A 144179-nucleotide genomic window follows, 5' to 3' on the forward strand; every position below is an offset into this window, starting at 1 on the left:
TCAACATCTACATGCTCCCACTAGGATAAATCATGCAAAATAATAACATTGACCACCATTGCTTTGCCAATGACACCCAAATCTATGTAGTGCTATCACCAAACGACTATTGCCCCATAGATCTTCTGTGCCAGTGCATTGAGCAAGTCAAAGACTTGATATGCCAAAACTTCCTACAACTAAATGGGGACAAAACTGAATTGTTTTTGGTGCTAAAAAAGAAAGGTTTAAAGTAATTCAACACTCTGTCCCTGCAAACCTCAAATAAAGCCAGAAATCTTGGGGTTATTATGAATTCTGATTTACATTCACGTCACATCAAATCAGTAACAAAATCGGCCTACTATCACCTCAAAAATGTAGCAAAACTTAAGAGGGCTCATGTCAGCTCAAGACTTAGAAAAACTTGTACATGCCTTTATTACTAGTAGGCTAGACTACTGTAATGGTCTCCTTGCAGGTCTTCCGGAAAAAAAAAACCTGTCAGGCAGCTACAGCTTGTTCAGAGCGCTGCTGCTAGAGTTCTTACCAAACTCAAACCAAAAAATGTGAGCACATTACACCAATTCTTAAATCCTTACATTGGCTCCCTGTATGTCAGAGAATTGATTTCAAAATCCTCCTGCTCGCATATAAATCACTACATGGTCTAGGGCCGAAGTATATCACTGATATGCTCCCACTACATAAGCCTTCTAGCCCACTAAGATCTTCTGAGACCAATCTGTTAGTGATTCCCAGAGTAAACTCAAATCACGGGAGAGCATCATTGAGTCACTATGCAGGAAATAGCTGGAATAAACTTCTTGAAGATGTTAGACTTGCCCCAACTCCAACCACTTTTAAAACTAGACTGAAAACTTTTATATTCACCACAGCTTTCTGCTAAATCTTTTAATGTCTGATGCATTTCATGACATGTTATGATGTGAAGCACTTTGAGTCTGCCTTGTGTATGAAATGTGCTATACAAATAAAGTTGCCTGACCTTGCCTTATGCCTGGGCCTTCAGACACATTCCACAGACCTCATCAGCAGTTTGCTCTTGTTTTGTCAAAGAAAGATGTCACATTTGGCAACTTTATTAATATTATTTTGTAATCAAATATAAAAAATACAATAAAAAGAAAGAGTTACTTGACAATGACAGTAATTGTTAGTTGCAGCCTTGGCACACTTCAGTAACATACCAGGCAAGAAAGAAGCCATTTATTAAGTGAAACCATTTCACCATGTCTTCCTGGTGCAGAGTCAGAGGTGTTGGACCAGCCGTGCTGCCGCTCCCTCTACGACTTCCAGCCGGAGAACGAGGGCGAGCTGGGCTTCAAGGAGGGTGACATCATCATCCTCACCAACCAAATAGACGAGAACTGGTACGAGGGCATGATCAATGGCGACTCTGGCTTCTTCCCCATCAACTACGTGGAGGTTATGGTCCCCCTGCCTCAGTGAAGACTGGCACTTTGAGCCCACTACAATCTGCCTCATCACACGGGGCCTGAAAATGCACAGTTCAGCCCGCAGCTGAAGAAAACGTTCGGATTTTCCAAACCAAGCCAGAGAGGTAATAGATGTGTCTCACGCTGACTTAAGAACAAATTTTGCTGATTACATTGATATTTCTGAACCTCAAGCCGACTGGGACCCTTTGTGTCTTTTGGGTCTGACTGGGGTGAAATGTCTACAAGTCGATCTTGTTGAGCTGTTTTTGGCCCCAAACGGCATCTAATTTAGCTGGAAGCTCACCACTGAACATCGTGACAGAATTCTTAGTCAGTGCAAACAATAAGCCTATGCTTTCATTTGCATTATAGTCAGGTTAAGATCATTCTATACATTTAAGAATAATTTCCATCCCATTACATTGTATAGTAGAAGACCATTAAAGCTAGGGTAGCTCATGTATTTTAGAAACATGTTTTTGTTGAAGTTCTCTTTACATTCCAACATTACATAAGTCAAATGACTGACAAACAGAAAAAAATGGTATTATTAATATCCATGTTTCTATTTATTATCATCATTTTGGCGAACCAGGTGTCGGTGTTCCCGCTTTTGCAACATTCCCGCTAGATTAAGCTACTGTTAGGGCTTTCATTAGGAAAAAGTTAGCAACGCTGGGTGCTTTTTTTGGTCAGATAAATGTTTTCATCCAGGTTACTATTGCTGGTTTATCCAACGTTAGCTCCCCAAGCTTTCAAGGAAATTCAAACATTTAAGAGGAAGCTAAGAAAATACAATTTGGGTCTTCTGATCTCTTAAAAAAGAGATGAGTTGATGTTCTGCCTATATGGTTTTCAAAACTATTTCCTCTTTCTCTACGAGAAATGCTGTATTCTACTGATTTTTGTGTTTTGTATTTAAATTTTATGTCCTGTGTTTTTGTCCAAACACAAGCCTCGTTATTCTAAGTGCTTGCCATTCCCCGGGAGCCTTCCCCTGAAGTCTGTTCAAGGATAACTCAAGGTTATTAGAGCTTTGTCCTAGTTTTGGCCATCATTTCTTTCAGTAATAATAACATAGTACTCTTAAATCAATTGCTCAGGAACATTTTGACATTGTTTAAATAAGTCAGATGGGTGAAAGAAGGATAAAAAGACTAAGGCTGCATCCCAATTCCACCCATTACCCCTAACCCTACCCCTTCCCCTTGCCCCTTCAATACAGAGTTGAGGGTGCTAGGGGTAAGAAATGGGACATGACTTGATTACCATTCATCATCATCGCTTGCCCCTAGTGGACTCCTAACAACAGAAGCAACAAGTTTAGACATAAACTTCCATCGTCTCAGGTTGTGATGTCGATTGCCTGGGCCCTTGTTATTGTTTTACGCCCATCTGTCACACTGATTTCACTTAAAACCATAACATGATGTGTTATGTCATGTCAAGGGTTATCCAATAGCTCAGCTTGAAAAATAGCGATAGCAGCTAGCTACAGCCACCTATACGAAAGGAACACCGGAACATTAGCATCGGCTACGGCTAACTAGTGATTCAAAACATATGTTACAATCAAAAAATTCTCGAACATCATATCATAACACATGACTGTGCTGACATGTAGAGACAGACAGGTAACCAGTCTATGATAGGGCTGACATGTAGAGACAGACAGGTAACCAGTCTATCACATGGGTAACATGTAGAGACCGACAGGTCATGGATTTTGGGAGGAAGCTGGAGAACCCGGAGAGAACCCACGGTAACACGGGGAGAACATGCAAACTCCACACAGAAGGAACCCAAGCCCAAACTGTGCCGTACTTATATTATCAATTAAAATGCTGAAAATACTTGTTGAACCATTGCTGCCTAAAAAAAATGCCGGCTCTTCGATGACAGGTCACGCGTGGATGCCGGGAAATTCCTCAAAGCCCTCCCTTTCAAGTGTGGTCCTTCAGAATCTTCGTTTCAAGGGCTACGTAGCCCTATGTCTTGGCTCTAGCCCTTAACCCAAATGAGAATTGAGACACCCCTACCCCTCACATAAACGTGCAAAAACAAGGGGGACGGGAAAGGGGAAGGGGAAAGGGGTGGAAATGGGATGCAGCCTAAATGTGACGAAAAACATGAAGCAGAAATCAAAATAAATTCTACTATATTTTTCAGTTTCTGCTTGATGTGTAAATATGACACTGTTTGCGAACAGTTTTGAAGGTCATATGTTGTAATATGAGTAATATGTTCACCTTTTAGTCAGTGCTTAGGGTTTAGCTCAGGAGGTAGAGTGGGTCGGCTGGTAACCGCAAGAATGCCGGTTCCATCCCCGGCTCCTCCTAGCTAAGTGCCTGGTGTCCCTGAGCAAGACACCTCTCCCTAATTGCTCCTGACGAGCTGGCTGTTGCCCTGCGTGGTTGACTCCGCCGTCGGTGTGTGAATGTGTGCGTGAATGGGTGAATGTCAGTCATTACTGTAAAGCGCTTTGGATAAAAGCGCAATATAAATGAGGACCATTTACCATTTACCTTTTTTGTGAGGTTCTGCCCCCAAATGACCAAAGAAAAACATTTAATGCTGATTTAAACAAGCCAACATGTTAGCCAAATGGACTTGGAAGAGTAAATGACAGAAAAGGGTGATATTATAAGCCATACTGTCCATTGTAAAAATCTGTTATGATCCGTGAGTGAGGTCCCAAATGCAAGACACTGTCAAGAGGTAGGTGAAGTGATAAGGAGGTTTATTTGTGGATGAGGGTGAGGTTGACGGGGGAAGAAGGTAGACTGGCAGGCAGACAGGCGGGTGATCCTGAATCACAGGGGAAAAGAAGAGTTAATGTCCGGCTTCAACGCGAGGAGAACTTTAAAACTACTAAGGCCTGAAGTGTAAAACTTCCAAAGATAGCTGAGACAGACTGGGAGGAAAGCCGGGCCGAGAGACTGTAGAATTGATGAGTAGATTGCTGACCGGGCAGCAACCTCCACTACTGAAAAGTGAAGCCAAATGTGAAGTGCCTTAAACTTGCATTCTCTCTTCTGGCCATCAGTGGGCGACTCCTCTCTGATTGTATAGAAGTCTATGAGAAAATTAGCTTACTTCTCTCTTGATGTATTATCTCAGTAAATATTGTAAACATGAGTTTATGGTCTCAATCTCTAGCTTCAAGTCTTCTTCAATCCAGCATGATGTTCATTAGTAAATGAAGAAGGAAATGAGAGGGCCAAGTCTACAGAGGATTTTCTGATCATGAGATTTGATTCTTTTTATTTTATATTGTGATGAAGGATATGCTTCCTGATATACTTCAGGCTGAGAGAGTGTATTCTGCTGCATCTCCTGCTGCAGATCTGCTCGTAGACGCCATGTTGATTGTCACTGGAGTGCAATGAATCCTATGATGAGTTGTTCCGTGAAGGATCCACTAGTTGGATCCTCTGAAGGACTGCAAACTCAAGAACAAGAACTCAAACAGTTGCAAAACGTCGGCTTTAACTTTTCACACATTCCATTGCTATTTATTTTAAGACATGCTTTTATGATTTTGTGAACATTTTAAGCCTCAGCTCTGGGACAGTGATGACACCTACCTGTCCGAGTTCAGGTCGGCACCTTCCTCTGGGGTCGTGGCGGGACAGTACGCCGTGGAGACATCCGCTCTGTCAGACTCTATGTGTCTTCTAACTCATCTTTACCTGTTTTGCCTGTGCTCTTAAGTGTTGCCCTGAACATGTGTGTTTCTGACTGAAGTGGACACCATCTCAGTGAATGTCCCCTGGCGTCACCTGTATTGCACTGAAGCTTTAGAACTTACCTACCACATACGTATATAGCCATGCTCCTTTTTGTTTGTTCATTTTTTCTTTCTCCTTTTCTTCAGCATTGCACTAGAAACACTACCATATAAGATATATACGTGACGTCAACGTGGTGGATACTTGTGGTAGATGTACTATAATGAACCACTATTGAAAGGTAGACTGGAGATCTACATCTTCAATCTCTGAGATAAGATATGATATATCAGAACAGATATGATCTTGTAGCAGATGATCTTGTCACCTTGTGAGACTCATTCAATCTCTCTTTGTTAGCTTGTGATCAGCTGTAGGATGAGTATGTTATAAACATGTTTATTTAGGATGTCCCGGTATGAGTTGGTAAAACTTAGTATAGACTTAGATATTCAGCCTTCAGACAAGAGGCTGGATTTCTGTCAATCCTCAGAGAGGGCTATGGCCTTTTTTACCTCTGACTGCAGATTTATTTATTTGGAATTAACACATTTCTTTTAGTTTTTTTTTGTTTCAGAGATTCATTGGATAAATTTAGGATAATCTGCATTTCCACAGCACTAATTCAGAGTCAGGTCACACCACTGGGCCAGTTACCAAAAAATAAGTGCATTATACGTTCCTACAAACCAGATTCATTGAATGTCAACGTTTCTGAAGCCAAAATATAGTTCCATAAATACATTTCATATCAGCCTTGTATCATGCTTGCAAAGCCCTGAGTGAAATGTGAAAAGATTGGTTCACAAAAGGCAACAAAACCACCCTCAGTGGCCTTTTTTACGTAATGTTACGTAACAAGTGTAACAACATGACCAGCATAAATAAAGTACAACCACCCTTGGTGGAGTTTCTTGCACAACAAGTGTCACAACATAACCAAGCTAAATGAATAAAAGATTCCTTTAAAGGACTTTTTTATGCAACCTTACGGAACAACTGTAACAACGTACTAGCATAAATAAAGTACAGCCGCCCATAGTGCACACAAACAACGGTACCCCAGGTGAAACTCCCGTGTTTTTTTACGACTCGTCTGGCTGTATTGAACTTAGTTTCTCAGGATACTGTTTTCCTTCACTAATTAATTCCAATCACAGCGTTGACAAATGGTATTACGTGCTACAATAACGGCGGGCGAATGCTAAAAATCATTCTTTTGGGATAAAATATTTACAATTTGCAGCTTAAATCAACATGTTTTGAGATTCTGGGTCAATTCAGCAAATGTAGTGTATTTTGTTCACAACTGCAACCGTTTAGAATGAAAGCGGTGATTTGCGCCTCTGACTACCATCTCAGAATGAATCTGGTGGGTCATGGTAACATAAAACCATATTGTCCAGGTGAGTCCAGTGTCTTTGTTAAGTAACCTTGAGGATATTATATGAAGAACCACAGGGCCATGCTTGTTAAATATAGTATCTCCTGCTACTGATAAGCTTTTAGCCGTCGGACCAGAAAAAGTCAAAGCAGAGTGAGGATGACATCACTGATGTTCTGATGGAATAAATGCTGTTGAAATGTACATTTATCCAAATTGATCAAGTGTGCTATCAGAGTACAGATCATTTAAAAAACAACTCAATGTTGAGCTGCCTTTATTGAGTCCCATCTCTTATTGTGTGTGGACCAGCTCAACGTTACAATAGAGAGGAATATAAAGGAAAGATTTTGCATGATGATTTATGTCACATATTTTGGATACTGCAGACACGATGTATCACAGGTTTGATCCTGCATTCTCCATGCTGCAACTTCAGAAAGTGTTTCCTTCATGCAGTCATCTTAAACCAGTGGAACTGTCCGCACCATCATTTTCCAAACTGTTTTACTGTGATCTAAGACAGAATACAAGGTTAGCCCCAACAGTCAGGGACTGCCATGCTGAAACATAACTAACACCCAAATGTGACCAATGGCCTCAGTCCTGGCTCCCCACTGCCAACAGTATGAATTACTGACTTTTGATACACTAAAACTCTCCCACAACACTGTACCTCTGTTTGCTTTTGCACTTCAAAGTCTGTCCTTGAAACTGGCTGCACAGCTCTGTGTTATTTTTTTTTATAATTTTCTTTTTTTTTCAGTAGCAAAATTTATGCAAAAGGTGTTTTATAGTTGTTGTAAATGAATTATATTCATAAATATATTGCTCAAATAAATGACAAGCAAATATTGAGCCACTGTTCACATGTGTGTTTTTGAACGTGTGCATCTTCATCCTCAAATGACACAATATGACTGTTGTGTACTTTCAGGCCAAACATAAACATGAATATTGCATAGCTTTGCTTGAACCTATGTACATATGAATTAACATTCAATTCAAAAACTTGTGATAGCATTTATTGAATTGTTTGTATTTAGCAGCTTTAATCTCAAGGTGCCATGAAGCTAAGCTAACAAGAAGAGCATGAACATGCAGGTACCTGTCCATTCAGTTCCATTTCCCCCAATCACAGTCTCTGGGAACTTCAAGTTACTTTAACATCCATCTGTCCATCCATCCATCAACCACTTATCCTGATCGCCAGATTCGAACCCGGGACCCTCTTGCTGTGAGGTGAACCACTACTTTAAAATGACATCTATTTTGATAAGTAATTATGTTCAAGATAGATTACACATTTTCTAAGGGCTATTTTCATCCAGTTTAACATTACTGTGTACACACTAAAAAATGATACATATCAAAAGTAAAGATTCATTTAACTTCTTACTCAACAAATATGAATTAAATATAAATTAAAGTTTTGACAGCACAGACTCATTTAGCCATCATTTCGGCTTTATGCCATCATCAGGGACCAAACAGGAATACTGGGTTGAAATCCATTTTTGATACATATTCTGTATAACCTGTTTACTGGTGTTTGTGTTAAACATTGAAGCAGCATCTCGTGCTAAAATAAAGACACATCAACATGCAGCCTCCGTTGGACCTTATTTCTGAAAACATGCATGTATATCTTAGAATTTTTTCAATCAGGGAAGGAAATGACTATGTTTGGACTGTGGAGGAGCGACGGTGGATCTGATGAACACAAACAGCAGACCGGCACCCCAAGCATCACCCTTACTGGATCTGGATCCATCTGGATTCTGGTGTGAAGCTGCTAACAAAGTTAGCTTCATAATTCAAAGTCAACTTTACAGCTAAGTGTTAAAGTCATCTTAGAAGCTAACTGCATCAGCAGCGTGGTAGCGAGCTGTCAATCAGCAGGTAGCCCCGCCCTAAAGCATCCACTGCTTTCTGGTCTGTTGGACTGTAAATGGACCATAATGTACTAAATGAACATCATGCTGGATTGAAGAATATTTGAAACTAGAGATCGAGACCATAAACGCATGTTTACAATGTTAACTTAGATACATCAAGAGAGAAGTAGGCTCATTTTCTCATAGACTTCTATACAATCAGAGAGGAGTCGCCCCCTGATGGCCAGAACAGAGATTGACAGTTTAAGACACCTAAGCATTGGCTTCACGTTTCAGAATCTGAGGTTGCTGCCTGATTGTGGCATGAATTACTCATATGATGTTTCTCACTTTAAAAGACAATTTAGCACATTTTGTCGTATAACTGTTGAAGTATATAAAGACGGCACACCCAACAGGGAGGTAATGGTGTCTTGCTCTCTCTGTGTGTGTTTGCTTACTCACACTAACAACAGGTCTCTCTGTGTGTTCAGTACCAGGATTTAACGTTACTCACACTAACAACAGGTCTTCTTTCTCTTCCTGCTGATAAAAAGAGTCGGTGGATAAAATGCATCAGCTAAGATAACATTACATTAGTGATGGAACGTAGCTAAGTTAGCTATTCAACGTATTGATCATAGATGCTATAGTTTGTGGTTCTTTTGAATTGTGTTATATATAATATACTGAGAGCTGGGGGGGGGGGGGTTTGGGGGGGGGGGGGGCATTCTTACCTTTATTTGATAGTGTCAGTAGATATATCAGACAGAGAAATGACAATTCAACAGACATCTCCTGTCAGAATCAAACCAGGGACGTTGCAGGTTTATTGTTTAAAAAAAATAAATACAACTTTAACATATCAGGTCAGACAGTATTGGACCTCAAAAATATTTGGCAATGAAGTGTATTTTCTCCGTTACCTCTTCTTGTGTTTACCCATGCAGATACTTTAGGTTTGAGATATTTGACTGATATCTGCCAGTAAATTGGACAAGAAATTTGTTTGTGGTGCACATTAAAACAGTCATTTTTAACAATAAGAATCATTTTAGATAATAAAGACTGTGTGGAATTGGAATAACTATGTGATAAAATAGCTGCAATGAAACAACTGAAATCCTGAAATATCCTGATGAATTGTGCCTGTTGTTTGAATGATATGTTACGGTTGAATAGTTTTAATATCATTTGTCTATGCTATGAACATCCAACATTTTATTGTGTGTTTCGATGGACCTAGAAATCTTCCAACAGAAATTATCTGCATGGTTACATTAAACTAAAGTTAACTAAGTTGCAATGACCGTATCCTCTAGACTTTACATTTTTCTGGGGATCCTTTAAATTCCAAAGTGAGATCCCCAAGTCAAACAAATGAAGGCAGTGAAATGTTTTCCCATGGTGGAAAACTAGATCCAGACCTCAGCGCTCCTCTGTTTGGACTCTCTAATCACCCTCTTACATTTCAGAGGTTGTCTCTCCCCTTTATGAGAGTCTTGTGTCTTCGGTTGCTCCGGTCTATTTTCGCTGACCTCCTCTGTCTCCCTCGGCCTGCCACAGTTCACAGCACAAGTCCAGTCAGGGTGGTGACCCACCACCAGATCCAAAGTTGGCAGGGAGGTGGTGCTAGTCACGTCCCTGAAGCCTAAAGAGGATGTGAGAGAGGGGCTGTCTGGAGGGAAAGTTTCATACCCCCTCTTCATGCCTGGACAACGTCCCCAGGACACACTCTCCCTCTGCCTCACCACTTGCCGGATCTTCTTCCAGCCTAGGTGGTTGAGTTCCAACAAGTTGAGGATGATACAGAAAACCCCCACGCAAAACATGAAGAGCAAGAATATTGTCTTCTCTGTGGGCCTGGAGACGTAGCAGTCCACTGGCTGACTGCAGGGCGCTGAGGTACAAAGGTAATGGACAGGGACCTGGAAGCCAAATAGCTTCCACTGGGCCAGGACAAAGCCCACCTCCAGAACAGCCCTTAAACATACATGGAAGACATAACATTTAGACAGAACCCCTCCAGAGACTGCTTGAACCTCCGCCCTTCCCTCCCTGACAGTGCATCCCCGGGCATGGCTCAAGGTTACAATGTTTTTGGGATCTCCCCTCTGGAGGCTCTGAGTGGCGATGCCCTCCAGCACATCTGCCAGGCTGTGACCAAGATGCTTATGGGAGCGGATGGAGCAACTGTCTGAGTCGCAGCTCCGATCGTACACCTCCTGTCTGCTGCTTTGCCCTACATCTGGGCCTCCCTGCCCCGGAATAACCAGTCCTTGCCCTTGCCTCTGGGTGGTGTTGTGGGGCAGCTTGGATAGGTTGTGCCATGTGTAGATGATGAAGCAGAGGGATGGCGTGGAGACACTGATGATGTGGAAGACCCAGAATCGAGGTTGCGAGATGGGCGCGAAAGCGTCGTAGCAGACGGTGGAGCATCCTGGCTGCAACGTGTTGCACACAAACATCTCCTGCTCATCGGTGTACACATCCTCAGTCGCCACAGCAACAATGAGCAGCCGGAAGATGACCATGACGGTGAGCCACAGGCGACCGATCATGGTGGAGTGCTGGTGGACAGCATCCAGGAGACGTTTCAGCAGGGTCCACTCCGTCATGATGGCCTGTGGCTGCCGGCAGCCACGACGAGGGAGGGGCTGCCTGGGGTAGAGCAGTCTGCTCTGGACTGATCCACCACTCCTACCCTGTTGGACTTGCTGATATCTCAAACCACGTTACAGTAGACCTGATCCGGGCTGCACTATCCTACCTATGCTACCTTTCCCTCTTTTCTGATTTTTTTCTCAAATTTAAGAAACTGTAATTCTTAGTTGGAAGGTTCTTTCAGAGCACTTACCCTCCCTGGCTGGAGCCCCCTGTAGCCTGCTCTCTGCCTGGCTGCCTTGAGAGCAGTGGAGCCATTGAAAAGGAGAGAGCCAACCCATCTTTCTCAGATAAGGATGTCTACTTGACATGAGTCACTTCTCTCTTGTCTTCAGGCTCCATTTTAAAACTGAGAGACATCACACTTCCTGTACTGGAGGACCTGCTGATAATGGCGAGCATTCTTTACAGATTAGTGCTCTGAAAGCAAATCAGCTCTTCCTTTAATGGAAAGCCATATTTGAAATGATGACCAGTACAGAAGAGCACGCTTACTGCCAAATTCTGGATGATACACACTGGAAGAAGCTTTTGTCAGGATACATACCCCCAAAAAATGTTATTTGTTTTTTCAGAGTTAAATTCTGGTGTCTGGTTTTTTGTTCCAGGCCTTGTTTTGACTGCTTCTCTCCAGCCACTTGCCAATCCTCTTATCTGTGTTTTAAAAAAAGCCCCTTGAAAGGTCTGCTAGCATCAAATCGTTGTGTGCCCAGATAAACACTCATTGACCCCTTTCCTTACTTCAAACAGTCCCTGTCTGAGTCTCTGTCTCGGAGCTCTGCCCACCAGTTATTCATGAACAGAAACCTTTGGTGCAGCATTAGAGAAAAATGTCATGAAAGGCGCATAATGCACTATTAAATCTCAAGGACTCAGTGTGCTTGTTGGATTGTCTTACAGCTGGATCAGAATCAGACGGGTTGCATCAGATGGTTTTTGGAACTAATGTTGTCATTTAAACTCCAAAACATAACTTAATCACTTGGTTATGTTTAGGCAACAAAACAAACTGGTTAGCGTCAGTTGTTTTAACCAGTCTGCTGTCTGCCATTTTAAGAATGGCCTCTGGTGTGTTCCCTCATGTACAGAATCTAGAAAAACAAATGCCTTTAATAATACATTTTAATACTATTTAATTGGACATTTTATTAATTAAAATCATGCTTTTAGACATTTACAAAGGAACATACCACAACAAGCAAACAAGTGATCTCAGCTGCTCTCACTCTCAGGTGAATAATTGGAAATTGAAGGGCCCAGGTGAGATTTGCGCCCCCTTTTATAGAGTCTGGTGCTCTGCCTGGGTCCTAGAGACCCTGGGCCCTAGTTTCGTGGCGCAGTGCAGGGCGGCGCAGGGTGGCGGAGCCGGCGCAATGCAAGTTTCGACCCGCGCAGCCTTGCGCACCGTCAGTTTGGCAGTTTGGTGGATCGCCTGCGCCAAGATGGGTGTGGCGGCGCAGCAGGGGGAGGCGTCACAGATTCAGCTTGGCGTAGCGGAAGTTTCGTGGCAAAAAGCCTCGCCGAGACTGCGCTGAAAGCTCGCCAGCTCCAACCTGGTCTACTCTCGGCGCAAGGCGTAAATAAAGTCCATTCATTCAAGGCGAATCACAGCTGGCGGAGTGGAAGTTTGGCTGACGGCGCGCAGTGCGCACACGTCACCAAGACCTCACAGGCAGGTTTCCACAGTTCCAGGCACATTTAAATGCAATAAATACTCACAACACACACTATTTAATGCAACTAATTGAATCAACACGTGAATTTATATCTATATAGATTGTCCCGTCAAAACAGATCAAAGGCGGATGGCACGCGTAACGGAAACTCAGCCTCTCGGACCAAAACATCTCCCTCTCTCTCTCCTGTTTTTTATAATATGGGCATTGTTATTATTATGATACGCACGCACAGCGCGTGATGAGTGTGGTGGGAGCGGCGGCGCTGCTTCTGTCATCCGGTTGTCAAGTGACGGAACTTGCACTGAACCTCCCCTAACGCATTAAAGGAGAGGAGAGGAGCTCATTTGATTGGTGAAGATCTGAATCGGCTGTATTAATCCCAGTCAACGCCTCGTCTCCTCCTCGTCTCCCACTCACGCCTTCTTCTCCTCCCTCTTTCCCACTTGCGCCGGTGGGCGAGACGGGAGGTGTGCCTGCGAGCCTGCGCGGTGCACGAAACTTGCAAAGTCCAGGCGGACACACCCCGTCGGCGCAGCGCAGGTGCGCTGAAAGCTGACTGCGCCTGGTCTACGAAACTAGGGCCCCCTGTCTCTATGTTTCAACTGATTGCAGAACTATCTAAGCAACGGACCAACTTTAAGGAAGATGTGGCCACATTAATCCAAGAGACAATCCAGCCTCTGCAACCTTCAGTGGATGGGCTGCGCGGCGAAGTTAGCTCTTTTCAGGGCCAACTCGTCGCAGCAGAAAACCTGACTGGTGATTTATTCATTTATTTATTTATTTGTTTATTTCGGGCATGTACATTAAAGTGTAAGTTTGGCGGAAATTTAAAATAAAGCTATTTTCTGAATGAAAATACATCAACTAAGTCGTGGAGGAAGTAATTTTCGCTCATCACGCAGTTCAGAGCTAGCACGGGCGGGAGCTAGAGTCCAAAATCGCAAACAGTGGGTTAGCATGGGGCCAACAGCCACACGCTTTCAAAATCACATTTTTAAACCACTAACATTGCTCAAAACAGCGCCAAACCTCGTCAGCAGCTTGCTCTGGGTGTCTACACATAAAACGAAGCACCAACAACTCAGTTCATGAACCCGAAGTTTATAACAGAAGACAGTTAAGAACACTCACCAATTCTACCCCTGCCAGCTCCTCGCGAAGGATAGTCCGTAAGTGTCGATTACCGAACGAGTTCCCATGTGAGATCTCGCGTGACATGTATGTGCTTCAGATAAGGCTGCTGTCTTGAACTGATTGGAAGTGTATACAAACTATCCCGACGTTTTTACCCACCGTTATTAACTTATATTTGGCCAAACTGCCACTAATTTAAAAGTATACTCGTTTTATTCTGGGCGAAATCTTCCGTGGTCTCCCTCGTTTTGCATTGCGTTCGGTAATCGACACTTACGGACTATCCTTCGCGAGGAGCTGGCAGGGGTAGAATTGGTGAGTGTTCTTAACTGTCTTCTGTTATAAACTTCGGGTTCATGAACTGAGTTGTTGGTGCTTCGTTTTATGTGTAGACACCCAGAGCAAGCTGCTGACGAGGTTTGGCGCTGTTTTGAGCAATGTTAGTGGTTTAAAAATGCGATTTTGAAAGCGTGTGGCTGTTGGCCCCATGCTAACCCACTGTTTGCGATTTTGGACTCTAGCTCCCGCCCATGCTAGCTCTGAACTGCGTGATGAGCGAAAATTACTTCCTCCACGGCTTAGTTGATGTATTTTCATTCAGAAAATAGCTTTATTTTCAATTTCCGCCAAACTTACACTTTAAGTCATCATCACACATCTTGCTCACACAGTAAACATGAATACACATGGCCGAAAGGGAAAGCGGGAGAAGCCGAGGCTTATCTAGTCCCGCCCCCATTACCCAGGGGGGGAAAAGAAAGAAAAAATAATAATAATAAAATAAAAAAAAATTAAATTAAAAATATAAAGTAAAAAAGAACAAAGAATAATAATAAAAAAATAAACAAACTTTCAACGTATCTGTGAAGCTGAAGCTACTGTCAAATCCCTTCAGGCCCAGAATGCCAGCCTGCTGGATCACCTTGAAAACTTGGAAAATAGTTCCGACCTTGGACCGATCTAGCTCCAAGTCTGTGTCTCCATCTAAGATGGCTCATGCCCTGTCGACATTTAAGAATGAGGCGGGCTGTATAGACCCTTGGCGTTTTCTTTTTCCATGTAATAAACAGTTCTCATTCTTTTCACATGTACATCAATCATATTCAAGAATTTATTATTTATTTCATAGATAAAGCCCTGCTACCCTTCATTAAGAAAAGTGTATATTCAGCTATTGTCAGACCAAGCGCCAGTATTGCTGGATTTAGGCTTTCCCCTTAATCAAGTTCAGCACCCCAATTGGAGATTGGACTCAACTTTGCTGGCAGATGGACATTTTTATGAAACAATATCGACTGCTATTGATAATTTCTTACAGGTAAATAAATCAGACTCAATATCACCATCTATCTTGTGGGAGACTCTGGAAGTGGTAATTGGGGGCAAAATAATATCTTACACAGCAGCAAGCAACAAAGCCAGGAAATCAAAGCAGGAACAACTCATAAATTCAATGCTTGATTTAGATCTTAGACATGCCACATCACCCTCTCCTGAACTGTATAAAAAAAGACTAGACTTGCAAATGCAATATAACTTAATATCAACACAGGAAACAACAATATTTGCTCAGGTCTCGAGGTTTTATACGAGCATGGTGAAAAGGCAGGCCGTCTATTAGCCCACCAACTTAAATGTAGATCAGCAGCTCAGCCACAGATCTAGAAGTCTCCTGATGAGCTAACAGCTGACCCTGTTGAAATAAATGATATTTTTAAGACATTTTATTCACACCTATACACATCTGAATTCCCAGGGGATGACTCAGACATGCTCAAATTTTAGATAACTTAGATGCCCCCTCTATAAACCCTGATAAGAGGTCAGATTTGGATAAGCCTATAACACTTAATGAAGTCATCAGCTCTATTTCAGCAATGCAAAGTGCATTAACGTGTGTGTGTGGGCCAACAAATTGTGACTTTAAAGTTGTTTAAATTGTTGTCTGTGCATTTATAGAAGGTACAGTATTTACAGTGTTTTCCTTAAAAGAGAGGGAGAATTAATATACAGTGTCTTTCTAAAGAAAAGGGATATTTTATTTTGAAGGTTTAAGAAAAGAACATCCTCCTAGTGGGCTGCCACTAGGAGGATGATGACAGGTGCTCTCCTTCATACAATCATGCGCACACTTCATGGCTGCACCTGATCTCGAAACTCGCCGCGACGCAAAAGCATTGCACGGCTTCTTACATACCTTAAATTCTCTAATATAGACAATGGGAAGCGTGGAAATAGCGCTGTCTGTGGACACGTACCTTCAGCCAAAATATCCGCGACGCGAAGGCATTGCACGGCTGACAATGAATTGGAAGCGTGGAAATAACACTGCCTGTGGACACTTGCCCCGGCCTCCATTAGAGATCAGTAGTGATGTCCAAATGAAGCTTCGTGAAGCATTTTCTTTATTTTCTGAGCCCAATAGATGGCGCTCTCTGTTCAACAAAGGGTTGAAAGCAATGGAAATATATCGGCCTTCAACCCATTGTTGAACAGAGAGCGCCATCTAAGGGCTAAGAAAATGTCAGAGAGCGCCATCTAAGGGCCGTTATTTACCTCCGCCGACAGCGAGACCGACCAGTGTTAGAGACTGGCCAGTATTAGAATACAGACCAGTATTAGAGGATTCACGGTATCTGTAGTTTGCGACCACGTTCGCATTTATTTATATTTGTTCATAAATAAATATCTGTGGAAATCAAAATCAGAATTAGTAATCCCTTAGGAAATTGTACAGCTGCAGTTGCTGCATAAGAGTCAGGGAAGAAAGTGTCAAATAAGTATAAAAATATAAAGTATAAAATAATGCCACTAAATATATGTAATAATGTTCAAATCGGGATCAAGTCGGACACAAAAATAACCAGCATGCATTGTGAGGCAATCGGCGGCGATCGATTCTGCACAGGCCTGGCTCATCTCCAACGGGCCTACTGTCACAACATTCAACCAATGATAACACACGGTACAAACCACATACTGCCATCTGATATCCAGTAGGCCTGCTCATGTTTACTCTCAATGAGCCATCACACAGACAATAGAAGCCTTTTTGGCAAGCTGCTGGACCTGCTGCTGTTAGCTGGAGCAGCTTGTACCCCAGAAGCCACTTAGCCTGAGAGCCAGATTAGATGGTGTTTCCTCGCTGCTCTGCAGAGCACATGCAGTGAAGGGGAGTGTATTAACGGCCTCGTCGTCTTCCTGCTGCATGTGTGGGTCTGAAAAGTAAAGCCATGTTGAAGAGCTTTTAACTGTTATTCTCTCTTCTGGCCATCCCACCCTACTTCTCTCTAGATGTATTATCTCAGTAAACATTGTAAACATGAGTGTGTGGTCTCAATCTCTAGCTGTAAGTCTTCTTCAATACAGCGTTATCAGATCAACAGATCCACCTGTCGCTCATCCACAGTCCAAATATGGTCACTTCCTTCACTGTTTGCAAAAATTCCAAGATGGCGATGACTAAAATGCCAAACTTGAAGCAACCCAATGGGCGAATTCACGATGACTACGCCCACTTTCCCCAGTCTCTGGTCTCTGCTTTGTGTGAGAGATCCAGTTTTTCCTTTGTCCTGTTATTGGGTTTTCTCCTGCTTTGTCCTCTGACTGGACCTTGAACCTGAGCACTGCTACCTTCTTTGGGGTCCTAACTTTTCTTTTTCCTGATAGTGATACAGTAATTATGGACTTGTGACAATAAGTTTATTAAAGTGATTATGGACTCCACTAATGAGAGACTGGATGCTATGAATCGTAACATCCAGGAGCTTAAGGACAGCATCCACTACACTCAGAAGGACGTTGATGAAATTAAAATGAAAGTGCCCAAGCTCTCAATAGATCACAACACTCTGGAGAATGGCTTTCGCAAGATTTTTGACTGTCTTGTCACACTTGAGTCTAAACCCGACTACCTTGAAAACCAATCCAGAAGGAACAATCTAATTTTTGATGGTTTGAAAGAATCTTTCCGTGAGAAATGGGAGGATACAGAGAAGCATGTCCAGAAACTTATCTCTGAGAAGTTGAACCTAGATGCCAGTGCTATGGCCATTGAGAGGGCCCATCGTGTGGGGAAGCTGGGCTACAAGGAGGAAAGGCAGCGCCCTAGACCAATTGTGGTCAAATTTTTAAATTTTAAAGACAGAGAACTGGTTTGGAGGAGTAGGAAAGAGCTGAAAACCACTGCCCCAGGAGTGTACATCAATGAAGATTTCTCAGAGGTGATGAGGCAAAAAAGAAAAGAACTTCTGCCCAAACTAAGAGAGGCATGGGACAGGGGGGACATTGCCTACCTTAAATATGACCGCCTTATCACCTATCCACCGAAGGGGCGTCGCGATCAAAGGGAGAGCAGTGTGCCCCTCACATCCACCCCAAAGACGGATGTGCTAAGGTAGATGTCACAAGGTTGATAATCCCCACTTGTTTTTGTACTTTTTTTCTTTTATGGCCATTAACCTACCAAAAAAAGGTTTAAAATTTGCTCATTTAAATATCTGCAGCTTAAAAGATAAAGTCCATGTTCTTTGCTCTGTTGTCCATGGGAATAATATACAAGTAACCCTGTTTTCTTGACACGGGTGTCCCTCAAGGCTCAGTATTAGTACCGCTTCTGTTCTCACTATACACCAGATCACTAGGTTCTGTTATTACATTGCATGGATTCTCCTACCATTGCTACGCAGATGACACCCAGCTGTTCCTCTGTTTTCCCCCAACCTCTGACACTCACATTGCAACTCGCATCTCGGACTGTCTGGCTGACATCTCTGTCTGGACAACTGCACATCACCTCAAGCTTAACCTGAATAAAACCGAACTCCTCTTCATCCCAGGGAAAGACTGCCCTCGCATGGACTTGTTGAGGGCATCACAGTATTGCTGTCGTCAACTGCGAGGAACCTGGGTGTAATCCTCGATGACCAACTATCCTGCACCCCCAACATCACTGCTGTTCCCCGATCCTGCAGATTTGCCCTCTACAATATCCGCAGGATTCGGACCTTCCTCACAAAGGATGCAACGCAACTCCTGGTCCAAGCACTGGTCATCTCCCGCCTTGACTACTGCAACTCTCTCCTGGCCGGACTCCCGGCCTCTGCGATTAAACCATTGCAGCGTATCCAGAACGCTGCAGCACGCCTTATCTTCAATCTACCAAAATTCTCCCATGTGACCCCCCTCCTCCGTGACCTCCACTGGCTCCCTGTTGCAGCACGCATCCAATTCAAGACGATGGCACTGGCCTTCAGGGCCATCAATGGAACGGCACCCATCTACCTTCAAACACTGGTCAAACCTCATGCCCCGAAGCGAGCACTTCGCTCCTCTACTTCAGCTGGCCAGCTGGTACCACCATCTCTGAAATCAAACAAATGTCACTCAGCAAAGTCCAGACTCTTCTCTGTTCTGGCGCCTCAGTGGTGGAACGAACTCCAGACCAATGTCAGGACAGCAGAGTAATTTGCCATCTTCCGAAAAAGGCTCAAGACTCACCTGTTCAGACGTCACCTCGACTCTACATAGCATAACCCACTAACACCCCCCAAAAAAAACAACAACAACAACAACCATCACCTATAGCACTCTGATCATAGCACTGTTGCTCTTAAGGTACTACCTTACTCAGATGAGGACCTAACACTTGTTCTACTTTTAGCTCTTACTTTATCGGCAATGATACGTTGTGGTTTCTTTGTTTCCTTCTTTTGACAAATGTACTTATTGTAAGTCGCTTACCATTTTTACTTCTGCCCATAACTTCATTAAGTGTTCTCCATAGTTTTTTACTGTCACCATTGCACTCCTCAAATTTGAATTTATAATATTGTTTTTTCTTTTGTCTATTTAATTTAGTTACCTTGTTTCTTAGCCAGCGATAAGCTTTCCAGTCTGCTAAACAACCAGAGGTAGTTGCCTGCTTTTTCAGTTGATCCCTTCTTTTCATGCAATTTCTTAATTCATCATCCAGCCATGATGTTTTTTCTGATCTTACAGAGAGCCTCTTAATTGGAGCATCTAAGTATTTTTATTTTTATTTCATGATCTGAGTTTTTTTTATGGAAATAATCTAATTGTTTGTTCTTTATTTTATTTTGTATTTTGCATTTTTTGTGATTTCTTTGAACTGTTATTTGTCTTGCTCTTTAGGGACCCCAGGAAGAATAGTCGTCACCATGGTGACAACTAATGGGGATCCAATAAACAATAAACATCAGTATTTCTAAGATTCTGGTATTGAACTTGGCTGGTATTATTGTGTATTAGGCTATTATACCATAATGTTATATGATCATGTCTTATCATTTTTATAAAATTCTGTTGTCTAAATCAGTAAACTGTTATTAAATGCTAAACAAATTGATTCATTATACATGTGTCTGATACAACAACATAAATATAATATATGTATACAACCTAATTTAAGCTAAGAAATCTGTGATGTGCTTGATGAAATTCAAAAGTGTTAAAGTAGCACCAGTGATGTCGAAAAAGCCGATCATTCGTGTTTTTGGTCCAATCATCTGCGTGCGCTTCTGCCCTCACATGAGCCCCGGACAAAGTCTTACACTTCAACAGCTTGTTTTGTCTTTTAAACTGACAAACGTCATTTGTGTAATTCATGTTACAATTTAAATGAGCCGCTTGTCTTTTCATGCACTTTTGTGATCATTCTGATGGTGATATATGGATATACTTAGTGTTAATGTTTGCCTGTTGAACCCCATTGTGTCATTGATACCCATTAAAGTGGCAGTCTGTAAGATTTAAGATAGGGTGAGGAGCTCCGTCACGCGGGAGGAGCTCGGAGTAGAGCCACTGCTCCTCCACATCGAGAGGAGCCAGTTGAGGTGCGTCTGTATCGGATGCCCCCTGGACGCCTCCCTCGGGAGGTGTTCCAGGCATGCCCCACTGGGAGGAGACCCCGAGGAAGACCCAGGACACGCTGGAGTGACTATGTCACCCGGCTGGCCTTGGAACGCCTTGGGGTCCTCCCGGAGGAGCTAGAGGAAGTGTCCGGGGAGAGAGAAGTCTGGGCGTCCCTGCTCAGGCAGCTGCCCCCGCGACCCGGTCCCGGATAAGCAGAAGAAAATGGATGGATGGATGGATCTGTAAGATTTCAGATGCGTTGCTTCCAGCGGCCTCTTTTGCGGTAGATGGAACTGCAGGCGAGCCTCTGGGACTCATCTCCCTCACCAACAGTGTTAACGGTCGCTCATCTGTGTGATGCCTTCAAATGCTCCACACTGAAAGGAGGTCCGTGGTTTTCCCTCGTTGGCGGTCACTTTACTTCTTGATGACTTGCCCTTCTTCACTTCCATTAGTTTGTTGTTTCTTTTTCTTGGGACTCAAAGTTGAATGGTCTTCTTTCTCTGCCTGTTGATCCTCCATTGTGAGTCAGCAGTAATGAAATGTACCGGTCAAACACTTTAGACTAGAGGGAGCCTGTTGGAGCAGGATTACAAGTAAACGCAGCATACTTCCATGAGTAGCTCCACCTGGGCAGACCAACCGCTGCTGACTATGTAAAAAGCCTCACTCATTTAGATTTTGCGCGGGAATGTCATCACAGACATGGAGATCCTATTTCTGGGCAAAGCAGCATGTACAAGCACTTTCATCAGTGGGTCACATGATCAATCACCATTGTTTTAACTCACTCTCTGAGAGATAGTAACTTAAAACACAATTATATGGATGAAAATGTTACGGACTGCCAGGACAAAATCAGTAATTTATTCATTTATTGGCCTGATTTATTCATTGGTGTTCAAAAATGTCACTGTAAACTAAACAGCAGTATGCAGGATAATCCACAGACCTGGAAGTAACATAGAGACGGTTTTCTACTGATTCTCAATAACTTGGACATGGCCTGGCGCATGGCTGAGTGATTCGGGTGAACTGACCCTTTTAATAAACTTCCATATCTGATCAGATATAAAAATAATAGAAATGTAATCCGAAGTTGTCCACCATGGATCACACGTCCTGAATCTTAATTAAGTACAACATCTGTTTGCTTCAAGTGCTGCTGTTTGTTTTCATTTCTTTGGATTCTTCATTTTAAGCAGCTCCGTCTGTCCATCCTCACTCACAACTCGTCAAACACTGATGCTTTGTCAAGCCCATCGCTGTCAAACCAACGTGTAAGGCATCCATACCATCTTTCAAGTAACTGCAGTGAAATCCCACTGCTGCATTATTATACTGTGTTCACATCAAATGTGGAGCCAAGTTTTCTTGTGGTGGGAACTTTAACAAAGTCAGTGCAAAGATGCAAATAGAAGCAATTTTGCACTGGATGGCGTGAATGAGACGAATATAGGAGATTTGCCTCATTCGTGTGACAACACTGTCCTGTCCGAGTTCATGACATCATCCTCCATCATCATTCACTGGATCTAGTAAGACCCACGTCTGCTGGTTTACTACAGCTGGATAAACTCAGAATAAACTATTCAGTTGTGCTTTAATATCAATAACCAGACGAAAAGGATGCTGAAATAACTCCATAATGATGGTTGTAGCGACTAATTGTCCCTTTAATTAGCCGCTTGGAGGCTCAGTGAGGTCTTGTCCGACACGCTCCTAAAGAATCATTCTTTCCCGACGTTAGTTTTAAGTGTTTATTGAACTAACAAATTATATATGACAACAAAACTATAAGTCATGTAAATTAATGAAAAGCAAAGAAACGAAACGTAACGAAGCGGTCAACAAAATTATACAACCCCACTCACCCCCCATGTCTAACCAAGTGCGCCGTGAAACTGAAAAGGTGAAATACTGTGAAACCACACCCAGGTGATAATCACCGTAAATGCTAGTAACAAAAGGGGCGTGTGTAAGATAAACAAATAATAATAAAGGCCATACCATTTTTGGCTCCTACAATACCGGCCCCTAATTATTAAATTTCAAATAATAATTACACAGTTATTTATAACAAACACAAAACATTCCAATATTTTGTGGATCTTCTTTCCTCGTGTCAGAAGTCCAGAGTTTATCATGGTCTTTTAGAGTCATATTTACCGCCACTCAGGATGGGTAAAGTCCACAGTCTGTGTAGTATAGAATGTGTGTGTGTGTGAGTGAGGGGGAGGGGCAATGTCAAAAACCAAAAATAAAATCAGTTCGGATCAAATAAATCCTCTGCCTCCAGAAGAAGGCAGATTTTGCTGATGGGTCTGTTCAGAAACCCAGTCTTGGTCTTGATCCGAAGCTGTCGAACAAGTCCCTTTTTGTCCGAAATGGTCTCAACAACTTTTCCAGTTAGCCAGGAGTTTCTAGGCGCTGAATCGTCCACAATGATCACTATGTCTCCTGCTGTGAAGTTGCGTCTGAGGTTGGACCATTTCTGTCGCTCCTGAAATTGAGGAAGATATTCTTTAATCCACCTCTTCCAGAATAAGTCTGACATATACTGAACTTGCCTCCATCTGCGATGAGCATATATGTCTTCCTTATTGAACTGTCCTGGTGGCAGGGATGGTGAAGTCTTCAGAAGCAGCAGGTGGTTTGGGGTGAGTGCTTCAAGGTCATTTGGATCCGTAGATGCCTTAGTGATTGGACGGCTGTTAAGAATCGCCTCAGCTTCACATAAGACTGTATGGAGTCCTTCATCATCTAGATTTTGTACATTGAAGGTGGAATTGAGTACCTTTCTCACTGATCTGATTAGTCTTTCCCATACACCTCCATGGTGTGAGCCAGCAGGGGGATGGAAGATCCACTTGATTCCTTTTTGGAGCAGTGTGTTATGGATCTGACTTTGATTCCAGTTTGCAATAGCTTCCTTCAACTCACGCTGAGCTCCCACAAAGTTGGTGCCATTGTCGGAGCGCATTTCTTTCACTTGACCACGTCTGGCTGTAAAACGCAGAAGGGCATTGATGAAAGAGTCTGTGTCGAGTGATGATGCCACTTCCAAGTGAACTGCTCTTATAGCCAAACATGTGAAAATAACACCATAGCGCTTCACAATACTCCTTCCACGCTTCACTCCGAAAGGTCCAAAGTAATCGACTCCCACATATGTAAAGGGAGGTTCATCAGGAGAGACTCTATCCAGGGGCAAGTCTGCCATCTGCTGTTGTCCAGGAGTAGCATTTATACGCCGACAAACAATGCATCTTGCCACAATTTTTCTGATTGCCACAGTGGCGCCAAGGATCCAATATTTTTGGCGTAGTCTGGACAACATATGGTTGTGACCATTATGACCCACCTCTTCATGAATATGTTGAAGAATCAGCCCAGAGATGTGAAAGTCTTTGGCCAGGATGATCGGATGTTTCATCTCTTCCGGCATCGCCGCTCTGCTTAGTCGCCCACCAACTCTCAGTACACCATTTTCCAGAACAGGGTTGAGTTTATGAATGTGACTTGTCCTTTTAACATTCATCCCTTTCCTCAGACTTGAAATTTCATCTGGGAACTTCTTCTTCTGGCAAAAGCGGAATATCTCCAACTCAGCATTAGCCAGATCTTTAACTGTGAGACCACCATGTTCCTGGATCTCCAGCTTTCCTGCTCCCTTTTGTGGCAGATCTCTCTGATGTATGTGGTCTGGAGGAAGCTGGGCTTTCTTCTTTCTGCTATGATACAGAAGTAGTCATTTCAGTTTGAGCATCCAAGCCACTGCCCTTTTCAAACGAACCCAGGATGAGAAGTGATGGATTAAGCGGGTTATTATATCTACTTCTTCAGACATCGCCTGAGTAGCGTTTACAGTTATGCTCCTGACTTCAGAGTCCTTTGATGAGATATCTTCTAATCCATCAGGGTTTTGAGGCCACTCCTCCTGAGGTTGAAGAAGGAACTGAGGCCCGGACACCCATATTTCTTTCTTTAGAAAAGATTTGACTGTCAAACCTCGGGAAGCCACGTCTGCTGGATTGTTAACTGTTTTTACATATCTCCACTGTTGTGCATGTGAAACTTTGGCAATTTCAGTCACTCTGTTGGCAACGAAAGTCTTGAACCTTGTAGTTTTGTTGTTGATGTATTTGAGCACAGAAGTGCTGTCTGTCCAAAATATGGAGTCCGCTAGTTCCATGTGCAGCTCTTTTTTCCACATTGTGTCCATTCTGCTTGCCATGGTAGCAGCAGTCAATTCCATGCAAGGGATAGTGGCTGGTTTTAATGGAGCCACTCTTGCTTTTCCCATCACGAATCCACAATGTGTCTGACCTTGGTTGTCATGCAGCAACAGGTAACTAACGGTTCCATAGCCATCTTCACATGCATCAGCAAAATGGTGTAGCTGAGCAGATGTCACAGTGTCAAAGATTGGGGGTTTGAAGCATCTGTCAACTTTGAAGTCTTCCAGTTTATGAAGATCCTGAATCCAATTTATCCATTCATGTACAATGGGGTCTGGTACTGTATCATCCCAACCCATCTTTTTTCTACACAACTCTTGCAGGATCTTCTTGGCAGTCAGGACTACAGGTGCCAATATTCCAAGGGGATCATATACAGAACTCACCGTTGAAAGAATCCCTCTTCTTGTGAGTGGTCTGTCTTTCAAGGTGATTTTGAATTTGAAGGCGTCTGATTGAACACACCATTGTACGCCCAGCACCCTCTCCATAGGAAGATTGTCATGGTCCAAATCGAGATTCTTCATTTCTTTTGCTCTCTCTGTGTCTGGAATGATAGCCAACACATGACGATTGTTACTTGTCCACTTGGTAAGTTGAAAGCCACCCTTGACACAGATTGCTCGTAGTTCATGATAAAGAGATATTGCCTCCTCTTCTGAAGCTGCAGAAGCGAGGCAGTCGTCAACATAAAAATTGTTCATGATGGCATTTACAGTTTGAGAGCTAAACTGTTTCATGTTGTCCTCAGCACATTTTTTAAGGGCAAAGTTTGCACAACTTGGAGATGAAGTTGCTCCGAATAGATGCACTGTCATTCTGTATTCCACCATGTTCTTATCGTAGTCGCCATTAGGCCACCAGAGGAATCTCAACAAGTCACGATCTACACTTGGTACTTTCACTTGATGGAACATTGCTTCGATGTCTGCAGTGATTACAACTCGGTCTTTACGGAATCTGGCCAAGACTCCCAGCAATGTACTGGTCAGGTCTGGTCCCTGTAAGAGCTGATAATTCAGTGAAACTCCCTGATATGTTGCTCCGCAGTCAAACACCACTCGAAGTTTTTTCTTTTGTGGATGCAAAACTCCATGGTGTGGTAAATACCATTTTCTGCCATCGCTACGTTCCAACAAATCATCTGGTACTTTCTCTGCGTAACCTTTGGATATCATGTCAGACATAAAGTTGGTGTAGTCTGAATGAAAGCAAGTATCTCTCTTGAATCTTCTCTTTAGGTTCAGAGTACGTTGTTCAGCAATATTCTTATTGTCAGGCATGCATATTTTCCTTTCCTTTAAAGGTAATCCAATACAATAATGACCATCAACAAGTTTGGCAGATTTTGAGACAAAATCCAAGAACTGCTGGTCTTCTCTTGAAGGTTCTTGGATGTCTTTGGCACACTCAGGAAAGTCAATTTTGAACTGCTGTTCCCACAGTTCATCAAGCTTCACAACCGAAATTCTGTTGATTCCTATCACCAACTGCGATTCCTGAGCATCCACATTTTCTCCTCCTAATGGTCCATTAACTGTCCAACCAAGCATAGTTTGGACAGCGTAAGGTCCATCTCCCACACTCCGGATAACATTAAGTGGTTCCAGAGCCTTTGGTACATCTGATCCAATCAGCAAATCTATCTCCGAGTCGATTTCAGGTAGATGAAGATTCCTCAGATGAGACCACTTAGCAACATCTTGTTGACAAGGGATGTTTCCTTTGTGTACAGGCATAGTCCTCTGAGTGTATATACCTGGGAGTTCACAGAAATTGCTGCTGTCCAGTCCAGCAACCTCTAGGCCTGAAACGATGCAGGTTTCGACGGCCTTCTTTTGACCCATGGTTCTCAACAGAATATTTGATTTTCTTCCTTGAAGATTAAGCTTGTTCATGAGCCTCAAAGTATGCACTGTTGCGTTCCCTTTCTTGGCCTTCACTTGTACAGGCACTATTGACAGTTTGCAGTTGTCTTCACCGGCCCCAGTAAGACCACTTGTCTGAACAGAGGTTACAGCGCTGTCTTTAGGTCCTTCCTTTCCTCCTTGTTCTTTGTCCATTTCCTTCTTTCTTTGATGGATGTGCAGAATCTTGGGATGCTTTAAACAACATATGTTGCAGATGAGTCGCTTCCTGCAGTCTTTGCTGATGTGTCCTTTACACAGACAGCCAAAACATATACCATTTTCTTTAACAAAAGCAACTTTCTCATTATGTGTCTTCTTTTCCAAAAGTGGACACATCTCCAAAGCATGTCCATCTCCACAGAACAAACAGTTATTTACAGCGTGCAAACTTTCCGTTTCCTTAGTTCCGTTATATTTTTTCTTATTGGCAACTGTTACAGTTGTAGCAAAGATACTCCCTTTTATTCTTGGTTGAGGCTGTGATTTGGGCCTCCTTACATCCTTGATTGTTGTTGGAGTGTCTTTGATATCTCTTAATATGGGATCCGTTTTTATCCTTACTTGTCTTTCAAGGAAATTCACCATATCTTTAAACACAGGTCTTTGTTTGTATTTTTCCTGGAAATCACAGGCCACAGTTCTCCATGTATCTCTCAGCCGGTAGGGTAACTTTTTCATGATGGCTATCATGTGAGTCGGCATATCAAGCTCGTGCATGTAGTCGACATCTTCCATGGCATTACAACATCCTCTTAGAAATAGGGTGTATGCCTGTAAAGCCTTTGTGTCATCTGGTTTTATTGACAACCATGAAAGAGCCTTCTGTAAGCTGTTGCGATCTTATACTCATTGCCGAAATGCTCCTGTAGCAAAGCCTTCCTGAATCCTCTGTCCGAGGACATATGCAAGCAACTCCTCACAATTTCTCTTGGCTGTCCTCTTGTGTATTGCTCCAGGTAATAGAGACAATCTCTGGGATAATTGTTCTTGGTTTCAATATTGTGCTCAAAGGATTTAATGAACGTTTGGTACTGAAGTGGATCACCATCAAAAACTTGAATCTCCTTCTTGGGCATAGAAGAGAGACACTGTTGCTGTATTAACAATGCAGTGATGTCATTTTGCTTCTTCATGACTGAGAATATATTGTTCTGTTCACTATTGCTTGAAACAGGTAATGTATCTGGAGATACTGCCTGTGCATGTTCACTTGTGTTTCTGATGCTTGACTGGAGTGTTAAAGGAGCTGTTATAAGAGATTGAACTTGAGTTACAGCTCTTTCTGCAGTTATTATTGGTGTTTGTGGATAGATAGTTTTGTGGTTCGGTGGGATTTGTCCAAGTGGATGCGTTGCTTGCAACCGTGGTACCAAAGGATCTGTTTTAACAGTAAATGTGTTCTTTTCCTGTTGTCCATGCTCAAAATATGATTTCATTCCATCAGATGCATTAGAAGAGCTACTTTGAATGCCTGATCCCCTTGATGCTCCGAGAACCTTCATTTTGGCCATAGTGGCAGCAATGTTTGCTTCCAGCTCCAGCCGTCCCTTTTTCCTCTTCAGCTGCTCTTCTTGTTCTTCCAAGGCATGTTTATCCTTAAGCAGCTTCTGTCGTACAATAAGAGCAGCCACTTCAGCTTCAGCCATCATACATGCAGATGTAGTACTTGAAACTCTGGAGTTTGAGCCACCAGATCGCTTGCTGCTCCTGCTTCCAACATTTGACACGCTGTCACTTGGTTGTAATGTGTCCAGTATGTCAGATGTTGTCTTCATGTTTGACTAAGAAGAGGGAATGTCATGTTGAGCATCAGTGTTGGGATTTTTTTCCTTTAATTCAACAAGTGTTTCCTCAGGTGAAATGAGAGGAATGTCTGAGTTTGCAGCAATTAGCAGATCTGACGTCACATGTTCAATTTGCTGAAAGGGCCTTCCAGTTTCAACAAGCCATTGTTTCACATCTTCGATAAAGTCTGAGTTGCTTTTGGTTATGCGTTTAAACCAGTCACTTTGAGTTTCCTTTTCCTCTTCAGGGAGCAATACAATAACTGATTCATGTGCAGATTTGGCATTTTCATACAGTTTAATCAGTTTCTCCAGTTGGTATTGCACATCCTTTACGTTTTCATCCCTTTTCATGAGCTCTTTAATTTCAGGTATGAGCCCTTTAATTTTTCTCACGTTTGATTGACGTTCTTTCTGGAAAGTTTCAATTTTGCAAGCCAACATTTTGATTGTAAGCTTGACTGTTCTCTTCTCCATTTCATCATTCACGTCATTTATTTCACTCATTTTGCCGTTTTTCAACAAGCAAAACCCATCAAAAAATACACAGCATCAACTGAACGCCACCCCGCACAGATAAATCACATCCTCAATAGCGCAACAGCTCAGCAATGCGATTTCAATTCAACAGGCATGGCAGCCGCAGTGTCACCAACAGTCAAAACTGTCCAAACCTCCGCCGATCATCGGCGCAACAAGCAGTCGCAACACAAGCCAAACTAACAGTCCCCAATGGACACACGGCAGCACTTCCAAACTGTATTCCAACTTGCTACAATATACACAGAAGGAATAACACAAACGTGCCTACCGCCTCTTATGGCTGTGATGCGCTGCTGCCAAAAGTTTGTTCATCCACGGCCGTCAGCTGTGGATCCAAGCCGCAGCAGGGGAAAGGTTCAATTGCTCCAACAAAGTCAATTCAGTCCGAAAACTCCGAGATCCAAGGCGTCCACACGATCGATCACCACAGAATCCCGGTCCATGCAGCTGTGTCTTGATGCTATCATTTTGTTGACTAACTTGTAGTGACTAATTGTCCCTTTAATTAGCCGCTTGGAGGCTCAGTGAGGTCTTGTCCGACGCGCTCGTAAAGAATCATTCTTTCCCGACGTTAGTTTTAAGTGTTTATTGAACTAACAAATTATATATGACAACAAAATGATAAGTCATGTAAATTAATGAAAAGCAAAGAAACGAAACGTAACGAAGCGGTCAACAAAATTATACAACCCCACTCACCCCCCATGTCTAACCAAGTGCGCCGTGAAACTGAACAGGTGAAATACTGTGAAACCACACCCAGGTGATAATCACCGTAAATGCTAGTAACAAAAGGGGCGTGTGTAAGATAAACAAATAATAATAAAGGCCATACCATTTTTGGCTCCTACAATGGTGATCAGTTAAAAGGTCTGTCTGCAAGACCACAAGCTAACTACTTTTGAAATGCTGGTTTTCTGAATGGAGTCTGGTTGATGGTCATCGAGACATAAACACAGCAGAGACCTTGTTGTTTGGACCACAGACAGTCTCTGGTTTCTCCACATAGTCTGGTCTCTAGACTAATGTGAGGTACTATCGTAGACCTCAGGGGCAAGATTCTTTTCCTCCATTTCTTAAATATTTCAACCCCCATGAATACAGGAATTTGGCATATTCACCTCATCATATCGAGCTTGCTGCCCGGCATAAATTTGCATTCATTAGCACCTGTTCGGAGAGTTCGCTTGGCTTTTGGTGTGAACACAGCATTAGACGCTCAGAGAAAAATGTTCTGAAGTCTGACGACGTAGCGTAAAGACAGAAAACCCCACACGATGATGGCTGATTGATGCCGAAATTAAGCAAGTGTGTTTGTTCAAATTAACCATGTGTTCACTGCGATCATAGTTAGTGAGCCCTGACAGAGCGTCACTACTTGAGTAGTTTGAGAATGTGTCTTCTATTCCCTCCGTCTCCTCATGATGACCACTGTGATGGGTCCTTCAGGTAAAGCCTTTATCATGTTCCAGGCCTCGAAGCGGGTCATGTCCTGCAGGTTGATTTCCTGGACCTGCAGCAGTTCATCTCCGTGCTGCAGACCGCTCTGCTCCGCTGCTCCACCTCCAACACACAAAACACACTGTTGGGCATCTTTCACACTGACATCATAACGGCTAACCAGGGTTTCAGTACGGCAAACAAATACATGACCACTAGACCTTTTTGTGTTTGTAAACAGGGATGGCGTGTTTTGTTGGCTGAGCCAAACAAAGACCGTTCTGTAGTACAAAACGTAGAGTAAATCTCTTGGTGTTGCAAATGTACTTTTCTTTCATGTCCAGAACCTTCAATTCTGATGTTTGTGTTCTGGAGCGTCATCATGACGACGTCCTGAGTCATAACGTTGGAACTCCAATGATATTATAAGTCCCATAGCTTAGATACGTTTGTGTTCATAGTGGTAAGTAAACGTCATATCACAGAGAGAATATTACCATATGAATGCTGTTAAAACGTTAGCTAGCTAAACTGTTTACATGCTACTTCTGCTAAAATGCTAATGTTGCTTATGTTCATCAGTGTTGTTTAACATTATAAAATAGGCTACTGAAAATGACGCTAATTTATGGTTATTGATTCATCATTGTGAGTGAAAAACAGGAGAAACTGATATGAAATGAGCTGCAGAGACCAGATGATGTAATCAGTCCAGTCAGTCTGTTTAATGGCTGCGTTTTTCTTCTTCAACAGTTTTCTTTATAAAGATCATTTTTTCAGCCAGAGCACTGTTCAAGCCTTTTATTATTTTTATAGAGACAGTGTGGAAACAGGGAGAGGACATGCGGGAAACTGATCGCCAGGCCGGGAGTCGAACCTGGGATCATCACGCACCGCATTGAGGACATTGCCTCTGTAGGGCTAACCACTTCACCACCAGCCCCAACAGTTTTTTTTATAAATGAAGATAATCTTTTTTTGTATTTGTCTTCTACCATTCAAATGCAGAACAAGACATTCAGATTTCCTAAGATATCATCCGTTTCAACTTGTTTCCACAATGCACACCTGGGGCCCGTTCCAGAAAGTAGGTTTTCCTGAAACTCTGAGTTTGTTAACCCTGAGAAGAGGGATACTCTGAGTTTTCCGTTCCAGAAAGAGAGGTAACTCAACCTTTAGGTCAGTTACCATAGTAACTGACTCTGTGAACCTAACCTGCTCTCTGGCAGGTTTGCTTCAACATACCCTGAGTTTCTCCCTACATGTCTCCGCCTTTTTCCGGAATCTGAACTAACTCTGAAAAAAATGTGCTGTCCTTTCCTCGTCAACCTAATCGATACGGAAATAAAAGTGATTCTAACAGCTTTACGTCGGGAGAGGATTTTCATTACTTAGAAGGAAATTATAGTTTTTCCTACCAATCACATATCTAAACAATATTCTCCGACATTTCCGACATTTCATATCGCGGACATAATGCAGATTCTTTGCAGAGCTCTTAAGATTTTTTTGCGAACGGGAGTTTTCTGAAAAAGGACATTTCTTTATTGAAATAGCCGCTTATATTTACTGTTTAATATGTGAAATATGATTAAAATCATATGCCTTAGTTTACGTATTTGTGCAATATTTTTATGCTTCATTTTCAGCTGAAGCCAGTTTCTTTTTGTGCCTGGGGGATTACACCTACATAAAAATTATTATTTGTTCATTGCGCTACTTTGAGATCTACAGGAATGGAACCCCTGTCCCCTGCACTGTAGGCAGTGTTGCTAACCGTTACACCACAGTGTCGCTCTGCGTGGCTGAAAATAAAGACTTATCACCTTTAGACCAATCGACTGTTTCATTCAGTTATACACATTAAGTCGGGCCGTAAATGTCCGCCACAACAACTGTCTCTACTTTGCTGCAGTTACGTTGCTCCGCTTTCTAAGGATGAGCTCGCTTTCTACATAAACACTCTAATCTAATCACAATCTAATAACGCTCTCCCGGTTGCCATGGTGAATCGTAGTATCGGAGCTCCATTGATGATGCTTTGTAGAGTCGGCAGGCATGCGCGTAACTCACGATTGTCATACTCAGAGTTGATTGAACTAACTCAGAACTGCTGTTCTGGAACCGAAAAGTCAGATTTGCCCATCTTAGAGTTGGTTGACTCAGAGTTCAGGGTTAGGTTCAGAGTTTGTTGAACCTGCTTTCTGGAATGGGCCCCTGCAGTGATGTAAACGTGACATCTGTGAAAACAGAAAACGCTTTGTCAAGTGATTTTTGAATGTTTTTAGTAAATTTGAGGTAGAGGTTGAGGTACACCACCACAACATAGGACTAAATGCAGCTACAGCTACAGATATTTATGTGACACAGATGTCATGTCCTACTTTTGGCTAGAAATGTATTCCAATCGATGATAATCTGCTTTTAGTCCTATTCAGGACATGAGGTAGTGATGCACTTCAGCCTCTTGTGGCTGAAATCACTATTACAACAACAAAAGTGATCTAAGTCCAAGTCTGAAAATGTGTTTAAAGATTTTTTTTTTTTTTAAATGGCGGATTCAGGCAGGCAGGACATTCCCACACCGAGGGCCCTGATGGATAAGACACAATCACCTCTGGTTTTCAGCCTAAAGGGCCCTGCCCAATATATTAAGGTTGTGAACAGGCTTGTATGGGGTCAGCATTTCTGTAATGTAGTACGGGTACTAGACGCTGACAAGCTTTAAATGTGATCAGTAAAATCTAAAAATCAACTATAAAACAAACCAGAACACATTTTTTAAGTAACCCTCCCAACCTTGCACTCCAGTAATACACCACATCCTCTCCTTCTTTAGGAAAACCAAGATATGTAAATGGTCTCTCCTTTATTTATTCACAGTTCTCTTAATCAACTTTCTGTCCATTCAAGAAATAAACAGAAGCACTTTTTAAAACTCCTCATTGTTGATCAAAGCTTATGAATGTATTGGGTTCCATTTCATTGTGAATATTATGATATCACAGACCCTTGTGTACCTGTAAAGATCCGGTTGATGACTAACGGTCTGTCTCCATGGATTGAGCCTTTTCCTCCCTCCAAAGTAAACCCAACTCCTGCAGCTCCTTTTTCCACCTCCACACTCAGCAGAGGTCCCTGCTCTTCCGCTGCAACACAATGATCAAAATGAATGTACAGCTGACTACACGGTTAAAGAGGAACCCACAAAAAAACCCAAACCACATGTTTCTGCAGAAACCCAGAACCAAAGTCTTCCGTCTCTGCAGACTGGACACACGAGTATTAGTGATGAGTAGCCATGAGCCTTTCAGTCAGCCTAGTTTTATGCTAATTGCTAATGCTAACGGCGAGCACACACATAGGCTATCCCAGCGTTGCATATTAACATACTCAAATTAACAAATGGTTATGAGTTTAAAATTTGTTTTGTCACCATAACAGACATTTACAGCACTTACACAACCATAATCATCACAATCGCCAGCAAGCAAGCAATAAGCATTAGCAATTAGAATTAGTGCTAGCAATTAACATATGCTAATTAAAGGGCCAGTCAGTTTAAAACAGTGAAGTCCAGCTACATGTTCAAGTTATGTAGATGAGCCCAGCAGCTCATGTGGTGCTTTTTATATTCTGTAACTGTAGCATGGAGTTAGCAAGCTAGCTAGCTAATTAGCCAGCCCCTTAATGAGTAAAACTGAACAACCTTGATGCTTCATCAACACACTTTGGTCACAGTGTAGGAGACAACATTCCCATCAGCAGATAATTAGTCATTAACGCTGATTCAACAGGTTGTGTAATGTTCTGATGATTTAATTTCAAATCCACAGACAACAGAGAAAACACCCGTGATATAATTGTAATGAAATTGGTTAACGGTCAATGACAGACCTGACTGGACATGTTGATACTTGTACGTCACTAGATGAAGAGCCCTGTAGAAGCTTATCACTGAGGCGATGACTCACCTGCAGGGTTGACCTCTTCACCCCTGCAGCCTCCTCTCTCATCTCTTCCTTCCTCCTCTGCTCTCTTGCAGACGATCACCACCGCCTCCTTCAGGCTGCGGGCCTGACGCAGAGCGGCAGTGGCGTCAGCGTGTGTGACGCCGCGCAGCGTCTGCCCGTTTATCGACAACACCTCATCTCCTTTTTGAATGGTGCCCTCCTTCGCTGCCAGGCCACTGGGAAACACTTTGTGGACCTGGACGGAGGACAATCAGTGTCTCGTTAGCAGACAGTGGCACAAATTGGGAGTCAAGTTTGCTTTGAATAGCAATGATATTACATAGTAAAAAAAAGACCACGGTCTGGTCGGGTGTCTGTACTAATATGAGCAACATGAGGGTTTGGAAGTCCTGCTTACTGTAAGAGCTTTGCTCTCTAGGTCAGACCCTCCAGCGATGCTGAAGCCCAGACCAGCTCCCTCCTCTTTATGTAGGATCACAACATAGATGTCCACCAGCTGCTGTGGAAACAGAGACACAATTCATTGTTCTTATTACCACCACATATTGTTCACATCCGCATGGATCCTGTTTGAATCCATCTTATGGTGATGGTGAAGAGTTTATCATATGGAATCCTGTAAGGGGTTGATGCATACATAGAACACTCTTCTCATTTCTCATTTTGTGCTTCCTCGTCTCCCCCACTTGAATCAATCTCAGTGCTCAATCTTAAAAAATGTTCTCTTCCCATAACATAGAAAATATTTGGAATTATCTGAACTATGGCAGGATTCTATGAATGTAGCAGTTCCCATTCATAAGTTGTACTCATTTGATGCAGTGGTACCAAACCTGGCAACCTCACTGGGATGATAAAAACTGTAAGGATCCAATGGTACAAAGCCTGGCAACATCATTGTAATAATCTTGTTTTTAAGGCTGGATGCATGAAAGGGATCAGTAATGTTTAAGAATTTGTCTTGAATGTGAGTTTTTTTTATTTTTATTTTTTACCTTCAGCGTCTCTTCGTCCAGCTCTTTGACTTCCTGGATCATTCTTTGTATTTCCTGTGGGGGGATGGCTGAGATGACAGAGTGAGCAACAGGGGAAGTGAGTGCTGCCTCACCGTGACACCCCCCCTCCCCTCGCTCAATGGTACAGTCCCACAATGAGGCCAATCTGTGATGAAAACACATCAGAGAACAGAATGTAATGTCACTTAGACTCCTCTGATGAACGTGTGACTGTATTTAACTTCTCTTCTTCTTCATTAAAAACTTTCCGCTGCAGCTCTGCTGAAACAGGAACTGTTTTTTTTAAAATCCTGAACCACTTCCTGTATTAAACAGGCCCGGTCTGCCTTCTGGATCTCAGCGGAAGTCTTACCTGACAGAGAATCCTGCGTCAGTGCGGTCCAGGAAATCTCGAGGGGCCGCTACAGAGGGGTCCTGTAGGTCTGGGGTACAGAGGCTGCCATGACAACGCATCACCGCTTGTGAAATCTTAACCCAAAACAACATATTACAAAACATAAGTTACAGTTAAATTCTGGTTAATCTTGTGTCAAACAGTATGAAGACAAACTACAGTTTGACAGTTAAACATATTAACATTTCTAATTTCAAGGTATATGAAGTCACAAAGTAATTATAACTTATTACTGTCTGCTGTAAACTTAAGCACAGTACATTTTTTCTGGCGACTGGCTTAACTTCAGGCATTTGTGAAAACACAGTGTGAAAGTTTTAACATTGTAAAATGAAACACAGACAACCGCCATGGAAGGGATCTGTCAATTACAAGGTAGCCCCGCCCTAAAGCATTCCCTGCTTTCTGGTCTGTTGGACTCTAAATGGACCATTATGTACTAAATGAACATCACGCTGGATTGAAGAAGACTTGAAACTAAAGATTGAGTCCATACATTTATATTACAATGTTTAGTGAGATAATACATCAAGAGAGCAGTAGTGTCATTTTATCATAAATCTACTAAAATGACTCAAATAGGTAGATAAATTGGCCTTTGAATAATGTTCACACGACAGTTTACCTGGTTACTAAAGGCGAGGATTTTCCCTAAACCTTCTCCCTCCACACCTCTCAGAGGGTTACCGTCTGTGGGCAAAGTAGTCCTCAGCTGTACACCATCATCCTCCATCCCCTCTGGAGGAAATTCCCTTTCGTCTGTACTGGATCTCAAAGGGGGCGGGTCTTTGGACTCGGTTGTTGACCCGGTAAGATCCAGTCTTTCTAGCTCAGACTCCTGTTTTGGTGGAAAGACGTTTCCATCAACACAGAACGGAGCTGATAGAGGATCCTGTATCCCTGATTCCTGATCAGTGCTGTTGGTGGACTGGATGGGAGGAGGTTCATCTGTAGTTCCAGTACAAGCTTCAGAAGTGGACGAGGTCATAGCAGATGCAGACTGGATTGCCTGGATCTCTTCTGGGGTTTCCCGTTTGCCCTTCCTGTAGTCTCCATGTGAGGCAGGTAGAGTCCTGGACTCCTTCTCCAGAAGAAAAGAGCTGGAAAGGCCCCTTCTGTGGCCCTCCTTTTCTGGACTCTCTGGACTGGAGAAAGTCTCAAACGAGTGGATCTTTTGTTTGATTGACAGATTAGATCTAACACCGAAGCTTCTGTTGAAGTGCTCCAGAGGTTTCACTTTCTTCTTCTGGTCCTGCTCATCCCGGATCTTCCTCAGACTCTTACGGAACCAGAGCGGTTTGGGTGCGACTGGGGGCCCCGTCTTTGCTTCTGGAGGAGTTTCAAATGTCGGAGGATCTGAAGTCACATCCGTGGTTGAACTGTTGAGCTTGGACATGATGTCGTCATCACTCATGGCGGCAGGCTTGCTGTGGACACTGATAGGCTGCGTGTTGTCTGCAGTGTGGTGACAGTGGTGGATCTCAGGCAGCTCTTCAGGGGAGCTGCCTGAAAGGCGGACCCAGGGATCCTGAAGCTGTTCCTGGGTGTGTTGGTTGATACGAGCCTGTTTCCTCAGAGCTGCTCTCTTTGGCTGAGAGCAGTGGACAACCGAGGAATCACCTGAGCCACATAACACAGAGAAGAATGTGTTCATGTGTCAAACCCATACATTATTATCACTATATATCATCCAGACATCTGCTATATTAATGGCATTATTATGTAAGTCCAATGAGGTTTCTTCAATACTCACAAATACATTTATATCAAACTAGCAAAATAAGAATGACCATATGGTTCCAGGAAGAATACCAAAAAATTACGCTAGCGGCTCTGTGAGGCTAGTTAAAGTGTGTTCACACCAAACACAAAGTGAACTAAATACAAAATGAATGCAATGGAGGCAAATGACACAATGCTAATGAGGGAAATTTGGGAAAAAAATTTAACTCAAGTGAGAAATTTGCATGATGCTGTTTTTTAAAGAACCTCATTGGACTTTCATAATAATGCGTCAGAAATGGAGGAACCAAATGTTGTCTCCTGTGTCTGTGGTCCCCCAGAGGTCTACGCTAATAGCTCATATAACATATAAGCCTCATAAATCTGTCTTTATACTATATCATCAGACTCCTGAAGCATTTTCTCTGAGCATCTAATACTGTGTTGACATGAAGCAGCCTTTTCAAATGACTTTTGCATGCAAATGCAATTTAAAGACATGAATGGATGCAGTGCTGGCAGTCAGATCAATGCGACCCGAAATTAAGAAGAAAAGAAGAAAAAAACCTTCATCATTCGCGCCAGTTGAAATATTTCAACCACAGACTGTCAACAAGGTCGCTGCCATATTGATGTTTAGATGACCTTATTTGGTGTGTTGATGGAGCAGCTATAATGCTAGCATAGCCTAGCACCCATCAATCCAGACTCCATTCAGAAAACAAGCATTTTAAAAGTAGTTAGCTAGTGGTCTTGCAGACAGACCTCACAAAGCATGACCTTTTCATCTGGTTAACCAGCTTGGTGAAATCCACAAGCATCTCTGGATGATACAGTATCATGAACTTCGATAGGGCGGTGTTTGGTTTCCTGTTGGATCTGGGACTTCAACATGTACAAAGCAGCAATAACATCACAACCTTGGACCGACTGCAGAAAGCTCAACATTCAACGTCTTTGTGGTTTGCAGAAAGGTGCGGTACCAACATGTCGTCCTGTTTGTTGCAGCCCCACTTTGACTGTGTCCTCTAATTTAATTCTATCTAGTGACACACAAACTCCCTGCCTCAAAGAGGAAGAGGAACCTCGGTTACTTTCCAGTGAAACACTGATTACCACAGCACTAGTTTTGAAGTTAGAGTCAGGTTCTGGACTATAGGATTATACTCGTCTCCTACCTGAGAGCCGTGCAGTAGTGTCTGGATGAGTGAAATCTTCTTTGGTCTCCTCTGACTCTTCTCTTATTCGTTCTCCTTCCTGCTACACAAACAGGAAGTGTTGTAACATGACAGCTTCTCTGGTATCAACCACAGAGTCGTGCAATAATGTGCCCTGTTTCCGCTCAGACATTCATCCACTTTCTGGTGCTGCTTTCAGAAAATATAACCTGACCAGCAATAAGCGTGATGCATCAAGGCAGCGGTGAAACTGGGCTTTGTGAGGGGGAGCTTGTCAGATTGGGGGGTTGGGACCACAGACCACATCTTTAACAGTGATAGTTTGAAGCGATTCTAAATAGAAAGTTGTTACTGCAGCCATTATATATTGTGGCTGTGGATTGTCTCACCAGCAGTTTCTGGGAAGAAGTATTTTAATGTTACAAACTCAATTCTATTCACCTCCATTGTATCACTGAAATCTTAGAGATGGATATCTCAAACAGTAATACTGACGTCTCCCGTAACTATCCACTTGACATGGCAGCAAATAAAAATATCACAAAGTGTGAGAGTTGTCAACCCTGCGACGCTGAAGGAAGCTGAGCTCTTATTGGCTGCCATGGAGGAGGCGTCGTCCTTGACAGGCACACACACACAGACAGATATGTGTAAAAACATGCATAATAATAGAAACCACGAGAGGATATAAGATGAAAATTGTTAGATTTTACATCTTATTATACTCTACCACAAACCATTTCTACACTCCAGCATCCCTTGGAAATAGATTGGTGTATTGGACATTGGATGGTTCGACAGTGGGTACTATAGTACAGTGACAGTACAGGAAGTAGCTTCTTAAGTGAGGAGACCAAAGATTTGATCACTAACCCAGTCAACACAAACATGTTGACATTGTACCTTTCAGTAGACCACAGTTTTCAACCAAATACACATTTTTAAAATATGTTTCATATCACACTTGCATAAACACACACATGATTGGTTCGGTTTAGAATAAAAAAAACACTTGATTACAGTTAGAAAAAAGATCCTGTTGGTGTTAAAGTAACAACGTAATTCAACAACTTGCTAACAAAATAAGAAGCACACATAAATAACAACCGCCCTTTGTTCTTTGTTAAAGTAACGTTTCATTAAAAAAGCATAAAGACAATGTTTACTTCACATTCAACTTATGGGATCACAGAAATGTACAATGCCAACATATTTTCCTGGTGATTGGACTGGTGTCACAGATCTGCCATTATTTTTTTAGAACATAACTGCAATCTTTTCCTCAACGAACAATGTTCTCGTCTAGTGATAGGGTTGCATTCATCTCTTGCTATAACAGCCTCTGCTTGGATAGCTTTCCACTAACTAGTCATAATATATAGTCCGAAGGGCTTATAACTGATTTATGAAGCATTATTCATTAATAAAGCCCCTAGTTATAATTAAAGCTATCATCTATGATTTGGAATAAAACAAAATCCATTCAGTCTATCAGCCGTAGGCCTGCATAGAAATTGTCCAATGGGAGCCATTGCTCCGGAAGGCTCCCATTGGCTCGTACCCTCCATCCAATCCCCTCGTCTCCCCTGCTCCTCGTCATCATTTGGTTGGGGGGGGGGGGGGTTATGCAATGGCTAGCCCAAGTCAATCGTTCTTAGCTAGACAGGCATTAAAAATAGTCTTGCCCACTCCACAGTGCACCCGGTTCTATAATAGTTTGTTTACCTGCTGTCATTGCTACAGACGCAGAGTAGCCTGCAGTACTAGTTTCTTCAATCTCACAGAAATGGACACTTTTGGAGAATATACTGAAACTTTTGAAGACTCTGATGAGGAGTTTTTTTCCACCCAAACCCAACCGTACCTGTACGAGCCTGAATATACAGAGGAAGAATTGCGTGAGAGGGATGCTCAAAGGGCAGAACGCGGCGTGCAGTTGGCGGAGTGGTTTAAGCGCATGCCATGTACGAACGTACATACGCAGCCGACCCCGGTTCGAATCCCGCCCGGAGGTCCTTTGCTGCATGTCACATCCCCTCTCTCTCCTCATGTTTCCGATCTATCCACTGCTAATAAAGGGCGTCTATGCCTCAAAAAAATCTTAAAAAAAAAAAAAAAAAGGGCAGAACGTGAACGAGCGTCTGTGGAGACCGAGATAGCCCCCGCTGGAGCTGAGAACCGGGACAGAACAAATGGAGACTGGTGGTGCCAGGAGGGAATCCCCCGCAACGCGGGTTTACGGGTCTACGGACGGAGCAGAGGTCCAGGTTCGCGGTGCGTAATCGTGGGTTCGCGTGGCCGTGGGCTGCCCGGTGTTTGCGTGAGGTCCAATCGCTTTTCACCCAGGTCTGAGGCCATGAGGCCCGACAATTCGTCCCAGTTCGATTGCCTATTTAAGGGAAGTATTTCGGGCGGCGCGTCTTAGAGTTTTGAGTCCGACGGAGAGTCTGCATGTGTGGATTTGCGGAGCCGCCCGCTACCCGGTGTTGGTCTGCGGTCCAAGGGCTTTTCACCCAGGTCTGGGGGCATAAGGGCCGAGAGTTCGGCGGTGTTTTTGTGTCTATTTACCGGAGGGGTTCCCCGCAACGCGTCAGAGGGTTTACGGGTCTATGGACGGAGCAGAGGTCCGGCTTTGCGGTGCGTAATTGTGGCTTCGCGCGGCCGTGAGCAGCCCGGTGTTTGAGTGAGCTCCGAGGGCTTTTCAGACAGCCTTGGGGGCACAAGTGCCGAGAGTTCGGCGGTGTTGAGCCGCGTGTTTACCGGCTGGATTGCGAGCCGTGCGTCTTAGAGTTTTAAGTCCGACAGAGAGTCTGCATGTGTGGATTCGCGTGGCCGTGGGCTGCCCAGTGTTTGAGTGAGGACCAAGGGCTTTTCACCCAGCCCTGAGGGCACGAGGCCCAAATATTCGGCGGTGTTCATGTGTCTATTTACCGGAGGGAATCCCCGCAACGCACCCGAGGGTTTACGGTTCTCCGGACGGACCAGGTTCGCGGTGCGTAATTGTGGCTTCGCGTGGCCGTGGGCTGCCCGGTGTTTGAGGGAGCTCCGAGGGCTTTTCAGACAGCCTTGGGGGTATAAGTGCTGACGGTTTGGCCCGGTTCGATTGCCTATTTATGGGCTGTATTTCGGCGGCGTGTCTTAGAGTTTTGAGTCCGATGGAGCAAAGTAAAATTCCGCTGCTGCTGAGAAACTAGTTCCTCAAAAAATGGATGATTCATGCGATGCGAGGTTAGTTTTGTTTCAAATATTATTCTATCAACACACATATGTACATCGACAGTCTAGTGTTTTAATGGATTTGCCTCGGGTGCACTGTGGAGTGGGCAAGACTGTTTTTAATGCCTGTCTAGCTAAGAACCGTTGACTTGCACTAGCCATAGCATAAGCGAACTTGGCAACTAGAAGAACTGAATGAAATTTCTTGAAAACGTCACCAGACGTCTCGAACACACCGGCTCACTTGGAAAATAGGTCTTATGTCCAAAATTCTGAACTATCCCTTTAATAAACCCCTTATTAGAGTAGCAGCAGGAACCACTGTGCCACTGTTCTCTAATGTCAAGCCCGACAGCTTCACGGTAATATTAATAAGTAAAAGTCAAAAGTATTCAGCATGCTTTCACCAGTGGAACACATCACTTCACATACATTCCTTAAGAGTAACCTCAGGATCTTTCTCAAGGCCTTGTACATACTGCTGAAGAACTGCAGGCAACAGGAGGAGAGAGAGAGAGAGAAAGAGAGAGAGAGAGAGAGAGAGAGAGAGAGAGAGTGTGTTACAGGTTACTCTGTTCAAGTTCAAGTTCACTTTTATTTATATAGCACAGTTAAAAAGACCTGTAACAGTCATCCAAAGTGCTTCCCAGAGCAGAGACAAAAGCAAAAAGAACACATGTACAAGAAGCAAGAAATTATGCATATAATCACACATATTCACACACAAATGCATGTAGCACATGCACATATACAAACATATGTGCATACATACACATGCACATACGTGCACTGCTAAAATAGTCAGAAACACTAGTGCAAAAACAAAACTAGGCTGGATTAGAAGTCCCTGTGGATCCAAAGGCCAAGGTGAAAAGATGTGTTTTTAAAGCACACTTAAACCTCTCTATGGAACCCGCATGTCTAACATGTAATGGCAAGCTGTTCCAGAGTTTAGGAGCAGCCACAGAGAAGGCACGATCTCCCTTGGTCTTCAATTTTGATCGAGGTACATCCAACAACAACTCACTGGATGACCGTAGATCTCTGGCTGGATTTCGTTCTTGTATAAGTTCCGCCAGATATAGAGGAGCCAGACCAGTTAAAATCTTAAAAACAATTAATAGCACTTTAAAATCAATCCTAAAGCGGATGGGAAGCCAGTGGAGGGAGGCCAGAACAGGGGTGATGTGGTCACGTTTTTGAATGCCAGTCAAAAGGCGAGCAGCCGCGTTCTGCACCAGCTGCAGGCGGCGGAGCGAGCTCTGGTCAAGACCAACATATAACGAATTACAGTAATTGAGCCTGCATGATATAAAAGCATGGATGACTCTTTCCAAGTCATTAAAAGATAAATAAGGCTTGACTTTTGATAAAATACAAATTTGGTGAAAAGACCCTTTAACTACTGTACTGATTTGTTTCTTAAAATCAAGGTTGCAATCAATAGTTACACTAGGCTCTTAATTAAAGGAGTGGTTTTAAGAGCAAGGACATCCTGACCATAAAGTGGGAGTAAGCAACCTTCTGGAAGGCCAAATACAGTGACCTCAGTTTTATTTTCATTTAGATTAAGTTGGCTCAGGTTGATCCAGTTCGGCAAGACAAGCTAATAAAGATTTTAGAGGATCCTTAGAGGATAACTGCACATCATCTGCATAGCAATGGAAAGATATGTTGTGCTTACGGAAGATAGATCCCAGTGGCAGCATGTACAATAAGAATAATAGGGGGCCTAAAATTGAACCCTGTGGCACCCCACATGTGAGGGGGGAAGTTAGAAAGAACAGTGGGGTCAAGGTTGGGTTTTTTAATGAGTGGCTGTACTATAGCATGCTTTAGAGATGCTGGGAAACACCCCGAGGTGAAACATGCGTGGACTAGCCTAAAAATAAAAGAGCCAGTAGAATTAAAAACTGTCTTAAAAAGGCGGGAGGGAATACAGTCGGAAGGGCAGTTTGTGGGGTGAAGCCCTTGAACAACATCTGACAGCTCCTCTAGTGCTATCGGCTCAAACTGGTTAAAAGCAGCAGAGCACAGGTGGGGCTCAGAGAGGTCAGGGGAAGCAACAGGTGAGACTGATCGCAAAGCAGTGATTTTGTCAATGAAGACAAAATTACAAAATGATTACAGAGAGCAGGTGTAGGTGTTATTGGGTCAATTTTACGAGGGTTAACAATGGAATCCAGAACATTAAAAAGAACTTTAGGCCTATTAATGTTGCTAGACACAAGGTTGGAGAAATACGTAGTTTTCGCAGCTTTCACTGTTTTTTGATACTCTTGTAGACAGTCTCGTAATATACCATATGACACCTGTAATTTGTCCTTCCTCATTTTCTCTCAGCACGTCTGCAAGACCGACTTAGAGAACGGATAGACTCATTAATCCAAGGTTCGGGAAGATTTTTTGAACTTCTCGTTCGAAAAGGAGCAATGGAATCAAGTATGGCAGTGCATTTGGAGTTAAACAGAGCTACAAGTTTCTCAGGACAGAGGAGTGTGTATTCATTCAAATATGAATTAACAAACTCCTCAAAGGTGGTGCAGAACTTCAGAGAAGTATCTGAGTTTAAAACCCTGAACTGATGAATTGGAGGACGAGTAGTAGGGGCAACAGAGAAGGGAATTTTGGCAGAGAACAATACAGGCAAATGATCTGAGATACAGGCACCATTACATATTTCATTTAAACTGACAGACACTCCATAGGTCAACACCAAATCAAGTGTGTGCCCTTTTTCATGTGTCGGACCAGAGACCCACTGTGTAAGTTCAAAGGAGTCAATAAGAGAGAGAAACTCCTTCACCATTGGTTTGTCGCTACAACAAACATGAATATTCAGATCTCCTAAAATCAGACACTTATCATATATCGAGAGAGTGTTAGACAGGAAATTTTCAAAGTCCTGAATAAAGTTCTTGTTGTATTTAGGAGGACGATAGATTAGAGCAAGTAACACTGGAGTAGACGAGGGTCTGCTAAATGTTAGGTCTCTTAATAATTAATAACAAATCATTTTTAGTCAATGATTTTATTACCACTTCTAAACTTGATTTTATGTTTTTAACTGAAACATGGCTAGAACAAAATAACAGTGCAAGCATTCTGATCGAGACAGCACCCCCCCAACTATAATTTTATTGATGTTTGTAGATCTGGGAAAAGAGGTGGAGGGGTTGCTGCTATATTTAAAAATACATTTCAGGGGAAACAGATGTCACTTGGTGTTTTTCCATCATTCGAATATCTTTGTGCTGTGTTGAAATGCTCTCCCACAGTTCTCCTGTTAATTATTTACAGGCCACCTAAATATTCGTCAAATTTTTTCTATGATTTTACTGAATTATTGTCTAGCATCTCCACTGATTTTGACTGCCTAGTTATAACTGGTGACTTTAATTTTCATATTGATGATTTGAATGACAAGGGTGCAAAATAACTTTTTAATATTCTAGACACATTTGACCTTTCTCAACATGTGAAAGAGGCTACTCATTGTAAGGGACACACCCTGGACCTGATTATCACAAAAGGTCTCCATGTTTCTGAGGTTTTTGTGACTGATCCTTCATTGTCTGATCACTTCTGTGTTTTCTTTAATATTTCTTTCATTCCTGACACACAAACAGAATCAAATAAGGTCAAAAAGCGGTACATCAATGAACATGCCAATGTACTCTTTAAAAATGCCATCTCCTCGTTACCACCTCTAAACCCATGTCATGCTGATGATCTTGTAAACATCTTTAATTCCAAAATTCTGAATGTCATAGATGTCATTGCACCTGCTACGGTTAAAACAATTTCTGGTAAGCAAAAGGCACCCTGGAGAAAAGCTGCTGTTGTGACAGCCCAGAGAAGAGAGTGCAGGAAGGCTGAACGAATCTGGCGGAGTACTAAACTTCATATTCACCATGACATCTATAAAGAGAGCCTCCGGGCCTACAATTTAGTCTTAAAAAGTGCGAGAGAAACATACTTCTCCAATATCATAAACAACAACACTAATAAGGCGAAAACCCTATTTGCAACTGTTGACAGACTGACCAACCCCCCAACACAAATACCAGCTAAACTCCACTCCACGCAGAAATGCAATGAGTTTGCGTTCTTTTATACTAATAAAATTGAAGGCATCAGACGCGCCATCAATATCTCAAACAAAAAAGTTGGATCACCACCCTGTTCAGGCAAAAGTAACACAGCAATGATGGCAAGCTTTAATGCCATAGACTCTAAAACTCTAGTGGAAACGGTGACAAATCTAAAATCATCCACCTGCTGCCTTGATGCTTTACCTACCAACTTTTTTAAGAATGTTTTTGACTGCCTATCAATAGACGTATTGCAAATAGTTAATAACTCCATTCAATCAGGCAATTTCCCAAAGGCCTTCAAAACTGCAGTCATTAAACCTCTTCTAAAAAAGCGGAGCCTAGATGCCTCTATTATCAACAACTACAGACCAATTTCAAATCTACCCTTCATAAGTAAAATAATTGAGAAAGTTGTCCTCCAACAACTAAATCACTTCCTGGCTTCAACTGGCTGCCACAACAACTTCCAGTCAGGATTTCGACCTTTTCATAGCACCGAGACGGCCCTTATTAAAGTTGTAAATGACATCCGTCTTAACACAGACTCTGGCAAAACTTCAATATTAATGCTATTAGACCTCAGTGCTGCATTTGACACTGTCGACCACTCAATACTCTTGGACAGGTTGGAAAACTGGGTGGGGCTCTCAGGCACAGTCTTAAACTGGTTCAAGTCATATCTACAAGATAGGAACTATTTTGTTTCCATTGGCGACTTTGTATCAGAACCTACCAATGTAACGTGTGGAGTCCCCCAAGGTTCAATCTTGGGGCCAACTTTATTCAACATCTACATGCTCCCACTAGGACAAATCATGCAAAATAATAACATTGACCATCATTGCTATGCCGATGACACCCAAATCTATGTAGCACTATCACCAAACGACTATCGCCCCATAGATCTTCTGTGCCAGTGCATTGAGCAAGTCAAAGACTGGATGTGCCAAAACTTCCTACAACTAAATGAGGACAAAACTGAGATCATTGTTTTTGGTGCTAAAAAAGAAAGGTTTAAAGTAATTCAACACCTTCACTCTCTGTCCCTGAAAACCTCAAACAAAGCCAGAAATCTTGGGGTTATTATGGATTCTGATTTACATTTCGACAGTCACGTTAAATCAGTAACAAAATCAGCCTACTATCACCTAAAAAATGTAGCAAGACTTAGAGGGCTCATGTCAGCTCAAGACTTAGAAAAACTTGTACATGCCTTTATTACTAGTAGGCTAGACTACTGTAATGGTCTCCTTGCAGGTCTTCCGAAAAAAACTGTCAGGCAGCTACAGCTTGTTCAGAACGCTGCTGCTAGAGTTCTTACAAAGACCAAAAAATGTGAGCACATTACACCAATTCTTAAATCCTTACATTGGCTCCCTGTATGTCAGAGGATTGATTTCAAAATCCTCCTGCTCACATATAAATCACTACATGGTCTTGGACCGAAGTATATCACTGATATGCTCCCACTACATAAGACTTCTAGACCACTAAGATCTTCTGAGACCAATCTGTTAGTGATTCCCAGAGTAAAGAACAATCACGGGAGAGCATCATTTAGTCACTATGCAACAAATGGCTGGAATAAACTTCCTGAAGATGTAAGACTTGCCCCAACTCTGACCACTTTTAAAACTAGACTGAAAACTGTTATGTTCACCATAGCTTTCTGCTAAATCTTTTAATGTCTGCACTGTTTTTAATTATTGCAAATATGTTTTTATTCTCATATTTTATTTTATTATTATTATTTTCTTTTAATTCTTCTATTTTTTTCTTCTCACTTTGTTTTATGATGTGAAGCACTTTGAGTCTGCCTTGTGTATGAAATGTGCTATACAAATAAAGTTGCCTTGCCTTGCCTTGCCTTAACTCAATGAGCTGCAGCTCAAAGCTCGATTGAGTGATGCGTGGAATCCGTTGGCATTGAAAACTTGATTTATATACACATGCCGTCCCACCCCCTTTACTGCTTGTACGTGGGGCACTAAAAAAGTTGCAGTCAGGAGGTTCAGAAGAAGCAGGATTAGTAGATGAAAACATGGCGAAGGATGCGGCCGCTGGATCCCTGTCATCTCTCATGCTTTCAATATCTTTGAATGTCCACTGAACTTAAATACTGTTTGGCAAGCCAAATAATCTGAGCAGCATCTCGCACACACTGAAAGTTGTTATGCACTCGTGTCCATCACCTTCTAGTGCCTTTCTTTATGTATGTTTGGTTAATTTGAGGAAAGGGCAAAAATCATGAATCTTATCCTCAAATTCTAAGTGTAAAAAGCCAAAGACATTGTCTTAGTGTTTTCTACAAAGATTTTGAACTGTACATTAAACTATTTAATGCTCAACCAACAAAAACTGTAACAACATGCATAGCCTCTGATCTATGCTTGTCATTTTACAATTCTGTCTATTTATGTTATCTTGAGACGAACCTGGCAGCTGGTATGTGATGAGGACTCGAGGCCTCCATCTCTAAATGGGGATCCTCCACTGGAGCTACTGGAGTCTCCATTGTAACCCTCCTCACTGGTCACATCCTGGGGCCAGCAGTACCGACGTGGAGCAACACGGCTTCTGCAGCTGGACTACAAACACAGATACAGCTGTATTCAAGATTTAAGTTCTAGACCAACACATAATAAATTAACTAACATTGTCAAAAGATTGAAAGGAAGTACTGCCAGATTGTTCTGCAATGATATCTACCTCCAGCCAGCAAGCTATGGCGTGAACTTTATATCGTTTGTTCCTCGAGAGGCGATAGTGAGTCACTGTAACGTCCAGTGTGTCCTCAGTTCAGAGGACAAAGAAGCCCAGAGGGCTTGTCAAAAACATACAGTGCTTTTCTGCCACTTTGATTTAATCAAAGGAACTATCAAAGCATACATAGAGCATACAGCCCTGGTCAGTGTCACAGTAACCACACAGATAAACTATAAGCCGAAACGATACCTAACGATTATAGGATAGCATTCTTATGGGCCGATCACACCAAGACCTATGGTATAGCACGGCTGGCGTGCACTTTTGTGGTTTTTAGACACCCATAAAAGTTAAAATCTTCTCAACTTTTCAGCACCAGGCATCGAGATGCACTGCTCATCAATGTCCCACTTGGCCAAGGCAACCAATTAAATGAAGTAAGAGGCGGACTTTCCTGTTTTCCTCATTTCCTTCAGACAATTACATTTATTTAATTAGTATGAACAATATCTTTTTATGGTCTTTTTTTCTCTTCTCAGAGAGCAAAGCTAAATCAAGAGCCCAAGAGCTAGAATCCACATCTGATCACCTGGTTGATCCAACACCCGATTACACAGGCTCCCAAACACAGGGGCTTACCCTGTTGCAACAGGTCTCTGTGTGATCTGGGCCTTCTTCTGACCGGCTCTCAGCAATTTGGTTGAATGTTGTGTACTGTTGACCTGCTATTAATTTATCATCTTTATATATATTTAAATGCTGACACTACATTTAGATTGGAGCCAGTAGTAGAGGTAAATTACGGCCCCCATTTGTTTGGAGTCAAAGTTTACACATTGTACCTTTTCAACCGTGTGAAGCAGGAAAACAGTATCTAAAACTGTATTCAATTGAAATAACTCTGAATGTTGTGATGGATAGATGGATGGATGGATGGATGGATGGATGGATGGATGGATGGTCGATGTATGGATGATTGGATTAATAGATTGATGGATTTATGGATGGATGGATGTATAGTTGGATGGATGTATGTATAGATGGATGGATAATGGGTGGATGGATGAAAGGATTGTATAGATGTATAGATAGATCAATTGGTGATTGATGGATGGATGTATAGATGTATGTTTGGATAAATGGATGATGGGTTAAGGATGGGTATGGTACCTTGCCCATGAATTCCAGATCCAGGCCCTTCTGACTGGACAGTTCGGGAGCAGCAGAGTTGTATGGGACGTTATAATCTTCATCAGGATACAGGGGGACTGACAGTCTGTTGTCAGACCAGGTGTCCCTCATAGACTGAACAACAGGAATGGGACAAGATGAGACACACTACCACACTCTCAACAGAGGACATTACTTCTCTGATCTTAGGAACACAGAAGCTGTATTTTGAACCTTGCGTGCAGGTTTTACCCCCCTCCATGTTGTTACCTTGGGTGTGTCCAGGCTGTGGACGCGGGCTGACAGGTTATGGTGTGTATTGTGCAAGTTGTGTATGGCCAGGCAGTGGTTGTGGTGATGGCTGTTGGTGTTGTCGCTGCAGGAGCGGGTCATGGTCTTCTGTCCTCGTCGAACTATCAATGAACTGAAACTCCTCTCCAGACAACGTTCACATCTCTGCCGGCTATGAGAGCAAGACTCCAGTCTACGCATCCCTGGGTTCAAAACATGACAACATTATAATCTAATGAAATGAAAACTACAGATGGGGAAAATGTGGGGATTGATGATGATGAATGTGGCAGTTTTTTTTGTTTAATTTCTCATTATGACTATGTTGATTTCACAATATAACATCTATGTTATAATGAATGAATCTGAATTTACAGCACAAAGTCCAACATTGAGCCTGAATAGGAATATGTGAGTGTAGAAAATGAATATATATTTCACCATCAATACTCCACTGGCTCTTGTCCTTTCTCAGTTTGCTGTTATCCACCGCCTGAGCGATGGCATCATTCAGCTGCTGCTCTGACACCTGAGACACAGAAGAAGGGAAGGTTTAAGTCAGGGGGAGGAAAGGATCAGTAATTGACGAGACACTCTCTGATTGGTAATCTGATCCAATATTGGACCTTTAAAGAGAGGAAACGGGTTGTTGTGACTCAATCATACTGCCGAAACACTGACCACAATGTGAACTATGTGAATGTCCATGTTTCTGCTTGAATGAAATTTGTTAAAACACTGTTTTTAAAAATGAACATATATATTTGCATATGTGTATGTCATGTTGACATAAACTTATTGTGGGCTGTATTGTATATAAGAGAATGATGGGAGAGGGAAGGAAAGGCACAACAGAACAGGTAAGCTGACAGCAACCACAATATTTGTTTACCTGTCGTCCCAAAGTAAAGTTTTGTAAAAATGTCTTAATATTTTCTTGATGTGTTTATTTTTCTGACTAATATTGAGTGAAGACATTGTGGAAAAAAGGGAAGTAGAAATGAAGAGCTGTGAAAGGCAGCAGAGAGCTTATTCAGGAACTTCACTGCCCTGAACTCATCTTCTCAGGCAGACGACATCATTTACCAAAATAAATGTATTTGTATTACAGCATAATTTTGAATTGAATACTTTTGGGACAAGCATGAGTTTGTCAATAGAATATAGTCAATAGATGGGCAACCCTGCAGCTATATACAGTTTTTCTGCACTTGTAAATATGGTTGTGGCCAACAATGCCATAAGACTATGTGAAATACAAGCAGCAGTCATAGCAGATCAGGCCAAATTTCAAAATATCAATAATGTAATTTATCAACAATACCCAGAGGGTATTCCACCAAACTCGCTAATTAAGGCGGCGCTTACCTAGTTAAGCCTGGTTAGAACTAACGCCAACTTCCACTTGCGGCTAAACCCATTCCATTAACGCATTTCAGCCGCGCCTTGTTGAGGCTAATTCAAGCCAGGTTAACGTTGTCGTGTGTTACGCGCGTTCACGGGATATGAAGCCAGCCCAGAATCGTGAATGTCGAATCATCGAGAAAATGGCAGAAAAGACCAGGGCAAAAATTAATGATGGAACTGTACAAGGAGTACAAACCCATCATAACCAAAAAAGGGAATACTGTAGTGATAAATAAAAACCGCGAGGCTGCTTGGGCAAGAATTGCAGAGTGATTAAATATGGAAGTACCGTTAAGAGTAACATGTTCTAATATAATACTGACAACGATTTCTCAAATGTGAGGATAGTGTAGAGGCAATGTGCTGGCTTTACACGTGGCCGGCCAGGGTTCAATTCCCGACTATGGAACTTTGTGAAACTTCTTTCTTTGTCCGGAACACTCTCTCTCTCTCTCTCTCTCTCTCTCTCTCTCTTTTTAGATAGGCCTAGTAAATGCATCTACATTGACCAACTCATTTATCTCAACAATTCAATGAACCTATTAATGAACTCACCTGAAAGGAATTCATGTGGCTGACAATTGCATGCAGCAATGCCTTTGTCATTGGGATCTATAACATGCTATTAATAATAACATCTTTCACTTCCGGTTATGGCGTCTACCTGAGCAGCAGCGGGTTTCTGAGCTCCGGTCCCGTGTGCTCTTTTTGCACTTCCATTTTGCCAAATCGACCCTCAACTAACCCAGTCTGTTCTACAAAAGCTTCGTGTTAATATTCTAAACAAAAATGCCAAGAAAGAAACAACTTAACCAGACTAAAACGGCAACGGATGGCGACGAAGACGACGACGCTAGCATGGACCGCGCCTCGGTGGACGACGAGGTGGATTTGGAAGATGCTAATGCGGCTCACCTAGACCACGGCGCTAACATTTTAGCTGCCATTCGTTTAATGAGAGCTGACTTTTCTACTCAACTGCGTGAAGTCGTCTCGTCTAACCAAGAGATAAAAGAAGCAATTGGTGCTTTTTCTGAGAGGCTAACCACGGCAGAGTCCCGCATTAGCAAAGCTGAAGACGACATCTCTGGGCTAACTGGCAAGGGAAAGTCCCTTCAAAAGAAAGTTCAAGAGCTTACATTAAAACTAGACGACCTCGAAAACAGACACCGAAGATCCAACCTACGGCTGATCGGCTTGCCCGAGAAAACTGAAGGAGGAGACGCGGTCGCATTCCTTCAAACCTGGCTGCCTGAAGTCCTCTAACCTGACACGTTTCCGAGTCCAGTTGTTATTGAACGTGCCCACCGGCTGCCCGGCCGACATGACCCGAGTGGACCCCCGCGCACTCTCATCATGAAGTTCCTTAACTATCAAGAGAAAGTCCGGGTAATGAGAGCAGCTCGTAAAAAAGGAAAAGTTATGTATCGGGAGCACCAGATCATGTTCTTTCCAGACTTGTCTGTGGAGGTACAGAAACAACGCCGTCAATACAACGATGTCAAGCTGAAACTCCGGGAGCTGCACCTGGACTTCGGGCTCTTATTTCCCGCAAAGATGAAGATCTTTCATAAAGGCAGTCGACACCAGTTCAACACACCAGAAGAAGTTGAAGCATTCATACAACGGATCCGTCAGCAACAAGAGGGGTAAATAACTGTCAACATTATGACAAAACAGAATATTAAACACATTACGTCTTATGAGTGACAGTGAGGAACATTGCCACAGTGTTTAAGTGTTGTTTATCCTGTATAACGTTACAGGTGATTATGTTTGGTTGCTTACACTTGTGCATTTATCATGAGGGTGATGGAAAACATGATTATTGTTCACTGGGATCGGAGCGCTTGACCTATACAGTTTAGGTAGTACGCTTTCTGTTGTTTTATTTTTTTTATTTTGTATTTTTTCTCTCTTGCTCCTTTTGAAGGATCAGTGAGCTTAGCCGGGTCGCTTCAAGTGGGGAGGGTTTCTGTGTACGAGATCACAGGGGGCGGGAAGGGTTCAGAGTTCTGTGTTGTAATGAGTGTTTTAATGTTCTTTACTTGGAATGTTGGTGGGTTTTTTTTAGTAATGGCAAAACGGTATCATCAGGGCCATGTCATAATCACAGTATTAATACATTAATAGGATTTTAGATCTTCAGATAATTTCCTGGAATGTCAGAGGCCTAAGAAAATTAGTTAAAGTAAAGCAAGTTATGAATCGGATCAAACAATATAATCCCAAAATAGTTTTCTTACAAGAAACACATTTGCTCTCTAATGAAACAGGTCGCTTAAAGAAAAGATGGCCAGGTCAAGTAGTCACATGCTCTTTTTCATCATATGCCAGAGGAATTGCAGTACTTGTCCATAAGTCTGTTCCTCTTCGTATTCATAAGACGATTCTGGATCCAGCTGGCAGATATATTATTATACAAGCTTCATTAATAAACCAAGACTTAATTCTTGTGAACTTATACGGTCCTAATAATGACGACCCGAACTTTTATAATAATTTATTTTTGCAAATTTACTCTCTTCGGGGTGTCATAATAATCGGGGGTGATTTTAACTGCGCCCTTGACCCAAAACTTGACCGCTCTTCAGGCATAGATCTAACACATGCAAGAAGCAGGAAGATAATTCACCAATTTATGCAGGAGCTCATATTTGGAGGGTTAAAAACCCGACAAAGAAAGAGTACTCTTGTCATTCAACCACACATAATTCATACAGTCGTATAGATTACTTTCTCGTGTCCAATTTGCTTGCTCTAGATGTCAATGATTGTGAATATAAGAGTATTCTCATTTCCGATCATGCTTTACTTCTGCTTAACTACTCAGCTACAACTGCTGTCAAAGGAAAAAGACACTAAGGCCACAGTGGTTACAAAATCCCAAATTCCTCGACTATGTTGGGCAAAATATTGATGACTATTTTGAGTTAAATACAACAGAAACATCTGCCTCAGTAAGATGGGAGGCTTTCAAAGCTTTTATTAGAGGTCAAATGATGGGATATACAAGAAATAAATCGAATAAACAATATCTAGAGATATTGGAGTTGGAAAGAGATATAAAGGAACTTGAAGTGGAAGTAACCGAAAACTTTAGTAGAGAAAAACAACAGAAATTAGCCATCCAAAAAGCGAAGTACAATAAGTTATCCACCAATAAAGCCCTGGCAGGATTAATTAGACTGAAGCAGACCTATTATGATCAGGGAGAGAAGGCAGGGAAATTACTTGCTTGGCGCCTAAAAACAGAACAAAATGCAAGAACTATTACAGAGATTGTCACTGCCAATGGAGATAAAACATCAGACCCTCAAACAATTAATACATTATTTGAATCATATTATACACAGTTGTACTCATCGGAATGTTTAGTGACTAATGAATCATTTCAAGATTTTTTTGATCAGTTAACGCTCCCCTCACTTAGTGAGGATGCTAAAGCTGATTTAGATTCCCCTATCACTTCAGCTGAAATATCTGAAGCAATTGACAAAATGAAAGGGGGAAAGGCTCCCGGCCCAGATGGGCTACCTATGGACATCTATAAAATCTTTAAGAACAAGTTATTATCCCCACTGTTAGATATGTTTGTAGAAAGCTTCAATTCCGGCAAATTCCCACCATCCATGTGTAATGCACTTATAATTCTAATACTGAAGCCTGGAAAACCAGCAACAAAATGTGATTCTTATCGGCCGATTTCATTGATTAATTCTGATGCTAAAATAATTGCCAAAGTACTGGCACGAAGGCTTGAGAAGTACCTGCCTTTTCTCTCTGATCCGGACCAAAATGGATTTGTTAGGGGACGGCAAGCTTTCCACTCCGTCCGTAGGGTTCTCAATATTGTTCATGCAAAGACAGAACATCCAGATACAGCAGTGCTCTCGTTAGACGCAGAAAAAGCGTTCGATTGAGTTGAGCATCAATATCTCCACAAAGTACTCGAACGTTTTGGCTTTGGTCATTACTTCTCCAATTGGATTAAAGTCCTATATAACAACTCGGTAGCATCTGTATTAACGAATGATATTATATCCAATCCTTTTACTCTTTCTAGAGGCACACGCCAAGGTTGTCCTCTTTCACCCCTTTTGTTTGTGTTGGCAATTGAGCCCTTGGCTATTGCCATTAGGAGTAATCAAAATATTACAGGCATTAAAATAAATGAGATTGATAACAAAATAGGCTTATTCGCAGATGATATTGTAATTTTTTTATCTCATTTAGAACAGTCACTACATCTCATGTTTAATATCATTAGCTCTTTTAGTAAGCTATCCGGTTATAAAATTAATGAATCCAAATCTGCTATACTTTTCCTTAAGCATTCAGAAAGAATAAAACCCCCTGTTCAAACTCCATTCAAGGTGGTTAGGGATAGCTTTACATATCTTGGTATTAGAATCACTCCTAAAATTGAAGATTTAGTAGAGACAAATTATAATCCAGTGATAGAGTCAGTCTCTGATTCTATTAATAGATGGTCATTACTACCAATTTCCATGATAGGGCGAATCAGTATACTCAAAATGAGTGTTCTTCCGAAATTCCTTTACCTCTTTCATTCCATTCCTCTTAGTCCTCCTATTAATTTTTTTTCAAGGATGAAAAGCATGTTTTGTAATTTCATTTGGAACAACAGACGGGCTAGACTTCGCTTATCTTTGCTTTATCTCCCCTACGATAGAGGAGGCTTGAAACTCCCAAACCTCCAATGGTATTATTGGGCTGCCCAACTCACTACTGCCTCTTGCTGGTTCTCGCAAAAAACGCCACAGTCTTGGATGAGTATGGAAAGAAATATGTCATCCCCCCTACCACTCAATTCATACCTATACTCAGCTAAATTAAAAGAATTAAAAGCGTTAACACTTAACCCCTTTGTTAAAAACACAATTCTAGTATGGTATGAGGTTCATAAGCATAAAGGTGAGATACCTGTAATATCTCAATTTACACCAATCTGGGGCAATAGAGATTTTAAACCTGGCCAAAAAGATATGGGCTTCAAAATTTGGGCAAACAAAGGTCTTAGTAAAATTGCAGATTTATTTGACAACAACACTCTCTTGTCGTTTGTCGATCTGAAACAAAAATATGGCATCCAACCAAGCCATTTCTTCAAATACCTGCAGATAAGAAGCTATATATTTAAGTTACAGAAGTCTTTATCTCTACCTACACTTAGCCCTATAGAAGAAATAGCAACAAATCAACATCCTAAGAAGGGTTTGACTTCAAGCTTCTATGCATCAATCATGGAAGGTTCAAAGGTTTCCTCAGATAGGAAAAGATTGGCATGGTGTGAGGATTTAAATTCAGTAATCTCCACCGAGGACTGGCAAAAGATTTGCTTAAAATCTCAAATACAAACAATAAATACCCATTTTAAACTACTTCAGTACAAGTGGATAATGAGAATATATGTAACACCAACTCAACTAAATAAATTCAACCCCAATAACCCTGACACGTGCTACAAGTGTGGTAGAGTGGGCACACTATACCATTGCCTATGGGACTGCCCATTGATTCAGGCCTTTTGGAGTGAGGTGATGAATATGATTTTGCAGGTTACAGGTATAAAACTAATATTAGACCCCAAACTTTGTATTCTTGGTATTTTTCCGATAAATCTTAACCTTAACAAGGCAAACAAATCTATGATTATTTTTTGCATGTTACAAGCCAAATACACTATAGCCAAGTCATGGAAATCCACTACTAAACCAAGTATCAGTGTCTGGCTTGCAGGACTATCAGACTCGCTGGCACTGGAAAAACTCACCTTCACGTTAAAGGGTAAATATCTAATCTTTGACAGTATGTGGAGATCTTTTATGGTGTTCTTGGAGGGGAGGAAAGCATTGGAGGCTTGTTCCCCCTGTATGTAAGCCATCAACAAACGTAATTACCATGTATTTATTATACGTCTGTTTGTTTGTTTTTGTTTTCCGCTCCTTTTATTTCTATTTGAAATGCTTTTCCCCAAGTGAGATGATGGATTATTTATATTTTGGAATTTGTAAATAACACATGCTACTGCCCTGTGATGTTTGTACCATTTAAGATGAGCCATACTGTGACAGTTCTGTTCTGCACCTGTATTTTACTTGTTGTTGTGTGAATATTTATTCTGAAAAAATTAATAAACACACTTGTTTAAAAAAAAAATAATAACATCTTTATGCCTATCATGATTTTGCAAGTTATATTTGGGTTCTGGGGAAATTGTATGACATATTTATCATAGTTAAGGTAAAATGTTGGTCTAATTCTCTGATCTAAAGACAATTATACAGGCAAAAAAAAGCCAAAAAAACACATGAGATGTGAACCTGGGATGCCCACGTTCGGGGGCAGGTGCATCACCACTCACCCAACTGGGGGCTTTAGATAATGATATGGCCAGTCGGTGTCAAACAAAATAAACGATTTATTCATATTTTTTTAATTGCAAGCATGTATTCTTAGATGCTTGATGAAAATATAGTCTGTTTGTACTTCATTTATGTAATTTTGGTAATTTTTGGTCTTTCACGTGACAAAATCACGAGGACTAGGCTTGGCGGAACCTTCTGCTGGTACAGCTGTTTCCGACAGACGGCCTTCTCTGAAACCCCCGCTAAAGTAAGCCTGATGGTTAGCCTGCCCCGGGGCAGGCTAGTTTGGTCGGATAAATTCCCATGGTTACTTAGTGGAGAGTGCCTCAAGTCACGTTGATGGAACGCAACTCTCGCTAAAGGTAGCGAGGCTTATCGAAATTAGCCCGGCTTTGCGCTTAGCGAGTTTGATGGAATACCCCTCAGGTACTCAAAAGGAACCATATAGCAATGAAACAACTCTACACTGTACCTTTCGTAAGGAATGCTGATAATGTAAACGAGGCTAGATGTCAGTATGTGCAAGTAAGGACCTTTTTAAAGTACTGTACTTTACTGTCTTTTGAAGCCATTACAACGAATTTTAATATTTTTTTTCAGTTTACTGTATTTTGTCTGTATACTGTAATTTTTTTCGATGTATGTATTTAGAGAATCATGGAGCTTGAAGCTGAGGCTGGACACAAGTCCATCTTCATTGATGAGGCAGGCTTCAATCTCCAAAAAGTCAGGAGGCGTGGGAGGAATGTGATTTAGCTTTAAGGGCGACTATTACAGTGCCAGGCCAGAGGGGTGCAAACATATCAATGTGTACTGCAATCTCCAGCCAAGGTGCCCTTTGCAACTTACCTTTGGTTGGCCCATACAACACAGAGCGCCTTATGGGATTTATGAATGAACTGCATGGGAGGCTAATCCTGCCAGGTCATTTTACGAAAATAGTTCACCGAAATATGTTTCTGACAACTTTTTATACGAGAAACAATCTATGCAGTTGCTGAAGCTGTCTTTATTTTAGATCGACAACATTCAGTTTAAAAGATTTTCGCGAGTGTTGGCGAGGCGGCAAGTCCAGCCGGGCGCCTCTGATTAGCATAAAGTAGACTCGACTTCAACTTTATGCAAATGAGGAGCGGCCAACTCGGCACACCGTCTCTCGAAATTCACCAGAATCCATTGCACGGCTTTTCACATAGACAATGAATGGGAAGTGTGAAAACAACGCTGCCTGTAGACACGTACCTTGACTTCTTACCCGGAGACGTCTCGTAACAACAACAACAACAACGGCCTTCGTGCTCTTGAACGTGCTGCATCAGATATTCTACTCCTCTGTACGACGGCGTATTAGGGCCACTGTCTGAAAAACCAGGAGCCGAGAGAGGGGGCAATATTCTGAGAAAAAAAGTTGCAGAATTGCTACTTTTTTACGATGCTAACAAACAACCAGCACATATTCTAATTAATCCATCACAGCGTGTGACAACACCTCGTTAAGGTCCTTAGGGTGGCGGCTGTTGATGCTTATTTTTGGTTTTATTTATACAGGCCAAATTGTCATCTTATGGATATTTATTGATCGGGTGGTCGGGTCAGGTTAGTGGCAAGTAGCCGTAGCTTTCACGTGTTGCAATAGCAACGGCAAACATCCAGTCAAGCTCCGTCTCTTCTTCTGCATTTTTAGTGTATTTTTTTAGCAGAAACAGCACCACATAAGGGTCTGGAATATGTACTACATTGTGCCGAGTCGCTTTCAGTGGATTCAGAGCTCCGCCTCCTGGCTACTGTTTACATCTTAGATTACGCAGTTCAGGCTGTTGCAACTAGCACAGGAGAGAGACTGTATGACACTAGTTAATACAACCTGAGACATGCACACACAAAAAAAAGAATTGCCTTCTGCATTTTTTTTTTTTTTTCTGTCCCCTCCATTGCCCCGAACTCGTACCGAACTGTGATGTCTGAACCGAGGTACGTACCGAACCGTGACTTCAGTGTACCATTACACCCCTAGTGTAGACCTAAGAGCTAACTGTTTAGAAAAAGTCACTTCAGAGTTGACAGAAGCTGTAAAGCAATCGAGAAAAACTGTAAAAATAAAAAATAAAAACCAATCCCACATGAAATAAGATAAAATAAGGAAAACAAGCACAAATAAATAAATAAGGGAGGTTTGGTTCATGGATGCTTTGAGAGTCAGACACATATTAATCATTGAAAAAAGTATATATAAAAAACATAACGTGTAATTTTTACAGGCACATCTTTCAAGAGTTGAATTGGAGCCTCTGAAGATATCCAGTCCTCTTTGAATTAAGTCAGTTAGATCATGTGATCTGAAGTGATTTGTCATTTATGAAGTATTTTATAGTGATACTTTCCATGGTCCTCTGATGTCTAACTGATTTTTTTTTACTGTTATAGTAAACTCATTTAACTCACTTCTTCAAACCCATTCATACAGACTGGCTTTTAATCTGATGTCCTTTTACTGCTGCCTTCATTTTGTAATTTTATTTACTTTTGCACTTATTGCATTTTCATATCTTAGTTTTGTTTGTCTTTCTGTTGTTATATTGTCTTTTGCTTTGTCTGTGAAAGCACTTTGTAAACTCTGTTTTTAAAGCTATATAAAATGTATCATTATATTATTGGACTTGTTTCACGGTCACATTGCCAGCATTGTTTCTGGGTATTCTTGGTATTTTAATAATCTAAGGAGGACTCAACCAACACGTCAGTCTTTTAAAGATGCACACATAATCACTCCATAAAACTCAAAGGTGCAGTTAGGCAGCCCAGGCTCTGGCCTGGAAGCCCATAAATCTGCCTCGGTTGAGGTAAATGAGGTGAAGGCATTGCCTACTTCGGGGTTGGGGTGTCGGCTGATGATGATGTGGACTGGACCCGGCGTACACTGGCTCAGTACTGTGTAGACGTCATTCAGCGCCATGTTATAAACCACAGTGTCGTCGATCTCCATGATCTCATCACCACACCTGGAGGGCAGAGGTCAGGAGGGAAAGGTGTTGATAGAAAGAAAAACAATAACATTGATGTTTCTCCAAGAACTGCTGCAAACCAAGAGCAATAAAAATGTTTAAATGCATGCTGGAAATATGAAATTTACAACCGTGGAAAATTCATGGTGAATACATGTGTATTGATTACAGTTTTTCTCAGTCGCTTTGGTACATTTCTCAAATCATCCTAAACATTTGCAAAACAATAAGTGCATTTCTCAAAACAATTCGTACAAATAGCAAAACACCATGGATTACCTGCAAAAGCCAGTCTCTTGCTCAAAATCCATATATATATATATATATATATATATATATATACTGTATATATGCCAGTTGATGGTTCATGAGATGCACCTTCAGAAAACTGGTTGATCATGGGTTGATCTAATACTTCACACATTTCCCTTCTTTAGAGAAAGTCAATATTCACCTGGGAGCAATTTACCAATTCAGGGCAGATTAAAAAAAAATCCAATGGAAATGTATACTACACAACATTTTGTCTGAAGAAAGGAAGGAAGCTGCTTTGTATCTTGTTGGCAAGTTTTTCTGTGAGTAGAGCTATTTGTAATATTTAGTTTTGTCAAGATACCTTGTTGTTTAAATTCTTGTGAAGCTGTTCATACTGAGTGGGCAATTACCTAGTTTCGGCCATCTCAGCTGTAGTCAATAAACTTGATTGGAGGGGGGGGCTGAACCTGCATGAGGTAAGCCAAGCACTTAAGAGCTTGTCACTACAACGTCAGGACAGTCGAACGAAGACTGTTGAACAAAGACAAGGGAGTCGCTCTGTATTGTAGAAGAAAAACTCTCCAGGTCCAATTCTGTGGCTGGTTCAAATGAGGTTTAATCACTGACAGTGGAGAAAAGAAATTCACAGTGTATCCATGAAGATCCATTCTCCCGAATGGCCTGGCCAAGGTGGATTTATACAGAACATTCAGGAGAACAAAAGGGAAGGCGCCATGAGTGGATTTGCATTGAATCAACACATGTCTCTCTGCAGAGGAAGAGACTTCTGTGGATGTCTACAAGGTGTGACTGTTATTGGGACAGCTAGACAATGTCACTACAGGGGTCACCCTTCGGGCCTTGATCAATGTATGTGGGACAAATGTTACAGAGACAGTTCAGGAAGAGGGAAAGATCAAAGAGTCTTTTCATCAAGACGGCAAGGGTTAAACACAATAAAAAACAGCTCAGCAGGACATTTGATGTTCCGAGAGAAAGGAATATTATATGAGATACAAATAAGAATTGTAAGGAAACACATTTTCTTCTAGAGTCAATCGAGGAAGTCAAAACAACTCAACCACCACCCATCGCAGCCATGTGTCCTATCCCAGTCAGGACATCAAACCGGAGAATATTTCACCAGAGACTGGTCGAGGCTGTAACCCATCCAATCTCTGTTACCCACCATACTCCACCGGTACGAAACTTGAAGAACTAGGGGGGCTATGGAACTGTCAGTCTGCAGTCAAGAAGGCGGACAGTATTTCAACGTATGCCTCCCTGCAGACTCTCCACTTCCTGGCCCTTACAGAGACCTGGATCACCCCAGAAAACACTGCCACTCCAGCTGTCCTCTCAACTGCCTACTAGTTTACACACTCCCCAAGACGAACAGGTCGAGGAGGAGGAACTGGACTCCTTATCTCACCCAGGTGGTCCTACCAGGTCCTTCCCCTGGACCACCTAACCCGATCTGCATTTGAATTCCACATCGTCTCTATCACCCTTCCTTTCAAGCCAACATCATAGTGATCTATCGCCTACCCGGTGCTCTCCGTCTGACTTTTTAGATGAGATGGATGCCCTCGTCCATCCTGATGTCCTCACTCTCCTCTTCTTTGGATGCTCTCTGTCCCCTCACCTCATGACCAGCGCGATCATCTCCCTCCCCTCCCTGGCTGTCCGAATCTCTGCGAACCAACAGATTGGTGTTGCGAGTGGCAGAGAGAAAATGGAAGATATCAGGCCAGGATGATGACTTTGCTCACTACCACAACCTCCTTTCTGACTTCACCTCAAATTTATCAGCAGCTAAATCTGCCTTCTACTAGGGTTGTGAACGATAAACCGATGCGACCGGATATTCGGTTCAACAAGTGAGAGATACGGCTGCATCGGTAGCAGCCTCCTCAATCTATACGAACTATCAATGAATTCCTAGATGAATCGGTTATAGAGTCATAGATCGGGTATTGCAAGACTTTGAAGCGGTTGGCGGCATTACACCAGCATCTCTAAAACAATGCGAGAGCTGAAGCTGCCTGCGAAACGCCGTAGCTGCCTAGCTGTTATGAGTGATAAACAAGGGACAACACGGAACATGGAGGAGGTGGAGAGGCGGGCGCAGCACAGGTAGGCGGCTGCGACACTGCCGTGTGACCGCAGGCACTCCACGACCGCACGTGAGAGATGGATGGCTTTGAATGTCAATCGCTTGTGTCTCAACTTGCGCCACAAGAGGCGGCTGCAGCACAGTTAGCGTCCATGACACTGTCCTGTGACCCATCCGATTTAGCAAGACGTATTATTGGTACATGTCTAAAAATAAATACATTGACATGTGATTTTGTTGTTTGTTTGTTTTTGCCAGTGCCATACAGCCACAATGCTTGGGGATATGTGGTATTTTACATATTTGAAAAGAAATGATTGTACTGTCACTTTCATAGAATTGGCTTCTTTATTTTATAAAATATCTACAGCAAATATTAACCGTAGAATCAAATTGTATCGTTCTTACACTGTATGGAATCGATTCGAATCTAAATCGGTCTGTAATAAAAGGATATCGTTTTTGAATCGAATCATAACCTGTGTATCTGGATGCATATCAAATCGTTTATCACAGACAGATGTGCAACCAACTCTTCCGCATCCAACCCCAGGAAACTCTTCTCCATGTTCTCCTCCCTCCTCACCCCTCCTCACCCTCACCCTCCTCCCTCCCTCACTGCTGATGACTTAAGTTGCAAAGACATCAGCTTCTCATTCACTCCTATACCCTCCCAGAAACCATCTCCCCCAACTCTCACCTCTGATGGCCTTACTAGCTTCAGCCATCCACCACCTGCTCCCTTGACCCGATTCCCTTCTCTCTTCTCCAAGACATCCCACACGACATCTTGCCATTCCTCAACACCCTGATCAACTCCTCCCTCACCTCAGGTCTCATTCCAATGGCGTTCAAGTCAGCTACAGTGAAGCCACTCCTAAAAAAAAACCCACCCTAGACGATGCTGACATCCAAAACTACAGACCTGTATCTCTTCTTTCATTCCTCTCTAAAACCCTGGAATGCTCCGCTTACAACCAACTGTCATCCTATCTCTCACAGAACAACCTACTTGACCCTAATCAATAAGGATTCAGGATTGCTCACTCCACTGAGACGGCCCTCCTCACAGTGACTGAGTCCCTGCGAGATGCCAGAGCCTCATCCCACTCCTCCATTCTCATTCTCCTCAACCTATCTGCTGCATTTGACACAGCCAACCACCAAATCCTCTTCTCCACCATGGCTGAACTTGGCATCAGTGACTCTGCTCCAACCTGGTTCACATCATACCTGACAAATCGCACCTTTCATGTCACATGGATTGGCTCTATGTCCAAACCCTGTTCTCTGGAAACGTTTGTCCCTCAAGGCCCAGTACTAGGACTGCTTTCTGTTCTCACTATACACCGGATCACTAGGATCTAGGGCTGGGCGATATGACCTCAAATCAATATCACGATATATTGAGGAACTCACCTCAATAACGATAAATGATTGATAAGTAACCCCCCCCCCCCCCCCCTCCGCGGCTAAAAAAATGCCACTTTAAAGGACTGTAAAACTACACTGTAGTTAAGATTTATATTATTTATTTGGTAGTATAAAATAACAAAGTATTAAAAATACAGTCTCTATAAACAAATTCAAAATATGGAGTTGCATCCCTTGTAAACAAAATACATTTCACATTTGCCACTGGAAAAGTAAACAATGACTTGTGCAAAGGCAGTCTTTTGGCACAGTTTACATTTCACATTTTTCTGATCGACATCGTCCTCGCTGAACCCAAAATGTTGCCAAACGATCGATGACGCATTTCTTTTGGGAACGAGGTGCTCTTCCTCCTCGACCAGATTTAAGGTACGTGTCCACAGAGGCGATTTTAAACGCGTGTGGACGCGCCGCTTCCCAGTATTGCACACTTGGTGGGCTGCCACTAGAGGATCATTGACAGGCGCTCTCCTTTAAACAACACTTTTCTGCGAGCGTTCGCGAGCGTTCCCGAGGCGGCGAGTCGAGCCCGGCGCCTCTGATTAGCATAAAGTAGATTCGACTTCAACTTTAGGCAAATGAGAAGCGGCCAACTCGCGCGCCGTCTCTCGACATTCGCCGCGACGCTACCAGAATGCATTGCACAGCTTTTCACATAGACAATGAATGGGACGCGGGGAAACACCGCTGCCTGTGGACACGCACTTTTACTTCGGCTGCCGCGGCAGCAGCCGCTTCATTGTTTAAACCGGCGGGCTCCATTTTCGTCTCACCCACACTTTCCCTTCTTGTTACAGACTGGATGGGGTGGAGTCACGTGACTGCATACGCTGTATATGTAGAACAGTACAGCCGAGCGTCTTAAAGGGACATGAACATACTGGTAGCCTACCTACACACACAGCCAAACAAGAAAAAAACTACTTTTTTTTTTTTTTTTTTTAAACCGAATATACCGACATGGGCAAAATGACGTCGGTTGTCGTCGTAAATTTCGGTATCGGTACATTTTCGGTGTATCGCCCACCCCTACTAGGATCTATAATCACATCACATGGATTCTCCTACCATTGTTACGCAGATGACACCCAGCTGTTCCTCTCTTTGCCCCAAACCTCCGACACCCACATTACAACTTGCATATCAGATTGTCTGGCAGACACGCAGATTTGACCTCTACAATATCCGCAGGATCCGGTCTTTCCTCACAGAGGACGCAACGCAACTCCTGCACTGGTCATCTCCTGCCTTGACTACTGCAACTCTCTCCTGGCTGGACTCCCAGCCTCAGCGACTTAACCATTGCAGCGTATCCAGAACACTGCAGCATGTCTTGTCTTCAATCTACCCAAATTCTCCCATGTGACCCCTCTCCTCCGTGACGCCCACTGGCTCCCTGTTGCAGCCCGCATCCAATTCAAGACGATGGCACTGGCCTTCAGGGCCATCAATGGAACGGCACCCATCTACCTTCAAACACTGGTCAAACCACACACCCCGGCACTGGTACCACCATTGCTGAAATCAAACCAATGTCTTTCAGCAAAGTCCTGACTCTTCTCGGTTCTGGCGCCTCAGTGGTGGAACAAAATCCCGACAGGACAGCAGAGTCACTTGCCATCTTCCAAAAAAGGCTCAAGACTCAACTGTTCAGACTTCCCCTCGACTCTGCATAGTATGACACCCCCCCTCCCCCCCACAAAAAAAATCCACTTCTATGTTCTTACCTATAGCACTTTGATCATAGCACTGATGTCCTTTAGGTATCCTTGCTGAACAGCTACCACTTTACTCAGATGAGGACCTAACACCTATTTCTATTATTTATTATTAATTATTTCTATCTATTCTTCGTTTCGACAAATGTACTTATTGTACTTCGCTTTGGACAAAAGTGTCTGCTAAATGCCCTAAATTTAAATGCATACAAATAATACATTTTGATCAACATGACATCAAGCAATTCACAATGCAGTAAACAGCAGAGCATTGTACATACTCATTGCATGGATGTACCAAAGCATTTGCAACTTGTTCAAAGAAATGAAATTTTTATGTGCACAATGACAATGATGTAAAGATTGAACAAGTATTTCAATTCTGAACTGAGAAATAGACCAAAGCGACTGAGAAAAACTGTAATAAAAAGAACTCAACCATTCACAAGCTCCCACAGCTGTCACATTCAAACAGCTTGTCTGTCCAACCAACAGTCAAAACCCAAATATATTCTATTAAATATCACAGAAACTAAGACAGCCAGTGACTGCTGGATGTCTCTGTTTATTTTCAACGATCCCGGTCAGGTCCAGGTGGACTTCAGGAGGTAGGTGGTCCAGTACTACTGGGACCGCACATCAGAAAGAAGACCACCATTCTCCACGATCCAACTGTTGCACTACTCTTTTTCTTTTTTCATGATGTGAGTCGATCACAGAATCTCCCTCTCAGCTGATGACTCCGTTCATTTTCCTTTTGTGAATTTTCGCAACAATGTATTAAAAAATGCATTGGGCTCAGTGTACGAAGTTTCTGTGCATAACGAAGTGTGGCGAACTAGGTGTGGCTTGTGAGCGTGTGAACAAGTTGAAATTCATGCTTGAGAGCCCTGTGTAACCGCTCTGCCAAAATGACCTACAATACATTTTTTCTTAATCTGATGCTAAATGATGGCCATCCGAGCCGTAAGCGACCTGTGTGGCGTGATGTCAGCAATGATGTGTCATAGCAAGTACCAACTCTATCCGGTAGAAGTTAATGTGGTTGTGTTTTTGTTAATGTCGTTGTTGTTTGCCCTTCAGGATCACCGTATGTATCACCTCCTATACAGCCTGCTCTCCAAAACATTACCTACACAACTCAACTGCATCAAGAATTACAATTTTAGGGAAACGTATGTTGTGGTGGATTAAGTTTGGTCTTAAAATGTCACACATTAGTTTCACAGAGTCCTAGAAGTCCACGTAGGGAGAAGGTCTGGGTGGTGCACGGGTCTAAAAACACACAGGGCTTCCACCAGGAGACTGATGTTAGTAGATCTGTTGAGGTTTTGTCTTGTTTCAGTTACTAAGTCATTTTAATCCAAACCCTGATGCCTTTTTTAGTAAAATATCGCTTTGTTTCAAAGTGTTTCAAATGGTTTCCCATGAAACATAAATGTGAATGTAGCTTAGTTTTATGGGAACTTTATTTAGTGGAAGACAAGGATGGATGACATCCATCGATCAATCAATCTGTAACTTTGCAACAAGGAAAGTGTGTTGAGTCCTCTAGCTCACCACATTTTAAGGCCATTTTAGCCGTCCAATCAAATGCCAACGCTCTGTAGCACATCACTCAATGGCCTTGGAGGGAGGAAGAGCAAGTCAACTAACTTCTCTTAACTTATTTTAACTCACACCATGATCGTATTTAAACTCAAACCAGCAGCTATGTGTCATTTACACTACAGGAGTTTTTACAATAACACAATACCTGATTGTATCTGTATATGAATTGTTGTATGAGGATACGTTGATCTGAATTCATAGAGAATAAAAAAGTTTGCCCTCTTCTAGTACGTTATTACTAGAACAGAACATTGATTGACCTCACTTCCTGTTACATGTACAACACAGGATCTACATTTTAGTAACTGCATACATTTTTTTCACAGTCATTGTAATTCTAAATGTGTCCTCACCTCAGTCTAGCGTCCATGTGGGCCACAGATCCAGGAGACAGGGTGTGGATGTAGATCCCAGGACACCCATCACCAGACGGGACGCAGCACAGTCCAATACCCAGACCAACACCGGCCTCTGGGAAGTCATGCATGATACTGTTTATCATTAAAAGAGTTTTACACCCAACAAACCACAGCAGAGCCAGAGAAAAGGCTAACAATTGACAAAAGACTTGACTTGTTAATGATTGATTCTGTAAAAATGAATAAGGAATAATGACAAACTCATAACCCTGAAGAGAAAACAACTGATTTTTCATGATTCTGAAACTAAACATGGACATCAGAAAGATGTGGGTGTTTTACCAGGACCGTATTACTGAACTGAAAGATTGTTTCCATTATGTGAAATGTAGGATCTAGTGTTGCTTTGGTCAACAAAAATGATGACGAAATATCGTCGTCAATGAACCTTTATCACGTGAGGAAAACGAGACGCAGCGAAAATGCTGGTCATGTGACGATAACAATAATTAAATATATAATGCATATAATGCAATATTGTAGACGAATAAAAACGAGACTAAATGTGGTTTACAAAATAAAAACTATACACAATTTTCATTGACCAAAAGATAGTGTAATTCATTTTTTGACAGAAATGTGCATCAACATTAAACAGTAAATCAGTAAATCTACAGAACTTTCTATTCCAGGGCTGGATGAAATGTAAACGTAAAGAAAAGGTTCTGGGCCCGGTTTCCCGAAGCCTTCTTAAAGCCTTCTTAACGCTACGTCATTCATAACCCCTACTTAGAGTTCCTAATTAACATTTTGCGTGTTTCCCAAAACGTTCTTTGCTACGAATCTCTTTCGTATGTCATACGTTAGTAAGGTTGGTCTGGAGCGCCCTTAGAGCCTTCTTAGCTCTAACGTAGTGATGTTTCAGCTCCTGACGCTAGTCGTCGCCACTGTACAGTAACCCAGAAATCCCTGTTGCGCATGGAACTGCACATTGCCAGTGCTGTGTTTCACCAATGGTTTTAAGTAATTCATGAAGAAAATAATTGCTGGAAACACACAAGCACAAAATAAAATGTGCATGCATTTCATCACAAGTCTAAGCTTTACCTCAACCTCAGAAGTAGCCTAGGTATATTACAGTGTCATTTAATTAGCCCATTAGGCCTAGTCAATGTCAAGGCATGCACAATCCTGCAAGCAATTTGGGAAATTGGCACATCGTCAAACAATTTGGGTCTGAGTGCTAAAATGTCATAAATGGATGCCGGTGACGGTTGTGAAATGTGGTAAAACTATTGCAGCGATACAACGCATCCGAAGTGATGGGCGGCGTATCAGTGTAGACATGCAGGATAGCAGGATAGGCTAAGTTGTTTATTCATTCCAAGTTCGCATCTGTAGCCAATTGAAGCCAATTGAAATGACATGTTTGAATTAAACATGTAATTAAGGATGTAATTGGCTCAATCTCCTCTGCTGTTATACAGTAAATTTTCCAGTGTTAAAATGCGTTGTCAAAGTATTTTAACTCTTACGGAGTTCTTTCAACAATGGACAGAGTAAAATTGAACAAGATTACTATACTTACACTTACTTACATATCTCATGCAGTGACCTATTTGGAAGATTTTGGTTTGACTTGGTTGATTGTTTCCAGGTGATGGCAAAGTCTGCTCTTGGTTGAACACTGCTAAAATGATTCAGTGTGTAGCATTATAAATGCACTTTAAAGACATTTTCAAGGCTGTGAGAAATGTCAATACAGTATTATGCAGTTTAACAGGAGATTTTCTCCAGCGTTCAACTGAAAATATGTTTTTATAATGGAGACTGTGATAAGATTTGAGATTTTATATATTATGTTTACATTTAATGCCAATATTTCATGTTTACTTGGAATAAATATGTATTAAGATTAGAGTCCGACCGATAAAGGATTTTGAAGGCCAATACCGATGCAAATGTTTGTTGATTTAAAAATCCGATATTCCGATATATCGGCCGATATTTTTTACTTTTTATTTCAGAAATGCGTAACAAAACATTAACAGATTTCCCTAACATAAGTTATTTGTAGTTATTTATGAGTCTTCACTAAAATAATATGATAATGCAGTTTAAAAATAAACTTGTTTATTTTATTGACACAACGGAACAGAGGAACATAAAAATATATTAAAGTTCTGATAAATAAAATGTATAAAAATACAAACTTAAGATATAAAACTTAAAGTCCTTTGAACAATAACAACAACAACCAAACCAGTATTAAAAGACTTGTTAAGCTTCATAAATATAACTTTGAACAAGACTGGAGACAAATTCTGTTAAGTTCTATAAGGGTGTTTCGTCCGTTTTTATTTTATTTTTAAAATATTCATTTATCGGCCATTATAACTGCTGATACCGATAGTTTGGAAAATGCCTAATATCGGCCGATAATATCGGCCCACCGATATATCGGTCGGGCTCTAATTAAGATATGGATACAAATGTGTGTGTGTTTTTTCCCCCTGCAAAGATTAAGTTTTGTGTTGTATCACTGGGAGAGAGTAGATTAAATGTGGCACTGGTAGCAGTTGGTTAAAAATCAACACTCTTTGGAGTAATTTCATAATCAACATAGTGTAAAGTAGGTTTAACACTGGAAAAGTTATTTCGTAACACTTAACTCTTTAGTGTTAAATGTGAATAACACTATGGGCCCTAGTTTCGTGGCGGTCAGTTTGGCAGTTTGGTGGATCGCCTGCGCTAAGATGGGTGTAGCGTGCAGCAGGGGGAGCGTCACAGATTCAGCTTGGCGTAGCAGAAGTTTCGTGGCAAAAAGCCTCGCCGAGACTGCGCTGAAAGCCCGCCAGCTTCAACCTAGTCTTCTGTTGGCGTAAGGCGCAAGGCGCAAATAAAGTCCATTCATTCAAGGCCAATCACAGCTGGCGGAGTGGAAGTTTGGCTGACCGGCGCGCAGTGCGCACACGTCACCGAGACCTCACAGGCAGGTTTCCACAGTTCCAGGCACATTTAAATGCAATAAACAATCACAACAAACACTATTTAATGCAACTAATTGAATCAACACGTAAATTTATATCTATATAGATTGTCCCGTCACATCTGACGTCAGATCCAAGGCGGATGGCACGCGTAACGGAAACTCAGCCTCTCGGACCAAAACATCTCCCTCTCTCTCTCCTGTTTTTTATAATATCGGCATTGTTATTATTATGATACGCACGCACAGCGCGTGATGCGCATGGTGGGAGCGGCGGCGTTGCTTCTGTCATTGGGTTGTCAAGTGACGGAACTTGCACTGAACCTCCCCTAACGCATTAAAGTTGAGGAGAGGAGCTCATTTGATTGGTGAAAATCTGAATCAGCTGTGTTAATCCCAGTCCACGCCTCGTCTCCTCCTCGTCTCCCGCTCAAGGTACGTGTCCACAGGGGCGATTTTAAACGCTTTCACAGAGCTGTCCTGTCTGCTCCGCAGTTCACACAGACCAACATGGCGGCTCGTTTGGAAACTTTCTCTTATTTTACGAAAATAGTTCACCGAAAGGTGTTTCTGAAAAACATTTTAAGCGAGAAATATGCTATGCAGTTGCTGAATCTGTCTTTATTTTAGATCGACAACATTCAGTTTAGAAGATTTTCGCGAGCGGCAAGTCGAGCCGGGCGCCTCTGATTAGCATAAAGTAGACTCGACTTCGACTTTATGCAAATGAGGAGCGGCCAACTCGGCACGCCGTCTTTCGAAATTCACCAGAATCCATTGCACGGCTTTTCACATAGACAATGAATAGGAAGTGTGAAAACAACGCTGCCTGTGGACACGTACCTTGACTTCTTACCCCGCGACGTAAGAAGCGAGTCGAGCCCGGCGCCTCTGAATGGCATAAAGTAGATTCAACTTCAACTTTATGCAAATGAGGAGCGGCCAACTCGCGCGCCGTCTCTCGACATTCGCCGCGACGCTACCAGAATGCATTGCACAGCTTTTCACATAGACAATGAATGGGACGCGGGGAAACACCGCTGCCTGTGGACACGTACCTTCACGCCTTCTTCTCCTCCCTCTTTCCCACTTGCGCAGGTGGGCGAGACGGGAGGTGTGCCTGCGCGAGCCTGCGCGGTGCACAAACTTGCAAAGTCCAGGCGGACACACCCCGTCGGCGTGGTGCACGTGCGCTGCGTGCTGACTACGCCTAGTCTACGAAACTAGGGCCCTATGGGTGTTACTTCTTACATAGTGTAAAACTTGATTAACACTTCTCAGTGTAATGTAGTGTAGTGTAAAATATTAACTCTTACCAGAGTAAAATTGACTCTGGAAATTTAACTCTATGTTCAGTGTGCATTTAACACTCTGTAGATAGGGACCATATGTTTACTGAGGTAGTGTTAAAATTAACTCTTTAAGTGTTATATTTACACTGGCGATTTTACTGTGTATATTTTCTATATCTTTTTTTTAAATCAGTATAGGCTATGGTAGTATGTTCGACCATGGTTAAATAAATGTTTAGGCCTAGAAGGATTTCTAGCAAGGTTTTATTCGCAAACACTGCCATAGCCTACATTTTATAATATAGTGCTGTCATGCACCTGCGCATGAAATGCGCATGAAATGGAAAATCGAACTCTGAGCAATCGATTTCAGTACTTTCTTTCTGGACAGCGCCGTGCACGAACAACGTAAGGAGTGTTTCTTAAGAAGACTCCTAAGAGACCGTTTGGGAACCACGACTATAGAGGTAAACAACTTTGGTAAGTCAATAACTTAGGAGTCTTCATAGCGCGCAAAGAGTGGACGTTATCGGGAAACCGGGTCCGGTCATTTCCTTACAGTCTACATGGATGTAAGCGCCCTGAATAAACACAAACGATCCCATGGTCAAACAAGCGAACATTTGTGTGAACACCACATAATGTTTTTTTTTCCAGCTAAAACAAAGCTGGTGGTTGTTGGACCAGTGGAGATGGTCTGATGTCCAGTTTGACCTTTTGTGGTGGTTTTGAGGAGAGCATATTAATTGTATGTTTCTAAATTACAATAATTGAATCATGAAATCCCTGTTGATTGAATGTATTTTCTTTTGAATCTGTGTATATTATTTTTCAGGAATGCAAAATCCATAATCCTACGAGGAATTGTAGCGTAGTGAATTGATCTAAATAGAATTAAGAGCAGTCCTCTGTAGGACCCGTCCTACCATGGAGACCCAGCTGATATCTCACCTTTGTGCAGGACGATTTCCATCATGACGCGGTCTCTGGGTTTAGCAGGTTGTGCCGGGACTCCGGCTGAGTTACTGCAGGTGTTGTTCAGGTAGTTGTAGTCTCCCATGTCAGCACTGACCCTGGCCATGCCGGTGGTGGAGCTGAGGGACCGGGACCTGCAGAGCTGGGCTACCTGAGTCTGACCACACAGGGCCCCCACACGAAGGCTGGTCCTCACCACCAGAGTCAGCAGGCCCTTCTTCATTTGCTGCACAAACACATTACAAATCACTGATACATGATTGTGGAAATGTTGGGCATGTTCTCCAATTACAGTTATTACATCATCAGCCTTCGTTCCTCTGATGCAAACCTCCTGCCTCCACCACTTAGGACCACGCACCGTACCTGGGGTGACAGAGCTTTCTCCATCGCTGCCCCCTCCCTCTGGAACCCCCCCCCAACACATCCGTGACTGCACCAACCTCACAACATCCACTTGCCAGATACGCTGACCAACAACATTTCCTCATGTTACAGTAATAGAAAACCTAATCCATTACACGTGATTTTTATGAGGTTGGATATATTGCTTTGATGCTGTGACGTATGTTTGCATGGGAGGGTTCTGCATGTATGGGATTTCCTTCATGTATTCATTACTTTTAGGTGACTGGTTTGGGGATGGAGCAACACATCTATTATCATGCAAAAACAACAAGTGTAATTATATACCTTGTAAAGAATTCCTCCGTGATGTAAACTTCTGATATGAATAAATCCAGAGCCTTGTACCAGGAAGCAGGATTTGTGCTTGAGGTAACTTCAGGATTAACTCTGACCAATCAGAGCTCAGGGAAATTATATTACACATATACTAAGGAGGTAAAGTCATAATCCATACTATAAGCAATGGTAGAAGGACAGTTGGTAAAATGTGAATGTGTATATGACAATATTGGAGCCTTATTCTTTCAGCTGTAACTTTGATTTAAGAATGAATAGGCAATCAAAATGTAGGCTCCGCCCCTTTCACGTGAACGCACTCACAGCCAGACTGAGAAACCCAGGTGATTTACTGAGTTGCTAACCTCCGTTGTGATTTAGGACCATTGCTGGATCACAGTTAGTTTGTTAGATAGTTAAATAAGATTAACCTGATTACAGAAACCTGGGTATGTTGAGCTGACTTCAGCCCTCAGGAAACCACATTTCCTGCAGAAGTGAACATAATGTTCCTCCCACAATGACCTTATCAATACATAGAACGGACGTTCTACCACTGAAAGGTTTAACTGTTCAACACCTTCTCTGTGGTCCCATCTCAAAGCATCTCAGCAGACTCTCACAGTGAGTTGGTCAGTGAACCAATGTGTGTTGTCATTCATGTCATTGGGATCCGAACGTCAGTGTTTTACCTTGAACTTTTGCAGAGCTTCGTCATGAGTCAGACCATGCAGTGACTCTCCATTCAGCTCCAGGATCTCATCACCTGGTACACACAGAAACGTCTACTTCATATCAAGTGACACGATTTAAAAATTAAATGGAACAAGAGTTCCCATCATGTCTAACACATTTACAATCTGATCTTCATTGCTACTTTGTTTCTTATTTACAGTTGTTAAATTCAAATTGGCAACTGCTAAGGTCTGTTATACCTCATCAGATGGTTAAACTGCTTTAATTGTTTACTTTGTTAATTCCTACAAAAGTCTGGTCTAACTGTTTTTTGCTGATGTGTATGACTGAAGAACAAGAGAAAGGACGTTTTGGATAATTTCCTTCATTTTTACCAATTAAAAATTATAGTAAAATGGTATATATGTTTCTTTGTTGTTGTGATACTTATTCCAGCCACACGAGGCAGAAGTGCACCACAATCACATCTTTTAAATATGATTAAAAGCATTTTGCTACACGATGCATCGCCTGTAGAATCTCTGAAAGGAATGAGTTTTTACTTCACTATCTTACAATAAGGTAAGCTATCTTACAAAAAACAAACCTTGTGATATCTTTCATCATTTCCTGGAGCTGACCTTATTATTTAATTATTATTTTTATTTATATTATAATGTTTGTTTATTTATTTGATCCCTTATGCCCTGTTTCAATGTTTTCATGAAGGGGTTCTTGTTTAATTTATGTAATAATTTAATTAATCACAATTAAAAATTAACCATTTAGATGCCAGTTTTGATTAAAAAATACACACTAAAATACAATATTATAAAATCAAATTTGGGCCCTGTCCAGGGTGTACCCCGCCTTCGCCCAATGACAGCTGGGATCGACTCCAGCCCCCCCGCGACCCTGAATACAGGATAAGCGGTAGACAATGGATGGATGGATGGATGGATGGATGGATGGAAAATCAAATTTGACTTTGATTATTATTAGTATCACCGGCTGACCCATCTGAATAATAAGTGAAAAGATTGATTTTGGTGCATAATTTCTTTTTGTATAACGTCAGATTTATGCATGTTTTTACAAAACTATTGCCTTCTCAACCTTGTTTACATTTTCGCACCATGCAATCCGCTGCACTAAAACTGTTCTGGGGCATGTGGGTCATGTTGATCTCTTCTGTGAAGTTGAGGGGATTGAACATCGTTTTAATCGATTGACTTTAGAAACATGTATCAGAAATACAGGCCTGTAGCAGGATTTGGGCTTAGCGAGGTAACTTCAGGGTTAACTTTGGGTTTTCCGTCCTACGACGCTGGTTCACTCCCAAGTCCGTTTTACACCGACGGGATTGCAGCTGAAAGAATCAGGCTGATATTGTCATAAACCACACTATAAGAATACATCTAAGCATCACATTCATGTGTTTAAAGTTATTTTTTCAGCTTTTTATTGCGGGAGGACAGCGTGAGAGTTAAAGGGGCAAGAGAGAGGGACGACATGCTTTAAAAGCGGACCGCAGGGCAGATTGAACCCGGGACCTCTGCAGGGAACCTCGGTACATGGGGCGGTAACTCTACCACTGAGCTCAGGACACTTAAAACATTCATTTAATCAGTCAGATCTAGTAGTTCCCTTATGATGGGCAGTCATATTACGACTTACGCATTCACACTTGGTGAGTTTTGCCAGCTGTCCTTTCTGCATTTGGCAGATGAAATTGTTGCTTTTTGCCTGTATGATATTTTTAACTTTAATTTTTCTTCTTTAATTATGATTTGCTTCTCGTACGTGAAATATGCCGCTCTGCTGCCCATAGACTAATCCATGTCTGCAATTGGTGCGCACATGCACACACACACACACAATCGTATTTTGTCATGATAGGCACCAGTCCCTACTATCAACATATGAACAAGCTTGCCATTTTTTTGTCACAGTTGCCTGTAATCCTGCACATTGACAGAAATTATGAAAATTCCTAATTTGTTCTGGTTTCAAAAATTCAATATTCATTCAAAAACACACTTCCTGAATTACTGACCTCATGTTTATGGCTAGGGAACAATCACAGCCAAAGTTATTGCAATAAATGTGTCATGATCTGTGTTTTTGTCATGTTCTGTTTCCTTGGTTTTGATTTCCTGTTTTATTTTGTCCCCAGTGTGATTTCCTGTCTCGTACTTCCTGGTCCTTGTTGTTTCCGCTGTCTTGACTCCCCCACCCTCTCGTGTTGATTACCACGCCTGCCCTGATGTGTTTCACCTGTTCCTCGTCAGCTCCCTGCCTCCCTGTGTATATAGTCTGTGTGTTTCCCCTGTCTCATTGGTGGATCATTGTCGATGTTGCTGTCGCTGTCTTCCCCTGCATGCTGCACCATGTCTTGTCTTTGGATATTTTTGTACCTCGTCCTGCCTCCCGTGTCCCTTCGTGTTTTGGTTCCTTTTTTGTAAGTGTTTATTTGATGGACATTTTTGCCTTTGTGGTTTTTTGGTTGATACTTTGTTCTTGGCTTAGTTCTTGTTTTGTATTTAGTTTATTATTTAAATAAATCTTTCTTTTTTAACTGCATTTTGGTCCTCACCTCCCCTTTTTATCCGAGTCTCTGTCTTGCCCTGAACCTGACAAAATGCACCCCAACTACACACTTTCCCTTAACAGGGCATAAGGGTTAAGTCTAATTTCATTTACTTATTTATTTATTTATTTATTTATTTTTAAAGAGAATTCATGTTTTCCTCAAAGGGAGGTTTCATTTCTCCATGCACAAGATACCTGTAAGTGTTGGCAAGTTATGCACATGAACACAACAAACAGTAATTATCTTGAAAAAAACTGAGAAAATTATCTTGTTCTTGTCACAAACACAGGAGAGAAAACGATTGAGATCAGACTTAGATTTGAGTGCTGGCATGTAAAACAAATATCTCAACAGACTCAGGGAGTTACAGATCTCAGGGAATTACAGACTATACATTTACGCTTAGCATATCATTATAATATTACGTGAGTATAGGGCTTCCCATATAATCCTTCTATTCTCTGGGCTGACCTTGTGTTCAACAAATTACCATGTGATTTTAAATATTTAGGTTTATAAGTGTCATATTGAGGGACAACTATCAACGCTACATTCAAATAATGGATGGTTTTAGCATCCATGATTTTAAATAAATTCACTTTGGGGGGGGGGGGGGGGGTCAGTGCAATTAACTCTGAGCATGGTTTGGGCACTGACACACAATTTAAAGGGACACCTGGAAATTCAAAATGCATTTAAAATGTAAAATTAAATACTAATAGAAAGCAGCAGGATGACACTATAGGGAACAGAATAATGTGGCAAATGACTCAAACCCTGAACAATTGTAGATGAGCTAACTGTCCAGGATGTGATCTCTCACCCTCCTGCAGCCTCCCATCAGCAGCCGCTGCACCTCCAGGGAAGATGGTCTTGACGTAGATCCCCATTGGTCCGTACATGCTGTCCCTCCCACCCACTATACTGAAGCCCAGACCCTGGGAACACAATCATTACTGACAGCATTAGAACTGATTCATGTCAGCAAAAACGATACTCACAACCACAACAATAATCATGATTAACGTGATTAACATTGATGACAGAAGTAAATTAGGACCAGAACACTAGTTGAGTGTTGAAACTCAGTCTTTTATAAAGAATAGAAGCTAAACAAACACAGGACTTTAACCCAGGAGACAATTGTTTGTGTGAAACCAAAACTCAGCATTGATTTATTTGGAACCCAATGACAACAAGCATGCCCATGGGGCAATCCATGACATAATTTATAATAACATATGAATGGTAGGCCCTACTGTTTTGAAAACATTCAATCAGTTTTCATAATCCGTAAACCAACTGTTTTTTTGTCAATCATTAATGTTCATGTAATTTCCATTTGTATTTAAGTCAGGTTTTTTTCATCACATTTACAGTAGTTACAGTAGAGGTCAAAGAGTAGGAGAAGACATTCAGTTGTATCACTGTCTGTGGGATCTTGAGACTTTGAACGCATCACAGAATCTCAACCCTAAAGCCCCTCCCCCAGAATGCCCCAACAAGTGCGTGCAATCAGGGAGTAAGCATCGACAGGGAGGCAGGCCGTCCAATGATTTTCTCCAGCCTGACTTCTTTTATTGGACGGGGTTTTTACAGTCCTGACACGGCCACAGATTCGATAAGAACTACAAAATAAAAACTCGAGGCACTATTTTTACTCCACACAGTACATATAGTTACAAGGAAAGTGTTTTGCTTAATTATCAAGTGACCCAGTTCATGAACCAAGATAAATACAAATGTGAAATTGCACTGCACATTGAGAGCAGAGTTATGGTGGTGTATGTTTCCTACCTTGCCATGGCCCTTCATCAGCACAACATTACAGATGATGAAGGCTTGCACATTGCTGCAGGAGTGAAGCAGCTGGGCAGAGCTGAGAGAGCGGGAGGGCCGGTGGACGGGCTGGAGGGAAGCATGTAACACACAGACACACTGGTCACACAAGGCAGGTAGCTACTTCTGTCTGTCACTGCCAGCATGGAGCAGCATTGTGAACCTTACTGTAAGAATTACAGATCATCCTTAAAGAGGAACTAAACCCCAGAGTGTTGGCAGAACTCCAGGAAATTCAACAAATGACCCTAGAATGTGAATGAGGCATTAAGTTATTCACCATGCTATAGTTACAGAAATGAAACAGCAGCACATGAACTGCTGGGCTGGTCTACATTACTTTAACAAGTAGCTGGACTTCACTGTTTTCACCTCAACGTTCATGATGACCCTTTCATGCCAATCGTTGTGGTTGGTGACTAAAGCTGCCTCCAGATGATCAGCCCAATAGCAAAATTAAATTGCAGTAACCGGGATTCAACCAGTGGAGGGCAGTCACTATGTATATTTATAACCCAATATGTAAAATTCAAATACTTTAAAATTAAATGCCAACATTTGGATCTGAATCCTTGCTTGGTGTCAATGACACCGTGTCATTAATGAGAGAACTGTAATCAGCAAACTGACTGAAACTACATCAGACTGACTGCTCAATGTTTCCTGTTCCAATTATGGCTGGATTCATCCACTAGACTAGGGCTATTCAATTGGCTGCCCCGGGCTGAATCCCACGAAAGAATATTTACTAGCCCTTTTTCTGGAAAAAAAGTGGCAGATATGAGCTGCCCTCTCTCATCTCCACGCAGCACAGTGTAGACTTGCTCCACAAGGCACGCGGCCACAATCCTCACCCCGCGCTCCCGCTACGTTGTTCTTGGTGTACTTTACGTTCCTGATGTTGTTCTTATGACCGTTCCGTCTGGTTTAATCACCACAATGTTGCTTTCTACTTTGAAAAAACGGAAAGGTTCCGGACTGAACCGGACCCGTACTTTTATAATAATAATGCCGCTGTGTGTCTCAAAATCCGCTCCGCTGATGCTGTCCACTCACTCGCGCTCAAATGCGCTGATGCAGGCCGAGTGTTTACTAGAAATATGTGCAGACGGACTTGTCAGTAAAGTTTCGGTCTTGTTCTCTGTGTTGTTCTCTCTTGTTGATGACTTTAAGACGAATATTACGACGTGATGACGTATGTACAACAGGCAATCTGGCCGAGACCCATTTGGGCTGGAGCAATGTGAGTGCAAACCGGCGAGGGACCCCTGTGGGGGGGGGGGATGGTGCCGAGGCTCGGTACGGATCGAATGGCAATGGTGTGAGTGCGCCCTGAGTTAACACTTAGCCTATGTTCATTAAAATAAGGATTGTTTATTTGATAAGCTGTGGAACTCTGAGTTAACCTATTTCTACCTGTATTTTTGATGAACTGTTCAGCTGTTGCAATTTGAGTAAACCTACAACTTAATACTTGATAAAATAAAGACAATATATGCACTTATACATCGTCATAGTGTTTTACAGTATCTGTAGCTATTAATGTGACGCTCATCGTTTTCAAGCCATATTTTTTGGCCCCTCATTTTGATAATTTCCATTAACTGGCCCTGATTCAAAACTAATTGAATAGCCCTGCAGTTTACGGTTCCAAAGCATACGTGTGCAGCTACATCTTGATTACAGTAACTCCGTCTGCAGTTTCTCTGTGGGCCCACATGTCTTAAAACCAGATTTGGACACAAGACAGTCCCCTTCAAGACAGTCCTCAGGATCAGGACTCACATCAAGGACCTCATCATGTAATTTATTATGCTCTGGTGGTGGATTTTTCAAAACTAGTGCACACACTAAACTTTGGGCTTTGGAGTCTTTGAGTTCTCCTAATAATGACAAAAAAATGGAAAATGGAAGTCCACATAGGGAGGAGGTCTGACTGGTGGTCCACCAGGAGACTGATGTTAGTGACTCATTAGAACCACACATTGATGAGACTATGGCGCTGTTGGGGACCTAACCGTTAGGACTACACAATGCGGCCTACAAAAGCCTACACAATGCGGCCAGGACAAAGGAACAAAGGAGATAAAAACTACAACCACCATTTTAGTGTCACCTCGCACCTGGTCGCGAGATGTGACGTCACACAACTGGTGCCCTATTGGCTGACAACTGCAGGGGACTCCAGGGGGTCCGCCGGACCAGCCGTGAGCTATAAATCCTGGCGCCACCAGAAGAACTTCCTCTCTCCATCGTAACTCGCGTTACACCAGGAGGTGAACATTACGTCTGCAGCGTTTTCCTTTGTCCTAGGCCGCAGTCTTTCCCCCAAACTCGCTGGACGAGCAACAGACTGTTTTACCCCTCTTTTTCTCTACTCGTTTTATTTTTCTTTTGTTTATAATTTTGGATCCCGAGGAGACCACCGCGACAGCGCGACTCTCCCATTCCCCGCGGTAAGAAGAAAAACTTTCTTCGCCCTAGCTACTAGCAGAACGGATAACTCGACCCGTCTTTGTCTGAAATCAGCTGACTAAATCGCCGAGCCCCGCGATTGTTCCTCATTTCCTGCAGAAGGAAGAATTACTAACGGTTTTCTTCAACCAATTGGATCCGGCACTGAACAAGCGCCCATGAACTACCGTCCGTTGCCGGCGTCAAGGAACGCCATCACCGCACGGGACGAAACCCTCACATCGACGCATCTCACATCGACAAAAGTAAGAGGCTATTTGTCTGGGCAGAAGCAGAGATTCGATAGTGTAGGACATGCTTGTAATTCTTGTTAATGTGTTTTAAGTTCTGATCGCGGACCGCCGAGTCCGTTTGTTCATGTGCTGCTGTATTCGAATGCTGATCGTGTACCCACGCCGTTGGGTTGATTTCTGTAACAGTGTTTTCGACTAACCTCCGCCATATTTGCGAGCTCAGAAAGCCTCTACTATCAGTTAAAAGACCGGTCTCGCGGAATAAATGCCAGTTCATTCACGCGCGCCCGTGTGATAGCGGCACGCCTTCTGAGCCTCAGAATATCGCTCGCGCATTCTCTCTCTTTGTTAGTGTCCCGCTAACACACACACACACACATACACGCCGCACACACGTGTCCTAAGCCAGCTGTTCCCGGCGGACGCTAGGGACATAGCTACATCTGGTGGCTGCATACGGCCATCTCTCTCTCTCTCTCTCTCTCTCGCTACTCCATCGGACGTCAGTGGCTCCGCCCCTGAACGCTGCGAGGAATAGCTCCACCTCTCGCTCTCTCTCTCTCTCGCTACCCCATCGGACGTCAGTGGATGCCCACTCCATGGTAGCAAGGTGGAGTGGGCAAGACTGTTTTTAATGCCTGGCTAACTAGAACCATTGACTTGCGCTAGCCATAGCACAGCGAACTCGGCAACTAGAAGAACTGAATGAAATGTCTTGAAAACGTCTCCAGACGTCTCTAACACACCGGTTGAGTTGGAAAATAGGTCTTCTGTCCAAAATTCTGAACTATCCCTTTAACTAGCGGCTCTAATGAAACAGGAGGGCAGCAGTGCTTATTATAAGGGTAATTTCTTTGCGGCTGGTTTCATCAACATTCTGTTTTCCCAGTCACCATGGCAAGGCGTCCCCCGCACCTACCCCCCCCCCCCTCAGTTGCGCAAGTTTGACAGTGCGTGTGTGTATAGCCTCGTTCACATATATCGCTACTCGCCCGTCGCCCCTCGCTTTCTCGCTGAATTCTACTCGCTGGCAAAAAAAATTCACTGCCGCCGGTGGCTAGTTCAAGCGGCAACTCTCTGTGGAACTCTCTGTTGATGTCAACTGTCAATCATCTCTATTCTACATTCTGATTGGTACTCGCTTGGTACTCGCTTCACTCGCTTTGCAGAAAGTAAAAATTATTTTATCTCCGTACCCGCCCACATCGCATCGCCTGTCCTGGCCACATTCCGCTGGAACACATTCACATTCCATTGACAGTTGTCGCTCAGAGATGGGCGAGTAGTGACGTATGTGAACGGGGCTTGAGTCAAAACCAAAACACCAAGGAAGGCTGAGCAATAGTCACCCACTTATATTATTATTATTATTATTATTATTATTATTATTATTATTATTATTATTAATAATAATAATAGCTATAATAAACTAATAGTATAAAGGCTCAGCACTGTGTTTTAGTCATTTTTGTTTTCATCTTTTCTTGAATGCTTAAACTCCTCAAGCCCATTTAGTGTGTCAACATTTGTATCAGTACCAGCAGTTTGTAAGAAATTGGTCAGTAATTGATATGTAATATTTTGGTTTTCAAAATTCACCAAATTGATGCATTACAATGAAATCTATTAAACATTTTCTCCCAGAAGGACATGCCCCCGGACCCCCCTACAGGATCGCGAGCCCCCCCACCATAGTTTCCAAAAATCCTGTGGGAAACACTGCATGATGGTTTAACTAAACGCCTAAATCCTAAATCCAGTGGTGTAGTGGACGGTATACACAGGTATAAGGGGTATACCCTCCTGTCAGTCAGAAAGCCATTGGAATATATAAGAGAGTATACCCACTTCATCCTCTGTAACCTATCCATCTACCTAGCTATGGCGTGTTTTGTTGTGTTTGGTTTTGTTCGTTTACCATGTGTGAGATCGTTTGGTCTGGAAAAAATATGTTTCCCTTGAAACGTAATTGAGAGTGCAGTTTGGTTACATGGGAACATAAATTAGTAAGAGACAGAGTTGTTGGTGGAGGCAGGATGTTAAGCTGCACTCACACCCAATCAGAAAAATGTGGTCCTCCCAGTCATTCGAGTGTAGGTAGTGTCTTTAGTGTGCGATCGTAAGGAAAAACCCAAAAAAGTTGAAAACAGAACTTAAGGAGAAGCCACCACCCAACCTAATGCTGCTGTAGCCAATCACGTATTTGGAAACCAAGAGCTGTACAACGGACCCATGAGGGAACAAAAGACTCTGATCATTGGTGTGACTTGACCATTTAACTGACCACACACATACATCTTAATTGTGTGTCAGCTTATGCATTGATCTGCTGTCTGCCTTCATTTGGGCCTTGCTGTCTTTATCTTCATTGAGGAGCACAAGGGAAATACAATTTTGTATACATGTTGTCACCAGGTTTGACCAGCTTTGAAAAGAAATCTGTAATTTACAAAAAAGTTAAATACTTGTGTCACGGTGTGAGGAAACTCCAGCTGCTGGGACAGAGACTTCCTGTTTCCATAGAAACCACCATTCCCATTCGGATTACTGGGATACAGCTCTGGGTTCTTCATGATGATGCTGTCCAGATCCCCGATCCAGTAAGGATGAACACCTAGTGAGACACACATGAACATCAATGAAGCTGAGGTGGAGCTAGTGGACAGTTTGAAGTTCCTGGGAATCAGCATCACAAACAACCCAACATGCTCATCACATGTCTACATAAATGTCTGCATTTCTTAAGGAAACTAAACAAGATCTTGTTATTTTTTCCAGAGAGCAAGAGAAAGCATTCTGACCTGAAACATTACAAACTATCATGGGATGATCACAGTCCAGGACAGGAGGACTCTCCGACACCTGACACCTGGCAAACCTCGGAACCTTTGGAATTTTGTGATTATTATTTATTCTGACTATTTTTTCATATGTGGTGCTGCTCATATTGTGCAACTTTTGTCCAGGCCGTAATGAAACTGTGATTGTGAGGTAATGTATTGGTTTCATTACAATGTTCATATTTCCTGATCACTGTGACTATATGCCTCTGTTATACTTTGTATCCTCTCTTCAACCTCACACTGTTGGAGCTGTAAGCACATGCATTTCTAACAACATTTCCCATAAGTGGTGTGGCTTTCCGATGCTGAAAGGATATTAGTCCCCGGCCTCACACCTCCCTGAAGGCAGTAAACATATTAGGACCAATCTGGTCTGTCTTCACTATACACTCTAAAAGCTTTAGCTGCAGCCTTCTACACAGATCTGACCAGTAATGGTTCCCACTCCTCCTGGTGGATGAGAGATGGTTTTACTGAATGATACATACTGGTTGAATTGGAGCGTGTCCTACTGCTGGATGTCTGTCCTGGTGGGCTTTCTGTCTTCTCCGGGTCCCAGCACCTGTCCTCATTTACCTCTGGTATGGGGAACTACACACACACACACACACAAACACACACACACACACACACACACACACACACACACACACACACACACACACATACATTTCTTTTTTTTTCATAATTTTCTTTTTTAAACTAAACCCCCAAACCAAACTTGTTTTGGCTACAAGGCAATGTATCTGTGTATTTCATATTGTTGGTGGTTGATTCAGGTCCAACATATTTGAATTCTACATAACATACTGTGCTCAAAATACACATAGCCACTGCAAAACCAATGTCCGCAGCAAAGAGTTGCCCTCACACTTGAAAGCCTGAAAATAGCCTCTGCTAACTGGTCATGCTAATCACCACCATATACATATCCCAGCCTTCATGTAAACTCAACTTCCCAATTGTTTAACTGTATTTTATCACTATAACAGACGTTTACATCATTCACATAACCATAATCATTACAATGGCTAGCATGCTAGTTATTAGCCTAAGCTCATTTAAAGGGCCATCATGAACAGTCAGTTCAAAACAATGAAGTCCATCTACATGTTCAAGTAATGTAGACCAGCCCAGCAGTTCATGTGGTGCTTTTTATGTTCTGTGGCTGTAGCATGGAGCTAGCTAGCTAATTAGCTAGCCCCATAATGAGTAAAACTGAACAACCTTGATGCTTCATCAACACACTCTGGTCACAGTGTAGGAGAGGACATGCCCATCAGCAGATAATTAATCATCAACGCTGATACATCAAGTTGTGTAATGGGCCTCATTTATAAAACTGTGCGTAGGACCTTACTAAAAGTGTACGTACGCCCAAAAGCCAAAGTTTGCGTGCACCACAAAACATTCAGATTTATAAAACTGTGCGCACACAAGCTATACGCAATGTTCCCTTTATAAATCACAGATCACCTACAAGTGTGCGTACCTGAATCCCGCCCTGTACACGCCCACTTTTTATCATATTAATGAGTCGGCATGCAATTGTTTTCGTGCGGTGAATCGCGGCGTCAGAAAAAACGAATAAGCGTAACTTTTCAGAAACAGAGATAGAGACACTTGTTGGGGAGGTGGAGGCCCGGGAAAATAATTTTATTTAGCGGCCACAGCAGCTGGATCACAAATATAAAGAAGCAGTGCGAGTGGCAACACATTGCTGCTGCAGTCAACAGCGTCAGTGGGACAGAGCAGACGGTGGCAGAACTTAAGGAAAAGTGGTCCGATCTAAAGGTAAATTACATCTTTCTGCTCCTTTACCAATGTGTATTTAATGTATTGCTTGAATATTTGACGAAGTTTGACTTGATGTGACTTTGACGGGGATTGTGTCTGAAAAGGAGGGAGACACAGACGCGACTGAGACCAGAGGTATAAGGGTAAACAGATTTTGCTTTATAAATTAGGCCCCTGATGATTTAATTTCAAATCCACAGACAACAGAGAAAATGCATGATTGTAATTATACTCTAGTTAATGGTCAATGGCAGACATGACTGGACATGTCTCTCCACTTGCACACGTTGATAATTTTTTTTCACCTTTTAGAGGCATTTTTTTAAATTCCCAAAAACAAACTATAATAGCGGGACGACACTTTTGTTGAAAGATGAGTTCACCTTGAGGCTGTTGTTGGCCAGAGCATCTTCATCTGTGTATCCATGCAACGACAGAGGATCGGATGGGGACATGAGAGCCAGATGTTGTGAGTTTGTAGTCAGTCTGTTTTCACATGTGGACGTGTCCTACACAAACACACAGACATAGATAAAAACATTCTCAGTCAAACGTAAGGTAGCATAAAGTTTACTTCAGCCCTTGATTAGTTTTCATGCTTCTCACTCTACTACCTCTGTGTCTCCAAGACTTAAAACAATGCAGTTCTACATCCTGGTTATTAGAACACTTTAAATGCACTCAGCAGTGAGTAGATGAGAACAAGGTGAGGGATCATCATAAACGCTGTATTACTATAAATAAGTATTGAATGGGTAGTAGAGTATAAGTGAGTATAATATAAGTAGTATAGTATTTGACAATATAGGGTAGTGGCAAATGGAAAATAGACCTGAATTTATGTAGCACTTCTCTACTCTTCAGACCACTCATAGCACTTTACACTACGGGCCCTAGTTTCGTGGCGCAGCGCAGGGCGGCGCAGGGTGGCGGAGCCGGCGCAATGCAAGTTTCGACCCGCGCAGCCTTGCGCACCATCAGTTTGGCAGTTTGGTGGATCGCCTGCGCCAAGATGGGTGTGGCGGCGCAGCAGGGGGAGGCGTCACAGATTCAGCTTGGTGCAGCGGAAGTTTCGTGGCAAAAAGCCTCGCCGAGACTGTGCTCAAAGCTCGCCAGCTCCAACCTGGTCTACTTTCGGCGCAAGGCGTAAATAAAGTCCATTCATTCAATGCGAATCACAGCTGGCGGAGTGGAAGTTTGGCTGACTGCGCGCAGTGCGCACACATCACCGAGACCTCACAGGCAGGTTTCCACAGTTCCAGGCACATTTAAATGCAATAAATAATCACAACAAACACTATTTAATGCAACTAATTGAATCAACACGTGAATTTATATCTATATAGATCGTCCCGTCACATCTGACGTCAGATCAAAGGCGGATGGCACGCGTAACGGAAACTCAGCCTCTCGGACCAAAACATCTCCCTCTCTCTCTCCTGTTTTTTATAATATCGGCATTGTTATTATTATGATACGCGCGCACAGCGCGTGATGCGCGTGGTGGGAGCGGCGGCGCTGCTTCTGTCATTGGGTTGTCAAGTGACGGAACTTGCACTGAACCTCCCCTAACGCATTAAAGGAGAGGAGAGGAGCTCATTTGATTGGTGAAGATCTGAATCGGCTGTATTAATCCCAGTCCACGCCTCGTCTCCCACTCACGCCTTCTTCTCCTCCCTCTTTCCCATTTGCGCCGGTGGGCGAGACGGGAGGTGTGCCTGCGCGAGCCTGCGCGGTGCACGAAACTTGCAGCATTAAGCAATTCTTTTTAAACTGGTGCAATCGCGGTATATTGAGAGTTCTTTCCGTCATTATTGCAGAATCTCTGTGTAAAAAGGATGCGAAGGGTGGGTGGAGGGGGTTCGGAGGAGGGTCAGAATTTGTCTGAGATTTCAACCTCCATCCTGCTCTCCTGGGCTCCCGGGTGCTCGTCTCCCTCGTCCGAGGAGGGATCCTCGGAACTGGCACCATTCTCCTCAGAATCGTCGCTGGACGGGTCAGGAAGAGGGGGTGACCAAGGAGGCAGACCCCGAGGTCTGGGGATGCAGCTGGTCCTGGTTGGCTGGTCTGGATGTTCTTGATGGAACTTTTTGATGAGGGCCCGATCCAGGAGGGGAACGTGTAGGCGGGACCCCTGTCGATAAGGCGAGGGGGAGGCATCACAGGAACCAGGGCAATATCTCGAACCGGCTTGACCTTTGAAACATGAAAGGTGGGATGGACCCGCATGGACCAGAGGAGCTTGAGCCGCACGGCCACCGGGTTGATGACTTCCTTGATCTCGAAGGGCCCGATGAACCATGGGGCCAGCTTTTTGGACTCCACTTTCAGGGGGAGGTCTCGGGTAAAGAGCCAGACCTTATTCCCTGGCTGATGACGACAGTTGGCGGCAGATGCATAGTGGCCTGGACCCAGGTCTGACGACACCGGTGGATGAAGGCTTGGACTGATGGACAGGAAGCTTCTCTCTCCAGAGACGGGAACAGGGGGGCTCGAAGCCGTAGGAGCACTGGAAAGGAGAGAGGCCCGTGGCAGAGCTGGTCAGGGTGCTGTGGGCGTACTCCACCCGCAAGAGTCTCTCGGACCTGGATGACGGGTGCTGGGAAGTCATGCAGCGAAGTGCCGTCTCCATCTCCTGGTTCTTTCACTCTGTCTGGCCATTGGACTGGGGGTGATATCCAGAGAATAGGCTGAAGGTGGCTCCCAGCAGCGAGCAGAACTCCCTCCAAAGACCGAAGCAAACTGGGGACCTTGGTCAGAAACTACGTCGGACGACGTGATTAATCAGTAGCTGAGAAGTCTCTTTGGTGGATGGGAGCTTAGGTAGGGGCACGAAGCGGGCCATCTTACTGAATCGGTCCACCACCGTCAGAATGGTGGTGTGGCCGCTGGACGGTGGCAGACCGGTGACGAAGTCCCAAGGATGTGGGACCACGGACGATGAGGAACTGGCAGAGGGTGTAGGAGACCAGCAGGAGCCTGGAGCGAGGGTTTGTGTTGGTTGCTGGTGGGGCAGGCGCTGACGAAGTCCCTGGTGTCCTCTCCCAGGGAGGACCACCAGAAGCGGCGCTGGACGACCTCCAAAGCCAACTTGACGGCGAGGAGCTCTTGGTTGCCAATGTCATAATTCCTCTCGGCTGGGGTCAACCGCCTAGAGAAAAAGGCGCAGGGATGCAGCTTCTGGTCAGCAGCAGACAGGGCTGTAAACTAACTTTTTGGCTCACCTGCCAAGGGGACCGGTAGATGAAAGAATCTACCGGCCAAGTAAATTTTTTACCGGCCAAATAATAAATTGCCTCTTTTTGTTGCATATACATCTGTTTCACTACTTTTCATTAAGATAACAGTATTATAGAGAAGTACATGCTTAAAAAAGAGGCCAAAGTATTATTTAGAAATACATTTTAATATTATTAATTGAATTTCATTCATTTCATCTCAAACATTGCAAATTGAAAACTTTAACAGTGCAAAACTGTGACAAAGGAAACACTCATGAATTACTCATCAGAACTGAGACAGAGAGAGAGAGAGAAGTAGTGCAGATATACCGTTGAAATACGCATATTTGTTTATCTACTCTTCACATTTATTAAATGTATTTTCTCTTCCTGTTTCCCAGTGCGAGTTGAGATACACAAATATGATCGCATTTGTCAATCGCGGTATTTTATTTTGAAAATTGCTTTTATTTTGAAAATTGACCGGATTGTTTCGTGTTTCTTTGTGTGATTTACTGCCAGAATTGACGCGTTCGCTCGCGGCACGCGCACAAAAATAGAGCAGATGCCGAAACGATCGCTTCACGGCGCGGGACGGCCGCGCCTATTCGCGGCGCTTCCGCGGCCGGTGTGAATCACACTCACTGCGCCAAACTTTTAAAGAACGGTGACGCGCACGCTACGTTGCTTCGGGGGAACTATTTTCTACAGCGGTGACGGGGGAGCTACTTCAGTGTGACACACAACAAATCACCGGTTTAGCTTGACGTTTGCTACCGTCATAATTTATCAGTTTACAGCTACTACAATGTTTTGTTATATCATGCATAATTTATTGCAAGAGCACGACCATCGGGCCAAACATTTACCCGCCCCAGTGGCATGTATCCCTCCAAAATTAAGTCGCCAGGGGAATATTTTAGTCGCATTTGGCGAGTGGCGACCGCTAGTTTACAGCCCTGGCAGCAGACCTCTCAGAAAGTACACCTTCGACTCCCACATCAGAGCCATCCACCTCAACCACGAACTGCCGTTCCAGGTCCGGCATGACCAGAATGGGGGCGGAGGTGAACCATGTCTTTAGGGCCTGGAAGGCGTCCTGGGCGGCCGGCGTCCAACGGAAGAGCACTTTGCGGTGACTTGCTTCAAGCAGACTGGATGGCAGGATGAACTCCAACCTAGGATGGCCCCCGTGGCCCAGTTGAGGTGGGGGTTATGCCGCCGGAGCCAGAGGAACCCGATAAGGAGCGGATGGTGAGGAGACTGCAGGATGAGAAACTGGACCGTCTCATGGTGGTTGCCCGCAATAAGCATGCGGATGAGTACTGTCTGGTGGGTGACGGTCTTCATCAGATGGCCATCCAAGGCCTTGACTGGAACCGGGCAGGGCAGGAGTACTCGGTTGACCCCCAGCTGTAGTGCTAGGTTGTTGTCCATAATGTTCACATCTGAACCAGAGTCTATGTGGGTGGCCAAAGTCTCAGTGCCTTGAGGCAGCATTAATTGGACTTGACACAGAGGACGTAGGTTGGAGGGGAATCTGGAAGCTGAGCTTGATAACGCCATCGAACAAAGAAGGCAGGTCGTGGGAAACCAGCTCGTCTTTGATGTAGTCCGCGAGACCCACGAGGAAGACTTGACTTGAGCTGGCTGATTCCACTCACTCAGCCGAGCCTGGTTGCGGAAGTCGATAGCATAGTTGACCACAGAGCGGGACCCCTGGCTGATCCCCAGGAGACCACCAGAAGCGTCAGGACCCCACGATGCCACTCCAAACACCCTGCGAAGTTCGGCGGAGAAAGTCTGGAAGGAGGAGCAGGCTGGCGTGCGTCCCCACAGCTGAGCGCGCCCCGTCAGGTGGTTAATGGTGAATGCCACCCGGGCTTCCTCGGAGGTGAAGGTGCGGGGCTGGAGGGAGAAGAGGATGGAAGAGTTCGCAAGGAAGGCATTGCAGCCCTCCGCATCACCGGCGTATCGCTCGGGGACCCCAACCCGCGGCTCTGAGACGGGGGCTGGCTGAGTTGGAGCCGGTGGAGGTGCCTCCGGACGGACTGGCAGCAAGACGGTCTGGGAAAGAGTGGCGGTGAGCTGCTGGACTTGGAGGGCTAGTGCGGTAAACCTGTGCTCCTGGTTCGCCACTGCCTGTCGAACCTCAGCCGTGGTAGAGGCTAAGGCTGCCTCATGGCGTTGGAGCTGGGTCTTCACATAGACCAGCCGTGCCAGCTAGTCAGAGGTGTGCGCTGGGTCCATGTCTGGCGAGATTGTACTGTAACGGGTGCTTCAGCGAACCCAAATGCAGCACACGTAGGCAGACAGTCAGTTGGTAATGACTTTTATTGCAAACTCGGGAAACAGGACAGTTCACAGATGACACTGTAGACAGTTCTTGCTTCTGGGAATGATGTTCCCCACCCACGAGGAACACGCCGCAGGAGGCGACTGGGAACAATGTGCCAGTGGTACGTGGCATAGGCAGCCTGACAACACATGAGAACAGTCTCTTGCCTGTACGTAGTACCGTGGACTACGATCCGAGTGGCAGGCGGAGAATTCCGTGACCGAGTGGATCGTGGAACTAGATCCAGTGGAGCGCGGTTCAGTCACAGAACCACTCTGGCGGAAGACAGACGGGGAGCAGGCAGAATCAGTCAGGGCCGGAAGGCTGGGTCCAACGCCGGGGCAGACAGAGTAGACTGGTCGGGGACAGGCAGAGTCGGAACCGGGAAATCCGTCCGAGAAATGCTGGAGAGACTAGTATGAACGACATAGAACAATCTGGCAATGAGTGCAGGATGACGGGGAGTATATACCTGGACTGATTGGTGATCAGCTGCAGCTGTGGAGACCAGGTGAGTGGAGTTCGGCTGATTAGGGGTGTGGTGGACTGGTGATTGGCAGGGTGTGCTGAGAGCGAGGACCATGACACTTACTGTATGAGTTATATTGCTGTTTTATTGCTGTTATTGTACTGTTTTGTGCTGTTTTGTTTTAATTATGTGAGGCACTTTGTAACTTTTGTTTTAAAAAGCACTTAATAAATAATGCTATTATTAATGTAAGAGTGACCACAGTTAAGTACAGCAGTAGCATAATACAGTATAGTTTGTGATTTACGTATTATGATAATATAGTATTGTGACTGAAGTATCGTGATAATATTGTATAGCGACTTAAGTACCGTGATAATATATTGTGACTTAAGTATTGTGACTTAAGTATCATGACAATATCATATCAGTATTGTGATAATATCGTATAGTGACTTAGGTATCATAATAATATTGCATTGTGACTTAAGTATTGTGAAATCGTATTGTGACTTAAGTATTGTGATAATATCGTATTGTGACTTAAGGATTGTGATCGTCTTGTGGTGCTCCTGAGGAATCCCACCAGTACAGACTAGCAGATAAAACCTGCTGTTCAGTCTAGACAGAGCTTGAGTGAAGATACAGGTTTATATGAAACTAGGTAACCTGGAGAGTCATTTAGATGATTTAAAGAGAAATCATGACATCTCTGAAAGAGGACATTATGTCCTATTTGTGTCACACTGAAAAGTTCCATTCATAAGCAGTAAAGCAGTGTAGCGTGATGGTGCTTACCACGCCCTATATGTAGGACATTATTGTATGATTGTGAATGTTGAGGCACATTATAGAGATGTTGCAGTATAACTGACATAATTAAGACTTTAAAGGTCCATCCTTGACAACACGCTCTATATATCCTCTGTAATATGAGCTCGTCTTTGAAAGGGTCCGTTTCATTACTGAAGAAAAACATCCAACAGAGAATCAGCTGAGTCCAGTCATCACATATTAGAAATTCTTTCCTACTGCTGCTTTTCTTCGTTTCTCCTTCAGGTTTCCACCAGCCTCCTAAAAGTGAATTAAAATAGACTTGGCAGCATGATGAAGCTTTACAGCCCACAGTGACAATAATACTAAAACCTGTAAAACAAAAAGCACCCATATACTGTAAGCTACTGAACGACAGCATGCTGGGTTCAGGACTGACACCTCTTATTCAAAATGATGCATCCATCAATTCCGTGACTTGTCGAGTGTCAACATTTCTGATGCTTGTGTCTGAGTGTGTGTGGGAAGATGAGGATCACGGCGTCCCCACACACAAATAGTTTAGCTGTTAGTCACTTTCCACAGTGCCAGGGTTACACATTGCATTTGTTCATATTATGTATTGTATCAATACATATTTCAATTCCAATGAGCTCTTCGTTTACACCTTTAGAATATGGAAATTAGCTCATAACACAGGGCCCTAGTTTCGTGGCGCAGCGCAGGGCTGCGCAGGGTGGCGGAGCCGGCGTAATGCAAGTTTCGACCCGCGCAGCCTTGCGCACGGTCAGTTTGGCAGTTTGGTGGATCGCCTGCGCCAAGATGGGTGTGGCGGCGCAGCAGTGGGAGGCGTCACAGATTCAGCTTGGCGTAGCGGAAGTTTCGTGGCAAAAAGCCTCGCCGAGACTGCACTGAAAGCCCACCAGCTCCAACCTGGTCTACTCTCGGCGCAAGGCGCAAATAAAGTCCATTCATTCAAGGCGAATTACAGCTGGCGGAGTGGAAGTTTGGCTGACGGTGCGCAGTGCGCACAGGTCACCGAGACCTCACAGGCAGGTTTCCACAGTTCCAGACACATTTAAATGCAATAAATAATCACAACAAACAAACAAACAATTAATGCAACTAATTGAATCAACGCGTGAATTTATATGTATATAGATTGTCCCATTACATCTGACGTCAGATCAAAGGCGGATTGCACGCGTAACGGAACCTCAGCCTCTCGGATCAAAACATCTCCCTCTCTCTCTCCTGTTTTTATAATATCGGCATTGTTATTATTATGATACGCACGCACGGCGCGTGGTGGGAGCGCCGGCGCTGCTTCTGTCATCAGGTTGTCAAGTGACGGAACGGAACTTGCACTGAACCTCCCCTAACGCATTAAAGGTTTGTCTGTCAAATAACTTTGTAAACTCTGTTTTTAAAGGTGCTATAGAAAAAGTTATTAAAAAGTAGAGTTGGGCGGTATCCAAATTTTGATACCGTCAAACCTCCTCCCTATTTTACCCCGGTATACGGGATTACCGTGACTAATTAAAAATGAAGACGCAAGGCTCAGACGACGTCACCAAACTCATTAGAGTTTAGCTTCTCTGCCCGAGCCTGACCCGAACCGGGCCGGGTCGGGCCGAAATTTCCCACCACTACCCTCGGGCTGGGTGGGGCCGGGCCTTTAAACAAGCGTTTGTGTTTGTTCGTTCGTTCTTTTCTTTTTTTTCTATCATTGCATTTATGCCTAGCCTTCTCCTCGGATTAGGGGAGAATACATTAAATATTATTGGTTATATGTTTAGCAGAGTAGGTCTACGTAAGAAATATGTACAAAGTTACACAAAGTAAAAAATAAAAAAAAGACTCTACACATAGTGCGCACGCATCATTCATAACGGTTCCGCTCTGTGCAGCTAAATCAAAGAATAAAGGAGTTACGCTAAAATGCAACATGGAACTTGGAGACAAAGGATAAATTAAAAACAGGACAATTAACGTTGAGCAAGTCATCAGGAAAGTCCGAGGTACGGGATCATTTCAAGTGGAGGAAGGCGATAACATACGTTTTCGGCTTTGTCCAGTCATATCCTAATCGCGGCACTAACGTAGCCTATAAAATGATTTGTATATTTTTGTGACTGAGTAGCGGTGCAGCCGCTCCCCCACTTCCCATGGATATGCACATACAACAGCCTCATGCGTGAAAAATAACTATCGGGTTGAAATCGGCTCGGGCTCTTAATTACAGTTAATGTGTCGGCTCGGTCCGGGTTCGGACAGAACGCGCACGGGCTCGGGTAGGGTCAGGCTTGATTTTCTGGGCCCAAACTAAGCTCTACTTCTCATTAGGTCGGAACCCGAAATACTGCCAAACTGCAGAAGTCGTGTTCTTCTTTGAGACCAGGTCACTAGGTGCGCGACTCGCCATCTCTCTTTCTCTCTCTCTCTCCCTCTCTCTCTCTCCTATATAAGTGCATTGCATTTTTTTATAGACGGTATTGAAACTGATACCGTTGCTATTTTTAAGACCCGTGGTTTACCGTATTACCGCCCAAGCCTATTAAAAAGGTATTATTATTATTATTATTATTATTATTATTATTATTATTATTATTATTATTATGTGCCCCAAAATGTCAGTGAAATTAAGTGGAGGATTGAGGTTGTAGAGGTTGAAACCAACATGTAACAAATGTACAGTTTCGACACAGCATACATCAGTTGGTGTTGTATTTTAGTGTATTTTATAGTTACAGAAGTCAAAGAGTAGGAGAAGACATTCAGTTGTTTCACTGTCTTTGACATCTTGACTATAATGGTGATAAATTTTGATTTTATGCTAGGCAAGGATAAAAAAAAATCTTACCTTTTCCTTCATTGCTCTTTATTTTCTCTTGAATGGTGTAGTTTACTTACGATATATTAATATTGCTTCTTACCTTTTAAAGGAGACCAGATATATGCATAAGCCTTATAGTTGAGGAGCTATTCCTGATTATTTATGGGTATATTATTTCAGGCATTTCGAGTGAATGAGGAGTAATTAGGAATAGAGGTCAAATGTCCCCCTGGAGTTCAGCTCTTGTTACCTCACGATAGCCTTTAATGTGAACGCTCCTCAAACCATCCGCTGCAATCCAAGTACTACCGTTTAGAATGTGTCCGTTAAAAGGTGCCAGCTTGTCTGGACTCAAGAAGCTGCAGCCTCTGAGGAGAAAACAGAGACACAGCTGAAAACGTATCCAGGCACCAAACTTCATTCACAAAAACATAAGATTATTAAGAGAGTTAGAAGCCATGGCAAAACTAAACATCACATATAGTTGCACATTTCATTTTGGTAGAACAGTTTAGTTTTGTTGCCTGAACCCAAAGTTAAATTTGTTGCCTAAACCTAAAATTGGTTTTGTTGCCTGAACCTAAAGTTGGTTTCGCTGTCCAAACCTAAAGTTACTTTTGTTGCCAAAACCTAAAGTTGGTTTTGTTGCCTAAACCTAAAGGTGGTTTGTTGTCTAAACCTAATGTTGGTTTTACTGTATAAATCTAACGTTAGTTTTGTTGTCTAAACTGTTGTATTTGTTGCCATGTCAATCCGACTGAGAAAGAAAAAAAACCTAGAGCAGGCACAAACGATACTTCCAACTGAAATACATTGGTTTGAAACTGCTGCTAAAATGTCCTTGCACACAAATCAGAAGATTTCAATTCCGTGACTATTTCACAAATTAATGTGAGACTGTTGTAATACCAGGTGGAAAATGTGATGTGATTGGATGCTTTTCTTTTGCTGCTACCCTTTGTCATATAGCCTCATACATATTTTTGTATATTTCTAATATGTTGCTGAGAAACAAAGCTGTCACAGTTGTGGTGCTGTATTTTATTACCTGTGTAGGTTCCCATTCCTCTCTGGCTCCACATTAGTGTCTTTGTCCTCTGTCTGGATGCTGTTATCAGCCATTTGTGGTTCACACGCCTCCTCAGCTGGCCCTGTGGCTACACACATCCTCCAGATACTACTCTCCTTCAGCAACACACATATACACACACAGTGAACTAGTAGAAATAAACCTCTGAACTACTGTTTACTGAGCACATCAACCTTCTGGCCAGAGACAAAGAGGACAGTAGTCATGTTTGCAGTACAGACTAATAAGTAGTGGACATAGCCATGGTGACCCACTGGTTTGTGGACAATGGTTCAGAATTATGCAACCAGTGAAGGAAGTGACCATATTTAGACTGGTGAAGAGCGACGGGTGGATCTGATGAACACAAGCAGCAGAGCAGTAACCTTACTGGATCTGGATCCATCTGGATTCTGGTGTGAAGCTGCTAACCAAGTTAGCTTCATAATTCAAGGGCAACTTTACAGCTAAGTGTTGAAGTCATCTTAGAAGCTAACTGCATCGGTATCATGGAAGCGACCTGTCAATCACAAGCACTCCAGCTTCCAGTACTCCTAAAGATAGATCCTGTTGAACTGGCTCTGTAGTCCAGTACTTTACTCACACACCATTTCCTGCCAGATTGTCTCAGTACTTCATGTCAAGCTTTCCAGCCTTCTTTCCTGGAGTAGCCCTCCTGTGTAATGACCATTGCCTGATTTTGTTTCCCAAAGGCAGTCTGCCTTTGCCCTGTTAGTTTTGCCGCTTAATGTGATTTTTGCCTGTGGATTCCCTGTTACCTTTGCCTCGCTGAATGCCTTCCCTTGTATGTACTCTGTCTGCATTAAAACTGTCTGTTTGTTTAAACTCTGACTTCTGGCTGATTTCTGCGTGTAATTCTCAATTTTTGGTCCAGTCGTCTCACCTAATAATATACCTACTGGCACAATGATGCAATGTTAGTCGACAATTAAAACAATACATTTGTCCATAATTGTTTTATGAACAAATACCTGTTAAACTTACCATATGCCTTAGTTCTACTTTGTTTTGTGCTAATTAGCAAATATTAGCATGCTAACATGCTAAACCAAGATAATGACCATAGTAAACATTAGTATCTCAACAATTTTGCCGTCACCATGACTTGCAATCAGAGATTGCTTGATATGAATAAAATTGTCTCACAAATGTAATTGCAATGTATCTGAATAAGCAAATGTATTTAATGCAATATATGTTACAGTCTGTGTTCAATTTGAATATGTAAAATATAGCACTTTTAGCATTCTTTTTAAATTAAATATCATTAGCATGGAATATTAACATGCACATACAAAAATAAGTGGATGTGCACCTAACACTGCTTTACTAGGGATGCAACAATACAGTTAGCCCAGGGTTCAATACGTACCTCGGTTCTTGGGTTATGGTTTTGGTTCTGTTTCGGTACACATTTTGTGTGTAAGGACTAAAACAAATACTATTTCTATATTCCAGAATTATTTATTTATTTTACTTATGAGCAACATTTTTTTAGCATTCAGAAAAATTCAAGGGTATTGTATAATACAATAAATAAGTATTTGGCCTCTCAACTTTTACTCAGTGACTGCATTGGTCAGTTTCTCTGCCAAGTAAGCGCTTGTATGACTTTCATACAGGGGTAGGGTTTGGAGTATGCGCTCTTCATCTCCCACTCTGACATATAGCGGGCCATCACAGTGAGATAACTCTCCATAATGACATAACTTGCCCGAGAGGTCCAACTATCCGTGGTCAGTGCTACGCTCTGTGCTTAAGCCAATTCCACATCAATGTCTTTCTGCATTGTTTAAAAGAGGGAATTACGTTTGTGCTGAAAAATGTGCGTGATGGCAGTGTAATGCGGATCAAGTGTTTTGATTAGGTGACGGAAGCCCGCATTTCTAACTACGGAAAAGGGCAGCAAATCTTTTGCAGTAAACGTCATGCAGTAAACAAAAGCCATGTTTATTTTTGAAAAACATTCAGAAATGAGCAGAAACATTGTGGATTTTTTTAAAAAGATGTAATAACTAAATGCTAGTATAAGCTCAGTATTTTATATATAGTATATATTGTATCAACTACATAGCACAACAAACCCTGCCTTTGTCTGAATGTTTGACATTCAGGTCAGCCACAACTCTCAATCTACCAATACACCAACGCAGGGCATGTGGTTGTCATTATGTTACGACAAGGAACTCTCCACAGAGCACAGCATGGTAAGGCTTGGGTCAGTCAAATAAGCACTCACTTGTACTTGTTATTCTGTCAAGAATGCCAAATGTTGTATATGCATGTCTGAGTTTATTGATTTGACAATTTGACATTATGTTAAATTGTGGATGTTTCAGTTCAGCCATTTGACAGGAATAAATCAGTCTTTACCAGGCGCCAACCTCCGGTTCTGAAAAGTGAAGCCAAGGCTGAAATGCCTTAAACTTGCATTTTCTCTACTGGCCACCATGGGGCGACTCCTCTCTGAAGTATATGAGAAAATTTAAGAGTCCAACAGACCAGAAAGCAGATGCTTTAGGGGGCGGGGCTACCTAGGGATTGACAGGTTACTACCAATGCAGTTAGATACTAAGATGACTTTAACACTTAGCTATAAGGTTGACGTTGAATTATGATGCTAACTTTGTTAACAGCTTCACACCAGAACCCAAATGGATCCAGATCCAGTAAGGTTGCTACTAGGTTGCTTGTTTTCATCAGATCCAGTCGTTGCTCCTCCACAGTCCAAATATGGTCACTTCCTTCACTGGCTGCAAACATTTCAAGATGGACAAAATGCAGAATATGAGGCTTCAAACCGTAGTCCACAAACCAATGGTGATGTCACGATCTCATATCAGCTTCAGAGTCAGTCAGCAGAGTATGGTCTGAACTTGGTGAGGTGAGCTGAGGTTTTAGTTGGCCTTACACCAGCATTTTTAGAGTTGCAGTCGAAACAAGTAAATCTATCACATTGTTTTATTCAGTTACATGTAGTGTTAACAAATTGTGATTTGAGCAATGCAAACTTTGTAAGGATGATGATTAGACAACCTCCAAACTCCCTTCTAGTGACTTGAGTTTGAAAACAACATGTACTTTTCCCTTCAACATAAACTACTTTCCAATATCTACATCACAGTTTCTATTACCACCAAAGTTTCTCTCAAATGATTCACCGCTTGGGTCTGTCATCCAGCAGAAGCCTTTCAGCAGCTCTGTTAACTACATTTTCACTTTGCATGACTTATGCAAGTTTGGCTCCAGGATCATTTGTGTTTATTTGTGTCACTTTCTCTAGACGCACCATAAAGGAGGCTGGGCTTCCCCCATGTACACACCAACAATGTTTCATCCATCATGGCTTTAAATCACCACTATTGCTGTTTCGTAAATGTTGTCCCAGATCCACCAGGAAACCAAACACTGTCCAAGTTCATGACATCATCCAGAGGTGCTCGGTAGATTTCACCAAGCTGGATGGATCTAGCAAGACCCACGTCTGCTGGTTTACCACAGCTGGATGAACCAAAATAAACTGTTTAGTTGTGATTTAATAGCAATAGCCATATCAAAAAGATGCTGAAATAACTGGATACAAGATTAGTTTCCACCATTTCTGTTTTAGCAACATAAATCAAAATCGCGCCCTATATGCGTACCTTGATGCTGAAGGACCTCCTCATGCTCCGTTTATTCTCCCTGAGGGTGGTGGTAGGATGCAGCTGGTTGTCTGCCTCAGTGTCTCCTCTCTTCTCCAGGCCTGGTTGCAGGGTTGTCCTCCAGTTGCCATCCTCTGTGTCTCTGAACCTCGATTGATCCCCAGCAGTCATGTCTGTCCTGCAGCCTGGTCCCCATGTCCTGCAGCCATCGGAAACTTCCCCAGCATGCCTCTCTTCTGGACAGTCATCATTAGTTTTAGAGTGACAAAGGATCAGGGACCTGGACAGAATCAGTTTTCGGCATTAAATAACATGAATAGCAAAACTGTAAAACTGGATTTACTCAGCCATATGATTAAACAAGAGCATGCTGTATAGGTGAACTGAAATAATAAAGTAGGCCTACATACTCAAACAATTATTTCTAGTCTTCATAAGGCAAAACTAAATGATTGTGGTATTTTCTAGGCAGTGGAATTACAATAACGAGCTATCATTGGCATGGCAATTGCCAAACCACATGACCCTGACCTCCCTGTCAACCCGAGTTTGACTCTATTCTTATTGCAGATACAGCCCACTCAGATGAAAAATATAGACTCTCGTTGTCTGATCCCAATGCTGCGAGGCACCCAGTAGAGTCTGTGACTCAAATGTAAACCCAGCCTCATCATTATTAGATGGTCAGAGGAACAGACGTGATATAAAGAGAAAGGAAGTCCACATTTAGGGAGGAGGTCGGGGTGGATGACTGGGTCGAACAAAACACAGACTTTCACCCAGGAGACATCTGTCTCATGTGAAACCATGGTAACAGCAGTTTGGTTCTATAACTTACAGATCCAGAGTTCAGTCAGACAACTCACGTTTAACATGTTTATTGTAGCAGCAGCGCATAATTCGAGTTTGGCGCCTAGGCTCCGGCCTCATCACTCCCCAGCTAAACTTACAAAAGACAATGGGTAGTGATGAGTAAATATCTTAACCCCCCCCCCCCCCTCCGGAGCCTACTGGTGGATGCTGGGGAGGTGGAGGGGTTTGGACGAAGTTGACAGCAGTACTGACGTGCAGCAGAGGCAGTGACAGCCGAAGGGGGGACACGGGAAACGTCATAGCTTAAATAGACCGCCAAATAGGGAGGATGTGAATGGGAGAAGATTATTGGACTATGAGGTATGTCACATGATTATGAAGACGCAGCTCGAGTTGTCTGCCTGAACTAGCTCGCAGGCTTCGCTCCATTTGAGATTTAAGTATATATTATTTCAATCCAAACCACAATCTTTTTTACTTTCCATAACAAAGTGGTTTTGTTGCCTAAACTTAACCAAGTAAAGCTAAAAACTAAGTGAACCTAAATAACACAGAAGTTTATTTTGAAAAGACACCATGCATGTAACAACCGTAAACTGTTTCCTGTGAACATGGACGTTTATTTTGGTAAGACACCATTCATGTAATGAGTCAAAACTATACTGCTGACACGGAAGTTTAGTCCCCATGCAGGTAACAAACTGAAACTAAGGTCTACTGCTAACACAGAGGTTTATTTTGAAAATACACCATGCATGTAACAAACAAAAGCTATAAGTTTACTGCTAACATAGACATTTATTTTGAAAAGACACCATGCATGTAACACTGAAACTAAAGTCTACTGCTAACACGGAAGTTTATTTTGAAAAGAGCCCATGCATGTAACAAGTGGATACAGACATGTTTTCCCTGACTCCTAAACTAGCTCTATAGGGCGTACTAGTTTGAAGCATAGGACTGCAGACTTTGGTATTTGATAAGTTAGGAGTGTGCAAAATTCACAAATCACTGTAATACACGCTTCCATACAAATGTTATATGTGTAATGAAGCTATTTCTGCCAATAAAAAGGTGAGTAACATAACTTCCTGTAAGCCTCTGAGTGCTGCTGGTACCTGGAGAGCATGGACAGCTTCTTGGAGCGGTGGTTGTGGCTGCTGGTTGGCTTGTTGTTGCGGCTTTCCCCCTGGTCCCTGCGTCTCCTTTCCATCCTCCGAGCAGCCGCTGTGCTGGCTCTCCTCCTCTGGTGGGAGTATCTCTGAGGCATGGCTGTCAGTGTGTGTGTATGTGTGTGTGCTGGGAGCTCGGGAAGCATCACACTCCTCCCAGCTGGTCCAAAGCCTAATGGAGACGGACGCTCTGGAGGGCAATTAGAAAACTCAGTTAGGACAGTCTGACTGCAGCCAGTGTGTGTGTGTGTGTGTGTGTGTGTGTGTGTGTGTGCACATGTGTGTGTTCTGAGAAACTGCAGAGGAGATAAAAACACTTATAAACAATGTTTTCCTCAATCCTCACGACTTCAGATTAATCACACGACCAGACCTGTGATTAATCTGAAGTCGTGTGATTAATCTGAAGTCGTGAGGATTGATCACGACTTCAGATTAATCACACGACCAGACCTGTGGAGAGAAACACATGGACACACACACACACACATACACACAGTGGTGTTTCCAGCACTTATTATGAACATTTATTTACTGTAGACTTAGCCTGAATTAAAATGAAGTCAGAAATCACTAAAGCTCATGAAACATGGACATCATGACAGCAACTGGTGAGGCTCAACCTAAATCCAGTTCATGTTTTGATGTAAAAGATTGTGAGAACTGATCATGGTGTTAGCCATGGTGTACTCGTCCCATGAATGAGCTGGAGGAGTGAATATTGGTCCGTACACTTCACGCTGGAGAGAGCACTATAAGATGCATTATACATGCTCGTGTACATTGACATAAACACTTAGTAAACAATATGCAGAGGCTCTTTAACTGAAACCCATAAGGCCTTTGGTCTGACATCATTACCTCCCAACCCTATATCCCTTATACTGGGATTTCCCTATGGAACAACCTGCCCCTGCATATTAAAGAAAGCCAAACAAAGGCATTTTTTAAAAGAAATGTTCAAAAAGGGAAATGCTCTGAGAACTGTGCCTCATACAGGCCGATCTCGCTCCTGAATGTCGATTTAAAAATTCTCTCTAAAGTGTTGGCGAGACGCTTGGAAGGCCTTCTACCTACTATAGTGAAGGAAGATCAAACTGGCTTTATTAAGGGCCGCAATTCCTACAACAACGTTAGGCGATTACTAAATATCATTCAGCTGTCCGAAAACAGACAGGAATAGATGGTCTGGTTATTTCCCTAGATGCAGAGAAGGCTTTCGACCCCGTTGAATGGACTTATTTATTTTATACGCTTGATCGGTTCGGCCTTGGGGATATGAAGGCCTCTATACAGATCCTCTATACAGAACCAATGGCTGCAGTTCTAACCAACGGACTCAGATCCTCGAATTTTGTGGTGCAGAGGGGTAGCAGACAGGGCTGCCCTCTGTCGCCACTTTTATTTGTAATGGCCATTGAACCTTTAGCGGAAGCTATCAGACGTGACCCCTTAGTGGCTGGATTGGATGTGGGAGGAAAATCTCATAAAATCTCATTATATGCTGATGACGTGTTGTTATTTATGTTAAACCCCTCTATATCAGTCCCCCGTCTTATTCAGATTATTGATCGATACGCCGCTTTTTCGGGATACAAGGTTAACTTTTCCAAATCAGAGGCAATGCCTTTAGGTAATTTAAAGCACCCACCAGATAAACCTGACCCTTTTCCATTCAAGTGGTCCTCTACTGGCTTCATATACTTGGGCATACATGTAACACCCATATTCAATCAGTTGTTCCAAGCTAACTTTAACCCACTATTTGATCAAATAAAACATGATTTGGAGAGATGGGCCGATCTGCCTATATCCTGGCTGGGCAGAATTTCCCTTTTGAAGATGAATATTCTTCCGCGCCTGCTTTACCCGATACAGATGATCCCCATCTTATTCAGTCATAAAATAGTAAAAAAAAAACTGAATGGTTGGTTCAGCTCATTTATCTGGAGTAAACGCAGACCACGTATCAGGTTACCAGTGTTGCAGTTACCCAGTGCTAAGGGTGGGCTGGACCTCCCTGACATTAGGAAGTACCAACTGAGTGCCCACTTAAGATATATAGCTGATTGGATCAAAGACGATGCTTCCTCAATCTGGCTTGATATTGAAAAATCTTTGTCCACTTGCCCTCTTAAAAACCTACTCTTTATAGGTAAATTGAAATGTGTCAAAAAGCTTTGCAGCAATCCGGTTACAATTAATACTATTAGAGCATGGAAGATCACACAACAAATGGAAGGCAGAACAGGGCTTACGTCAATCTTCACCCCGATTACTGACAATCCTGATTTTCTCCCAGGGACCCTAGACAGGGCTTTCAAATGCTGGAAGGCTAAGGGAATCATCTCCCTGGGTGATCTTTTTATTGGTCCTACCCTCATGTCTTTTAGCCAGGTTGTAGGGAAGTACAATATATCAAGAAATGATCTCTTCCGTTATTTTCAGATCAGGGATTACATTTTAAAAGGTACGTCTTTGCCTGTCACTATGGATGCCACGCAGATAGAGAGGCAACTATTTCTCTCTCAGGGTAAGACTGCAGTGTTTCCCCTACCATTGTACAGGCCTGGCGGGGTAGCCAGGCCAAGGAGGCCTGCCGCCAGGCCAAAAAAAAAAAAAATCAATACGCCAAAAATAAGCTACCTATCAATTAATTCATAAATCAATAATCATTTACATTAGGAGCGCCTCCACGCAGCACAGTAGACTTGCTCCGCAAGATGCGCGGCCGCAACAATCCTCGCCGCGCGCTCCCGCTACGTTCTTCTTCGTGTACTTTACACGCTTGATATTGTTCTGATGCCGTTCCGCCTCGTCAAACCACCACGATGTCGCTTTCTACTTTGAAAACACGGAAAGTTGACACTGTATTTTGACAAGCTGTTGCACTCTTTAGACTCGTGGTGTGAGCGGAACCGGACCGGTACCGGAACCGGACCGGTGCATTTATAAGAAAAATGCTGCTGTGTTTCTCCGTCCAAAATCCGCTTTCCTCGCGCTGCCTGCTCGCACAGATCCGCTCGTGCGCACATTCGCTGATGCAGGTCGAGTGTTTAATATAAATATATGCAGAGACGCAGTCCTTCAAAACAACATCAAGCCATGCGTGTGTAGTATTAGGACGTGATGACGTTTGTACAACCGGCTAACGGGCCAAAGCCCGTTTGGGCTGGAGCAGTGTGAATGCAAAGCCGCGGGGGACCCCCCTGGGGCAATCGTGCCGAGGCACGCTACTGATCGCGCCCTTAGGCAGCCTATGTTAATAAAATAAGGATTGTTTTTGATAAGCTGTGGAACTCTGAGTTAACCTATTTCTACCTGAATTTCTATGAACTATCAGGCTGTTGAGTAAACCTATAACTTATATTTTACTTGATAAAATAGGACAATATATGCACTCATATATCGTTATAGTGTTTTACAGTATCTGTAGCTATTAATGCGATACTCATCATTTTCCAGACATATTTTTCCGGCCCCTAATTTTGGATCATTTCCATCAACCGGCACCTTAATAAGTCACTCTCCCCTTGAATCCTTGAAAACCTTGAATACACTCTGGTTGAACAAAAATGTTGAATGCAAATATAATAATTGCAGAATTGCAGACTGCTTGCTGTGCCACCTGACTTAATCCAACTGCACCACTACACCATCCCACGCGTCTCGTCTGTATAAGGTTTTTTCGGCGGGTACCACCGGGCCTGAAAAAAATTCTAGGGGAAACACTGGACTGCTATTAGAACCTTTTATGCCAGTCTGGGAGACTGCTCGAGTATCGGCACTCAGACACTGGAAGAGGTCTAGGAGAGAGAGCTGGGTGTTCAGATAACAGAGAAGATGTGGGGCAACATTTGGGACAATGCGCAGAAAATAACTGTTTGTAACCGGACAAGGGCTATGCAATTAAAAGTTCTGCATAGAGCACAAATTGCCCCTAGCCGTCTCTCCAAATATAGGCAAGATGTCTCTCCCATCTGTCTAAAGTGTAAAACAGAAACTGGTGATCTTAATCACTGCTACTGGTCTTGTGTTGCAATTCAAAAATACTGGAGTGACATCTTATCTGAAATACAGAAAATACTGAAGACGAAGCTGGATCTTGATCCGGTTTCACTTCTCCTGGGTCTCTCAAGTGATCGGGTTGCTGACATGTATCACAAAAAACTATATAATCTCCTGACATTTTGTGCCCGGAAAAATATTTTAACCCACTGGATTTCAGATAAGGCCCCATCATTGCCAGGTTGGCACAGGACAATAATGGAATACATACCCTTGGACTACCTCACCTGTCTAAGTCGCTAAGTGCAAAGCCGGGCTAATTTCGATAAGCCTCGCTACCTTTAGCGAGAGTTGCGTTCCATCAACGTGACTTGAGGCACTCTCCGCTAAGTAACCATGGGAATTTATCCGACCAAACTAGCCTGCCCTGGGGCAGGCTAACCATCAGGCTTACTTTAGCGGGGGTGTCAGAGAAGTCCGTCTGTCGGAAACAACTGTACCAGCAGAAGGTTCCGCCAAGCCTAGTCCTCGTGATTTCATCACGTGAAAGACCAAAAATGACCAAAATTACATATATCAAGTACAAACAGACTATATTTTCATCAAGCGTCTAAGAATACACGCTTGCAATTAAAAAAATATGAATAAATCGTTTATTTTGTTTAAGACCAACTGGCCATATCATTATCTAAAGCTCCCATTTGGGTGAGTGGTGATGCTCCTGCCCCTGGATGTGGGCATCGCATGTTCACATCCCGGCGAAGACATCTCATGTGTGTTTTTTTTTTGTTTTTTTGCCTGTATAATTGTCTTTAGATCAGAGAATTAGACCAACATTTTACCTTAACTATGATAAATATGTCATACAATTTCCCCAGAACCCAAATATAACTTGCAAAAACATGATAGGCATAAAGATGTTATTATTAATAGCATGTATATCCCAATGACAAAGGCATTGCTGCATGCAATTTTCAGCCACATAAATTCCTTTCAGGTGAGTTCATTAATAGGTTCATTGAATGTGTTCATTGAATTGTTGAGATAAATGAGTTGGTCAATGTAGATGCATTTACTAGGCCTATCAAAAAAAAAAGAGAGAGAGAGAGAGTTCCGGACAAAGAAAGAAGTTTATCAAACTTCCATTGTCGGGAATTGAACCGTGGCCTGCCGCTTGCAAAGCCGGCACGTTACCTCTACGCTATCGTCACGTTTAACAAATTGTAGTCAGTGTTATATTAGAACATGTTACTCTTAACGGTACTTCCGTATTTAATCGTTCGGCAATTCTTGCCCATGCAGCCTCGCGATTTTTATTTATCACTACAGTATTCCCTTTATTGGTTATGATGGGTTTGTACTCATACAGTTCCATCAATATTTTTTGCGCTGGTCTTTTCTGCCATTTTCTCGATGATTCGACATTCACGGTTCTGGTCTGGCTTCATATCCCGTGAACGGCGTAACACAAGACAACGTTAACCTGGCTTGAATTAGCCTCAACAAGGCGCGGCTGAAATGCGTTAATGGAACGGGTTTAGCCGCAAGTGGAAGTTGGCGTTAGTTCTAACCAGGCATAACCAGGTAAGCGCCGCTTTAATTAGCGAGTTTGGTGGAATACCCCTCTGGTCCTGTCCTTTGTATGTTTGTCAATAATAATAAAAAAAAAAAAGAAGAAAAAAAAAAAAGAAATGTTCATTTGTGGGAGGGTTGATGGTTCACTTTGAAGGAAGGGAGTTTGAACCATGGGAGTGGGGTGGCAAGGGAGACTAGTAGTTTTATCTTGTTAGATGTTGTTCACACAGGGAACATAGTGGGCCCTAGTTTCGTGGCGCAGCGCAGGGCTGCGCAGGGTGGCAGAGCCGGCGCAATGCAAGTTTCGACCCGCGCAGCCTTGCGCACGGTCAGTTTGGCAGTTTGGTGGATCGCCTGCGCCAAGATGGGTGTGGCGGCGCAGCAGGGGGAGGCGTCACAGATTCAGCTTGGCGTAGCGGAAGTTTCGTGGCAAAAAGCCTCGCAGAGACTGCGCTGAAAGCTCGCCAGCTCCGACCTGGTCTACTCTCGGCGCAAGGCGTAAATAAAGTCCATTCATTCAAGGCGAATCACAGCTGGCGGAGTGGAAGTTTGGCTGACGGAGTACGCATACGTCACCGAGACCTCACAGGCAGTGAGGTTTCCACAGTTCCAGGCACATTTAAATGCAATACATAATCACAACAAACACTATTTAATGCAACTAATTGAATCAACACGTGAATTTATATCTACCGGTATATAGATTGTCCCGTCACATCTGACGTCAGATCAAAGGCGTTTCCATGGACACAGACAACAGTTTGCTGAGACGCGAGACCAGGCACGAGCTGCTGTATTTTTTTTTTAAAGATTTTTTCAGGCATAGACGTATTTTATTAGCAGTGGATAGCTATGAAAAACAGGAGAGAGAGAGGGAGATGTTTTGGACCGAGAGGTCCAAGTTTCAGCTGTGTTAATTCAGTCAGGCTGAGTTTCCGTTACACGTGCCATCCGCCTTTGATCTGACGTCAGATGTGACGGGACAATCTAAATTCACGTGTTGATTCAATAAGTTGCATTAAATAGTGTTTGTTGTGATTATTTATTGCATTTAAATGTGCCTGGAACTGTGGAAACCTGCCTGTGAGGTCTTGGTGAGCCTTCCGGCTCAGCTGTCTTTTCGTCACAACAATGCAGTACAGCGAATGCAATACAGTCCCCGCTGCTCCGATTCTCTGGCCAATCTCACGTTCCATTGTCCCCTCACTTGCGAACAAGACCCCGAGGTACGTGAGCTCCTTCACTTGGGGTAAGGACTCATTCCCTACCTGGAGGCAGTCCACCAGTTTCCTGCACCATGGCCTACAAACTGAATTTCATTGTACAAATTGTACAATAACAATAAATTGAACCGTGTTCCATGAAACATTGTCAAACTGGGCAAAAGAAGGCAAACAAATCCTGACCAGCTAGTGTTTTGTTGGGACATTGTTAAGCATCAACGTCTATTGGATCGCTTTAGATTACACAGATTTTGGAGTCTCTTCCAACGTGTATATGATCTACAACTATGTTTCCTTACATCTAGATTGTTATTTTTTAAGAACACACAATAACAGAATAGACCAGGTATACAATGCCAAAGACACAGGCCTGTGTTTTGTTTTAATTCTGTCAACAATACAATATCTCTCAAACAAAATCTTTCTAATGCTCTAATGCTTGGAAATGCCTCCTCCTTCTGTGGGGTCCCACAAGGCTCTATCTTGGCCCCCCTCTTGGATCACAGCATACATGATAACATTGGCAAAGAGGACCCAACCTCTTTCATCTTTGATTCCGAATTGCCATTTGATGCTCAGGTGACTAAAGTGGTTCATACCTGCTTTGCCCAACAAGACATTTAACTAATGTCTGGTCATTAATTTCCTCTACAGACAAAAACGTTCATGCATGCTTTTATCTCCTCCAGATTTGAAAACTGTAACACTATTCTGGTATCAGCAGGCGAAATATCCAAAGAATGCAGTTGATACAAAATGCTGCTCCCAGGCTTTTGAAACATAAGTGAAGCGACCACATCGCCTCGATTGCTGCTATTTTTCACTGTAAGCATTGATTTTTATATTTTTACTGTTTGATTTTAAAGTCTGGCTCCTGCCTGTATCCGTAATCTGCAGCTTAAAGACCTGATAACTCTCTGTTACAGTGATGTGGCAGCTCATGTGCTGAAATAATACAGCTTGCAGATGAAATACAACAATGTGTATGATCCGTTGACCACAAGTCACAGCTCTCAGCTCTCAGCTCACTAATATAAAGTACAAAATTCAACAGATAATTGTTGAAAAAAACCTGTTAAAGACATGTTTAAGACATTTAATCAACAAACAAATGCATTAAAATTACTTCTTAATAATCCAATATATATCTGAATAGCCAGATAAATACATAAATGTATCAGTAATAAGCTCCAACTTCCAGTAAATGAGTATTGACAAAAGGCTTTCTTTTCTGGTTAATCAGTGGCTCTGATCCTGGAAGTGTGTTAGCAATTAAGGGGCATTAGTCTGCTGTTGGCAGAAACAGAGGCATGGATCTCCATCTCTCCTTGTATTTTCATAGGCTGACACACTCCATGGATATGGAGGCCAGCACAGTGGGAACACTCAGAGTAGTCGGACGCAAATCACCAACGATTCATATCATGTTCATTCTGTGTGCTAGTTGAATCTGAATGCAAATTTACATTTAGGTAAAGAAGTAACAGGGACATTACCATTGAAATCTACAGATAAGCAGCGCGGAGGCCATTAGTGAAAGCACCGCGGAGGCCATTAGTGAACATTGCCATAGTGACCGTTGTAGCGGGCCATTTTTGTATGAAGTAAACAGACTTGCGATGCGTAATAACTTAATGCTATATTCACAGACTCTTTTCACACAGGAAACAACATTGATAACTTTGTTGAGATAATTTTCTGTAACAAGTGCAACATTAAATCAGTGGAAACTAGCTGGCTAGTTAGCTAGCTTGCTAATTTTGTCATTCTTTATTGCTACACTGGTTACAGAAACTCTCCCTTCGCCTCTCTCCCCATCATTCTTGTCAAGGACAAGATAGGTAGCTACCTAGCTAACTAGCCAGACATCCGTCTCCAGGTGAGCTGTCACAACCCTTTCTCGGCACATTGTGTTGTCACCAACACAATGAAAAACCATGACCATTTTCTTTTGTACCAGTCACATGATCACTGAAATCAAGTCAATATCCATTGTACTCATATTCTATTTCTACAGCCACATCAGATATGCAGCACCATAGCAACCATCTATGTTCTCGTTACCAGTCCTTGAATTTGGAGAAAAACAAATGTAGTGAATATCAGGTACATGATATGTGTGTATGACCGAGCAGCAGCAGACTACAGGAGAAGAACGTGCACACTGCTAATAATTAGAGGTGTGACGATACACTCCGCTCACGAGACGAGACGAGACACGATATTGGGTTCACGAGAACGAGACGAGACGAGATTTTAAGAAAACTACAATGACAAAATATATGACTGGACCAACAGACTTTAATTTAACAGAGTTGCACATGCATTTTGAAATATTTTTCTAGCTACAGCATCTTCAGCATCTCTGACATCGCAGCTGTCAAGTGTATCAATGCTTCGGGAGTTTTGTCTTATCTCTGGGCTGGTGATGCTGCTATGGCAGCTTGCTACTCAAGGTAACGAGCCAGCATATCCAACGTGCCCGTCATTAACTTGTGTGATGGTAATTGTAGCCGTTTCTGCTTGGACATTTTCACCGCGGTAGCCACTGAACTACGATGAAAAAAAAGCAGTCACACGTCTCACCCGCCCGAGTAAACGAGCGACGCGGGGAACACCGAGGCAAGCTTGGGTTGCAAGATTTATAGTGTGCGCAAAACAGATGTGTGACTTCAATCCCGTGTCGCACACGGCCACGTCCATATTACGTGCATTGTCGGTAACAATAAGCGATGCCGTGGTTGGGTTTTTCTTTAATCTCGCGAGATCTCGTGGTACGAGATCTCGTGACACCCCTACTAATAATGTATCATAGTTTGGGAGGAACATCTACTGCGACACATAAATGTCGACTCTCAAAAAGCATTGTCAAACATTACCAAAGAAGACTAATCAATAAGATTAGGAATAATGTAAGTAAGCATCAAAAAATGGGGTTGCATTGTGAGGTAAAATGACTGTTTTGGTTCCTTTGAGAAGAGCAATATAACTTCAGTTCCCCATTTTGACAGGAGCAGCACAAGAACATATTTTAGCCACCAAGGCCCACCTAGGAATACAATATCAGTTTAAGTGGATGCTATGTTTCGCATACTTACACCGTCTTACTCCATTGACAAAAAAAATCATTGCACCTTGCAATGACATGGAAGTTGTTAGTCTACTGCTGCATTGATCGTTATGTTATTGTGTGACTTTTGGTTTCGTACCATTAACCGACTTAGTGTCCTTGTCGGTATATAGCATCACACATACAAACGTCAGAAACACATTCAAGACTTGAAACTAGAGATCATAAACTCATGTCTACAATGTTTACTGATATAATAAATCAAGTGAGAAGTAGAGTCATTTTCTCAAGTTCAATGGATTCAGACTTCTTTTTACAACCAGAGGAGTCGCCCCCTAATGGTCAGCAGAGAGAATGCAAGTTTAAGGCACATTGGCTTCACGATTCCCATCCAGAGGCTGCCGCCTGGTCGTACATTCTCCAAGATGAATTGTGGGATACTTTGAGTCCACTGTATTTGTTATAGTTCTCACTTTACATTCAGACTGCACTACAACATGGATAACTCACTTTATAGTGAGTATTGAGTGATATGGGGCACAGAGATAGTGACCATTATACCCACACAAATGTCCTGTAGTCTGAACCAGACATTCATATGTATATTTATTGTATATTTATCTTGTTTCAGAGCCATGAAGATGTTGAGGGTCCAAATTTCCTCTCTGTTCTACTGATGTAATGGCACACAGCGATGACTGTGTTTAGTATGAAAACTTGGAAGAAGAGGAAATGAGGGGGGAGGAGAGGAGTGAGTCATGTTGAGAGGTGTATTCGGGATGAATAAACAGCGTGCTTGTATATTCACATGCACACAGAAACATACTTCCTGCCTATAGCGTTAGTGAGGCAGCGGCTAACAGAACCTGATTGAGGGGAAGTAGAGCGGGGGGGACTGGGGGGGGGGGATGAACAACGTCAGTGTTGTTTCTAGTTTTTCAAGCTTTTTTTTCCAGTCTGTGAGATGGAGCAGGACCTGAAGGACACCTGAAGGGAGCACTTTTACAACACACACAGATAATGAAATGAAAACATAGTAGATCTGTGTTGTGTTAATGATCTCTCCAGAGAGGCTTGGTGATACTGGTCTCTGTTGTGTCAGTGTTTAATGACACTTTGTGAAGCCATGTGGTCGTAGCCCCACCCATCCACTGCTGGCCTCACTGAGCTATTTGTGCTCTAAAGGTCGCCTTGGATTGGACCTACACAGTGTTATGTAATTTGTGTTTCATAAAAAGACCTCTGTGTGCAAGTGGGCCCAGTGAAATTCATACATATCCAGCCCTGAGATCCACAAATGCATCATTTAGCTGATTAAGTTTGATAGCTAGACAGTGTTTCTTTTCGGTCATATAATCTGTATACTAATATCAACTTGGATACCAGTCTGAGACACATGGTTCCAATAATTATGGACCTGTTTAAAACCCTGCAGCGTTCAGAGTGGTGGTCCTACTCACCGTAGTCGATCATGTTGTCTTTCTACCAAGTCCAGATAGAACATCAGGTAAAAAACTGAGGCATCCCTCAGAGAGTGGCGTCCTCTCTGGGATCCATCTGAGTTAATGTGGCCGTACCTCTTCTCAGTCCTCTTCTCCGTCCTCCTCCTCCTCCGTCCTCCCTCCTTGTGCTCCCCCTCCGTCTGGAATCACAACAGTGACTCTCAGTTTAAGGCTAGGCTCCCCAAAACCACTGCCCCCTTTCCTGTGAGGAAAACACGGCGTACTTAGTTGGGCCTGACCTCACACCTACCAGGTCTGTACAGGCTGGTGTGTGTGTGTGTTCTTACTGAGATGAATACATTCTCTGTAGAGTGTATGTGTGTATGAATGTAGTTTTCAGTCTGGATGAGTGTTGTTTGAACTGCAGCACTGAGCCACTATACAAGTGTTGGTTGGTTTTGGTGGACACTGTGGAGGGTCAACTCTGTCTCCTATAAAATTACGTTCCCAACTAAACAACACCCTTAGTTACGTTTCCAGGGAAACATGTTTTCTTTCTCAGTTTGAACAAAACTCAATCTAACGCACTACAAAGTGACATAGTTAGGTTTACACTCTTAAGAAAAGTTTTGGCCATTGTACCGTTTTAATATTAAATCATTTTCTGTAGTGATTTTCACAGGTTTTTTTAACCAATATTTTTAATATTGCATTAAAGGGGCCCTATTATGCTATTTTTCCACAAGTTAATATAAGTTATTGATGTCTCCAAACCTGGTCTTTGAATTCCTCAACTGGAAAAAACAATCGGAACATGTATTTCGGAGTGGATCACACTCCTCATTTTCAGCTTTTTTACCCCACTTTTTCAAACGGGTGATTCTGTCGGGGTGTAGCCTTATGCTAATGAGATGACCCCTGACCCCGCTCCTACTGAGGAAGTGGTTGTGTCTCTCCGCCCCTTGCTTTCCGCGTCCAGCTTGTTGCCATGGTTATGGTTCTACGCTACAAACTAACCGGTCCAGCCGAACTCCGACCGGACTCCGACCCAGAACCAGGACCAGCTCCTGTAGAAGTTCTACGCCGCGGACGCAGCAGGACGTTTCTGAATGGTTAGTTAACATGTCTGTGTAACGTTTTAGAGGGTAACTCGATGTGTGTTAGCGTAGCTAGCGCTAAGCACAATGACGCTCATGCTGCGTTCTTCGCTCTATAAGTAACGTGTCTGTGAGCTATTTTGGCAACAATTCATATCGTTAGTAGTGCCGTGTTGTTGACAGTTCACAGTTGCATGTTTTCCAAATGGGGACGCAACATTATATTTAAACGGATGAAAACCCAATGAAAACAGCGTCCTGTATGCGGGCAGTTTGTTTACATCACATTAACGGGATTAAAAACTTGATCCTCTACATAAAAAGATATACAAGCAACAGGATTTGGTCAGTATCATGTCGTCCTCCAGAATAATGTGCTGAATTGTGAATTATAGGCCGTGTGCTGTGTTTTATAACGTGATTGTGCTCCATCTCAACATTACATGCTAAACTTACTGTTACAAAATTCAAACATGGGCTTTACCTCAGCTTGTCAGCAAAGTCCATCAGGTTACCATATTAACAAGATGTGTTGTTGAAATGCTCAAATTCTGTACTATATTCATCTAGGTGACTAAGTGGGCCTTCAGACACCGAACATGTCTGCTGCATGGAGACACCACGGGTAAAACTGTCTGTTACACCAAGTTGTCTGTTGATTATTATTCACATAACATGACGATGATCATGATTCACACTAGGTAAGAAGACGGATGCAGCAGCTGGAGGAGGAAGAGGCTTGCATGGTGGGACATCCTGGTTGGAACCATCTGCCTGAATGTTCTCTCTCCAAAACGCATGAAATATATATACAGCTGGTTATGGTGCTTTACACGTAAGAGGAATACAGCAGGCTGTTGTTTGTTCATCAATTGTGTTTTATAAAAATAAATCCCTCTATGCAACATATTGTGCAGTCTTCCTGACCGTTACTTCAGTAATATCAACCATGACACATTTTACAATTACTGTAAAGACTTTATTGTCAAATTAATCAGCAGTTGAAGTTCACAGTTATATCAGAACACAAACACAAACTGTTTGTGGCCGACTCTGCAGGGTCATATCAAGCTCTTCTGAAGTCAAGGAAGAGCTGCCCTCCAAAGTATCCTCCTCCTCTACCGGGTCCAGGCGAGCTCTCTGTGATGGTCTCCTTATTAGAGTGGTTGTGAAACGGGTCTGGAACCATGGCTGTGCCAACACCAAAGTCCTTGCAGGACACAGTAGCTGTAACGGAGTTGTATGGAGGAATGAAACCCATGATATCACATAATAGAAACACACATCTGCACAACTACTAGTAGTTGCTGTTAAACCTGATCTCAAGTAGGCTACATGTCAGGCTACACACCTTTACTTGGGTAAGGAGCCTGTAGTCCTCCTAGACAGGTGACTGCCAACAGTAGCTGCTGTGGTGGGTCGCTGTGGGACGCTGATGTGAGCTGCTGCTCTGTAAGCAGACAGACAGTCAGACAGACAGTTAGAGTTTACAACTACATCTGAAATGTGGAACACGTTACTATTTCACTATAACTGATGTTGTGACGCGCCAATAGCTCGTAAAACCCTTCGTTAGCGGTGCAAAAACAAACGTTTGGTGACGTCGTCTTTGCATCGGCGTGTATAAACAAACACAGATCAGCTGCTCTTGCGGCCGCATTCAAGCTACAAAACGTTCCCAAGCAAACTGATGTCTAGCGTTATTTTACAGGTTTGGGCCCCCGCAGTACTACGTATCGTTAACGGTCCTCAATATCAATACAATGGAAGCTTTTAACGCAACACGCCAATGCTAACTTTAGCGCAACACGCCAATGCTAACACACCAATGCTAAGAAAGAAACGGTAAACGGTAACACGGCATATTACATAATATTTAGTAACTTACCGCTTCGGTGTCTGTGGTTGGCTCTCGGACTGTCGGTATTGATCCAAACTTTAGCCTCAGGTTAGAGGCATATCCTGAGCTGTAGCGACCCATGTTGTCAAAGCTCCTGTCGGTGAAGTGCGTCTCACACACAAACACACATTTACGGACGCGTGTGCGCACATTTCCATCGTAGATGCTCCGACGATGCCAGTAAATATCAGCAGTTGGACTGCCAACTCGCTTTCCGACGGCCCATTGTGTGGCTGGCCAGAGCACCCGTTTTTCTTATTTTCACCAGCCCATCTGACCCTTTTGTTGATTTGGTCCAGGTAAAAATAGATCATTTTTGGCATTTGAACCTGGTTTTGTCCTTATGTTATTGGCCATTTTTACGTCGTGGCTGTAGAGACTTTTAACAAGCAACGTATTTTAGGGTTGACGAACGTGACAGATGTAACAGGGATAGTCGGTGCTGCTGTCAATAAGTGAGTTCCTGGATGTTAAATGTTCATTTCAAATTGTGGCCCCAGTAATATTTGTTCTTAAAATGTATTGAAGTAGCATATCACATCACATGGTAAACTAATGTTTGAGCCTGAGAACATGACCCTCAAATACTGAAGTATTAAATATTTACACATTTACACAAAGGTTCCTGTCTGCGAAGCATTTAGGTCTGTGTATCATCTGATCATTCAATTATTCCATTTAATCTGAAAAACAGAAACGATTTTCGTTTTTCTGTTTTTCTGTATGCACTAAATATTGAAAACGGGTGTTTATTTTCCTATTTTCAGCCCAAAACGGAAAATATAATAAACAAGGAAACCAAAACGAGATAATGAATCTAATTTCCATTTTCCATTATTGTTATACCATTACACATGGTACATTTCTGCTTTGCGCATGCGCAGTGTATGGTCAGGTATCTGGTCGCTAAATATGTGGACTGGAAACCCAACAGGTAGCGTTACACGTGCTGAAATGGATGAATTTGTGCTTTTCAAGGCCGCCAGAAGAGTCACACTAAGAGAGGAGGACATGACGGTGGAAAAGATTGCTAAAATATTTCAGGTAGTATGGTCTTCAAACGTTGTTTAACGTTTACACACAATCATATGTAACGTTAGTCAGCTAACTTATTCTAGTTTGCTAGCATTAAGTTTTACATTTACAGAATGTGTGACATTGGGTGAACTTAGACAGCTAGTTAAGTGCAAAGTTATGGGATATGAACAGCCCTTAACCCCACTCAACAGAGTTTATTAGGTCCATCAAGATAAATCTAATTCTGTCTAATGCAACAGTCCTGCTATAATTCATACCTTCATATAGGTTATTATGTTCAGTTTGTGTGTTTTAGAGAGGTGAACAGGGAAAAATAACTGGAGCACACACATTAGGTGTTTCTATTATTTTGTCCACCCCATTTATATCAGTGGCTAGGCTCAATGACAGAAAAACCTCTGTATGCAGTACAGTTCATTATCACTGTACATTGCATCCTCCAAAGTGTTTGAATACAGTTAAAACAATGCTAATCTTTGAACAAAAACTAAACATTTGAACTTTTACATTATAACTAGTCATAATTTTTCTGAAGGACTGTCGTGTTGGATCACACTAATTTAAGCTAGGTGAACCTAATGAACTGGCTGCTATCTGTAGTGCTGTACCTATGTTTATAAGAGAATCATGGATACAGTAAATTCTATTAACCAAGTTTTGCGTACTTAAGAAAACCTTACTGTTTTTCAGGTAACCAGCCAGAGTCTATACCTTACTGGCGACACTAATGTGGCAGTGTTCCCCAGAGTGGATGGCTACTTCAGTTCTCTCGATCTCAGGGACAAGGCCCATAATGAGGTACACGGGGCCGATGCTCCACCGGATGCAACTGTTAACGTTGCTGCCTCGGGGCCACTTCCTACTCCTTCCTCCAGCAGCCAGTTTCGCTTCACCAGGTCTGCTAGCTCATCAAGTCCCTCAATGCCACCCAAGGCCCAATCCCTGAAATACTTTACAAGGTAAGCTAATTTTCTTTTTAAACTTCTATACCCCTGTCAATAGAAGATATATGATATATATTCCCTTGTATCATCATGATGAATTACCCTAAATATAGCTGTTCTGAATTCCAGGACTGTCAGCCTGGGTGAATTTCAGAGTGGAAAACTTGTGAACAGCAGAATGGTGGTTGTAAGATTCACTGAGCAGGAGGCCAGTGTCCCATCCATGATTGCCAAAGTAAATGAGGCCTTAGGAAACAAAGAACCACTCATCCTGACAGACCACAATGGTGTAGAAATTTTGGACTCAGAAGGAACAAGAGGTGCACCATTTGAGCAACTTTATTTACCTTGTCAGTTTTCTGGAAGATTTACTTTGACAGTGGCAAGAACGTTAATGTTGCTTCACAATTAGGTATCAAATATATTGTTGGCTTTGAATTGCTGCATCGACTTTATGAAGTCAAACTGCAGCCATAAACAGTGTCAAACTTTTACTGCCATCAGTCTCAAGAATGAGCCCTAAATTAATACACTATACATTTTTTCTACTCATTTAGGATCCTTTTACTGGAAGCAGAATCCTCGAAAAATCATGGCTGTACTAGAGGCCGACTTCCAAGCTGTGAAACAGAAGAAGCGGAGATTCTCGTAAGTTGGATTGCCAGTGGCTTGTTACACCTCCTGACATCAGTCACTGTAAAAGGCTAAGCATGGCCTCAAATGGAATGGAAGAGTTATTTCATTTAGAATGCTAGATTTTAAAATGTATGACTAACACTGGCAACAGGACTCACAAGTGGAACAGGATTAAACAAATGGTTACAATGATTGCATTTTTACTGGTTAGGATTTTGTTGAGACCAAGTAGGTTATAACCTGTATATTTTGCGTGTTTTTCAGTCGGCGAGATGATAATGGCCTCGATGCAGTGTATGATACAATTGAAGAAGTGGTCCTGGCAGCACAAGGACTTCAGGAGGTGTCAAATACAATCAGAGAGCTGACACAGTTGGCCAGTTCCGACCGCAGAACAACAGTGTCCCTGACGGAGGCTGAAGCAGCAGCTGTTAAAGATGCCTTTGCCTGTATTGTCTGCAAGGGTAAACAAAAAAAACTGTTTATTCTTCTATAGGCAGATGTCAGTGCAACTCATGTACCCATGTCCATGAAGAAAATGGCCCTCCGACACTATAAATAATGTAACCACTTATGCAATTACTGTATTTTTTAAAACGTGTTTTCTGAATCAAATTTGCAGGTCCAGTGGTTGAGCCCATAGTTTCATCATGTTGCCATAGCCTTGTTGGCTGCAGGAGCTGCATCGAACAGTGGCAGCAAAATTCTGCACTTTGCCCAAAATGCTGGGCAGATGAATTTGATGTCAACACACAAAAACTCACAGGCCTCTCTGATGCATTGGCTGCAATGGGAAACGTACTGTGGCAGTAATAATGTACAGTATGTAGTTGTGCTTAAGCTGTTCTTTATTGTTCACTTTTTTCTACTTTAATGTTTTAACGTATGCATTCAAAGCACTTTTGACTTTTAAAGATGTTTGTGCATCTTCATATTGTGTTATTTTGTTTTGGTAAAATCATCTTTCAGTACTGTAAGAGCCAAACTACCTCATATTTGCACTATTTTATGTTGTATATTTTATAAATACAAACAGGAATTTTATACAGTAAGGACTCAGTTATGTTGCTGTGTTGTTCTTTGTGTTCTTTGTGGCTTCAGAATTCATCACTATGTTTGAAGTGCCGAACAGATGATATTTCCATCAACTTTCACAAGGTTACTTACTGGCCTTCCTGAAGTAGTAAATGTCATTAGAGGACTGGCACTTAAAGAGAAAATGCTGCATCCCAATCCCTACTTTTCACAGTGTGGATCATGTTATTGATAAATGCTTCTGATATCGAGGATTGATGTTTGTTTCATCATTGTTCTCAGCTCACAGGGTTTTTTACAAGAGCTAGAAAATGTTGATGTTTTTGTGACAGGCTTTTCTATGGAACACCACACTGGTTTAAAGTGTATTTGCTGTTATCATTTTCATGTAGGGTATCTCAAAGCTGGACTCACTGTGTGTGTCTCTGCTCTGTCATTGTTCTCTCTGTATACAAGCAGTGCTTCAGTCAGGACCACTTGTCAAAAATAATCTTTATTTCTTGCACAGTTTTATTTGGCATATGGTACTGTTCTGGGACTCCCTGCTCTTCCACGCGCTTGCGTGGAAAGCCTGAGGCAGGAAGAGCACCTTCCTGCCCTTCATGAGCCATCATGAACGGCATAAGCAGGGAGCGCAGCAGCAAAGAAACCCCAGAGCAGAGGAGCCAACATGAATACAATGACAGGAGGAGCTGGGGTGGAGGTGGGTTGCGAAGTGCTATCAGAGGAAGCAGGACGGAGGGTCGGGCAGGAGTAGTTTAAATACCCCGCTCTGAATGCAATTAACCAATAGGGAGCGGACGCGCAGAGTCAGCTGAGCCATCAGCTGATCTGTACTGACGGCTAAGCTGTTAGAGCTTGACGTCGTGGCCTGCCGGAACTAACGCTACGCTTGATTTGTTTTTCAGCAAAATAAATATTTTGTCCATTTTGAAATATGGACACAATGACAAACAAAATGTAATGGCATTGATTTTTTTTTATGTAAAAAAATACAGTTGATATTTTTATAATAACATTTTGAGTATACTTCTCCCATGTAGTCTTATATCAGTGACTGGATAATGGAAGAGTCCATAGTTCCACTATGTCTACTTTAACAGAACTAACAGATCTCCTCAAGACATGTATTAAGACGTATGAAAATACTTTGGACTTCAAGAGCTAACAAACATGAAATTAGGAACATCTCTTTGTTACATCAATGAGGTAGATCAAGGCCTCTTTGAATGGAGCATAGTTGTAATTGACAGCATTGTCAAAAACAACTGAAAGGTCGGGGTGATGCTGTGCAAAGAGCTGCTCTGCTCTCACTTTGTCTGCCTCAGACAGAAAGGGGTCACTTCCGAATGAAGATATTCTGGTGAGGGATGATTCCATGTCGCTGTTGTACATGTCAGCTGCAGCCATGGCATCTGGTAGAAGATCTGCTGTGATCTTTCTCGGTGTCCCAGTCCCTGCCAGGTGATTTGGTATCCCTTTCCCTTGAACAAGACAAATACATGTTGTGATGTTCAAGTGTAAAACACTTCTAGAACCTGTGACAGAGAATAACTTGTCTGGGATATGTAACATACCTGGGATCCTGTGAGCATTCCATGATTGCACAAATCTGTTTATACCAATCTGGCTCATCTGGCAGGTCAGATTGGATGTGCAGAACCTTGTCAGGCTGTCCTCCATGTTTATTGCTTCCTGGTCTTGTAGCTGTACCAGGGCCTCCTTTAGTGGGTAAGTCACTCGATTATTGATTTCTGGCCACATCCTTTCCACAACGTGATTCTGTAAAAAAAAAAAAAGAAGAAAAGGTAGAGGTCTGTTAACATAGTAACATAGTGAACTCGAGGACATTTTTTTCTGGCCCGGTGGTACGCACAAAAAAACAAACAAAGTAATCATGACCGATAATGCACCAAAGAAACTAAATATGACTGATATAATATATTATGACATAATTAAATTGTAATAAATGTTAACATTACCCTTGTTGACTTAGTTTGGAGGTATGGCTCTCTTTGCTGGTTGTGTCTATATTCTGACAGCCTCTCTTGCATGTACAGGCAGAGGTAGAACTCTTTTCCATGATCCACACGAAGTTGATCCCACATTCCATAATGTGTTACTGCAGGTCTACATGAACAAGTATGAAACACTTTATTATTGGTATTATTACAATTGATTCAAATATTTTCTTTCAAACAGAACATAAAGCACTGACCTGTACACTTCTTCATAGATGACTAGGTTGTTTTTTACTGGCATAGTTGCATTTGCAACAATTTTCTTGCTATAGCCATCTACAGCAATCACGTGAGTCACTCCAAACATAACCAGCTTTTCATTTTGGTCCATGTGCAATTTGTGTCCCATATACTCCGCATTATATGGGATTGGGTTAAAGTTTCGGGTACCCTATGCAAGCAAGAAGATATATCAATAACTTTACTGTGAATGGCATACACAACCCTAAAATTTAAAAATGTAGCACTACTTAATAACATACTTGACGCCTTTCTTCATGGTAAGGGGTATGGGCTGCTCTCAAAGCTCTTCCAATTCGGCATTCCCCTGCATGTATGCCAACTGAGGCCAAGTAACCTGTCATCATTTTACGGCCATAAGTAGATCCAGTCTGTTAAACACACACACACACACACACACTCGGTTTTGTACATGCTACAGCAAATAGTAGGTTTTTTTTCCTGTCGTTTGTAAATATTAAATAGACTTACCTCATTTACTGCACGAGAGACTGCAATTTCAAGGTCTGACTCTGAAGTATGTCCTTTTCTCCGCAAGTTATGTTGGGCAAGTAGTCTCCGGATAGTGATTTCAGAGCTTCCCCGCTGGACACCCATTTCTTTTAACTTTTCTGAGATCTCACGATATGTCCCTCCATTCATAAACATGTCATTAATTAGAGACATGTACGGCTCGAGTGAGGCCATGAGAACGTGGGACTCCAGCGGTCTACTGGACCGTAAACTGTACACAGTCAATGGACTGGAACGTGAGACTTGGCGCTTGGCGACTATACATTGCGCACACATGGTATAACAATAACTGAAAATGGAAATCGTTTCGTTTTTCAGATTATATGAAATAATTGAATGATCAGATGATACACGGACCCATTTAAAAGATCTTTAACAAAAATCATCACTTTTAAGTATTCCCCTCAGACAATTGTATACACATTGTCTCCTTCATAGGACAGCCGAGCCTTTTTATAAATAATGAATTTAGATGAATTGTACAAGTCGTTATGTGTTTTTGTTTTAACCATCATTTTTCAAGTTGTCTAAAACAAAGACATTTTGGTCTGTAAAGAAATAAGTTTCCCTGGAAACGTACTGAGTGTAGTTTAGGAGATATGTCATCACTAGAGATTTGCATTTTTTTTTTTTGAATTGTGTGATTCCTGAACTCTGCTGATAGAAAGTACTGATCCAAAACCAGTGTGTTAAAAACAAATCCAGCAATACAAAAAGATTAAGGCTATTCGCTTCCCAGCATGCTCCTGGCAGGCTGATGTCTGGAACTTTCCATAATCAGGATGTATGGTGTGTATATTTACCATAATTAGAAAAAGAAAAAAAGACGTGACATGGCTTTAAGAGCAACACTGGAGCAATTACTTGGCCAACAACATAGTGTAACAACATGGTGACTCCAGCACTATCTGTAAGGTTCTGCTCTCAAATCAGGGCTGCCAGGTTAGAAGCAACCAAACCACTCTTTGAAGGCTATTCCCAGGTAATAAGATCCGCCACATACATTATACAGTTTTAGAGTTGTTGGGTGAGTTAGAACGCCAGGCCGGCTCTTTAAAAAGGTCCCTGATTTATTCACCCCTCATTAGACCCTCAGTAGTCTCCCAGGCTGGTCTTCAGACTGTATGAGGCTTCCTTCAACCAGTCAGTTTGCCATTCGTTTTGCTGTGCCTCCCTCTAGTGGCCCACCTGTGTCATTGTGCTTTTCCTTCACTTAGTGAAAACAGTGGAGTTGGATTTTATCAGACACAAGACACATGATGTTATAACTATCATACTACTTACTACATACTACTACATATCTACTGATACCATTATCTGTTTTGTGTGTGAAAGTAATACGTTTTCCATTTTATTTTATTCCTTCATAGTAGGTTTTATTTTACTTGTTTTTACGTTCATTCTATGTCTATTTTCCATTATTATGAAGCACTTAATGCTAAAATGTGCTATACAAATGAAGTTGTCTATTTATTATCATTATTTTTATTATAATTATTAGTCGTAGGTGTGGTAGTATTCAGTGGATTTTATTTTCTCTCTCATATCATGCATTGTTATCTATGTTATCTAATTATTTGGTGGGTCTTTTTTGTATTGTTATCTTATTTGATCAACTTTGACTGTGTTTAATTCATTTAAATGTTCCCTGTGTTCATGCTATGTTTATTTTCTCTTATTGTAAAGCATTTAGTGCAAAATTTCTTGTAATAACAGTATTATACAGATGAAGGCTATATTATTATTGTTATTATTATCATTAGTAGTTGTTGTAGTAGTAGTAGTAGTATTATAAGCACGTTTATTTTAAAAACTGTTCAATTTGTGTTTTAACAAAACACAGAATAACTTTTGACATTCTGCTGTATCTATACATCTGAAGAAGCAGAAAAAAAATACAAATGATCAACCAGCTGATTTTCACTTTCGCTAAACACCTGCCCAAGTAATCATGCCTTTCAATTCCATATCATCGACAGTATATATGTAAAAGACAATATCTTTTGAATTTATTTTTCTAAATTACACAGACTGGTGACACAGAATAATCATAGTTATCAATCAATCAATCAATCAATCAATCAATCTGATCTGAAAACTGGGTATTTCAACACAGATCCAGAGAATCCTGATCCTGAAGATCAGGATTCAGCTTTGGTAATCCAATCCTCCCTTGAATCCAGATAAAAGGCTGGATTAAGGTATTTCAAAACTTAAGGCAGAGATCTGGATCAACTTGATACCAAAATTTCAGGATCATTTGGATCCCACCTCAGAGGTGGATTTGACTTGGATTGACAATGTCTCAGCTCCACTTCTCCTAGATATTGTTACTAAAGATGTTCATTTCACTTAATCTAAATTGTCAGCGCATTACTTGAAACAAATTGGAGCAATTTAAGAACATTTAAGGTGTAGCAAAATTGTATAAATAAGAGTGACAAATACAGACAATTCAAACACTTTCCAGCACTTAATTCAAAATCCAACAATTTATCACTGCAATTGAAGCATTTCCAAGGATTTCCAGCACTCATACAGACTCTGTCCTTAATAGCTGAGTGGGCTCTGAAAGTAGAAAAAAAGGGAAGGAGTATGAGTTATCTTTGTCTTCATTGGGAATCCACAATAGTCACAGAAATTGTGTGCATTATGATGACAGCATGATTTTCCCAGCATTACTGTAGCATTCTGACTGGTTTAGCAGTCTGGTCTGTACACATGTAGGCTATTTTATCTTTTTTTTTTTTTTTTTTTACATGTAACCTATTTTAAGTCTGCTGTGTTGCCAATGGCGTAACGCTAATAAACTCCGAACAGGTTGATGTTAGTTTAAACAGTTATGCTATAATGTACATCAGATTAATTACCTTATAAATTAAACCATGGTCCGCAAAATTCGTAAACAAAGCAAGCTACCGCTAGTGATGTTACCGGTGATACCTCTGCTTCGGAGCTTGTATTGAGAAAATGAACCAGTCTCAAGTAAAGCTTGTATCGGAGCTTCATTCGTTCTGTGACAATTACATGATCAGTGACATCCGAAGCGTCATTTCACGTTTCACGCACACCCACGTGACTGCTTCGAAAAATGGTTCAAAGCTGCGCTTATCGTTGCGGGCACTTGTGGGTTGTCAAGTAGGAGTTGAGAGAGAAAGTTCAGTTCAGTGAGAGTTAAAGCTAGTGAATTATTGTTGTTGGTTGTTGATACAATGCAGCCTGTTGCTAAGAGAGGGCGGTCTGAGATGTGGGAACACGTCAATCTGATTACTCCCCACAAGGTTATTTTATTTCAGGATAATTATTTGCCGTTCTGATGCGGGAAGGCCATGTAGGTGAGCTATATCTAATCTGATTTTCCACTTTGATTTTTCGGTATGACTCTAAATCGAGACCTCCATAAAATGAGGATTTTGATTTAATTTATCATCCTTATGTTGTTTTGTTGTCAACGCATTGCACTTTGTAATGAATAAAGATCTCCAACTGGAATATGTTATTCGTTGAGAATTAATGTTTAGGTGTTCCCTTTATTTGTTTGAGCAGTGTACACTTCCCACATTCAAGATTCAAGAAACGGTTCACTATGACTGCCATAAACTGCACAGGCAATAGGAAGCACTTGCTGGTATTTCAAATTATATTGGTTATATATCACTCCCTATCGCTAATGTTTATTCTTCTGCTAGTATTATCACAATTTCTTTTTTCACACAACTTGTTGATTTACAAACATGCACAAAGGTGCAGAAAGACACACATCAAGTGTTTGTTCCACTTCTTCCCAATGTACAGATCATTGAAATACACAAACATGGACACAATTCAAACAGGAAAAACAATAGTTTTATTCATATAGGAATCCACATATTTATTAGATGATTTATTGGTTCAAGTTTTCATAATCATGTTCGACCCATAGACACAAATACCGGTAGGCGCTTCGAAACTGCATTACAAGTTTTCAACAGCAGAGGTCACCCAAAGTTTTAGATACATTGAATGAATGAACCTTTTTCCAATACAATTGGCTGGAAAGCATCAATGGTTCAGAAAGCTTCACCTTGCCATCACTAGCTACTGCTAGCCCGCTAGCTGCTTAACACGCAAGTCAATGGAGCCGAGTTAGCTACCGTTAGCACGGCCGCGGCTCAATTAGAGATCGCTACAGCCTGGTTTTAAGTACGTGACAATTCATATAGTTAGCTAGCACGATATGTTGGTTGGCGTTCAATGGTCCTTAAAGCGCTAAACATTAGACGACGGTAAATTTACATTTTTGACGTGAAAGTCGTGCTCCCAGCTGCTTCTTCCGTGAAGTAGTCCGCCATGTTTCAGATCCGGAGGTGGAGATTTGAGATACGGGGTGCAGTCGAATACCGTAGATGACCAAATAATCGCCCGCGTGCAAATACGCGCCTGTGCTCTAATAGCCGCCGGGGGTCCGACCTCATTTGGCATAATAAACGCCGGTTCAATTAAACGCCCGGGCGATTAAGTGTTTACCATAGTCTTGCACAGAAAACAAAAGTTTTTTTTTAACAGCACTTCACCGGCTCTCACCTCTTCTGTCAGTCAGCCCCTCCTCTCGCGCTCTCTCTCTCTCTCGCATGCAGGCGCGCGCACACACACACACACACACACACACACACACACAGACACACAAACACAGGCGCGCTAGACTGAGGGATATAGGGATATAGATAAATGCGCTAATGTACAGTGTTGAAATTACCGCGATCGACCCCCCCTTCCGTTATCATTCATAACACTGCTCTGATCAGCTCCCTGTGTCGCGGTAACACAGACAAACTGTCTTTGTATTTATTGTCTGATGTCAATAAAGATGCGTCGGGGGAAAAAGTAGTTTTGTTCCAGTGGTGCTATGGTGAGCTCCTTGTTCTTTGCATGATGGTCTGGTGCTGCTCATTGCAAAAATAAATTGTAGCCTGTTGCAAATACGCGCCTGTGCTCTAATAGCCGCCGGGGGTCCGACCTCATTTAGCATATTAAACGCCCGGGCTACTAAATGGTCATCTACGGTAGTCAAAAACTAAGGTCCTAACTCCTATTCCTATCTCCTATTCCTTGACCTCTGGGGAAAACGTCACGGGGTTAAGGAAAGGCGATAGGAGAACGCAAAAGGACTTAGGAATAGTCGACCGCGGTGCTCAGAGAATCCGACCGGACTTTCACTAAGCTACGTCATTAAAACGCGGCCGCTGATGATTGACAGCTGATGATCGGCACCGGCGATTGACGTGCGTCTGCACTGGAGAAACTACAATAATGGACTACAAAAAGCGCATCGTCCAGTTCTCCACATGTTGGTTTTATCAACAGCTGGTTCACTGACCAGCTTCAGGTCCAGCAGCTCCTCCTTTCTGTTTGACCGTTGTTTTATTTACTTTTCATTTGTGGTTTTAGTTTCGTTTTTGTCAAACATTTGTAACATGATTGAAATAAATAAAAGAAAAACATTCAATTATTATCACTGTCCACACATTGATTATCACTATTCCAATTACTATATGTCTGCATGAAAGTCATTGTTAAATATGTAAATGCACATATCGTTTGTTTTCATTAACGGCCGAGGTGTGCGGCACTTTAAATGTTGCTCTCGCAAAGAATTGCTGGTCGGCGTAATCTCCTTTCCTATGGCATAGGAAGGTCCGTTGCATCCTATGCTAAAGGAGCTCTGAAAAGAAGCATTGGAGCTCCTTTCCTATGCATTTAGAGAATTCGAACAGCTCTTATCATGGCAGCCACTTGTTTACTTCCGGGTCACTTCTTCAGTTAGGAACCTTCCTAAGCAAAAAAGACTATTCGACTACCCTTGGTAATCTACGGAAGCCCTAAACGGCCATGCATACATACATTTTATTTCCTCCGTTTTCCCGTGATAACGAGATAATTCCTCCATTTTCCCGTGATAACGAGATAACTTTACTCCGTTTTCTCGTGATAACGAGATCATTTTTCACCCGTTTTCCCGTGATAACAAGGTCATTTTCATCCATTAGGCAATAGGCGAGATATCATGAGTGACATCCCCTTGAACACAGGTAACATAAAGCGTAGTTCTGTTTGTTTGTGATTTGTATTTTGTGCAAGGAATTAATTCATCCGGGTATTTTGTTTTCTGAGCCCCCCAGAATGAATAAATGAATGAATGAATGTATTTCAAACATGTGAATGATACATTACACTTGATGAACTAGTCGATAAAAGCCGTATGTTTGACAAGGAGTAGCAAGAAGCATTTAGCTTATTAATTCTTACCCCTTCTCCACTTAGTATAAGTATAGGTTATCTTACTTCCTGTGTATCCTGTGTAACACTTCTGTCATAATTCAGCTGTGCCATAATGGATGATTCGTTCCTTGCTGCCTTGAGGGATAGAGGGATACCTGATGCAAACCTAGAGAAAATGTCACAGGACAAGGTAAATAACATCAACATAACACAATAACAACACTTCCCAACACGCTATCATGACATGGGACCAATGGATGCCTTGGAGGTCTAGGTGTTGATGATGATTTTGTTATTAAAAGATCATAGGCTACTTACCTGATGTTTATGTAAGAGAAATATTAATAGATGAGAAACGTTTTTACTTACCTGGTCAAGCTGTAAAATGAGTAAGACTGATGATAATGGGGAAATTACCTGCTTTGATAAGGAAATATTTGCTGTCCTGGTAAATTGGCTGTGTTGTTGTGTTATGTGCAGTGAGCTAATTTCTTTTTCACTGTTCAATGATTATCTACAAGACAGCCAAAAGTCCTTCAGCTCATGTCAAAAACCTTTTTGGGTTTTGCAGTTTTGCAGTTAATTGAACAAAAAAAGGGAACATGTAAATATTGCATGCTCGACATCAATAAGGATGCTGTCGTTATAGAAAGAGAGACATATTTCTGTTTAGTTTTCTTTTTCTCACATAGCCTAAACTAAATCCTGCTAAAAATGCTGACAATCCTCATTGCCCCAGCGTATTTCTCATAATGGTTTGCTTATCCTTAGATATAAGTGATGGAACAGCTATTTAAATGTGTCATGTTATAATTTGAAATTCTTAGAATTGGAAAATACTGTAACCCAACGAAATAGTAATGAAAATCCTTCTGAAAACACAAACCCCGAATCTTGCCAATCGGTTGTGAAATACCCCTTATTGGTCTACAGTAAAGGAATAGTTCACGTTCATGTTAATACTAATGCATTTTTTATTGTTGTTGTTTTTTAACCTGGCAGGTGGACCAAGATGTTGTCAGGATGCTGGATGAGGAAACCCTGTCAAAGTACCTTCCTCATTTTGGAGACCGTGTGTTTGCCAAAAATTGGACAGGCTCAGCCTCAGCAGAAGCTGGGAGCAATGCAGATAAGAAAAAGAAACTTATAGAACGCATACGAGCTAAAATGAAACTTCCAAGCTCTGGCCAAGCAACAACAAGCTCCTCAAATCCTCATTGCTCAGGACTTGGTTTGGGAAACAAGAATGCTGCATGAAAAACAAGAAAAATTGAACTGGGTTGGATGAATTTTCAAGATGGTTATTTCAGGCAGGTTAGAAGACCAACTGGTGGGGGCACAAGAGAGATCATTGCCAGGAAAGATGACACTGTGAACAAACTTCTAGGAGATGGGAAGAAAATATTCTTTCCCAAGGGGAAATCGTCAAAAGGAAGAGTTGAGGACTTTGACTTCACACTTTGTGTTATGGGCTCAGAGGAGCCCTTAGATGACACACTCACAGTTGGGGCTTTGTACGATACAACTCATCATAAAATACTCAGGTTGTACATTTGCTTAAAGAAAAGACAAAGTGATGATTCAGATTTGAGTGACTCATCAGCACAAGCCAAGTCACCAGAGAGATCCCAGGCAGCAGAGGCTCCCACCTCATCAGATCTTTCTCCCAAATCTTCCCTTCATACCATGTCACCTGAGTGCTCTTGGAACTCTCTGTCCTCTCTGTCCTCGGATGGGCCTTTGTCTAGCTCCAGCCCTATCATGCATGCATGTGTACCATCAACCTCGATTTCTGATTCTACCTCAACTTCTCAGACATCTGAACCATGTATGGCCCAAACATTTAGTCTATCTCCTGATAATGAAGTTATTTTCCTTGATGATGATGGAAATATTTCCTTGGATATTCTCTGTGACACATTGATTTATCAGCCTCTCCATGCTTCTGAGCAGCAGGCATCAGATAATGACATTGAACTTCAAGTGGATTCCAACCCTGCCTCCAGTACCAGAGATTGCACAATGATCCAGCAAGTAATAGAAATCGAGAATCCTCAACCCATAAACTTGCCCATAAACAGCGAATGTGACAACTCTGCTGATAGTCAGCCTCCATTTGAAGTCATAAATCAGGAAGCAAGTTCAAACCACACCTCAACAACCAGCTCATCTGTCAGTTTCTATGAGAATCCAGAGAACGAGAAGCAGACCATTATTATTCGCACAGTGCATTGTCTGTCTGACATGATTGAGGCATTTTCAGATGAGAATATACTAGATGCCAATATTGGATTTAGGCGTGTGCTGGAAAATGGTGAGTTGGAGACTGGAGTTGGAGGTGGGCTTGTTATGGACTGCCTCACTGATTTCTGGAACCATTTCTATGCATCAAGAACCTCTGGAACCACTTACAAGATCCCCACATTGTATCATGCCTTTCAAGAAAGGGAGTGGAAAGCTGTTGCCCGTATTCTGGCATTTGGATGGCAGAGATTTGAATACTTACCAGTTCAGCTGGCTCCGCCATTTCTTCATGAAGTCCTTTCCATATCTTCAAAAAATTGCAGCCTTATGGAGGTATTTTTCAACTATGTCAGCCCCACTGAGAAGGATGCACTTACAGAGGCTTTGACTGATTTCAAGGGAGCTGATATGGAAGAGCTTCTCACCATTCTGAGCAGTCACAACTGCACCACTCTACCAACAGAACAAAATTTACCAAGATTGTTGGAAGAAATTGCACACAAGGAGTTGGTACAACAGCCATCATTTATAATAAAGTGCTGGAAGCCAGTCCTGGAAACTATTGGAGAGTCTTTGAGTGGTGGAGTGCTGGACAAGATCCTTGCTGATCTTCAACCAAAGGCAAGAAGTATCACAAAAAACATTCAGTTTCCAAACTCAATGTCACCAGTAGAGAGGACCACCTCTCTTCATCTTCTGAGATTTGTCAGAGAAATTGATCAGAGAGAGATTGGACAATTCCTTAGGTTCTGCACAGGGTCTGACCTTTTTCTGTCAAAAACCATCAAGGTTACATTCACCAACATGTCTGAGTTCTCCAGGCGGCCTGTGGCACACACCTGCGCTTGTGGACTGGAACTTGCATGCAACTACAGCACTTATTCAGAATTCAGGTCAGAGTTTCTGTCTGTGTTGCAAAGCGGAATATGGGTGATGGATATGGACTAAACATGCTATGTGAAGTGAAGACCTCAGAATGGTCATGGTTGTGATGTTCTTAAGAAATTGCACTGATCTTTAGCTATGAACCTGCACATGTATAGATTATACCCCTTAACTACAATCAGCCACTGGGTGTCAGTATTTCATGTACATCAGTGTCATGAAGACCATAAATGCTATTTTATGTACAAACATTTCACTAAGGGCTAAGAATTTTCAAAGACTACAACATATTGTTCTTAGAGGAGCAATGTTGTGTTTGTTGTGATTTGTAAATATTGAGTGTGTTTTCACTGCAAAGGTGAAACGGTGGCTCACCTAAAGCCAACAATGTCCGAATAACTTCATAATGTTTCATGCTTGAAGAAACTTTAATTTTCTTTACAGAGATAATGCATTTTGATACATTTTACAGTTTTGCCCAAAAACTTGAAGTTGTTTACAAAAAGGTTAAGAAACTTAAGTTATTTTTGTTGAACCTATATTGTACCAGATAGCAAATTCTAAAGCAAAGTTATGCATTTATGTTTTGAATGCACATGTTGGTCCTTTTTGTTGTTTTAAACTGTTGAATTTTACCCAGAGGTACTGTTAGAGAATTACAGTTTCATGAATATTGCATTATTCCGGAACATGCACTTTAACAGGGAGCAGCAAAGTTTGGTAGCTCTGAGTATTTCTTGTCAAAAATTCTCATTACGAATTACTGAGTTGTTGCAGTGTGATGAGAATAACAGAGGAAATATTTTGTATTGTATTTTTGCAAATCTTTTGCATTAAACTGATCCTCAAATTTAAATATGATGTTAATCTTATTATTTCACAGTCAAATCATATTTGGTGAGAGCATACTGATTTCCAGTGCTGGATAAAACAAGGTGGACCAGAGAGGCTACTTATAGTGCACACCTTTAGTGTATCAGTAAAGTATTTGTTCTTCTTTTGTCTCTATACTCATTTCAAACAATTACTGAGTTTGAAGTACAGATTTTTATTTTACATGAAGTGATTTCCTGGAGCCTGACCTGTCAACATCACCAATTTCCATATATTATTCAAAATGTTCATCCAAGACAACATGGCAGTTTCAATTTTACAAAACATAATTTCAATACTTTAACTACATCAAGCTAATAATACATATGTACTTTAAATGAAGTAGTAAAGTATTTTTACATTGCTGTATTGGTACTTTTACTTATGACTGAATACTTTTAATCACCATTGCTCAGCGGTGACATACTTGGATCTGACTAATCATCTGGCTGTGACAGCTGTGCTCTTATCAAGGGCCTTAGCAGTCTGTATAGTCTGATAGCTTCAACAGCATTATGACCTGGCTCAAGATTATGCTCTTCCATTGTCAAAACACAGAGCTCATAAAGGTCTGAATCACAGGTAATGTCAGTTTTCCAAAGGCAAGCATCCTCTTCTAGAATGATGTCCAGTCTTTCATAGTCCACTGGGTGGAGAGGTAGTCCCGTGCCTGGTAAAGCTCTGGTGCATGATACATGAGGAAAGGTTTTCCGTGATACAAGTCACAACCATTTCCACCTGGCCGGATCCGATGGGTGTTCCACATTCTCACCACGGTGTCTAACTCCTCCTGTAAAATAAAACACAAATTCAAATACGTTTCTCAAAATGGAGATGTCAGCCTGTCAACATCAAGCTATTACCATTGACTAAATGCAAATAATGTTAATTACCGGCAACTCCATTACATTCAAAATTACAAGCAATATTATTGTTTTGCATATTCACATGCATTGTGTGTGTGTGTGTGTGTGTGTGTGTGTGTGTGTGTGTGTGTGTGTGTGTGTGTGTGTGAGAGAGAGAGAGAGAGAGAGAGAGAGAGAGAGAGAGAGAGAATGAGTGACTGTGTGTATCTGTGTGTGTGAGTGAGTGAGAGGGAGAGAGAGAGAGAGAGAGAGAGAGAGAGAATGAGTGAGTGTGTGTATCTGTGTGTGTGAGTGAGAGAGAGAGAGAATGAGTCAGTCAGTTAGAGAAAGAGGGAGAGTTACCTGAATGACATCAAGAAAGCAGAACTGAATGAGTCCCTTGTCTAACATATCCCCATTGAAGTCGCCCACTGACTGGAACTCCTGGAACAAGTCTCTCCAGTATTCTGCATTCTGTCTTCGATAGTTTCCCCACCAGCTTTCAATTCTTTGATTGGCAGTAGTTCTTCCTTGAAGGACACACGGTCCATGAACTGTGCCATTTTCATCCTCACGCAGAAAACACTGGAATCTGTTCACATGCACATTCTCGGTACCGAGATCCGATCTGATTATTTTTGGGCAGCCCCCCCCGCTCACTGACAGCACCGATGAAATAAGCTGCAACAACCTCAGGTTTACTGTTTGTTACGTTCGCTTGCATCCAGATGATATGGCGTGAGAAACCATCAATGCAACCATTAACTCCGATGCCAAAGGGTGTGAGTTTATCGTAAGAGTCCATGTGCCACATGTAGTTTGGTCCCGGAACACTGTAATGCCTTCTTCTGAGTCTCCTAGCTCTTCTCTGTTGTATTCTTTCCGGGTCCAAAACGGATTGCACTGCATACACTAGATTTCTAGTGACCCGCAATCCTGCTGCTCTGCATCTCTCAGTCATCATCCGGTATCCATGGAGACGCCCGGGGACTCGCAGCTGGTCAACTATGTAGTTAATGAGGACATCAAGCTCACTTAGATTGCGCCTCCGATAAAGCTGAAGCCTTGCTAACCTTCTTCTTAGATGACGCACACTAATGTGTACATTATCTGTAATAGCAAGGTATAAAGCTATTTCAGCCTGTGTCAGGCCTTGATTGAAAAGATATGTGATGCGGTGATCGATATACTCCTGCTCCTCTGACATTGCTACAATGAATGATGTTTCCTGCAATGATAGACTACACTATCGTTTTGTTTTCTCGAGATCTCAAATTAATTATCTCGTTATCACGAGAAAACGGGTGAAAAATGATCTCGTTATCACGAGAAAACGGATGAAATAAAATGTATGTTTGCATGGCCGTTTAGGGCTTCCGTAGTAATCCGTGGGTGCAGTCGAATAGTCTTTTTAGAACATGTAGTAATTGGAATAGTGTTGATAAATGTGTGTGGACAGTGATAATAATTGAATGCTTTTTTTTTATTTATTTCAATCATGTTACAAATGTTTGACAAAAACGAAACTAAAACCACAAATGAAAAGTAAATAAAACAACGGTCAAACAGAAAGGAGGAGCTGCTGGACCTGAAGCCGGTCAGTGAACCAGCTGTTGATAAAACCAACATGTGGAGAAGTGGACGATGCGCTTTTTGTAGTCCATTATTGTAGTTTATCCAGCGCAGACGCACGTCAATCGCCGGTGCCGATCATCAGCTGTCAATCATCAGCGGCCGCGTTATAATGACGTAGCTTAGTGAAAGTCCGGTCGGATTCTCTGAGCACCGCGGTCGACTATTCCTAAGTCCTTTTGCGTTCTCCTATCGCCTTTCCTTAACCCCGTGACGTTTTCCCCAGAGGTCAAGGAATAGGAGATAGGAATAGGAGTTAGGACCTTATTTTTTGACTGTTCGACTGCACCCCGTATCCAGCCAGGTCAGGACGGTGATCCTTCTTCTTCTTCTTTGTGGGTTTTTCTTGGCGGTTGGCAACCAGCGTTAAGGTGCATTACCGCCACCTACTATGTTGGAGTGTGAACCAGATTTATCTACCCATTAATCTGCTAAAATCTTCCCATCAATCCTGGTTGTCTCAAATATTTAAATAGTTTTCCTACCTCAGCTTCAAATATATTTTCCAAACTAAAATCTTCTATTCCCATTTCCCTTATTTCCCTTTTTAGTGTTTCTCATCCTTGTGAATATTTTTGACAGTGCATAATGACATGTTTAACTGACTCTTCTGATCCTATACAACCCCAACATAAACCTGTAGGATGTTTCTTTATTAAATGCAATGTTTTATTAAGTCTTGTATGTCCTACCCTCAATCTTGTTAAAATCTTTTCTTCTTCGGTGCTCCTTTTGGTTGTTTTCTTTGTGTTTACTTCTCGCTGTATTGAATAAAGATGTCGTCCTGTAACATCTGTTTCCCATTTGCGTTGCCATTCTTTTATAATGTTTTTCTTAATTATATCTCTTGCTTCTGCTTTGCTAAATGAAATGTTCATTATGTTATTCTACTTTAGTGACTGTTTTGCCAAATCGTCTGCTTTTTCATTGCCTTTAATCCCTCTGTGAGCTGGTATCCACATAAATGCTACTGTTAGATACCTTCTTTCAAATCTATACAGAGTTTCATATATTTCATGCACAATATCCTGTCTACTGTGAGAGTTGAATGTCTGCAATGACATCAATGCAGAGCTTGAATCAGTACAAATAATAACCTTTCTTATGTTTTTCTGTTCTATCCATTGTAAGGCTGTCCAAATTCCCATCATTTCCACTGTATACACTGATGAATGTTGTGATGTTCTTCTTTTAACAGAAACTTGTAATGATGGAATAAAAAACGCAAAGCCTGTGCTTCCTGTATTTGGGTCTTTTGATCCATCTGTGTATACTAGTACATATGTTTGGTATTGCGTTTGTATTCTGTTTTCAGTCAAATTAACAATATTTCCAGGTAATGTACGGATTTTTTCCAACAAAAATAAATCGATTGTCACTGGGGGAAATAACCAAGGTGGTGTAATTGAGATTGCTACTGTAGGAATAAATGTTTTCTGAGTTAAACCTAACTCTGTAGCCACTTTTCTACTGGTCCATGCAAAACACTGCTGTTTAGCCCTTTCACTCTCCCAGCATGGCTGCAGTACCTTTTTAGTTGGGTGTCTGCCCTCACTATGCCCTTGCAGATTTGTCCAGTAGTTTAACCTCAGCTGTTTCCGTCTAATCTGCAGCGGCATCTCCCCCATCTCTACCTTAAGAGCAGACACAGGAGTTGTTTTAAAAGCACCACAACAGTCTCAAAGCCGAGCTTGAATCACCTCCAACTTCTTTAGTGAGGTTTTTGATGCTGAACCATAAGCTATGCAACCACATTCTAAAACCGATCTAATCAAAGCTATATAAATGTTTTTAATAGCAGATCTGGTTGCCCCCCATTCTGACCCTGTTAAACATCTCATTACATTCAAAATCTTTTGACATTTGGTACTTATCTTATCTATATGTTCATTCCATGTTAACTTTTCATCAAACCACATGCCTAAAAACTTAAAGACTTTCACTTGTTCTATTCTTTGTCCATACATCTTTATCTGTGCGTTTACCCGTCTTTTTCTGGTGAAAATGACTGTTTTTGTTTTTTCCACTGAAAACTTGAATCCCCATGAATATGACCACTTTTCAACCATATTAACTGCCTCTTGCATTTTCCCTATAATATGACTACTATTTCTTCCCCTTTTCCACAGTGCCCCGTCATCAGCGAATAATGACCGCCCAATGTCATCCTGAACAAGAGAAAAAACATAATTTATCATTATTGAAAAGAGTATTGGACTAATTATACTGCCCTGTGGAGTACCATTTTCTATTGTCTATTTTCTTGATAAGGCTGTTCCAATTCTAACTTGTATAGTTCTATCAAATAAAAAAATCTTTAATCCAATTATATGTTCTACCTACTATTCCTATATTATTTAATTTAATCATTAACCCCTCCTTCCAAACCATATCATATGCCTTCTCTACATCAAAGAAAACTGCCATCACAGACTCCTTATTCATTTGTGCTTTCCTAATGTCTGTTTATAAGCACACGACAGGATCCATTGTTCCTCTGCCCCTCCTAAAACCACTTTAATGCGGTGAAATAATTCCTCTGCTTTCTACATAAAATAGTCTTTCTGTAATCATTCTTTCCATTATTTTGCCTATATTGGATGTCAATGCTATTGGCCTGTAGTTACTAGGATTTAATGCATCCTTTCCTGGTTTCCTGATTGGAATTATGACTGCTTCTTTCCAGCTATCTGGTAACGTTCCCTCATACCTTATTATAGAAGCCCAACAACTTCCTATATGTTAGAAATGCTTTAACATGACATAGCAAATTTCATCTTTCCCAGGTCCTGCTTTTCCTATTGCCCTTTTCATTTCATCCAATGTAAAAGGAGCATCCATAGTAGTATTAGACTCGCTTCTTCTTTCCAGCGTTCCCGGATGAGCTAAAGTGGTCTTTAGCTTTTCTCTTTAGCTTGACTCCAAATAACGTCATCTACACAAATACAACAGCGACTGTGTTGTTTGGACCACAGACGATCTCTGGTTCCTCCACATAGTCTGGTTTGGTGTCTGGACTAATAAACTACTATCAGAGCTCTGGGTGAACACAGAGAACACACATATTTTTCAGGAAGAGAATCTCAATGCTGATAGGCTTTTGCAACACCATCACGCACATTTCTTGCTCAAGTTAAAATATTTCAAATACACAAATTACGTGAATTCATCACGTATTTCACCTATTCAATTAATTTGCGCTGGAGAAATTGCTCTGTGTTTGGTGTGAACACAGAATAACATAATAAATAATAAAAATAATTGACATTTACTGCGCAGCCAGAAACATCATTGAAGGTAAAGCTCTCTCTCTCTGCACCAGAGCCTACACATAGGGAATAGGGCTCACTACCAGGATCTGTTTTCCTGTCTCTTATGCTTGAAAATGTAGTTTGACATGCAATATTTGGTTAACTTTAGTTTAAAGTTTATAATGTGGTTTGTAAATGTTATACCATATTATGATTTACGAGTATATATATTTTGTTTCTTTCCATGCTGAGATTAACTCAACCTTACTCATCTAATGGCAGATAGTAGACAGGCTCTACTTCCATACTGTACTGTGTGGATGAAGTGGACCACACCTCAGAGGCTAAGAAACCTCCTCAGTAAACAGCCCAAGATCAGGAAACCCTCTCTGTTCTTCCTGGTCCTGGTTGACTCTGATTCACTTTTATCTATGTAGACACTGAAGGAGTCACATGACTCACAGTATTAACGACCCTACAAGAAGTTAGATACCTAAACTCACCACAAGTTGGAAGTGAAGAAAAAAAAAAAAAAAGTGTCCAGTTGCCTATAAAGGTTACTTTATCTTATCTTATAGAGGCAACATGAAGGAGAGAGAAATGTTGAGGCATGACGTCACACTCTTTGAATGTGACTGCTGGTTCACATTAACTCTCTCTCTCTCTCTCTCTCTCTCTCTCTCTCTCTCTCTCTCTCTCTCTCTCTCTCTCTCTCTCTCTCTCTCTGTCACACACACACAACACACACACACACACACAACACACACACACACACACACACACACACACACACACACACACACACACACACACACACACAATAGTTGTCTGGCTAAACATGAGAAGCAGGGAGGAGGAGGAGTTTACAGGATATAGTAGATTGGGATTTGGAGCCACAGTAAGATAAAACAACTTCAACATGTATCTTTTGAATACAATTTCAAATGTTAACATGGTGTTCCTCCTTCTAATGTTTAACTGGTGCTATTGTCATGAGTGAAGAAATGTAGAAATAAAAAATAAGGAGAAATTCATTAAAAAGGGAAAGCTGAAGTTAACATTAACAGAAAATAATAAAATGGGAAATAATTACATATGAAAATAAATGAATCCTTAAAATAAGAAACTAGTCGGTACCAGGATTTAAGGTTACTCACACTAACAACAGGTCTCTCTGTGTGTTGGGTACCAGGATGTAACGTTACTCACACTAACAACAGATCTTTTTGTGTTCGGTACCAGGATGTAACGTTACTCACACTAACAACAGGTCTCTCTGTGTGTTCGGTACCAGAGGGGTATTCCATCAAACTCGCTAATTAAAGCGGCGCTTACCTGGTTAAGCCTGGTTAGAAATAACGCCAACTTCCACTTGCGGCTAAACCCGTTCCATTAACGCATTTCAGCCGCGCCTTGTTGAGGCTAATTCAAGCCAGGCTAACGTTGTCGTGTGAAGCCAGCCCAGAATCGTGAATGTCGAATCATCGAGAAAATGGCAGAAAAGACCAGAGCAAAAATTATTGATGGAACTGTATGAGGAGTACAAATCCATCATAACCAATAAAGGGAATACTGTAGTGATAAATAAAAATCGCGAGGCTGCTTGGGCAAGAATTGCCGAGCGATTAAATACGGAAGTACCGTTAAGAGTAACATGCTCTAATATAACACTGACTACGTTTTCTCTAATGTGAGGATAGTGTAGAGGTAACGCGCCGACTGTACATGCGGCCGCCCACTGTTCAATTCCCGTCCATAGTCGTCTCTTTTTCTTTCTTTGGCCGGAACTCTCTCTCTCTCTCTCTTTCTCTTTTTTTTTTTAGATAGGCCTAGTGAATGCATCTACATTGACCAACTCATTTATCGCAACAATTTAATGAATACATTCAATGAACCTATTAATGAACTCACCTGAAAGGAATTTATGTGGCTGAAAATTGCATGCAGCAATGCCTTTGTCATTGGGATCTATAACATGCTATTATATCTATCATGTTTTTGCAAGTTATATTTGGGCTCTGGGGAAATTGTATGACATATTTATCATAGTTAAAGTAAAATGTTGGTCTAATTCTCTGATCTACAGAGAATTATGCAATCAAAAAAAATTTATTTGTAAGACGTCCTGGCCGGGATGTGAACACGGACTGCCTGCACCTGGGGGCAGGTGCACCACCACTCACCCAACTGGGAGACTAGCACAACAAGTCCTCCAACTCATACGACCACAGTTGTCGTTGGTCCATGCACTCGAATACGACCTCTGGGAGCGTATTGCGGAGATTCTTCCGCAACGATAGTAGTGGTTAAGGTTAGGGTTAGGTCGACGTGTGGAGGCGGTCTCTGCCGATGATGCACGCGCGGGGGGGGGGGGGTAGCGCGGGGGGCGCGGGACTTGGCGGAACCTTCTGCTGGTACAGTTGTTTCCGACAGACGGACTTCTCTGAAACCCCCGCTAAAGTAAGCCTGATGTTTAGCCTGCCCCGGAGCAGGCTAGTTTGGTCGGATAAATTCCCATGGTTACTTAGCGGAGAGTCCCTCAAGTCACGTTGATGGAACGCAACTCTCGCTAAAGGTAGCGAGGCTTATCGAAATTAGCCCGGCTTTGCACTTAGCGAGTTTGATGGAATACCCCTCAGGATGTAACGTTACTCATATCTCTTATATTGACAAACATCCATCTATCCATTGTCTACCGCTTATCCTGTATTCAGGGTCGCGGGGGGGCTGGAGCCGATCACAGCTGTCATTGGGCGAAGGCAGGGTACACCCTGGACAGGTCGCCAGTCTATCGCAGGGCCAACATGTAAAGAAAGAAACCCCATTCACGCTCACATTCACACCTACGGGCAATTTAGAGTCATCAATCAACCTATCCCCATCCTGAATGTCTTTGGACTGTGGGAGGAAGCCGGAGAACCCGGAGAGAACCCACGCTTACACGGGGAGAACATGCAAACTCCACACAGAAGGACCCGGGCCCGACCCGGGAATCGAACCCGGGACTGACAAACATCAGATGTGTAATTTATTGTACAATCAAACAGGATCAACCACTGAGGCTGGACATGACGCCTAAACACGATTCGTTCAGAGCCAGCGTGGGTGAAAGGAGATCAGCAAGAGGGTGCAAGCAGGACCAGCTCTCCCCCGGGGCAGACAGCGACTTTTACCGACTTTTCCTCCGTGCATCCACACCCCGCTGTCCCCCGTGGAGCTCCACTTCTCCTGAGCTTTATTATCCGCCCGTAGTGTATCCATTCCGGACACGACCTCTTGCATTTTACAGTCAGTGTTGAAGAGCAATATAAGAACTTTTAGTAGCATTCCTTTGTGTTTGTTGTGTGTCTAGTTGTTGTTGCTGGCTGCATCCGCAAAGGGATCTCCCCTACTCAGTTTTAAACATGCTGATCAATGATGTTTGTAGTAGTATCATATACAGCACCAATGTTTATTAAAATAAATACTTTGAATCAAGTATTTTTATTGTCTTTATTGTTAGTTAGCACATGCCCAAAAACCTCAAGGTAAATTGAAAAGCTGGTAGCTAAAGTCAAGTCAAGTCAAGTCAAGTCAAGTCACCTTTATTTATATAGCACCTTTTAGGGATGTCCCGATCCGATATTTGTCCCGCCGATATTAGCAAAAAATGCATATCACTATCGGATTCGCCTGCACGGGAAAATCCCGATCCAGTTTTTCAAAACTCCGGTCAGTGTTTTCCAGCACACCGATGTAGTAATCCATTCCAGTTTTTTCCCGTTTTTCCCCAAAATCCGGTTCGCGTTTTCCAGCACACCTAGCGAACACCTCGCGACCTGTCCAGCATCCCCTAAACAACAAGACGGACTTGTCTGTGCATGTCCAGTGTTTCCCCTACCATTGTACAGGCCATAAAATCAATATGCCAAAAATAAGCCACCTATCAATTCAT

The 144179-nt window shown here is 42.3% G+C and overlaps 3 protein-coding genes and 2 long non-coding RNA genes across 9 annotated transcripts in view; 2 read left to right on the forward strand and 3 right to left on the reverse strand.

Moving 5' to 3' along the window:
• Positions 1 to 7415, forward strand: part of sh3gl3a (SH3-domain GRB2-like 3a) — a 72170-nt gene extending 64755 nt beyond the window's left edge. The window contains exon 10 of the mRNA XM_084007297.1: positions 1250 to 7415. Within this exon, the coding sequence (XP_083863423.1) occupies positions 1250 to 1452 (203 nt within the window). The 3' untranslated portion in view covers positions 1453 to 7415. The remainder of the gene's footprint in view (positions 1 to 1249) is intronic.
• Positions 7416 to 9849: 2434 nt separating this feature from the next.
• Positions 9850 to 38868, reverse strand: gjd6 (gap junction protein delta 6; the record flags this gene model as incomplete). Its single annotated transcript, XM_084007282.1, has 2 exons — positions 38865 to 38868; positions 9850 to 11058 (listed from the first exon to the last, which is right to left on the reverse strand). The coding sequence occupies exon 2, from the start codon at positions 11050 to 11052 to the stop codon at positions 9850 to 9852; it is 1203 nt and encodes a 400-aa protein (XP_083863408.1). The 5' UTR covers positions 11053 to 11058; positions 38865 to 38868.
• il16 (interleukin 16) lies at positions 29837 to 114941 on the reverse strand. 5 transcript variants are annotated; one of them, XM_084006560.1, is made up of 26 exons: positions 114852 to 114941; positions 103462 to 103705; positions 101531 to 101810; positions 97845 to 97981; positions 97047 to 97164; positions 87542 to 87667; positions 85850 to 85952; positions 84984 to 85132; positions 79769 to 79879; positions 78795 to 78909; positions 75396 to 75469; positions 73996 to 74245; positions 68758 to 68875; positions 61135 to 61267; positions 50911 to 50998; positions 50449 to 50672; positions 50179 to 50313; positions 48738 to 48890; positions 38990 to 39068; positions 36715 to 37709; positions 36048 to 36163; positions 35675 to 35840; positions 35077 to 35178; positions 34680 to 34914; positions 33726 to 33854; positions 29837 to 30828 (listed from the first exon to the last, which is right to left on the reverse strand). In XM_084006560.1, exons 1-26 carry the CDS (start codon positions 114862 to 114864, stop codon positions 30668 to 30670), a joined length of 4554 nt encoding a protein of 1517 aa, XP_083862686.1. In that variant the 5' UTR covers positions 114865 to 114941; the 3' UTR covers positions 29837 to 30667. The 5 variants fall into 5 exon arrangements, with proteins under 5 accessions (XP_083862686.1, XP_083862687.1, XP_083862685.1 ...); XM_084006561.1 differs by having other exon boundaries at positions 35077 to 35175; positions 38990 to 39071; XM_084006559.1 differs by having other exon boundaries at positions 38990 to 39071.
• Positions 114942 to 115812: 871 nt separating this feature from the next.
• Positions 115813 to 116759, forward strand: LOC311014024. Its single transcript, XR_014597214.1, has 3 exons — positions 115813 to 115945; positions 116501 to 116555; positions 116632 to 116759. It is a non-coding gene; the product is annotated as an uncharacterized lncRNA (long non-coding RNA).
• Positions 116760 to 116913: 154 nt separating this feature from the next.
• On the reverse strand, positions 116914 to 117996 carry LOC311015598. The gene is made up of 3 exons (XR_014597374.1): positions 117819 to 117996; positions 117282 to 117380; positions 116914 to 117157 (listed from the first exon to the last, which is right to left on the reverse strand). It is a non-coding gene; the product is annotated as an uncharacterized lncRNA (long non-coding RNA).
• Between the last annotated feature and the right edge of the window lie 26183 nt (positions 117997 to 144179).

The sequence above is a fragment of the Eutrigla gurnardus genome (assembly GCF_963514095.1).
Source record: "Eutrigla gurnardus genome assembly, chromosome: 1".
NCBI lineage: Eukaryota > Metazoa > Chordata > Actinopteri > Perciformes > Triglidae > Eutrigla > Eutrigla gurnardus.

Bases quoted from the DNA above. Each gene is read 5' to 3' on its own strand.
- il16 (XM_084006559.1), bottom strand. The intron at 79,880-84,983 runs GTATTTAACTTT...GCTTCCCTCCAG, and splicing joins TTCCTCACACCGTGACACAA to CCCGTCCACCGGCCCTCCCG. The intron at 50,314-50,448 runs GTAACAACATGG...CCTGTTGTTCAG, and splicing joins ACAGCCTGGACACACCCAAG to TCTATGAGGGACACCTGGTC.